This window comes from Enhydra lutris, unplaced genomic scaffold, assembly GCF_002288905.1.
Source record: "Enhydra lutris kenyoni isolate GAN:26980312 unplaced genomic scaffold, ASM228890v2 scaffoldscaffold29, whole genome shotgun sequence".
Lineage (NCBI taxonomy): Eukaryota > Metazoa > Chordata > Mammalia > Carnivora > Mustelidae > Enhydra > Enhydra lutris.
In genome coordinates this window covers 17218591-17356886 of record NW_019154113.1, presented here as the reverse complement: position 1 = coordinate 17356886, position 138296 = coordinate 17218591, and the positions used below count along the sequence as shown (strand labels likewise).

At 51.9% G+C, this 138296-nt stretch overlaps 7 protein-coding genes across 9 annotated transcripts in view; 5 read left to right on the top strand and 2 right to left on the bottom strand.

Moving 5' to 3' along the window:
* LOC111152611 (alanyl aminopeptidase, membrane) overlaps positions 1-16448 on the top strand; it is a 17835-nt gene extending 1387 nt beyond the window's left edge. The window contains exons 3-20 of one of the 2 annotated variants that reach the window (XM_022511137.1): positions 27-166; positions 596-722; positions 805-959; positions 1185-1298; positions 1393-1536; positions 1667-1732; positions 1872-1937; positions 3382-3557; positions 3824-3903; positions 5089-5225; positions 5347-5402; positions 6184-6331; positions 9598-9689; positions 10406-10516; positions 10630-10797; positions 11594-11734; positions 12130-12211; positions 15844-16448. In XM_022511137.1, the coding sequence (XP_022366845.1) occupies positions 27-166; positions 596-722; positions 805-959; positions 1185-1298; positions 1393-1536; positions 1667-1732; positions 1872-1937; positions 3382-3557; positions 3824-3903; positions 5089-5225; positions 5347-5402; positions 6184-6331; positions 9598-9689; positions 10406-10516; positions 10630-10797; positions 11594-11734; positions 12130-12211; positions 15844-15993 (2153 nt within the window). In that variant the 3' untranslated portion in view covers positions 15994-16448. Of the gene's footprint in view, positions 1-26; positions 167-595; positions 723-804; positions 960-1184; positions 1299-1392; positions 1537-1666; positions 1733-1871; positions 1942-3381; positions 3558-3823; positions 3904-5088; positions 5226-5346; positions 5403-6183; positions 6332-9597; positions 9690-10405; positions 10517-10629; positions 10798-11593; positions 11735-12129; positions 12212-15843 lie in introns of both variants that reach the window. The other variant, XM_022511138.1, reaches the window with a different exon arrangement.
* Positions 16449-22627: 6179 nt separating this feature from the next.
* LOC111152525 (mesoderm posterior bHLH transcription factor 2) lies at positions 22628-24588 on the bottom strand. Its single transcript, XM_022511009.1, has 2 exons — positions 23740-24588; positions 22628-22894 (listed from the first exon to the last, which is right to left on the bottom strand). The coding sequence occupies exons 1-2, from the start codon at positions 24586-24588 to the stop codon at positions 22628-22630; spliced, it is 1116 nt and encodes a 371-aa protein (XP_022366717.1).
* A 15277-nt stretch (positions 24589-39865) lies between these two features.
* LOC111152731 (mesoderm posterior bHLH transcription factor 1) lies at positions 39866-41036 on the top strand. The gene is made up of 2 exons (XM_022511320.1): positions 39866-40549; positions 40872-41036. Exons 1-2 carry the CDS (start codon positions 39866-39868, stop codon positions 40944-40946), a joined length of 759 nt encoding a protein of 252 aa, XP_022367028.1. The 3' UTR covers positions 40947-41036.
* A 5813-nt stretch (positions 41037-46849) lies between these two features.
* On the bottom strand, positions 46850-89945 carry LOC111152701 (WD repeat domain 93). Its single transcript, XM_022511274.1, has 16 exons — positions 89658-89945; positions 88567-88759; positions 87072-87136; positions 81164-81242; positions 78941-79056; positions 77736-77774; positions 68431-68515; positions 64292-64463; positions 63056-63126; positions 62410-62496; positions 61239-61358; positions 59213-59426; positions 56416-56479; positions 55555-55711; positions 55019-55217; positions 46850-46946 (listed from the first exon to the last, which is right to left on the bottom strand). The coding sequence occupies exons 1-16, from the start codon at positions 89943-89945 to the stop codon at positions 46850-46852; spliced, it is 2046 nt and encodes a 681-aa protein (XP_022366982.1).
* A 3141-nt stretch (positions 89946-93086) lies between these two features.
* On the top strand, positions 93087-102522 carry LOC111152616 (peroxisomal biogenesis factor 11 alpha). 2 transcript variants are annotated; one of them, XM_022511149.1, is made up of 3 exons: positions 93087-93149; positions 99477-99592; positions 102030-102522. In XM_022511149.1, the coding sequence occupies exons 1-3, from the start codon at positions 93094-93096 to the stop codon at positions 102506-102508; spliced, it is 651 nt and encodes a 216-aa protein (XP_022366857.1). In that variant the 5' UTR covers positions 93087-93093; the 3' UTR covers positions 102509-102522. The 2 variants fall into 2 exon arrangements, with proteins under 2 accessions (XP_022366857.1, XP_022366856.1); XM_022511148.1 differs by having other exon boundaries at positions 101937-102522.
* A 3063-nt stretch (positions 102523-105585) lies between these two features.
* Positions 105586-120074, top strand: LOC111152615 (perilipin 1). The gene is given in 10 exon segments (XM_022511147.1): positions 105586-105621; positions 107579-107637; positions 110364-110568; positions 112151-112233; positions 113565-113829; positions 114140-114171; positions 114173-114313; positions 116240-116431; positions 116859-117104; positions 118051-120074. Coding segments are annotated over 9 exon segments (1560 nt in total). The 5' UTR covers positions 105586-105621; positions 107579-107589; the 3' UTR covers positions 118399-120074.
* Positions 120075-129912: 9838 nt separating this feature from the next.
* LOC111152688 (kinesin family member 7) overlaps positions 129913-138296 on the top strand; it is a 25540-nt gene continuing 17156 nt past the window's right edge. The window contains exons 1-10 of the mRNA XM_022511257.1: positions 129913-130245; positions 132099-132299; positions 132684-133077; positions 133286-133838; positions 134361-134477; positions 135027-135254; positions 135997-136124; positions 136471-136586; positions 136764-136916; positions 138181-138296. The exon at positions 138181-138296 is cut by the window's right edge and continues 87 nt beyond it. Coding sequence (XP_022366965.1) covers positions 129918-130245; positions 132099-132299; positions 132684-133077; positions 133286-133838; positions 134361-134477; positions 135027-135254; positions 135997-136124; positions 136471-136586; positions 136764-136916; positions 138181-138296 — 2334 coding nt within the window. The 5' untranslated portion in view covers positions 129913-129917. The remainder of the gene's footprint in view (positions 130246-132098; positions 132300-132683; positions 133078-133285; positions 133839-134360; positions 134478-135026; positions 135255-135996; positions 136125-136470; positions 136587-136763; positions 136917-138180) is intronic.

Genomic DNA, 138296 nt, shown 5'->3' with positions numbered 1-138296 from the left:
TGCGAATTCCAGTGCTCCTTGCCCAGGCCCCAGCGTCCCTCTCCTGGAAGATCCCAGCTGGAACGTCACAGAGTTTGAAACCACACCTATCATGTCTACTTACCTGCTGGCCTACATCGTGAGCGAGTTCAAGAATCTGGAGGACACAGCACCCAATGGCGTCCTGGTAAGAAGCTGGGCCCACTCGTCCTTCCCCTTCTCCGGGATTGGCCCCGGCCCGAGGGATATTCTTGTTCTAATTCATTCCCATCTCTGCCCCTGAGTCGTTAGACCAGTGTTCGAATCCCGACGCTGAGTGTCTTGGACAGGTGTCTTAAGTTTTGGCCCTCAGTCTCTGCAGCTGAATGTTTGCTCTCTCCTCATGAAGGGCGTTCCCAACCCTGGGTGTCAGGCGGACGGCGGCCATGACTACTGCTATTCCCAAAGGCTCCTCCCTAGGACTCTGAGCCCCTCAGACACCCCCCCAACCTCTCCTCTTCTCCCTCTCAGTTTAACCTAGTTGGTGCCCTCACTAGCCTGCTGGCCCCTGGGGCCCCGCCCATCTGCACCAGGGGACCCAAGAGGGGCCTCTGACCTACCTCCATTCTTTCTGCAGATCCGAATCTGGGCTCGGCCTAGTGCGATTGACGAGGGCCATGGAACTTATGCCCTGAATGTGACGGGCCCCATCCTAGACTTCTTTTCTAAACATTATGATACCCCCTACCCACTCAACAAATCTGGTGAGTGAGGGGCCTTGTGGTGGGGACAGAAGATGGGGCACCCCACCCAGAGGCCATCCTGCCAATGGCCTTGCCTCCGCAGACCAGATCGCCTTGCCTGACTTCAACGCTGGGGCCATGGAGAACTGGGGGCTGGTGACCTACCGGGAGAGTGCCCTGCTCTACGACCCGCTGTCCTCCTCCACCGGCAACAAGGAGCGGGTGGCCACTGTGATTGCTCATGAACTGGCCCACCAGGTAGCCCCCCCCCCCATCCCAGGGAGGGCCGAGAAGTGAGTGGGGGGCTCTGGGAGGAGAGGGCACAAGCCCTAGGCAGCTGCGAAGGGAGGAGGGTCCCAGCTGACAGGATAGCGGAGGGGAATCACGGTGATGCCAGCCAAGTCCCGGCCAGTGCCTGGCACATGGGGGACACTCAGTGAAGGGGAGTTCTGGGTACTGTGAGTGACCTTCCTTCCCCAACAGTGGTTTGGGAACCTGGTGACCTTGGAATGGTGGAATGACCTGTGGCTGAACGAGGGCTTTGCCTCCTACGTGGAATACCTGGGCGCCGACTATGCAGAACCCACCTGGAATCTGGTGAGCGGGGGCCCTGGGGGCCCGGGGTGCGGCGTTGGCAAGCCCCCCACCCCGCCGCCAGGCCGGTCTCCTGATGATCACTGGGGATTTGCAGAAAGACCTCATGGTGCTGAATGACGTGTACCGTGTGATGGCCATAGACGCGCTGGCCTCCTCCCACCCTCTGTCCTCGCCTGCTGGCGAGATCAACACGCCGGCCCAGATCAGTGAGGTGTTCGACTCCATCTCCTACAGCAAGGTACTGAGGCAGCGGTGGGCAGGCAGAGGCAGCGGGGACGCGGCCCACAGAGCCCGGCTCTGGGAGCATGCACCCTGGCCCGGTCCTGCTGGCTCAGTCCCGCTTTCTGAGAGCCCCTCCCCTTCCCCAGGGAGCTTCAGTCCTCAGGATGCTCTCCAGCTTCCTGACGGAGGACCTGTTCAAGAAGGGTGTGGCGGTGAGTACCCTCCGCTAGCCGTGGGGGTGGGTTCCCCAGCCCCTGCTGTGTGTCCCCGAGCCCCCGCCCACCGCAGGAGTTCAGTGGGAGAGGCTGGGGAGCACCAGCTTTGCCTTTACCGTGGCCTTTCTTTCTGCAGTCCTACCTCCACACCTTTGCCTACAAAAACACTGTTTACCTGGACCTGTGGAACCACCTGCAGAAGGTCAGTAAGAGCCAGCTGCCCATGGCCATTCTTTGGGGGTCCTGAGATGCTGTAAGTCTCGGGGTGGGGGGGCGCAGCACGTGTGGGAGAGAATGTGTCCAGCTCCATGGCTTCCCAGCCCAGGCAGGTCCTCTGAAGCCTTGGTTGCTCATCTGTAAAATGGGTACAGCGAGAGCTCCTTGAAGGAGGTGTTTGGAGACCATGGGTCAAGACCCCAGGCAGGCAGCTTGCCTCCCCGCCACAAACCGCAGTGAACTCCATGGCGGGAGCCCAGGAGCACCCTCCTCAGCCAGCCCACACGGTTCCTGAGCCCTCCCCTGCCTGGAACTTTGGAGTCAGTCATTCTACCTACTCAGCACTCCTGGCTGCCCTGTGCCCCAGTGGGCTGCTCCCAGGCCTGACTCTGCACACTCCGGCACCCCAGCACCAGCTTTGACCTTCTCGCCCTGCCCTGCCTTGTCTTCCTGTCCACTCAAACCTCACGCAGCCCTGTCTGTGGGACAGACCCTCTGACCACCCTGCCTCCCCTCTCCCCTCCCTGCCTCTCCTAGCACTGGAGTCTGCACACTGCTGTCTTTCCCATCAGTTCCCCTCCCTTACAGCAGCCTGACTGACCCCTCCTGAGTCCCAAGCCCAGTCCAGCAGGGAGGGGAGACCGGGGCCTTGTCAGGGAGTCACAGCTGGGCTCCAGCACCCTTCTGGCTGGTCTCCAGGCCAACTTCTATCTGCCAGGAGCCTGGTTGGGCCCTCTCCCCAACATTCCCCTCCCTGGACCCCCCACAACCTGCTGACAGGGTCACCTCAATGCCTCCACACCCACTGTCTTCCTAGCCTGCCTCAGTTTCTCCCTCCTTCCTTTCCTGCAAAGCTGAGCCCTCCTCCATGCCAGGTGCCTTTCCACCTCCACCCCTCCCTCCCACTCCCTCTGTCCCTGAGCCGTGACTCTCTGCAGCCCCTCCCAGCTCCCCTCCCTGCTCAGCTTCTGCCCTTCTGACACTCTTCTTCCTCTTTCCTGTCTTTATTTTCTCACTTAATAGCAGATGTTGACTTCTTGCTGTTATTAGAAAAGCAGCGCATATGCGCAGAAACAGAGGAAAAAAACCTGAGAAGGCAGTAGAGAGCACCCCAAGCCCGTCCCCAGACCACCCACACTCTGACCCACTCGCTCGCTCTGCACCCTGCCTGCTCCTGGCCCTCCTGTCCTCCTCTAGGGTTGTTCACTCTGGGCAACCGCCCCCCACCGCCAATACCCACCTCACCTTGGGCCCCAGAAGTGGTGGGAGGGGGGAGCCCACCTAGATTTGCAGTGCACCAAACGCCTGGCCGTTCTCAGCTGGCCCAGCCCTGGGACCCAGACAGCTCCTGCCTCCCTGCAGGGTAGCACTTCCGGAGCGAGGCGGGAGGGGGCGCTCCGCTGACGGCCGCCCCTGTGGCTCTGCCCCAGGTTGTAGACGATAATTCAAGCATCCGGCTGCCTGACTCTGTGCGTGCCATCATGGACCGCTGGATCCTGCAGATGGGCTTCCCCGTCATCACCGTGGACACCCCCACGGGCAAAATCTCCCAGCAGCACTTCCTCCTCGACCCCGAGTCCGTTGTCACCCGCCCCTCAGAGTTCAAGTGAGTGGAAGGGGTCACCGACGCAGGCGTCCTAGGGAGGGCTCTGAGGGGCAGTGGCCGTGGCACCCCTTGGCCATCTCAAGTCCAGGAGTGCCGCAATCCTGGCCCCGGTGGCTGGAGATAGGCTCTCCCTCTGTGGCCTAGAGGATGGGAGTGTTCGTTGCGGCCTCGGGGCAGATGTGGAGAGCCCGACCAGGCTGCTCTTACCCGGCCGCACCAGGAGCTGCTGTCCCTCACCACCTGGTCTCGGGGGGCTCTCGTTGCAGCTACCTGTGGATCGTGCCCATCACGTCTGTCAAAAATGGCACGCGGCAGGAAGACTACTGGCTTCTGGGAGTTCGACAGGGTAATCCAGCCCTGCCCCCAGCTCCTGGCCCATGTTCTGGGGGCTACGGCAGGCCTCGGGGGCAGCTTCCTTTGTCATTTCATTCAACAAATGGAGCTGAGTACTTCGGTTCTAAGCTCTCCTCTGCTGTTGCCCAGCTGTGTGACCCTGGGCGAGTTACCATCCCTCTCTGGTCTCTCTTTCGTCATCTATAAAATGGGGCTGAGAACGATATCTACCCCACTGAGTTGTGTGGGGACTAAAGAAGAGAATGTATACGAAATGTTTAAAACAGCACATGGCATAAAGTGTGAACAGCCCTGCTCTGCCAGGTACCGAGGAAACCAAGCTCAAGGCGGTTTCTCCTCGACCTAGGCCAGAACTGCAGATGAAGAGAAGGAAGATGAGCAGCTAGAACTTTCCAGAGCTATGTTGAGTACTTTAACAGAGGCATGTAGCCTCTGGGCTGCTGCGGGACAGGAAGCCAGGAATAAGAAAGAGTGAGCTTTGTGGAGAGGTGAGGGAAGGCTTCCTGGAGGAGGTGAGCAGGGTCTTAGAGGAAGGGAAAGACTTAGCCAGGCTCATGGCGGCAGAGGAAATAGCAAATGCAAGGCGTAGAGGCAGGAGAGAACGTAGGGACTGTGACTAGGGCAGAGGTGTGCCCTCCAGATGAGGCAGGTTCCTGAGGTCCCTGCAGACTGTGAGGCACAGCGGCTTTGTCCTCGGGCCAGGAGGAGCTGGGACAGGTGGGAAGTCGGCAAGGACCACCTCTGTGGAAGGACCCCTTCTGGCTGCCAGAAGAAAGACTGGAAGGGAGGGCTGAGAGGGCCAACCCTGGGGGCGTTGACTGGCAGGGACAAATTGTCTGGGCTTCCCCCTCAGTGACTGGGGCGTGCTGGAGCTGTTCATAAGCCCAGAGAGGATGAGGAGGACCACAGCCTGGGGAGCTGAGTCTGAGTGGCCCGGGGGTATGGGGATGGAGATGTCCAGGCAGTGGTAACTGGCCAACCCACAGTAGAGTTTGGCCTGGCAGCCCCGTCCTACACCCCTTCTTCTCTCCTCTCCTTGGCATTGCCCAAGGCTTGATGGCTGGCCGGTGCCAGGCTGTGTGGGAGGCTGCTCTCGTTGAGGCCTGGAGAGAGTCAGGCCAAGGGTCAGCCTGTGGCCTTCTGGGCAGCCCCACCCAGCTCCGGTCTCTCTCCACAGCCCAGAGTAACCTGTTCAGAACCACAGGTTCTGATGAGTGGGTCCTGCTGAACCTCAACGTGACGGGCTACTACCTGGTGAACTATGATGAAGACAACTGGAGAAAGATCCAAACTCAGCTGCAGACAAACCTGTCGGTGGGTGTCTGCAGCCCCACTCCATCCCCTGCCCCAGGCCCCGGGCCCAAGGTGGCACCCCAGACTGCCGGGCCTGCCCCCACTACCAGCCTGAGGTGACACCCTCTGTTGCCCCTTCTAGGTCATCCCTGTCATCAACCGGGCTCAGGTCATCCATGACACCTTCAACCTGGCCAGGTGAGTGTCCCCTTCTTCCTTGGGCCCAGCCTGGCTCAGGCCTGGTGACTTCAGCAAGTGCCGTTCCGTCACGAGAGCTGGTGCTCTTCCTCTCGGCCTTACCATCCCAGGCACAGGGCGGCGGGCTCCCCAGGCTTCTGCACACCCCGCCCTGGGCCCCCAGATAATCATCTGAGACTCAGTTTGAGTACTTTACCTCAGGTCACATAGGAGTGGCCCCTGACAGCCAGACACAGGCCCGTCCCCTCTAAAACCAATCTAAACGGGCTTTTCCTGAGGACTGACAGTGGGCCAGGCCGCCACACTAGGCGCTCAGAGAATCCGGGAAGGCCAGGACGGGAGAGAGGCAGCACCTACTGTGTTGCCCACAGGCACTAAGCTGATTTAATTGATGTCCCACATAGACATGGACGTTTATGAACCAGATGTGTGCACACGGCCTGAGAGGGAGGGGGGTGGAAGGCTCAGAGGGCCAGACAAATCAGAGAAGAGGTGGGCAGAGCACAGGTTTCCGCCCTTAAAAATCTCTGCTCTGTGGCCTTAGGCAAGTCACTTGACCTCTCTGAGTCTCAGTTTCCTATTCCTAAAATGGGGACAATATGCGATTGGCTGCTGATGAGGGCGGGGCCTGAGCTGGCCTCATCTGCAGTGCCAGCCAGCATCCATTTGCAGTGAGCACTGGAGCTGGCGTGGCTAGGGCTCTGGGACCTTAGGTTCCACGAAGGGGTTGGAGTTCCCTCTGTGGGGCTGGACTTACTTGAGCCCCTCTGTTTGTCCCCAGTGCCCAAATGGTCCCCATCACCCTGGCGCTGAACAGCACTCTCTTCCTGAACCAAGAGAGAGAGTACATGCCCTGGGAGGCCGCCCTGAGCAGCCTGAGCTACTTCAAGCTCATGTTCGACCGCTCTGAGGTCTACGGCCCCATGAAGGTACAGAGGGGCGTGGCAGGGTTCAAGGACCCGTTGGTCTAGTGCCGGAAATTGCACCATCAGGGAGTTCACGGAAATGCTATCTGGAGTGGTGGACCCTTCAGAATGCCACGACGCCAAGTTCTTTGCCAAGAGCAGCCTGGGCAGGGTGGTGAGAGGGATATGGGGTGAAGGGAGCAGGTGCCAACGAGGTGAGCAGGTTGGGGAGGGCAAAGAAAGGACACAGACTGCTAGCGAAGTTTGCTGTTTGTAAGTTAGCACTGTCCGAAGGCACAGAAGAAACCGCTGCTCGGAGCTGGGAGGCCTGCCTTTTACCAGCTGTGTGGCTTCAGCCAGCTCTCATCAGCCCCAGCGCACTGTCCCCTCTGTGAAGTGAGGAGGCCCGTACCTACCAAGCCCAAGGGCGGGGAGGGAGAAGCAGGTTAACAGCTTTGAAGTTGGGGTGATTGGGGGCGGGGTATGTTGAGGCTCCCATGAGGGAAACTCCGCAGTTTCAGACCAAAAAAAAACAAAAAACAAAAAAACCCCAAACTCTCAATGTCCAATAGTTGGGGATTGGTTAAGTAAATGGCAATATCCATTTAATGGAGTATTACACGGCCATCAGATAATACTTGAAGGAAAGCAAGTGACGGCGTGCGTGAGGTTGGGTGGGAAGGGGCAGCGGGAGAATCTTTTTTTTTTTTTTTGCCGAGGGAGAATCTTAAGCAGGCTTCACACCCAGCACGGAGCCCAACACGGCTCAGTCTCACAACCCTGAGATCATGACCTGAGCCAAAATCAAGAGTCAGACACTTAACCCACTGAGCCACCCAGGCGCCCCTTGAAGAGATCATTTTTATTGATTTATTTTTAAAGATTTTATTTATTTATTTATTTGACAGACAGAGATCACAAGTAGTCAGAGAGTCAGGCAGAGAGAGAGAGGGGGAAGCAGGCTCCCTGCTGAGCGCAGAGCCCGATGCAGGGCTCGATCCCAAGACCCTGAGACCATGACCTGAGCCGAAGGCAGAGGCTTAACCCACTAAGCAACCAGGCGCCCCAAAGAGATCATTTTTAATTAAAAATTTTTTCACATTAACTTTCTATCAGGGTAAATTAGGTATTAGTGTAAATGAGCTTTTAACTCAGAAAAGTGTTCAAGGACGTGGAGGCATAGCGTCCGCAACGTCTTTGTCCCACTGCCACACAGGACCCAGAATTCACCCAGGTTTAGAAGGTTCTAGGTTGGAAATTGTTCCTCAGCGAATTTCAGGGCTTGCTCCACTGACCCCCAGCCTCTCGCGTTGCTGTTGAGAATCAGAGCCTTGCTCATTTCTGGTTATTTGAATGTGGCCGTTCTCCCCCTTCTGGAAGCCTGTGAGCTCTTCTGTCAGTCCTGGTGCGCCTTTGTGTGGGTCTCTCTCCTCCCCTACCTTTTCCATCTGGGCATTTTGACATTGCTCCCTAAGACGTTCTTCCCCTCCTTGCTGTTTGGTTCCCTTTCTGGTTCCCCTGTTTATCCAGCGCATTGTTCTTGCGTTGGCCTTCCTTCTGTCCTGCCCTTAAATTCCCAAGAGCTGTTCCTGGTCCCAGTGTCCTTTGCGAATCTCCGAGTGCTCAGAAGGTACTCGTCTCAGGCTTTCACCAAGCTTTCTTTTTCTTCCATTGACTTGTTCCATGAGTCTTCGGTTTGTTTTGGTCTCCTTTGGAGAGATCACGGCAGAGGCTGAGCTACCCTCTTTGGATTTGAGAGTGAGGCAGTAAAAGGCAATTAGAAGTTCCATGAGGTCATGTTTGTCACCTGCAGGTCTCACTGGGGGGCGACTGGGGCTATGTGACTCCTCATGGGGACCCTCAAATATTAGTATCCATGGGATGTCTGGTTGGCTCAGTTAGAGACCATGTGACTCTTAATCATGGGGTCATGGGTTCAAGTTCCACATTGAGTCTAGAGATTACTTAAAAAGAAAAACAAAAACAAAAACCAGTGTCCAAGAGTGTTCCCCTGAGACCAGAGAGTCATCCTTTATCTTTTTTTTTTTTTTTTTAAGATTTTTATTTATTTATTTGACAGAGATCACAAGCAGGCAGAGAGAGAAGAAGGGGAAGCAGGCTCCCCGTTGAGCAGAGAGCCTGACGCGGGGCTCCATCCCAGGACCCTGGGATCATGACCTGAGCCGAAGGCAGAGGCTTTAACCCACTGAGCCACCTAGGCTCATCCTTTATCTTGTATAACGAAGCTGTGATGCTTGCTTTTTGGGATTGGGGATGGGGCAAGAAACTGGAGATGTCTCCATTCGGGATATAACCTTTCGCCTCTGACCTGTCTCTCTGCAGCCCACCAATCCTTCCCCTGTGTCTGGTGACCCCTGATTCTGAGCCCCAACCCATTCAGCCTCACTCACGGGGGAGGGCGGGGTTTGCCTGCTGCCAGGAGAGAAGCAGGAGCTTGGGGGTTTAATTACTCCTGCTACAGACTCTGACTCCTTTGCCCTGTGCCCAGCCCCCGCCTCACCCCTGTCCCCTGCAGACCCGTCCCTCTGATTCTGGGCCATTCGAGCCAGTGTGGCTTTTGGCCGTGTGTGCCCCGCAGCAGGGCTGTGCTGCAGGCCCACCTGTCCCTCTCTCCCCACCTTCTAGCTCCTTGCCTGCACGGGTCCCTCATCCACTCTGGTTTCCCCTCCTGTTTCCTTTGTTCTGGAAGCTTGTTCTTGGACGAAATGGGGGACTTATGTCCCCGTGTCAGGGACAAAGAGCTGTGTGCAGAGTTGTAGAGATGCTAGGTAGAAAAGGAAGAAGAAGGGGTAAGCTTCCCCACTTGAAAATCATAGTTTGGGGAAGCTCCTGGGTGGGTTGTATTTTCTGCAGACGCTGCTCGATGTTTCCTAAGCTCTTCATAAGGAAAGTGGGATACTAAAAAAAAAAAAAATAATAAATAAATAAATAAAAAAGAAAAGAGGGATACTTAGCATTGGGCGACGGGGGTGGGGGCAGAGGCATTACACTCTATTCAGAAGTAGTGACCCGGAGACCGGACTGTTAGACTGGGTGAGGCTTTCGAGAGGGAGAACCTCAGAACTATGAGCTCCAACCTGGGCCAGCCCTGGCCTCTTTGAGCCCTGTGGCCCCCCCGGGCGAGGCCTGAGCCTCCAACCTGTCTGCCTCCACCTCCATGCCTTTCACCCTGGTGACACCTCCCCACCCACGCCAGAGGCTGTGCGGGGCTCCAGAAAGGTCAAGTGTGAGTCTCAGCTTTGAAGCCCTTCCTATTTTCTTTTCCCCAGAGTTACCTGAGGAAGCAGGTCTCGCCTCTGTTTGATCATTTCGAAACTATCACCCAGAACTGGACGAAACACCCAGACACCCTGATGGAACAGTGAGTGGAAGCTCAGAGCCCTGCTCATTGCCTCATTTCCGGAAGTCACGGGCGGCCCAGCCACCCTGACCTGGGGAGTCCCGAGCGGGGTCCTGCAGTGTCGTCCTCAGGAGGACAGCTCCCGGCTGGACCAGGGCCACCGGCCACAGAGAGAACCCCTCCTAGGAGTAGGAGGCCTGCCCTGAGGCTCTCTGTGGCCTGCGAGCCCGTCTGACCTCCTTATACAAGGGACCAAACAAACTGAGGTCCCTCACTGGCTTGGTCATTTTATTTTATTTTAAAGATTTACTTATTTCTTTTGGAGAGAGAGAGAGAGCAAGAGCACATGAGCTGGGGTGGGGCAGAGGGAGAGGGAGAGAGAGAGAATCCTCAACCAGCCTCCCTGTTGAGCCCTGACATGGGTCTCTGTCCCAGGCCCCTGAGATCACGACCTGATCTGAACCCGAGAGTTGGCTGTTTAACTGACCAAGCCACCTGCACACCCCTTGGTCATTTAGATTCTAGATGTTCAAATTGGGGCTGGAGCTCGTACTGACCCCTCTAGGTCCCAAGGCACAAAGCGAAGAGGGAGACCCGATGGGCGGAGTGGGTTGCAGCCGCAGACAGAGCCCAGGCCCTGCCATCCTCCCTGGAGATGTTCATCGGCAGGGGACTCTGGCCGGAGTCTGGGCCAGGTGACCCACGGGCACACTGACCAAGTGTCACCCCTGGCACAGGTATGGTGAGATTAACGCCGTGAGCACCGCCTGCACCTATGGGGTTCCGAAGTGTAAGGAGCTGGTCTCTGATCTTTTCGCAAAGTGGAAAAAGAACCCCCAAAACAACCCGTGAGTGTGTCCCCTGCTCCTCCCCCCGCCTTCATCCGCCCCTCAAGCCCACAGCCATGTCCTCGTCAGACACTCCCTGCTGCTGCTCCCTCTGACACTCCCACCCTCACCAGGATCTACCCCAACCTGCGCTCCATCGTGTACTGCAACGCCGTCGCCCAGGGCGGTGAGGAGGAGTGGAACTTCGTGTGGGAGCAGTTCCGAAATGCCACGCTGGTAAACGAGGCTGACAAGCTCCGTGCGGCCCTGGCCTGCACCAACGAGGTCTGGATCCTGAACAGGTGAGGGCTGCGGCCGGCCGGGGCTGGGTAAGTTTCCCTCCCCACTGGGAACCAGGATCCCCACGTGCGAGAGAACAAACCAGCCAGGCCTCCGCACTCTCATTCACAGGATCCCCACAAACTCATGCAGTGGGCTAGTACGTTCCCCATTTTACAGAGGAGAACACTGAGGCTCAGGGAAGCAAAACCGCTTACCCAAAGCCCAGAAGCTTTAATAAGTCGTGGAGTCAAGAGCTGAACCCGGGTCTGGGTCTCGGTCCCCAGCTTTTAGCTGCTGTGGCTTCTTGGCCTGCGGTTGACCACAGCTCAGTTCTGCTCTCTGTCAAGGGCTCTGGGGCAGCTGGACCTGAGTCCTCTCGGATATGCAGCCGGGCACGCCTCCAGCTCTTGCACGAGGGCTTCTAGCTCTCACCCCCAGGCCCCAGGAAAGAAAAGCCTCTCTCCATGTCAAAGACAAACATAGCCACCCTACCTGGGATAGGGCTCTTGACCCAGGTTCTCTTTTCTTCATTTGTCCATGGCCCGTCATCAGATATTTATCAGGCACTGGGGCCACAGGACGCATGACGTTGGCATAGCCAGTGGCCCTGCCTGGGAGACTCAGTATCCCTCCTACTAGAGGGAGGTCGACTAAGGGGTCTTCAAACCTTGGTAGGCCGAAGCATATGAAGAGTCTTGCAGGAGAGGTGTGGGGAGGGGAGGGTGGGGTCCGTTGCCTTCCTGGGTTCTCTCTCTCTCGAATCCTCTGACCAGAGCCCTCGGAGGTGGTCACGAAGTCAGCACCCTGCCCTCACAGGTACCTGGGTTACACCATGAACCCTGACCTCATCCGGAAACAAGATGTCACCTCCACGCTTAGCAGCATCGCCAGCAATGTCATCGGGCAAAATCTGGTCTGGGACTTCGTCCAGAGCAACTGGAAGCAGCTGTTTGATGAGTGAGTCTGCGGGAGCATGTTAGGAGAAGTGCCCGCCGAGGCTGGGGTGTCCTGGGGGGGGCGCGTGAGTGTCTGTGTGAATGGGGCCCCGCAGGGCTGGAAGTTGGGGGGCCTGTGGGCACTGCTGAGGAATGCGGGAAAATGAACCCAGCTCGAGGGGAGTCGGGTGGGGGGCAACGACGAGGCAGGTGTGGGCCGGCAGGGGGAAGAGAGTCCAGTTCTCTGCAGAGATGGGGCAGGGACACTGCGATCAGACCTGTGTGAGTGTCCCTAGAGCGTGTCATTTCCTCTCGTCTATGAGATAAGGACAGTCGCGGTGTGGCTGTGAGGATAGTGTCGCCGGCCTGTCCCTGAGCATTAGTTCCTGGCCCTTCACGGCTCTTCTCTCCCCACAGCTTCGGTACTGGTTCCTTCTCCTTCTCCAACCTCATCCAGGCAGTGACCCGACGGTTCTCCTCGGAGTTCGAGCTGCAGCAGGTAAGCAGCCCCAGACCCTCGAGTGGTCCCCAGAGGCCCATCCCAGTCTATTCAGCAAGCGTCCCCTGAGTGTGCTCTCAAGGGAGCTTGGGCTCCACATTGCCAGAGCCTTCCTCATTTCCAGGGGAAGCAGGGCATCCGGGCTTTTTACATGGTGACAGTTCAATCAGAAACATGCATCTGGGAATTCTTATATAGGCAAAAAGTAAAGAGAATCGTATAAACGAACCTCCATGTACCCATTACCCAGATTGAACAATTATCAACATTTTGCTGCTTCTTTTTTGGGGGGTGGATAATTTTCGGGCAGAAATCACTTACGTAATTTCACCTGTAAGTGGTTTAGTTATATCTAAAATAAAGGAATTTTTAAAAGATAATCTCAGTGTCATTAACAGGCCCAAGAAAAATGAACAATTTCTTGCTATCATGTTCTATTCAGGGACATTTGAAACCCTCTAGGTGGTTTCTTTTAAAATTCCTTTTGCAATGATAGATATGCTTGAATCAGAAGCTAAACAAAGTTAACTCATTGTATTAGGTTGATTTGCCTTTTTCTTTTTTCATTGAGATACAATTTATGTAGCACAACGCTCATCATGTTAAGTGGTTTTCTGTATATTTACGAGGCTGTACAACCATCACCACTGTCTAGTTCCAGAACATTCTTGTTAGCCCCCAAAAGAAGCTGTGGCAGTCACTCTTCTTCTGTCCTTAGCCCCTGGCAACCTGTCTCTATGGATATGGCTATTTTAGATATTTCATAAAAGGGGATCATGTAATACGAGACCTTTTGTGTCTGGCTTTTGCCTAGCATCAGGCTCTCAAGTTTTATCCATGTTGTAGCATGTAGCATTTATGGCTGAATAATATTTGTGTGGCTGTACCACATCTGTTTATCCACCAATCAGTTGGTAGACACCAGGTTATTTCCACTTTTTTTTTCTTTTTTTTTAGATTTTTTCTTATTTGTTTATTTGAGAGAAAGAGCAAGTATGGGAGACAGTACGAGCGGGGCTGGGGAGGAGCAGAGGGACAGGGAGAAGCAGACTCCCTGTTGAGCAAGGACCCCCCCACCCAAAATATGGGGCTCGATCCCCAGAATCCTGGGATCAAAGCCTGAGCTGAAAGCAGACCAAAACTGACTGAGCCACCCAGGCGCCCCCACTTTTGACTATATGAATAACTCTGTTATGAATATTCATGTACAGATTTTGGAGTGATTGTATGTGTTTGTTTCTCTTGGGTATTCACCTGGAAGTGGTGTTGCTGGATTGTTTGGTAACTCTGTTTAACTTTTTGAGAAATTGCCAGAATGTTTTCCAAAATAATTGCACCTAATTTACATTCCACCTGCAGAGTAGGAAGGTTCCAACGTCTTTCTGTCTTTGTGGACTCTTACTATTTTCTTTTCCTTCTTTCCTTTACTTCTTTCCCCCTCCTTCCTTCCTCCCTCCCCGCCCTCCTTCCCTCCCTCCTTTCTTTTTTAATTATAGCCGTTCTGTGGGTGTGAAGTATACGGACTGCGTTTCTCTAATGACTAATGATGACGAGCATCTTTTCACGTGCTTATTGGCCGTTCATACATCTTCGTTGAGAAATGCCTGTTCAAATCCTTTGCCCATGTCCTAACTGGGATATTTGTCTCTTTATTGTTGAGTTGTAAGAGTTCCTTATGTACTCTGGATAGTAGGCCCTTACTGGATACCTGATTTGCAAATGTTTTCTTCCATTCTGTGGATTGTCTTTTTACATTCCCCATAGTGTCTCCTGATGTCCTGAAGTTTTTAAATTTTGATAAAGTCCAGTTTTCTAATTTTCCTTTTATTGCTTGTGCTTTAGGTGTCATATCACATGCTACTAAGAGTCTTACCATTTTAGCTCTTACATTTAGGACTTTGATTAATTTTGGCTTAATTTTAGTATATGGTGTAAGGTAGGGGTCCAACTTCATTCTTTTGCATGTGGCTATCCAAATGTCTCACCACCATTTGTTGAAAAGATGATTCATTGACCCAGTGAATGGTCTTGGCATCCTTGCTGCAAATCAATGGACTATGAATGTGAGGGTTTATTTCTGGACTCTCAGTTGTGCATCATTGGTCTATCTGTTCATCCTTAAGCCAATACCACACTCTCTTGATTACTGTAGCCGTGCAGTGAGTTTAGGAATGTGAGCCCTCCAACTTTGTTCTTTTTCAAGACTGTTTGGCTATTCAGAGTCCCTTGCATTTCTTTGTGAATTTTAGGATCAGCCTTGTCCATTTCTGGGAAAGAAGAAAATGCAGTTGGGATTTTGAGAGGGATTACATCGAGTCTGTAGATCGATATGGGAAGGGTTGCCATGGAATAATATTAAATCTTCCAACCCGTTAACACAGATTTGGGTATATTGGGGTCTTTCTTCCTTTCATTTAGGTATTCTGAATTTCTTTCAACAATATTTTATAGTTTTCAACTTGCCAGCCTTGCATGTCTTTTGTCACATTTATTCCTGTGTTTTATTCTTTTTGATACTATTGTAAATGGAACTGTTTTCTTAATTTATTCTTTGTAGGGGCGCCTGGGTGGCTCAGTGGGTTAAGCCTCTGCCCTTGGCTCAGGTCATGATCTCAGGGTCCTGGGATTGAGCTCGGCAGAGAGCCTGCTTCCCCCACTCTCTCTGCCTGCCTCTATGCCTACTTGTGATCTCTCTCTCTGTCAGATGAATAAATAAAATCTTAAAAAAAAATTATTCTTTGATGTTGCTCCTCCATCTTGCATCCTTGCTGAATTCATTAGTTTTAGTAGTTTTTTGGGTAGATTCCTTAGGATTTTCTATATCCAAAATCATGTCATCCGCTAATGGAGATAGTTTTACTTCTTCCTTTCTGGATGCCGTCTATTTCATTTTCTTGCCTAATTGCCCTGGCTACAACCTCTAATAGTATATCTTAATCTCTGACATCTCTCTCTCTCTCTCTTTTTTTTTATAGTGCCATTTATTTGTTGAAACAGCTAGGTTAGGGGCGCTTGGGTGGCTCAGTGTGTTAAGCTACTGCCTTCGGCTCAGGTCATGATCTCAGTGTCCTGGGATCGAGCCCCGCAGCGGGCTCTCTGCTCGGCGGGGAGCCTGCTTCCTCCTCTCTCTCTGCCTGCCTCTCTGCCTGCTTGTGATCTCTCTCTGTCAAATAAATAAATAAATTCTTAAAAAAAAAAAAAAAAAGAAACAGCTAGGTTATTTGTAGTATAGAAATGGCCACATTTTGAATTTGGCTGATTACTTCCTTGTGGTATCTTGTCTGATTGTCCCTCTCTCTTTCCTGGATTGGACTGAGATTACAATTCAATTAAAAGCTAAGGTTCAACTCAATAAAGAACCGTAGGGGGAAGATTAGATATGTCCAGGAGCCAGATTTAACCACATGGTTCTTGGTTTTGACCTCTGCTCTAGAAAAAAGCTTTATGGCGGGGAAGGAGAGGGGGAGAAGGACTGGCCCTTCCTCTGTGGCCCTTCCTCTGCTGGAGAAAGCCTGTGGCTGTGTTCCACAAGGGCCCTAATGTGGGTGGGAGGCCCGAGGCCTGGACAGCCCTCTGCTTCCGGCTGTGTGACCGACCCAGCCTGGGGCTGAGAATCCTCATTCTCCCGGCAGCTGGAGCAGTTCAAGAAGAACAACATGCACATAGGCTTCGGCTCAGCCACGCGGGCTCTGGAGCAAGCCCTGGAGAAGACCAAAGCGAACATCAAGTGGGTGAAAGAAAACAAGGAGGTGGTGCTCAGGTGGTTCACAGAAAACAGCTAATAGTCCTTGGTCCTGTGTCAACCCCCCCCCCCCCATGTGAGTGAGATGCGTGCATGTGTCTGCCTAGTGGCCCGTGGCAGCAACCCCTTCCTGGAGCCTGAGGTGACGGTGTCCTCCCCTCAGGGACAAAGCCCACGTTTTCTCTGGTCTGCCCATGGGGCCAATCCAGTGTCCAATGGCCAGACTGTCCAAGCACCTCCCAGCCCCTGCCCCTCGTGCCCGCCCCCACCCCAGGCCTGGCACAGTGCCTGTCGCCCCGGGCCCTGGGGCTGATCTCAGGGAAGCCCCGCTCCAGGGCCAGATGAGCAGAAGCCCTCCATGGACAATGGATGGCCTTGGGGGGGGTAGCCCTGTGCCCTCTCTCACCTTCCCATAAGACCCTGAACCTAAAGAATCAACAGGGCACAAGACCTATATATTTTTTTTCTAAGAGAAAATGTAAATAAAGGATTTCTAAATCAGTGTCGAGACTCATTACTAAACTAGAGCAGGACTGGGTTTGCACAGCACCCAGGAAGACAGCGAGGGAACCTGGGGTGTAGGGATCCCCAGGGAGCACAGGAGGGGAGAAGTATCCAGAATGCTTGAGTGTCCTGTGGGGTCCGCCTGCAGTGCCTCTCATCCACTGAGAGGCACTGGGGACCTGGGTGCTGGGAACTATGAGGAGGTAGAGGCCTGGCAACCAGACCCAATGGTTCTCACAGTGCAGTGAGAGAGCTGGGGCTCGGTGCCGGGCCCAGGGCAGGTCCTGGCGGTGGAGGCAGTGTTTTTTTGTTTTTTGTTTTTTGTTTTTTGTTTTTTTTTTCAGAAGACAAAAGTTTCCATAGTTGCAGATGCTGGGGTCAGCCCCTGCCCAAGCATGAGGGACAGGAGCAGGGTGCTGAGTGGGCTTCTCTTCTCGTGGCTCGGTCAGCACGCCTGGAACAGTGAGAGAGGGGCTTGGAGGGAGGGCAGCAGGCCCTGGGACCCAGGCCCTGTCTGACCCCTCCCTGGCCAAGGGCCTGTCCCATCTCCTCTCGGGGACCCACGGTGGAAGGTGGGATGTTACTTTGTGAAGTGGCTGTTTTTAAGAGCAGCGCGCAGAGAAAGGCCAGTGCCTTCCGGACTGCCCGGGGCAGCCAGGGGGTCAGTGCCTGTTCCAAGGAGAAGGTCTGGGACCCACATAGCTCCATGGCCCACACTGGCCTTGGAAGAAGTTTCTTGACAAATGGAGCCAGGTGGTTGGAAGCTCACCTCAGCCTCAGCCTCCCACCCCAACCCCCGGGGCGCAGGTGAGCACCCCCAGCTGCTGGAGGGCACATGGGAGGTGACACGCCACAGGGCTCCTTGGGGGTCTCCTCCAAGTGAGTCGCTGGGGCTGGAGGCGCAGAGACCAGGGGACCTGGTGTCAGAGCACAGCTTGGCCAGTTTCTTGGGCAATTGACCCAAAGCCCTGGGTTTTGGCTTCCACATCTGCACGATAAAGGTGACAGATCACGGAGCTGGGGTGTGGATCTACGGAGAGTCACGTACCAGGGTATTGGGGGCATTGCCCCCCTCCCCCCACAGGAGATTTGGGTGTTGTTACCCTTAGCCTGGTCTCCTGGCCTGCGGGCTCCCCATACAGCATCTGCTTGGCCTTGGGAGAAGTGGGGGTGGGGCTGGGCCTGGAAGGCGGTCCCTCATCAAAGGTGGGGCCGGCCAAGGGGTGAGAGCAGCCCAGCGGGATGGGGTGGAGTCTCTCCACCAATCAGCAGGCTTCCCTCAGCCCAGCCCCTCAGGGCCAGGCCTTCCTGTCGCCAGTGCCCAGCCGCTGTGGCTGGCACTTAACCTTCTGGGGATCAGAGGGCAGGCCCCCTCCGGAGGTCCCGCTGGGGGAGGGACCAGCCCCACCAGGGTCCCTGGGAGAGACCTGGCCTCCAGGGAGAGGAGTCTGCAGGGGGCCTCGGCTCTGTGCCTGGCACTGGGCCGAGTGTTTATGCGCATTATCTCATTTGGGTCTCAACAGTCCGAGGAGATAAGGATTGGTTTTCTTATCTCAGGTTTGCAGATAAGGAAACTGAGGCGCAGAAGGGGTAAGTCAGTGGGGCTAGAGCGAGATGCCGGCTCTGAAGCCGGGCGGAATAGAAGGCCTCCCCCCATCTAGAGCTGGGGCGAGGTCTGTGGCACCCACCTGTTGGGAGCTCCCACCACTGCACGGCTCCCCAGGCTGGCCTTCAGATGCCCTTGTAAGGGCCCATTCAGCCAGAGCGGCCCCACCCCGGTTGAACTGCCATTTTGCTGTAAAACTTAAATTGACCTTGCCCACCCCCCCCCAGGGGAACTTATTTAAAAGCAAGTCCGGGGGGCGCCTGGGTGGCTCAGTGGGTTAAAGCCTCTGCCTTCGGCTTGGGTCATGGTCCCGGGGTCCTGGGATCGAGCCCCACATCGGGCTCTCTGCTCAGTGGGGAGACTGCTTCCCCCTCTCTCTCTGTCTGCCTTTCTGCCTACTTGTGATCTCTCTCTGTCAAATAAATAAATAAAATCTTTAAAATAAAATAAAATATGGGACGCCTGGGTGGCTCAGTTGGTTAAGCAGCTGCCTTCGGCTCAGGTCATGATCCCAGCGTCCTGGGATCGAGTCCCGCATCGGGCTCCTTGCTCATCGGGGAGCCTGCTTCTCCCTCTGCCTCTGCCTGCCATTCTGTCTGCCTGTGCTTGCTCTCTCTCCCTCTCTCTCTCTGACAAATAATTAAATAAAATCTTTAAAAATAAATAAATAAATAAATAAAATAAATAAAATAAAATAAAAGCAAGTCCGGGAAACCAGTTTCAGGTAACAAAGTCCAAGTACAAGGGTGGTCAGACCAGGTGGAGGTATCCAATCAGTGGGGACGCATACTGTCTCCTAGCTACCAAGGAGTATGGGCCCCCGCCCTTTGGGAGCCTTTTGGCGCCAATCCTAACCAAGGTGTGATAGGCTAAATCAAATGTCTACTAGGGTAAATTGTAATTCAGTTGGTCACCTAGCATCACTGTGGAGTTTCCTGTGTGTGTTATAATCTCATTGGCCACCTGTGTGTGGCCAGGCCCAACCACATGGCCTTTGCTCTATAAAAGTTAGTCTGGAAAGCAGGGAGGGGTCATCCTCTCTGTAGGGGCGGCCCCAACCGGTCTGCTTGACGGTCGGTGTGATTCCTGATACTTGGCGCGAAATAAAGCTTTGCTTGACCTTTGCTTTGTATCAGTCTCACTTCTTTAATCACGGACCCATTATTGGGGTACCCAATTTTGGGGGGACCCAACACCCTGGCTGTCTGGAGGAAATCAGGTCCCCGGGAACCCAGCGAGGGCACCCAGAGCCCGATGCCCGCCTGCAGAACCTCCCCCAAGTCGCACACAGAGCAGGGGCCAGAGTGGAACTCAGGCTGCTCGTCTGTGCCCAGCACTCTGCGGTGGGCTGACCGCTCAGGGCCAGTGGGGAGGCAGGCCCTGGGCAGGGTTGGGGATGGTGGGGGAGGTCTCCCACCTCCCCTTACCCAGGAGGCTTCTCAGGAGGCATGTCCTTTACAGTGAAGGATCATGAGAGAATGTCCATTCTCCTATTGCTGGTGATGGAGGGGGGGTCCCCAGGAAGATGCGGGAAGACCAGTCGTTCTGGGCAGGCCCCAGGCAGCAGCGCCCTCTTCCTCCCCTGCCGGGCCCTTAGCAGACAGGCAGTCAAGAGTGGCACGCCCAGGGTGAAGCCACGGAAGAAGGTGACGGGCTCCTGCTCCTGAGAGGCAGGATTGAACCTTCCCGTGAGGAGGCTGAGGACAGGGGTGGGAGATCAGCCCAAGCACCCCTGCTCCTCGACCCCTCACTCCAGTTGTACCCAGATGTCTCCCAGACAACGCTGGCTGGCCGCCTCTCCTGCCTTTGCACCTCTCTTGGGCTCCACTCCAGCCCTTGCAGGATGGGGGAGCTGACCTTGGAGCTGGAAGGGCATGGCCCTCTGTGACAAGACCAGCGAGCACCTCTCCCTGTCCCGACAGCGACCAACCCCCTGGAAGCCAAGGAAAGGAGATGGGCAGTTGTTTAATTTAGCCTTTGTTGCAGATGCTGTGAGACTACGGAGCCAAGACCTTGGGTCTTCTAGGGAAGGAGAGAGCACTGGATAAGGAGTCAGGGGTCAGGCATCCCTGCCTAGCTCAGGGGTTAGGGAAAGTGGCTTCTCTGCCTGGGCTTGTTTTCTCAGCTATGAAATGAAGGGGTGGGGAATATCCACTGAACCCAAACCTGCTAAGGATTTTTTAAATCCCCAGGTTTCTAAGTCCCCGCTCACTGCTCTGACCCATGCTCTCAGGGTGGGCCCCGAGAACCAGGTGTCTCGGCAGGCAGCCAGGTTAGGGAACCTCCGGACTGTATGGTCGTGTGGCTCCATTCAGCAATGACTATGTACCCTGCCTAAGAATCCTGAGGGACTGGGTCTCTTACTGTCCCCATTTCACAACTGAGAAAACTGAGGCTCAGGGAGGTTTCAGTTTGCTCAGTTATATGTGAGCAAGGGCTGAGTGGAACGTGCCCCCAGGTTAGTCGTGCCCTGTATCCATCTCCTCGATGTATGTAATCATGTGTAAGTTTTTCTAATCCTTCCAACTGCGGCTGGCAACCCCTAGGGACAGGAGGCCCTGGGGTAAGAACCTGAATCCTAGAACGCTAGGGCAAGAAGCCACTTCAGTGGGCAATTAAACCAGTTCCTCTTTTAGGAGATGGGGCAACTGAGGCACGGAGAGGGAGTGACTTGCCTGATGTCACCGGGCACATCAGTGGGTCAGACGGCTGGTCCTATGTGCAGCTGAGAGCTCAGGCAGCTTGCGTTTTCCTGCCCCTTCTCTAGCCGGCACCGTGACCATGGCCTCCCTGCCGGGCTCCTTTGTGGCAACGCAGCCAAAGGGACCACCTGCGCCTCTGACCAACTCCTTCTGAGTTCCCTGCCTTCAGTGCCTCCCCATCACCCAAGAAAGAGGCCATACGGGGTCCCCACAACCTTGTCTATGAGCTCCTTTTCCCACCCTATTCATCACCTCTGTCAACTCTGGACACGCTGTTTCTTCTGCCTGGGTCACTCCCCACTCACCCCTCTTGGCAAACACCCTTCAATACCCACCCCCGACATCCTGCGGTTCTCCCCTACCCTGGTCAGTAGAGACACAATGAAGTCACCACCACGGTTGGCTCCAGCCCATAGCGGCCATTGTCAACGGACCGCGGGTGGCAATTCTTTTCCTCCAGATTCTGGAGGTGCATCCCTTACTCAAGGCAGCATAAACCAATGCGTGGCATTAACACGATTGGGTAACTCAAGGAAGAGAGCGTGGCCAGCCCCACCTCCCACCAGCTGTCACATCCTCTCTGGTCCCTAAGTACCTTATTACATTCCCATCCTCAACCCGGTCTTTAACGGCTTACTTTCCTCTAATCCACCTGTTAGTTGGGGGCTGTTTTCTCCCTGCCACCTCACACTGGGTATTCTGGGCTGAACTGTGTTCCCCCAACATCCACGGGCAAGTTCTAGCCCCCAGGACCTCAGAACGAGAATGTATTTGGAGAGAGCGCTTATAAAGAGGTAAGAAGCTCCCATGGGGGGGAAGGGTCCCTAATCCAGTATGACTGGGGGCCTTACCAGAAGTGGCTGAGCCAGGCACAGAGACCCAGCGTAACTACGTGAGGACACACAGAGAAGGCGGCCATCTGAAAGCCAACCCCGCTGACACTGACCTTGGACGCTAACCTCCTGAACTGTGAGAAAATGGTGTTTCTGTTCTCCAAGCCACCCCATGCGCACTGTTTCCTCATGGCAGCCCTCGGAACAAATACGTCAGGCCTCGCTTGTGGAGGCGAACCAACGTGCATCCTTCAAAAACGCTTCACCATAATTGTGAAAGAGCCCTCTGCGTCAGCGGGAATGCATGCAGAGGAAAGGACAAGGGCGTGGTGATGGGTTGGAGGCAAGCAAACAGGCTCAAACGTGAACCCCCACTTGTGCCACCACGCACAGCAGGCCAAGGGCAGCCCCTGGAGATAAAGACTTGTCAGAGTGGCGAGGGAGGGCACATGCAACCTTAGGAGGCCTAGATGCTGGGGGCGGGGGTGGGGTGGGAGGGGAGCTGGAAGGTGGAGAGGGTAGGTGGGGGATGGGGTGGGAGGGTGGAGAGCAGCAGGACAGTTCCCTGCAGGATGGGAACATTCTTCCTTTTCTAAAGGCAATAAAAATCCAGGTTGATGGAAGAAAAACAGACCAAGCCCACATTTTTGTTGTTTTTAAAAGAAGTACAAAAATCCAAGCGTACAGGTTTCTCTCCCCCTTCCCCCACCCCCAGAACCCACGCCCCCGGCAGTCCCAGCCTGGCCTACTCCGTGGCCAAGCGGCCAGCGCTTTCCTGCTCCTTAGCCGTGCTCTGCAGACACTGGTCGTTCTGGGGGGTATCTGGGAGTAGAGGTCACTCCCCCAGCCCCGACTCTAGCCAGGGCAGCCCCCCACGCTCTGTTTCGAACACTACTTCCGTGGAAGACATCACTTGGAAAAGAGGTCTTTGGCTTAAAAACAGCTTGAAGACCACAGCACGTAGCAAAGGAGGGGGCCACTGCACACCAGAGGGCTGATTCCTGGCTGACAAGGGGACAGGCAAGGCTATTAGAAGATGCCCAGGTGGCCCCCCTCCAAATCTTCTTGCCAAAGTTCAGGGCAGCCACTGAGCTGCAGGCCTGAGCTCTGGGAAGGGCTTTGGTCACCAAGCTGGAAGCCAGGGACTGTTCCCCGGTCCTCTGAGCTGGAGAGCACGTCGGCACTGCGACTCCAGCATCCCCACGGGGCCTGAGGTTGGAGTCTCTGGCATGCTGGGTGGGACAGGAGGGGTGGGATTTCTGGCAACAGACAGGATTCTGGAGACACAGCGATACTCTGCAAGAGAGACAGAAGCAGCTGGTTAGTGCCCCACCACCTGATGTCCTGAGACCTTGAACCTGGATGTTCCCTGGAGCGTGGCTGGCAGCTTCTGGACAGCTCTGGGTACCATGGATGCAGTGAAGCAAAATGGTGAAGCTCTGGGGATACGCTCCAGGGGTTCAAATCCCACCTCTGCTGCTAACTAGTTTTAAGAACTCAACCTCTTTTATTCAGTTTTCTCATCTGTAAAATGGTGGTGATGATAACAGTATCGACCACACAGGGTTGCTGGAGGGCTGGCTGAGTTAGTACATGTACAGCACCAAGAACGGTGCTGGGCAAACAGCAATCAAGCAGTAAATTTTGGTTCTTAATATGCTCTTTTATGGACCATGATTCATCCACTCATGGGCCTCACGAACAAATGAAGCTTAAAGGAAACAAGGAGGTCACTAGCTCCAAGCCCATCTACTCTGGCAGTCACCGCCCCTGATGCTGGCTAGCCCCCCTTCACCCCAAACCTTAGTGGAGCACTTGGAGCGAATTCCCTGCCAGGACCTCTCGCTACCTTTCATCTTGCCTCCGGAGCAAGTCCGAGGATTCCCCCCTCTTTAACGTGGTTGAGAAGACTTCTCCGTGGTGGTGTCCTTAATGACCTGGGACCCCACCTCATTCCCCATAAGGTTAGCGTCCTCTCCACACTCCCTTCACCTTCTCTCTAACCCTAACTTGGTTGGATTAGATAAACCAGGATCTAAAGAGCACGACAGTGTCTGCAGACTGGAGCCTACCCACTCCCTCCATCTCCCAATGAACCCGGGGACGACCCCGAGAGGAGAGGCATGGGATTGCACGCATACCTGGTATACGGCAGCAAGCTCCGGGGCAGCGGGGGGCGGCGTCCAGGGCACGGCCTGGTTCCTAGGTTCTGGGGACGTCTGCGTTCCGGACCAGGCCTGGGGCGCTGTCCAAAGGGCTGTCTCAGGGGCTGGCCCTTGGGAGAGTTGCGTGGGCGACTGCGTCGCAGGGCAGTAAGGGGGTGTAACCCAGGGATCCACGTCGGGCACCCTGCTCCCCAGGAGCTCTGGCGCCGCTAGTGCTACAGGACAGGCGGGCGAGGACCCCCACGTCGCGGCGGAGCCCAGGACCGGGGCGCGCGCCGGCACCTGCGCCTGCACCTGCACCTGCGCCTGCGCGGGGCCGCCGTCGGGGCAGAGCGGACAGCCCTGAGGGGTCGCCGCGTCGCTGCGCCGCCGCCGCCGCCGCTGCTGCAGGCTCTCCTCGCTGAGGCCCAGCACGGCCGACAGGTGGCCGATGTAGCGGATGGCCAGGCGCAGAGTCTCGATCTTGGTGAGGGTCTGGCCGGCGGGCGCGACGGACGGCGGCAGGAAGCGGCGCAGCTCGTGCAGGGCGCGGGCGAGGGTGCGCATGCGCAGCTTCTCGCGCTCGCTGGCGCTCTGCCGCTGCCCGCCCGCCGGCCCGCTGCGGGCTCGTCCTGGTGCCGTCGGGGCGGCCTCTGCGGCGCGGGCGCTGCGGGCCGGGAGCGCGGGCTGCGAGGGGCCGCGGGCGCCGTCGCAGGGGCACGAGCCCGACGAGTCTGAGGAGGAGGCCGGGGATGTGGAGTCCGGGTGGCTGGCCCAGCCCCATCCCTGGGGCAAGATCCAGTGGTCGTGGCCCAGGAGGCTGTGCAGAGGAGGGGACTGGGCCATGGCGGGGGCTGCAGTGGGCTCTGGGAGGCTGGGCCGGCCACCTCCAGGCCTGAGCTTTTATCTGGACCAAAGGTGAGAGGTGGTCCCCTGCCAGGTTACAGAGAGGTGTCAAAACCCACAGAGCCCAGGGAAGGCCTGGGCAGGGGGGCCTTGGGAAAGCGGGCCCATTTGCGGAGGTGTGGATTCTGACTCCTCAGGAGCTCTAATGGAGGCCCCTGCAGCCCGGGAAGTGTGGGAGGGACAATTCGCATCTGGATGGAGCTGCTAAGCTTCTCACCGAGTTCCCACCCACCCGGGCTCGTGCGTGGTGAGTGCCCAGGCCCGACAGGGGTGGGCAGTGCCATTGTTAGGGATGGCCAGGCGGTCCCTCATATGAAGAGTGGACCCATGTAAAGAGGGACCGCCTCTCTCATCACTAGCCTCCCAGTGGGAGGGGGCGGGTGTCCAGTAACTTCCACTCACTGTCTACAGGTGTGCTGGATAAGGCGGCAAGACAAGCCCCGAGGGATGTGTCCACAGTGATGGGGGGTGGGGTGGAAGTAGGGGGACATACAGGTGCTTCGTCCCTGGTTTGCTCCCAGAACCTACACTGGCTGGTTTGCTGAATAGTGGGAGGAAAGTCATCTCACTGCCCACAGATAGTTTCCGCCCCTGAAAACTAGAGCAGCCTGGAGAAGAGGAATAGGAAGCAGTGGGTGATGAAAATAGGGGAAGGTGAGCCCCCCAGGCAGGCCCGAGTCCATTTGCTGTGTGACCTGGGACAAGTTACTTACGTCTTCTGACAAGTTTCCTTCAATCTCCTAGCATTAATACTACAGACCACCCACCACCTGGGGTGTCTGCTGGTACTCAGCGGAACCATCTGGAACCGTTCAGTTCTGGGCCCGGCAGGTGAGCAGAATGTTTGCCGCTATCACTCCATAAGGAAGGTGCTTACATTTCCAGACGCTGCAGCCATTAGTCATTTACTTCGTATTTATTTAGCGACTGGTAAAGGTCAGGCACACCAGCACGAACAAGTTAGTTGTGGTCTCGGCTCTCATGACATTTCAGGTTTGTGCTGAGAGGCAAGTGAACAGGCTGTGTTCCCTAACTGGCTGTGTGCCCTTGGGCTGGGCCTTTAACCTGTCTGAGCTTGAACTTGGGCTCTATAAATAATGATTATAGTATCAACTCGTAGGACCGTTGTTACAGTCTCATAATATAAACCTGGAGATAACAGTCAGCGGTGATGACAGTTTAAAGGAGGCATCAGTGTCCTTCGTGATCTTTGGAGAAAGGGCTGAACTCTGAGGCTAAGGGCCAGATGAGGGCCAGGGGCTATAGGGCTCTGGCCACAGGGCTGGAGAGGTTGCCGCTGGGCCTTGAACCATGAGTAGGACTTGGTTAAGGAGAGAGGCAGGTAGGAAGCATTCAGGCTGCGGGAACTGCTTAAGGAAAGGCCTGGTAGTGGGACTTGCTAAGGGCCTTCCGGGACGGTGTGCAGCGGCGCTGATGTGGAAAGCGGGAGCACAGCTTGGCTGGGGCCAGGCTAAGAAGTAGGATTGCCAGATGGACCTTAGAGCAGAAGTGTGACGTGGGGGAAAAAAAAAAGCGGGCCATCAGTAACAGAAGGTCAACATGATGATGTTTCTGGGATAGATGGCCTTGTATCCGCTTGAAGTAATAAATAATGGCCTTGTAGTATTTGTGCCTACAAAGAAACATTTAGTTACACAAATTACATAAGGAATACATTCTCTTTGGCCACAGTGGGAGCGTTACAGGTAAAGCGAGGGTCCCTCAGCAAAGGTAGCAGCTCTCAGGTTGTCTCGTGCGGCTCCACACCGGGCCCACACGGCCACATATGTAAATGAGGGAACATCGCGACCTGTTTGTAAGTTGCTTTTCTTTCTTTCTCTCTCTCTTTTTTTTTTAAGGTTTTATTTATTTGAGAGAGCAGGAAGACATATGAATGGTGGGGGGGGGTGGAGCAGAGGCAGAGGGAGAAGCAGACCCCCCTGGTGAGCAGGGAGCCTGACGGAGGTGTTGCCCGGGAGGCAGAGGGAGAGGGAGAGGGAGAGGGGGAACCCCAAGCAGGCTCCACGCCCAGCACCGAGCCTGATGCAGGGCTCGATCCCAGGACCCTGAGATCATGAACTGAGCTGAAATCAAGAGTGGGAAGCTTAGCCGGCTGAGCCCCCCGTGGGGCCCTGTCACTTGCTTTGTTTCAGTCAACAGCATGTCTTACGGCAAACCCTGTCAGGAGAGAACCAGCCGACTCCTAGAGGGTCATAGGCGATTTAAATGGATGAACATTTAAACATTATACGAACATTAGAGCAGATCCCTGTAACCAGAAGGAAAATGGCAGGAGGCGCAGACAAACCTTCAGTGCGGAGATGACACCATTTTCTGCTCAGGACTTTTTTTTTTTTTTAAGTATCAGAGAAAATGTGCCCAAGTCACCGCTCTAACTTGATGTTGAGGGAATAATTGGCATTGAACGACGTTGGTCAGGGCAACCCCTGTTTAGGTGATCCTAGCTGCTGTGAAGGAGCAGAGGAAATTTCTAGTTTGTCCACAGCACGGGAAAATGGTGACTCACTTAACAGTGACCTTGAATCCAAGCAGGCTTTTCTCTGGAAAGAAGTAGGAAGTCACACAGTACGACTTAAAAGGATTTAAACCAAGTTAGAACAACAACAACAAAAACCTAATTTTTTCCTAAGGGCGGCGGGGACTTAGAAAACAGTCGATCCTACACTTTTTCGGTTGCACTCAGGGCTGTACCGGCTGGGAATTGTTTTATGTGTAACTGAGAGGGACAGACAAGATCCGTCAGGTTTCTTGTGTGTTTCCTGATCTGGATCCTGAAGTTTCAGATGAATGTGTTGCTGGGACCGAGTTTCTGACTCATCTCTGTTAATTCTTCTATCCTATTCTATAGCCCGTGTGCCCCAGTCAGGCTCTTACTGATGCATCTTTTTTTTTTTTTTTTCTTACTGATGCATCATTAGTGTGTGTTTATTTTTTGCCAAATAACACTGCTTTGTGCACAAGCAGGTAGAGCTGGAGAGGTGGAATGGCCTTGTGACCTCTAGGAAGGGTCCGAAATCCAGGATTATGCCTGCCCTCAGAGCCAGCCGGGAGGGGTTTCCTGTGAAAGGATTTGGTGAGTAAGGGAGCCACCGCCAGCGCAGAGCCAGCCCCCTGCTTGCTCTGCTTCCCTCGCTAGGATAGCCTGGCCTCCTCTCTGGGTCTGGGTCTGGGCTGGCCCCGGCGCCCGGGCCTCACACTGACTGGGACGCTGGACTGTAGGTTCTAGCCGGGCTCTTCACCAGGCCCCTCAGCCAGGCTCTGGAAGCTCGGGGACGCACTGTCGACCAGCCCCATTCATCAGGAGGGGAAGCCAAAGTGAATCCCCCGCCCCCCCAGCCTCACTGGGCCTGCGCTTAGCACAGGGAGGCCGTGCTGCTTGATGGTGAGGAGGCTGGGCCGTGGAATCGGACTGCCGTGGGCTTAGAGTCCCAGCCCCACCCCTTCTAAGCCGTGAGAACGTGGGCAACTCCGTGTGTTTTCTCATCTCCGAAGGGGAGGATTCTGGTTTCCAGGGTGACTGTTGGGGTAAATAAAGATGACGCCTGTCATAGCGCTCAGCACAGAGGCTACATGTGAGGGTCTTGCTTATGGCAAGTTCAGGGGCAGCAGAATGAAGTAGGTAAAGGACTAGGCGGGCGGGGGGGGGGCTGGGGTCTTTTAGTCTTGGCCCTAGAAGAAGGCGATTGTTTCTGTTCCCGAGACTCCAGCACCAGGCCAGGCGCATCCTGCCCCACCCCCCTCCTCTACCTGCGACCCTTTTCCTCTGTGGACTGAGGATGGCAGGGTGGTGGTCCTTAGCAGGGCTCTCCAGCCCCTGGCCGGCAGCGGGGGTCACCACAGCTGCAGGGCAGAGGAAATGGGAAAGCTCAGATGCCTGGATCCAGAGCCCACCAGCCCAGCCCAGCCAAGGCTAGGAAATGGAGGATCTGAACCTGCTTCTGATGGGCCGGGTCCTGGCCCAGGTGCTTGTCCAGCTTGCTTCTGGAACCCTCAAGCATTTCTCCCTCTATGCAGGAACCTGCCCCAGGTGCCTGGTGCTTGGTGAGCAAGCTGGGTCTGGGCCCTGCCCCACGGGGGGCTCTCCTCCCTTCCTCATCCTACTCTCCTGTTGCAAGGAGGGACATCCGCAGCTGTATGCTCTTGGAAAAGGTGATTAACTTCTGGGCCTCAGCAGGCCACTGGCTCTGGGTTCACCCTCTCCTTCCTGTGCTGGGAGGAAGAGGTGGCTAGGTCAGGGAAACATGGTCAGTAGAATGTTCACGGGTATGGCAGACCTTTCTAGTTGCACACATAGCATCTGTTACAGCCTCTGTTCTTATATCTTTTTTTTTTTTAAAGATTTTATTTATTTATTTGACAGAGAGATCACAAGCAGGCAGAGAGGCAGGCAGAGAGAGAGAGGAGGAAGCAGGCTCCCCGCTGAGCAGAGAGCCCGATGTGGGGCTCGAGCCCAGGACTCCGAGATCATGACCCGAACCGAAGACAGCGGCCTAACCCACTGAGCCACCCAGGCGCCCCTGTTCTTATATCTTTTTTAAATAACAGGACTGTGTATTATTGTGGGTGGCAGTGTGCCCGGCCAAAACACGTCTCCCAGGCTTTCTTGCTCACGGAACAGCCAATGAAATGTTAGCGGAAATACTGGATGGGGCTTCTAGGAAAGCTCTTTATTTTTAAATTTTTTAAATTTATTTTTTTATTCATTTGACAGAGATCACAAGTAGGCAGAGAGGCAGGCAGAGAGAGAGAGAGGAGGAAGCAGGCTCCCCGCTGAGCAGAGAGCCCGATGTGGGGCTCGATCCCAGGACCCTGGGATCATGACCCGAGCCAAAGGCAGAGGCTTTAACCCTCTGAGCCACCCAGGCGCCCCTAGGAAAGCTCTTTAAAGCAGAGAGGTACACTCCCATGTTTCCTAACCCCTTATGTTTTCTTCCTGGAACATCTGATGGCTGGAACTTCAGCAACCATTTGGTGACACCGAAACAGTCCCAAGGACAGAAGTCGTCCACTGAGGATGACGGGGCCGACAGAAGCCTGGGGGCACTGAGGGCTATGCGTAAACACCATACCGGCCCAGCACTGTGTGTCCCTGAATTTCTTCAACGTGAGAGAAAACAAATCACCGGTTTGTCCAAGTCATTGACATTTGGGTGTTCATGAGCAGCCACACGTGATTCTTAAAAGGAAGAAGTGCCAGGGTATCCCTGTCAACAAATAGGGCCACGAGCTGGATGGCGGTTGAATGAGCTCATAACAGACTCGATGTTCCCACAGATGAGTGGCTGCGTGTCCACCCGGAGGAAGGTCTACGGCGGCGCTGCCACTGGCTCTGTTCCCAGCCTCGTCAAGGGCATTGTTATGACCTTGAATGAAGATATGAATTGGTCTACGTGGGTGTAGCGTCCATCGCAGCAAGCCAATTGGATAACAGCCAGGATCTAGAGAGAGGCTGACAGGCAGGAGCAGCCCTACCAGATCAAATAAGGTAGGATCCCCAGAGCTCCACGAATCCTCCCACAGTTTGGGGGTCGGGTGGCTCGTAACCAGCAGCACGCATGGAAAACAAGGTCATTCCATTTTCGAGAAACAGGGTCTTCATCAAAGAGGTGACTGTTTCTTGTTCGCTCTGCAGGATGGTCATTGCCCGAGTAAGTGGTCAAATGTGGGGGCCACTATTCATGATGGAAGGAAACAGGCCCTAGCCATGGATGGCAAGGTTAGTGACAAGGCTTCAAGCCAGGTCACCAGAGAAATAGTCGAAGGACTTGGGGATGTTTTGTGCACAAAACACAAACTTCAGGATAGGATAGGATGGTTGTGTCCGGGTGCCTGGAAGGAAATACTCCAGGGAGACTGAAGAACTTCCTAAGATGGGAAGATCTGTCTTATGAGGGAGTGAGCGGCCTGTTTGTGGAGGTGATCAAGAAGAGGCCAGATGAGTACACGCTAGGCACAGGCAGGAGCTGGGGTGGATGGCTGTGCCTGCCTCTGCCAACACCGACAAGCCCCATAAAACGAGGGGATTGGACATGACAACCCCTGAGGTACTTTCAGAGCTGAGGCCAAGAATGAGGGAGAGGGTGGGGCGGCCGCCTCAGGGCTCCCGGCTATATGAGGGCGAGGAGCCACGGGGGCCCCTGCAGGCTGTCTTGGGCGGGGGGTGCACACCGAGGCCTCCCAGGTCCTCAGCAACCCTGACACTCTCTCCCCTGTTCTCTGTGCCTGAAGTCTGGCTTAGCGGGCCTCCTCAGGGCAACCTGGAGCCATCAAGTCACCACGACTCTTGGCTTAGCTGGCCAGTGGGGTGCAGTCCAGTGTCCACGATCCTTTCATACAGGTGAGGAGAATCATCCTCCCCAGGGCACTTGCCCAGACTTCGCCCCAGGCCAGCAGTCCCAGGAGAAGGGCACAGAGGCCCAGGCTGGCTGCTGAACGTGCTCAGTCAACTCCGGCCCTGCAAGAGGCTGCCGGAGGCCAGTGACGGCGGCCCAGCCTGCTCCTGGTGTCTCAGCACAGGCCCCCCCGTCTGTTCGCCCCCAGCCCCGCTCCTGGAAGTCCCGCAGCTGCTCTTTCCCCTGGGCAGGCCGTGCAGGGCCCCTGGGAGCAGGTCCGAGCACCCGGAGCCTGGGGAAGGCCTGGCCTCTGCCCTCTGGGTCTTCTTCGCCTGCTTCCCCCTAGGGTTCCTGCCAAGCCCTGGGTGTGGGAACATGGGAGGGAAGGAGAGGCTGGGCACACGGGGGCTGCAGCGGCGTGTGGTATTCTCATTACTGGGGAGCAGAAAGTGCCAGGCCAGCCCCCCCGCCCCCGGGCCACTGTGGCCGCCTTCACACCTCCTCTCGGCCTGTTGACACAAGGCCATCTCCCCCCGGGCGGAAGGTGTCAGCTTGGGAACCACGGTGTTCGGGGGCCTCCAAAACAGGCAGCAGGTCCTCTCAGAAACCCCAGAAAGCCCTTCTGGGGTGGGGGTGGGAGGCTGCAGGTCCCCACCCCAGGAGGCTCAGGGAGGAGGGAGGGCCTGTGTACTGGGGATGGGGAGGAGGAAGCGGGGAGTGGGGGAAGACAGGAGCCCCCGTCCCCTCTCCTGGCTCTGGGGGCTGGTGCGTGACAAAGTCCTGCCCGGCAGTGCCATCAGCGTCACCAGGGGGCCCAGAGACCGAAGCCACCCAGGCAAGGTCATCCTGACAGGGCCTCCTGACCGCCCGGTCTTCTGAGCCCTTCCAGACCACACCGTGCCCACCACCACCTGCTGTAGCCTCATCACTGCTCAGATCCCGCGACTTCCGGCCTGTCATTCTTCCCATGCTTGGACAGGCCAGGCCCAGAGAAGTCAGCTCCTCAGCCTTCATGCCCCAGAGTCAGGATTCAGATCCACGGAGGCCAGGCACCAGGCACGATGGGGAAACTCTGTCCCAGGCTGAGGGGAGGCTCTGGGGAGGGACGAGCCCTCTGGGAATCCAGAACTTGGCCTAGCGTGCCGGGAGCCCAGGGCCAGAGAGGGGCACGACCCAGCCAAGTGATCAGGGCAGGACCCAGGAGGAAGTGGGGAGGAGACCCAGAGTTGTGGGTATTCTCCAAGCAGAGGTGTGGCCTTCCTGGCAGACGGACGATGTGGGCGCACGCATCTGGGAGTGGGAAGCCACCCCCCGCCCCCCAGCTCCGGGCAGTGCAGGTAGGCTGGGGCCCCCGCCCAGAGAGGTGGGAGAGGCAGAGGACTAGCAAGCGGGAGGAGGTGGGGGTTCAAAAGGCTACTGACTGATGAGCTGGGACTCCTAGGGAGGGAGGCAGTGGGAACACAGACATTCTGAGTAAGGAGAGGGGCAGAAGCTGCGCAGCCAGCCCGGTGCCCTTCTCCAAGATGGCTGATCCAGGGAGGCTGGCGTGAGAGGGCGTGCCGAGGCCCCAGGACTGCCTAGTCCAGCTCCCGGGGCAGCAAGGCCCAGTGGAGGGGGCTCAGGCCTAGGGCCAGCCATGCCTGGGCTCCATCCCTCGAGCCTTGGTCTCCTCCTCTATGGAATGGGTGCCCTTGCTGGGAGGATTAGCTGGAGCATCATGGGTTTGGCATGTGGGACTCCAGACGTCTCGCCTGCCTGCCCCGCTGGAGAGAAGCGACCACTTGTGCTCCTGCAGCTCTGGGAAAGGACGGAAGGGGAGAGTGAGGGCCGCGCACTCCTGCGACCCAGAATCTGGGAGGGAAGTCTTCTGGCCCCAGAAGCCACCAGGGGGCACGGGCCCACCTGCTGGAATGCAAACAAGTTTGGGCTAAGTCCTGGGACGTTGTTGCAGATTGGGTAGGTGCCCCGAGACTGGGGCTGTGCACAGACACGCATGCACGCAGTGGATCCCCGGAACTCGCCTGGCCCCACCAGATGCCTGTCTGTGTCGGGGCTGGGCTTCAGATCTCTGTTCTGTTTGTGCGTCTATCAGTGCTGTGCTGCTGAATGGGTTTTTCTGGGACTTGGTTTTTCTGTGCCTTTAATCTTTTCTGAGCAGAATGAATTCCCATCAGGGCACCCTCTGGGCAGAGGTTCTGAAGCTGTTCTGAAGTTGTAGGCGGCCTTGGGGAGCCCTGGAGGTGGGCTCTCGAGGCTCAGCTGGTTTGGGGTGCCCAGCTATCCTGGCTGCCTGCGCCGTGATGGGCGCTCTGTGTTCTCCCAGGGTGGGGGCTGGATCTTAGATTTCTCTTGGTGGGGGAAACTCTAGAACTGAGGGTGGGTTCATCCTTTCACAAATAACCAGTACTCACCTCGTAAGACCCTTCTCCCACATGATTTCATATCTGATCAATTTAAGTTCTGTCCCCTCCCCCTAGATGTTCTCCACTATGTCTGGGGACATCTCTGTCCCCCAGTCTCTGGCAAAGAATCCTCTGCCCGAAGGCTTCTCACTCCCCAGGTCCCGGCCAGGCATTCTAGCTCAGTCCTAGGAGCCCCTACTCTGCTTTATACTGGGCCTGAAGTCAGGTACCTCTGCAGGCACCCTCTTTCCCTTGCTTCCTCTGCCCTTGGAGTTGGCTGAGGGCCTGAGCCACAGTGACCTGGCAGGGGCTCATCACTGTCTTGTCACCTCACCGTGCTGTTGTGAGCAGTCAGCACAGGGAGGGGTGGTGTGATCTGCAAGCCGTGAATCCTGCCTGGAGGAAGCTCCACCTTGTGCTTTCTGCAGGGGCTGGTGTCCTAAGTTGGCAGCTGAGCTGGACCTGCAGATCCTTACCAGGGACTTGGCAAGGGCACGGAGCCCAACACATCCCCTGTCTAGAGTTTCCGTCAACTTGGGGTCTTTTTTCAGACTTTGCTCCCGGGAGTATATAAGGAAGGTCAGGGGCCTGGGGAGACCTGCTTGGGCCCTGCCCTCCTGACCCCTTCCTCTTCTCCTCATTCCTCTGGGCTCGATCTTGCGCTGCTTCTCTGCACACAGATGCATGTTTTTCCCAGCGGCCAGATGAGCACACAGGGCTCCAGAGAGGGCAGGTGGCCCGGCTGGGAGTCACACAGCCCATCACACTGGCACTGAGCTGATTTCACCCACTTTTTTTTTTTTTTTAAAGGAAGGAAGCTTGTTTCCTGTTTTTGTTTGTTTGTTTGTTTTTTAGGAGTCAGTGGAGTCCAGGGGCCGAGTCAGGGCCCTGGGCCCCAGGGGCGAAGGTCAGCCCAGAGTGAGGCAAGTCCTGCCATCTGACAGCCCTGGGGCTCAGGAGAGGAGGTGAGCCTGGCACGGTTTGCTCCTGGGCCGCAGGCCCGGCTAACGTGGGGATGTGGAAGAGTGAGTCTGTGTCCCCTCAGATGTCCCCGAGTTTACACGGGCACGGTAGCCCGACAGGGCCAACCCTCAGCGAGTCAGGGGTCCTGCCTGCACAGGGAGACACAGCAGCTTGCATTCACGGAAAGTAAACTGAGGGAGGTGGCCGCACTCCCCAAGTCAATAACCCGTTTGCTGTGTGAGAAACAATTGTCCCTAAATGTCAGCCTTGGTGCCACAGGCCGCACCCGGCAGCGCGGAGGGTAGCGAGGCCAGAACGAAAGTTTCCCATAAGCCCCCAGCAGTGAGAATGGGGTCAGTGGGAGCGAGGGTGACGCTGCGTGGCTTCACCCACTTCCGAAGCCAGCCCCGCATCTGCGGCCTGGTGCCCATCAGCCCACCCACCGCACCCAGGCCCTGGCCCTGGCCCTAGGACAGAGGCCCCTGACTCCTGGAGGTAGGTGTGCCCTGCTCTTATCCCCGGACCCCGGGTGGCTGGGCAGTGCCCTCTGCTGGTGATGGCTGGGAATTCGCAGACCTGGTCTACTCCAGTGGACCCAGGGTCAACCCGCTGGCCAGAGATGGGAGCCTTCCAAGCAGGGCGTACAGCCCCCCCCGCCCCCCCGAACATCTCAGCAGGAGGTCGGCAGGTCTAGACTCCTTTTTACAGTTGGAGAAACCAAGGTGCCATGTGACAGGATCCGCGCCCCGCCCCTCGCCCCCATTCACACGTCTGCATCTCCACTCTGGGCTAGTTCAGCTCCCTAACCCCTTTCTGCCTTAGTTTCCCCACATTACACTATAAAGCTTAGCTCTTCCTCCACTTACCCAGGTGAAGCAGAGGAGTGTAAGTGTGACTCCCCGAAGAGCGGCGCGATCTGCGTACCCCAGGTTCTCAGCCCCGCTCCCAGAACCACAGAGATTGTGCATCTCCCCGGGAGTCTTTCCTGGAATCTGCCAGATCTCTCTCCTTTCTTGCCACCCCCTCCCTCCTCATCACCCCTCTGCCTCCTGTGACTCCCACTGGCTGCCCATCCAGCTGACCCATGACCAGGATAATCAGATTACCTTGGGTCCAGAATAATCCATTCCATATGGCTTGCCAACTCGGAGGCTCCAGGAGCTAAAGTTGTGAGGAAAGGGGGTGATCTTGGTAGGAAGGGGCTCCCTGGGATCCTTGGAGGCCTTAGTGGGGGAAGGAGGGAGGTGGAAGAGAAGTTGGGCGCCTTCCTGCTGAGCCCCCTGACTGCTCTGGGACCCGAGGGGACCACGGCCTCATCCATCTGGGACCCATGGGGGCTTAGGATCTGTGCTAGGGGGCTGGGCACTCCCAGTGCCTTTTCCACTCTCTAGATTGGGACGTGGCCACTATAGGGTGCTGCTGCTCGGAAGGGGGTGAGGTTCATAATTCTGGGGCAACTGTACTTTTTGTACCCATATTCTCCTGCTCCGTCCCCCCAGGGGCTCTGGTGGAACAGGTCCAGGGAGAGCATGGAAACCTTCTTCTATCTCCACGGGTCCCTGTGACTTGTGACAAGATGTTGTGGGTGTTTGAGGATTCTGGGGGAGTCTCCCCCACACCAGCACCCTCCCTCTTGGGGCAGCCTTTGGGAGGAAAGGAGCCCCTCCCATCTTCCCGAGGAGACAGGACCGGTGGTGGGGAGGACAGAACACAGGCTTTGACCCAGGCCGAGGCAAAAGGGTCCCAACTCGGCCCCTGTTTGCCATGTGACACAGGCCCACCTCTCCGCACCTCCATTCCCTCATCTGCAGAGGGAGGCAGTGACAGCCACATCACCGCAGGACGGAGAGCTGTGACCCAGCCACGCCCGGTGTGGTGCCAGGCCCAGGTGACGGTAGCAAACGTGACCACGGCTGTGGCCAAAGGCCAGTCCACGCAGGACAACTGGATCCTTATGATGTCAACACGGCAGGCATTACCCCGTGGCTCAGGAGCAGAAGCTGGGGCCTGAGGATGGGGAGTGAGTTCCCCACGGGACACAGGCGGTGCCTGGCAGGCCACACTCCAGAGGGGGTGTCCTAGGCTGTGTCAAGGCGGCCGCTTGTTAATAGCAGCACCCCCCCCCCCCCCCCGAGGCCCCGCCCCCTCAGGCTGGTGCTGGAGTGTGGTGGGAAGACCCCGGTGTCGGGGACATCTCCGTGAGGAGCCTCCTGGGAGACGCCCCTGTGGATGCTAAGAGCTGCTTCCCTCTCCTGGGGCCTCTGGCTCCGGCGGGGACAGGGATTAGGGGCCACAAGAGGAGTATTGACATAGCACCTTTGATTAGCACTCCTGTGTCAGAAGGGCTGGCCGGGAAATGAGAGCGCAGAGGCTGGGAGGTGGGAGGGGGCCGCATCCAGGACTCAGGCCTAGGCCCGAGGAGCCGGCTGAGTCTTCTTAGCGGGAAGGCTGAGACCCAGGCCTTGTATAGAGTCCGATGTGCTCTACCCTGGGTCCCAGAGGAGGCCGCCCTGTCCTGCCTGCCCCCACCCCGGCCAAGGGCCCCAACTGAACTCTCACCTCTGCTCAGTGGGGCTGCCCCCAGGCCTCATTTCCCAGCCTTACACGTTGGCAGGCGAAGGCAGGCTCGGGCCAGGGGAGCAGGAGCCACTGGCTCCGGCACTTGTCAAAACACAGGCCCCTGAGGTGTGAAGGCCTCGCCCCGGCAGGAGGGCCTGCAGGCCCTGCTGCCCGGAGAACTCATTAACTGGGGCAGCTCCCAAATGAGCCCACAGGAGAGGCTGGCTGATAAGGAGATCAAAGGTGAGAGAGGCCTGGGGGAAAGGGAAAAGGCGACTGGCAGGAGGAGGTAGAGCCCAGGCTCCAGGTTGGCGAGGGGGTCCCGCCTCTGCCCGACCTTGGCTGCATTGTTCCCACTGGCAATGTCCCTTGCACACACTGGCTTTGGACCCCGACCCCAGGGCGGCAGCAGGAGAGGGAGGGACTCCCTGGTGGCGGCCTCTGGGGCCGAGGCCCCCCAGGTTGGGGCGGAGGTGACCTGCCATCTGCTGCACCTCTCTCATGCCCTTTCTGGGGGCTCTTTGCCTCCACGCTCGCCCGGGGGACTTCTGAGCCCTCCCCGAGCCTGACAGCAGAACTTCTTCTGTCACAGGCGCTCCATCACGGTGTCTTTCCTTCTCCAGGCCTCTTGGTACCTCCCAGGCAAGGGCCCAAGGAGGTCAGATCTTAGGTCCCCAGTGTGCGAATCCTCAGGAGCCAGAGCGGTGTTTAGGATAAACAGTCCACCTCCCACACATAGGGCCTGTTGTCCAAAACGTGTCTAGTTGATTCTGTGCTGAATAAAGAGTCATTCCAGCGACACACCAACACTGGCAGTTTCCCTTGGACCGGGAACTGCAGGCCCCAGAGACAGGACAGTAATGAACTTCGTTAGACCCTCGTGCTTGTTGGGCTCTGGACTTTCTAGCCATGGGCACGTATTGGATTCTCAAAGAGACGACAGTGAAACAAGAGGGTGGCTGATTGCCTGGGCGTTTTTGGTCCTTCTGAGTTTTCTCAATGATCAGCTGCAAAGTGGAAATCCGAATCCTGTGGGAATTGGAGGGATTTTTTGACATTCAGAAGGTTGGCCACAAGGTGCCCAGAGCCCTCACGGATCCCACCCCTCCTGCCTGACTTTACTCTGCACCGCGTCCCATCCTAGTGTATGACACGCTCTACCTGTTGCCAACGGCTAGTCCCCTTGGGCCCAATGACATTGAAGGGGCCCAGCAGCTGGGCTGCAATGCCAGGTTCTTGGCTTGGATCTGGAGCCCCAGGAAGGCCTCCCTTGACAAGGGTCCGAAAGGCCCAGACCCCACTGACAGCTTCCCGCTGAGGAAGGCCCTCCTGGAGCAGGCTCTCCTTGGGAGTAGATGGGTCTACAGCACGGCCCAGGGAATGGGTTCCTCCCCTTCTCTCCGAGGGTGGGCTGGCATTGCCTCTCCTGGATGTAACCACGGGCACAAGAATTCTGGGGCTGCTGGGACAGACTGCAGAAGAGACCAAGGGCAGTAGAAGATAAGAAATGAGGGGAGGGATGGTGGTGAGCAGAGATACCCACAGGGAAGTTACCAAGTCACCTGGCTGCCTTTACTACAGACCAGCTCACCCATCAGTCTCACTGGGCTGGAAGCCATGGGAGATGGAGATGGGAAATACTAGCTCTCTCACACTGAAAGATGTGAAAGACTAAGGCTCTTGAAGACATGATGCTAGACACCAGGTACTTCAGGGTCTAGGCAGAGGACAGATATCCGTGCACAGAGTAGCTATTATGACAAGGGACAGACTCAAACTCCTGAGGGGTCAGGCAGGCAGCATAGGTCCTCTGAGATTTCCTACATAGACAATCATATCGTCTATAAATGGAAACAGTTTTATTTCTTCCTTTCCAGTCTGTATGCCTTTTATTTCTCTTTTGTTATTGCATAAGCTAGGCCCTCCAGGACAATGCTAAGTAGCCCCAGGTAGGAGCAGACATCCCTGCCTTGTTCTCAGCATTACGGGAAAGCATTCGGTCTTGCACTGTGGAGTACGATATTAGCCTTGGGTTCTTTGTAGATGCCTGTTATCAGGTTGAGAAAGTTCCCCTCTGTTGCTAGCTGGCTGAGAATTTTTATCATGAAGGGGTATGGATTTTGTTAAATGCTTTTTCTGTGTTACGTCCACTCACATTTCAGTGGCAAAGTCTTCTCTGCCTGCCCCAAAGTGGTGGAATACCAGCTAGAGGCCAGTGGTGGCAGCTGGTGGCAGCAGGCCAAGCTGGATCCTGCCAGGCTGAGGGTGTCCTGGAGGGCATCAGGCTTCCCCTCCTCCAGCTCCGAAAGTCTGGCAACTTGACCAGATTTGGCTAGCTTGTTGGACTGGGGTGGGATAGTTTCCTCATAATGCCTCCTCCGTCCCACGACCACCACCACCACTGGGTAAGGCCATGACCAGGAGCAGAAATGGGTTACTATTCCTCTCACCTCTAGCAGGGATCAGGGCCCCATTCAGGGTTCCCATCCTACTGATTCTACAGATCTGGTTGCAGCATGCCCCAAGGCTCCCCATTGTACAAACTGGGAACAAATTTGCAAGAAAACGTTAAGAATCTGCATAAGGTCCCAACAGGTGAAGGCAGCCCAGATCTAGGTCCTATACGTCCAGTTCCCTGACCGCGCTTCCATTAACCTCCTGAGCTGGCCCAACATGCCAGGCAGCTCGGGCCACTAGGTGCAGGCAAGAGCCCGAGCGGCTGGGCCAGGTGCCCATTCGAGGACCCAGGTGAGGCCAAGCTGGGGCAGCCCTCGGCCCGCACCTTGGCACCCCCGTTGGTTCAAAGGACCAGGCCCCGCCCCCTCCAGGCCCCCGAGCCCGCTTTGAAGTGCTGATGCGGCCTGGAAGGGGCCACTTCACACCTCTGGCTCTGGATAAAGCGGTCGCCGGTCGCCGGCCCACAGACGCGCCACCGCCGCCATGGCCCAGCCCCTATGCCCGCCGCTCTCCGAGTCCTGGTTCCTCTCCCCGGGATGGGGCCCCGCTCGGCCTCCGCCGCCCTCCGACAGGGACTGCGGGTGCTCCCCGGCCTCGTCCCCGGACTCCTGGGGCAGCGTCCCGGCCGGCAGCCCCGAGCCGAGCCCCGGGCAGCCCGGCGCCCACGCGGCCCCCCGAGCCCGGAGCGCGGGGAGGCGCGGCGCCCGCGGCAGCCGCCTGGGCTCGGGGCAGCGGCAGAGCGCCAGCGAGCGCGAGAAGCTGCGCATGCGCACCCTCGCCCGCGCCCTGCACGAGCTGCGCCGCTTCCTGCCGCCGTCTGTCGCGCCCGCCGGCCAGACCCTCACCAAGATCGAGACGCTGCGCCTGGCCATCCGCTACATCGGCCACCTGTCGGCCGTGCTGGGCCTCAGCGAGGAGAGCCTGCAGCGGCGGCGGCGGCGGCGGCGCAGCGACGCGGCGACCCCTCGGGGCTGTCCGCTCTGCCCCGACGGCGGCCCCGCGCAGGCGCCGGCGCGCGCCCCAGTGCTGGGCTCCGCCGCGACGTGGGAGTCCTCGCCCGCCTGTCCCGCAGCACTAGCGGCTCCTGAGCCTCGAGACCCGCCGGTGCTCTACGACCAGGCGGCGTGTCCGGAATCGCAGGCAATGGAGCTGGACCCCTCGTCCCCGGTGAGTACCTTCTTCCTGCGCGGGACTCCCTCCCGGCGCCGTCGTGGGCGGCACTACCTGCTGTCCGCGTGCCGGGCGCGCAGCTCCCCCTGCGGGGCCACTCACACCGCGGCACCCCCACCGGCAGCCTGCCTGATCTGCGTGCTGTCCCGAGTAGTGTAACTGGTGTGTCCCCGGGCGCTCAAGCGGGGACGGGAGGGAGAGGACACGCCGGGAACAGGGGCCTGTTCCCCGCCAAAGGTCCCCTGAGAGGGGAACCCCTGGGCACGGACACCCACACGGGGCAGCCAGCGCGGATGATAAAACTGTTCCCTCCCCGCAGCTCTTTCCTGGCGACGTGCTGGCCCTGCTGGAGACCTGGATGCCCCTTTCGCCGCTGGAGTGGCCGCCCGCCTGAATCTTTGAAGTGACGCCCTGTAACTGACACCCTGTCTATGAGCATTGAGGCCTTCTTGGCCTCAGCACGTTCAAAACGGCCGCTCTCCAGACTCCCTTTCCTGGGAGGGGGCCCCTGTGATACTGGCATACGCGTTCCTGAGAGGGAGAGCCTGTCCCCACCCAGGACGGTCCTCCCCAACCCGTCCCTCAATGGAGGGACCTATAGGTAGACCCTGGGAGGCCGGCAGGGGGTGCCTGCCTAGTATGTATTTATTTATTTGTGAATAAACGTGCTGGTGTCCATTGACCTGTTCTTCTTCCTCTACACGGGCACAAAGCTCCCTCCCCCTCTCCAAAGAAGAACCTGGAAGAATCAAGAGGGTCTCTTGCCGACTTCAGCCCTCAGAGCACACAGGCTCAGACCCTTTCCTCCTTGCCCACAGCCCTGGCTTAGCATCTCCCATTCCCCAAGTTCAGCCTGGAAGGGGGAGTTGCTGCATATGAGGGTCTGTCCATCTTTTCTTTGAACCTGGTGGGAGTTGGGTAAAACCAAGGATCTCTGCAGAAAATACGTTGCTGTTAGTACTTTCTGTGTATCAGGTCCTTTACACAATTTATACCCAAATCACCATCTTACAGAAGAATAAACCAAGGATGGGCACTCGAGTCCTGATATGAATTCAGAATCTTGAGTTCTCATCCCCAGTAGGATTTTGCCAGCTCTGCGGTCTGAGGGGACACCAGCTACCAAGGGTTCATGTCAGGCGTCCCAAGCCCTTTCTCCCCCTGTGCTATAGCATCATGGCCTAGACCTTGGGGTTTTTCTCATCTCCTTCACTCTGATTTCTCTCCCTGGTGGTTTAGGGACATAAACTAACATCAGTGAGTCAGTCCCGGGTTCGTGTAACTGTGACCTCCCGGCAGCCTAGCTGGGGTGAAGAGACTCATGGGGGTTGCCTCTGGAGCCACACAGCTGACCTGGAACCACACTCCTGACTACACTGCTGGATTCTGATCAGGGATGTGCTGCATGGGGAAGAGGAAAGCCTTGACCCTGGCCTTGCTCAAGGGGTATAGGAAGCAGTCAGATGTTGGTGAGGTGGGGGGTGGGGTGGGGCCAGGGGAAGTAGCCTCCCCCAAAGGCCCTCTGTGGATGGGTACTGAGTTCTCCCCTCTCCCTCAAGCATCTTTGAAATACAGGCCTTTGTATTTATTTTTTATAAATGATTTATTGATATACAGTTTATGTACCATCAAATTCAACTTTATAATTCAGTGGTTTTAGTGTATTCATAGAGTTATGCACCCATCACCACTGTCTGAATTGAGAACTTTTTTTTTAAGATTTTATTTGAAGAGAGAGAAAGAGAGCACAAACGGGGGAGCGGCAGAGAGAGAGGAAGAAGCAGGCTCCCCTCTGAGCAGAGAACCCAGATGCGGGGCTCGATTCCCAGGACCCAAAGGCAGACGCTTAACCGACTAAGCCGCCCAGGCACCCCTAAAGTGAGAACATTTCCACCATGCCCCAAAGAAACTCTGTGCCCATTAGCAGGCACTCCCCCATTACGCCATCCCCCCACCCCAGCACACTCCGTTCCTTCCCGCCTCTGTCGATCTGCCTGTTCCAGACATTTTGCATGAGAGGAACCGCACAACATGAAGCCCCCGGTGTCCGGCTTCTTTCCCCTGTCAGAGCATTTTCAGGGTTTAGCCACGTGGTTTCAGGCATCGGTACTTCTTACCGCCCAGGGATGGTCCCCTGCATGGACACACCCGGGGCTGTTTAGCCTTGGATACTGATAGGTTTGTTTTGAAACCATCTCAGAGATCCTTTCCAGCGCTCGGCTGGGCCCGGAAGGTGGGGGGTACTCAGAGCGGGCGGGCAGGCAGCAGGGCCGTGTCATTCAGGCGGCGGGGCGCACCCTGGCCAGCATTTGGCCGCAGAGAGTGGGATCCGAAAGCAGAGGCCCTGCAGGGGGGCAGACCTCACACCTCCGCTGACCACCCCCTTTCCCACACCTCCCCTCCCAGGACCCTAACTGGAGCCGAGTGGGAAGGCCTTTCCAGGGGCCTGGCCAATTTAGAAAATCTGTTTGCATGGCAAAGGCCCTGCGGTTTAGGATGGGGAATTAAAGTTATTAGCAAGTCTTTTCACAGGTAAGTGGAGCTCATTGGCCAGCGCCCTCCCCTGCGGAGAGCCTCGCCTCCCTCTCGGAGCCGCCCGCGGCCCGGTGTTTGTTAGCACCGGGGTGTGAATTTTCATTAGCGCGTCTCTGCTAATAAGACAGAGGGCTGGGGCTGGGAAGGGCTCTCCTCGCACTGCTCCTGCGCCTGTGTCCCCGTTGCGAGGCACCGGGATGGCCAGCAGCGTCCAGGTAGGCGACTCTCAGTTCTCAGCTAACCGGCCTGTGAAAGTGGCAGCTGCTGGGGCCAGGGTGAGGTTGGGAAAGTGGAGGAAGGAGAGGCTAAGAACACGCCCCAGCAGATGGCCAGCGGCAGCGTCGGACTGGGCCCCGATGGGAGTGCAGCCTCCCGGGGCGTGCACACAGGTGAACACCAGTCTGTCCCGAGGACGGGGACCCAGGGTACTGGGTAGCGCCCCCTCCATCACCTGAGGCCCTGGCTGGGTGGGGAAGGCGCGTGCCTGCTGGGAGGCCGGAGCCAGAGGCCGGCTGAGCCCAGGGAGCCCCACCGGGCCGCTGGCGGGTGCTGCCTCCTTCCTGAGAAGCTGCGTTCACAGCTGGGCGGCTCAGAACCCACGGGGCAGGGCCCACGGAGCGGTTCCCGTCAGCCAGGCTCCGTGGCGAGGGCTGCAAATTCAACAACTGACCTCACGCGGGTTGAGCATGGGAGCCACAGGTGAGGGGCAGCAGGTGTGTGGAGTTAGACCTGTTTTCCAGAGCGGGACACAGCAGCACAGAGAACAGGGAGTTGTTCACAGAGCTGGTACCCGGCTGGTGGGGCGCGGACACCCGTGGCTGGTGGTTGACGGATCAGGTCTCTGGGATCATCCTGGCAGGCACGTGTGTGCGCACGTGTGTGTGTGTGTGTGTGTTGGGAGGACAGAACCAGGCCCCTCATGCACCTTGGCCCCCGGTGTTCTTGCCATAGCAGGAAGCTGCCTCTGCTTGCCGAGCGATGTTGCTCTCACTGAGAAGGCCACACTGTGTGGGCGCTGATGCTGACGGGCTGCGTCCTATGGAGGGACAGCTGATGGTTTCATATTTAAGCCATTGATTTAAGGGCAGGCTACATGGGTCACTGTATGAACCCCAGGGGAAGACAGGAGGTGGTGGTCATGGGTTGTCTGTCCGCGGATGGGAGGTGATAGGACTGAGGCCGGGCCAGGCCTTGTGCGCCTGCGTGGCGCACCTGGAGGAGGCCGAGCCCAGACGTCCCTCCGGCCACGTGTTGCTCAGTAAACAGGGCCATATGTGGGGCACGCGGATGCGCTAGGATTCTGGAACTGCCAGTAACTGGAGAAGGAGGGTAACCCAGGGCTGGGGAGGGAAGCTGGGCCTAACTGCAAAGCCCTGCTTGTCCTGGGTGAGGCCAGGAGCCATTCTGCCCAGCCCGCTCACCAGAGGTCATCCCTGCGTTTGCACAAACCCTGTGTGTGATGTGTCCTAACTATGATACCTGGGGCGCTCCTTTGACTGATACTAGTTCTAACATTCCCCTGAGAAATCCCAAGGTTCTTGCTGCTTCTGAGGGGTTCTGTCACCCAGTGGGCAAGGACCTCTTTTGGGGACCACTGGCACCGCCCGCTCAGCCCTGGTGGTACACCAGCCCTGGGGAGGGGGATAGGGCCATGGGTCCCCAGCTCAGTGCTGCTCAGGCCTCGTCTGCCCATTTTCCCAGCACTTTGCTGGGCCTGGGGTCCTCTGCCCTCCTCCCTCCCCCCTCCCATGTACCTGTCCTAGGAGGCTCCCTGTGACTGTCCCAGCTCCCCTCACCCCTCTCTGCTCTCCCCACACACACTGGGCAACTGAGGAGGTGGCCTGGTTTGGGTGGCACGTGACTTTGAAGAAGGAGGTCAGGGCCAGCCCAGCACCCCTCCTGACTTCTTCCCTTGTGACCTGGCATTTTCCTGTCTTCAGACAGCTCTGCCCTCCTTAGTTTGGGTGGGCGTGACCTCCATGTCTCTCCAGGGATGGGCCCATGCCACAGTCAGCCCCTGAGTGGTTCCAGAATGTGACCACATTCAGACCAGTGAGAAGCAGGCTTCGGACTTTGCTGGAACTGTAGAGAAAGGGACACTCGCTGTGGGTGGTGGTGGCGGTCACGTTGCCAGCCGAGCAGAGGGCCTCCCAGAAAGGGGAATCAAAACAGAGTTGGAAAGAGAGTCCAACACCTGGACCCAGCCTCGGGGAAAGAATCACACCTGGATTTTTTTTTTTTTTTAAAGATTTTATTTATTTATTTGACAGACGGAGATCACAAGTAGGCAGAGAGGCAGGCAGAGAGAGAGGAGGAAGCAGGCTCCCCGCTGAGCAGAGAGCCCGATGCGGGGCTCGATCCCAGGACCCCGGGATCATGACCTGAGCTGAAGGCAGAGGCTTTGATCCACTGAGCCACCCAGGCACCCCCACACCTGGATTTTTAACATTACATGAGCCAACCTGAAAGTTCATTTGAGTCTCTGACACTTGCTGATGAAGAAGTCTTTTAGGACTTGATCCAGGCTGTTCCAGGCCGTGTAACCTGAGTCTCAACTTCCCTTCTGGGAAATATGGATAATGGCAATATCTCCATCTCACAAGGTCACTTGAGGCGCACAGGTCGAGCCCACAATCACAATGGTGTCCCGTAAACCTTCGTTCCCTGCCCCATTCAGTGTATGTAAGGTCATGGCCACCATCCTAAGTTTTCCTCCCTCACCTCAAAAGAGAGTGGCCACAGTGCCTGGCGGGTGGAGCAAGAGGGTTGTTGTGAAAGTTGCCGCCGCTGCCGTCTCTACTCCCGCCGTGGGAGGGCGAGCGACAGAGTGCCTGGGCGGGGGGACCTCTTCGTCTGGGGACATTCTGCGATCAGTACCAGCGCTGTGAAGGATGTGTCGTGGCGATGAGGAGCGTGTGCGATCCAAGGGAGGAGAGGGATGGGGACACAAAGGGAGCTGCCTGTCACAGACCCTGCCTGCCGCAACCATGGGGAGGCTGGGACGTGTCAGCCACCTGCAGTTCTCAGAGGGGCCACACGGTGTCCTCAGAGAGGCAGGCAGAGGCCCTGAGCCGGGGCAACCTCTGGCCTGTTTGCCTGGGAGGGAAGTTTCCAGAGAAGACGAAGGCACCTCTCTGCCCACCCCTCCTGTCCTCCAGTCACCCGGCCTCCTCTAGGGTTCCAAGCCAGCAGCCAGCGGCAGGAGTGGCACCGTCCCTGCCTCCCCAGTGCCCTCTCAGGTCCCTGTGACCTCAGGCAGTGCCCAGCCACTCTGAGTGAGCCTCCGCCTCTCCAAAGTGACTCCAGTGCAAAGAGGGAAAGAAGCGGGTGGGGAGAAAGAGAGCCACACAGTCGCTGGGGGAGCCTGGGGTCTTGCTCATGGGAGCAAAGGGACTCTCCGGGGCCCAGAAGGCGAGTGGTCCTCACAAGGCCCAGGACACTGCCGGAAGCCATTGCCTGGGCCCCGCTAGGGTCTGGACTGGGTGGGAAGGAAGAGTCACACACCACAGCAGCTCTGGGGGCTGGAAACAGTATCGCTGTTTATTGGGGTGACACATCGTCCGCCTGAGGGCTCTCACAAGCGGCTTAGGGTTGAAGCCCCCCCAGAGCACGGCTCTCCCTTGCTGCCGTCCTGGACTGCTAGTCCAGGTCCCTGGGCCTACTGAGCTGCAGCCCTGTCCCCGCGTCGCCTGGCCTCAGGGCACCCTCGGGGGAAGCCTGCCTGCGGCCAACCTTCTCAGAGAGCCCAGAGCAGCGGCCCGGTCACTTCCTGAAGTTCTCTCTCTGGAGAAGCAAGGAATACCTGCGAAGCCGCGTCCAGTGCTCCTGCTCCTTCGCCTTCTTCTCCAGCTTCTGGAACCTGTGGGCCACATTGGTGGAGATGAGAGGAAATCGTGTTGTGCCCCGTGCCCCCCACCCCTCCGGCTCCTCGGTCCCGGGACAGCCCCTGACGGCGCTGTGCTAAACCAACAAACTCGCCAAATGGCACATGTGCTGCCCGTCGGTGTCCTCGGGACTCAGCCTGGGCACAGCCCGCCCTCAGAACCTTTACTGCCTGACGACAGGGACTCAGCCAGGAGCCGAGCCCGGTAGAAGGCACAGTGTGCTGGGGACTCACGGTCCGTGTGCGTGGACCACCGTCAGCCACATCGGAATGCCAGCACGTCCAGTGGTTAAATCCTCCTTGAGCAGACTCTACTAGTGTCATTAGCTGGACCCCAAGACCTGGCCTTGACCGCCCCCCCACCCCATTTGTACCCATTAACCTTTGTCCCACATTTTTCCTTAAGTTCTTTTCTTTCTTTCTTTTCTTTTCTTTTCTTTTTTTTTTTTTTAGAGATTTTATTTATTTGACAGAGATCACAAGTAGGCAGAGAGGCAGGCAGAGAGAGAGGAGGGGAAGCAGGCTCCCCGCTGAGCAGAGAGCCCGATGCGGGGCTCGATCCCAGGACCCTGGGATCATGACCTGAGCTAAAGGCAGAGGCTTAACCCTCTGAGCCACCCAGGCGCCCCTCCTTAAGTTCTTCTTTCCAGTGTATGTCTTAACTCAGGTAAAAGACCTGAGGGCCACAGCAATCGTGACTGAACCTAAAACTACCCCTCAAGCAGCAGCAACGGCCCAGACAAAGACTTCCGGGGGCCCAGACTGCCCCAACCGGTTTGCGCTTAACCCCCAACTCACGCCTGCACACGTGGACCGTGGAGTGACCCATGGAGGGACGGACAGTTGCCTCTACCTCCTTTTAATACTAAAATCTCCACCCAAGGAAGAGCACAAGCCTCATTTATACAACATACAACGTACGCACGGGCGAGTTTCCTAAAGGCGCACGCGTGACCGTAAGCCGGCCTCTATGTACAATGACGGGGCTTCCCTAGCTAAGTACTCATCCTAACCCTCACTAAAAGGAACCCAGTCCCAAGTTACTCCCCGTGATCACCTCATTGGCTGCAAATCAAGCTCCCTTCATGCAACAGCTCGCCCGGTGTAGCTTCCTGGGAGGGTTTGGTTACACTAGTGACAGGCACGGGTGCGAGTGCAGGGAAGACCAGAGTGTACAGAAACAGCCCCGGTTCCCCCCAGGTTTCCTGTGGGTGACAGGAGTGAAGGACATTTATAATCCGAGGCATTTCAGTGCCGTCAAGGTCAAATGCAGGGAGAACCTGGGAGGGGTCCACCCTTCCCCGGCGAGTGCTCCTGGAAGATCAGGTGCCTGAGTTGGGTCTCTTACAAAGTAAGAGGTTAATTAAAAAAAAACAAAAAACAAAAAAAACCCACAAGCAAATGCACGTTCAGTACAGGAGAGTCGGAGCAGCCCAGGACCCACCCCTCATTCTGCACGCGGACCTGGCCGCTGGGGCGTGCGGAGGACGCCTTCCTTCTGCGGAAAGGGGTGCGGGCTGCGGGCCAGGTTCCTGCCGTGGCCTGCGTGCACCGAGGGTGTCAAAACAGTCTGGGCGCGCAGGAGGAGGGCTCCTTCTGGGGAGAAAGGCAGTGATTGCAGCTTTGGATTTGTTTCAAGGCTCTGTCTGGCACAGTGCATCCACGTGGAAACGTATCTGGTCCTCAACGGACTAAAACATTTTTTAACTTGAAAAAGTAGCCTATACTTTGCTTTTAAAGAAATCAGAAAATCCAGGTGGGTATACAGTTACAAGCAATCTCCCTCCCACCTCAGATCCTGGCTTTCCCTTCCCAAAGCAACTGTAATTAACAGCTCCCTGTAAGTCCTTGGAAATTGCTTTCACACATACAAGCATAGACGTGCATAAAATCTTGTTTTTTTTTTCTTTTTGGCCACACACTATTGTGCACCCCCCGGTTTGCACCGGAAATGTATCCTACAAACTGCTTCCAGGGGCCACTCACAGATCCACCATCTTCTCTCTCCCTAACAAGCACACCCCGGGGCTGAAAATCCTTTGTTAAGGCCTTCCAGGCTGCGTGAACCATCGGTGCCTGCGACGGGAGCGCGGGGAGGAGGCAGAGTGTGCGCAGGGTACACACTCGGGCTTTGAACCCACACTGCTTGTACCTCACTTACAAGCTGGTGACCCTGGACAGGCGATAGTAACAATAGTAAAAAATAAGATTATACCTCCAAAGCCCTTAGCATAGTACCCGACCCCGGGTAGGTGCTCAGTGCACGTTAATGATCATAATACCTCTTGGGGCGCCTGGGTGGCTCAGTGGGTTAAGCCTCTGCCTTTGGCTCAGGTCATGATCCCAGGGTCCTGGGATCGAGCCCCACATCGGGCTCTCTGCTCAGCGGGGAGCCTGCTTCCTCCTCTCTCTGCCTGCCTCTCTGCCTACTTGTGATTTCTGCCTGTCAAATAAATAAATAAAATCTTAAAAAAAAAATAATACTTCCACTGCTGATGAATTAGTGTGAGTGAAATTTCTGGCTCAGGAGGTCAAAACAACATGACTTTCATAGACGACCCTCAGGAGCGCCTGTCTGGCTCAGTTGGTGGAGCACATGGCTCTTGATCTCGGGGTTGTAAGTTCGAACCCCTTGTTAGGTTTAGAGATTACTTAAAAATAAAATCAGAGAAGAAAAGAAAAGAAAAAGTGACTGCCCAAGAGGGTGCTGAATAGATGGGACGAGGGCAAGTCTGAAAAGGAAGCCTGAGAATAAAGCCGTTTGTGTGTTAAGACAACGTGGGTGATTTGCAACATACATTGTGGCATGGAGAAGGCCTTTCTCTGTGGTCTCATGATAAGTAATGCTGGCCCTTACTGCGTGTGCCATCGTGTCCCATGCAGAGATGTGGCCGTCACTCATTTCATGCATGAAGACCTGAGGCCTGTCCCGTCCCACAGCTAGAGGCCCCCGGTCTGCGCCCCAGGCCTACTGCACGGCTTGTGCCTTGAATTTGAGGTTCTTTACACCTGCCCTTCAGCAACATCTAAGGGAGAAGATGGAAAACTCCAGCGACCTGAGCCTCGAAACTTCTGTCTGGCTGCGTGAGCAGCCGCATTTGCAGCTAGCCAGAAAAACCAGGAAAAAAACTGTTGGTAACACACGGACACAGACCTTTTAAAATCGAAAGAGAATGAACTCGTGCTTGGGAAAAAGATCCAAGCCAAGTTGCAGAAGGAGAGACAGACATGTACAATGTATGTAACAAAAACTGCAAAGTGTCCTTCACTTCTGGATGAAAATGGTGATGGGCTCTCGCCTCCCGTCTGCTCCACCCCCGGTTCCCTTGGCCGTGGTGGACCTGGACTGTTGGGTCACCCCGAAGCCCACCTTCTGGCAGAAAGCCGGCTGTGGAAAACCCTGCATCTCTCTGGGCTTTGTATTCACAGGGAATGAAAGGAGAGAGAGACAGAGACAGAGACATAGAGAGGAAGGGGCACTCTGTTTCTGTCTGCTTCCTGGTGTGCAGAAATTGCTGTCTTGTGATCAAGTTTGAGCCAGCCAGAGAGGGCACACTCTAAAGGGGGCAGGGAGCCAGGAAATGGTGCCTAGAGCCCAGGGCTGGAGGAGAGCAGAGGCCAGGCCTCGGGAAGGGGGGTGGCGGGGTGGGGGGTAGGGACGCGTATTTGGAGCTAACTGGCCTCCTTTTAAAGCCCCGAAGGCTGGCTCCCTTTCACACAGGCTGTTTATAAAAGTCCCAAGGGTAGGTTTTGTGAAAACAATTTGGACAGAGTATTGCAAGTCTGAAACTTTGACTTGATTGCCACATAAACCCATTGCCTTGAAATTTCACTTATTTTTAGCATCAGGGAAGCTGTTTCAGACACAAGGAATGAAAGGGGGGGAAAGAGGTGAAATTAAAATTGGGGGGACACATAGGGGCCTATGTGAGAAACAGCAGCAGAAGTATGTTAAAGGCTAAGTTGTGGGCATGTGGCTGTTCAGTGACTTTTTTCTCCTCAAACCTGTATTTTGAAATTTTTCAAAATAAGGGGCACCTGGGTGGCTCAGACTGTTGAGTCCAACTCTTGATTTTGGCTCAGGTCATGATCTCAGGGTCGTGAGATCGGGCAGCATGGAGCCTGCTAAAATTCTCTCTCCTTTTCCCTCTGTCTCCCCCTGCCCACCCCCACCCCGTGTGCACTTTCTCTTGGGAGGAAGGAAGGAAGGATGGGCAATTTCAAACTAAAATGTTGGGGCAGGGACTACTCTTTGGGAAAACCCCAGGTATCAGACCTCAGAGCAGGAGAACAGAAAAAGCCTTCTTTTAATCAATGTTTCCCAAATTCTTGCTGGGACCCAGTTTGGAAAATGTGTTGCCACAAGGGATATAATTCGAACACTGTGATCAGGCCCAAGTGAATGTTCCTTCAATCTGGGCTGGCCACAACTACACAGTGTGATCCCTCCTAGCTCCTGCTGGGTCCCAGGACCCAGTGAGCACTTCCCTGAGCTTTTCTATTCCCAAGCTCCCAATCCCTGGCCCCTGGCTCCTGATGTCCCACGTGGTCAGCCCCTCCAACCTTCTCCCCTGCAGAAGGTTCCCTAGGAGGCAGTCCTCTCCACCCCTCCTAGCGACTGTGGGGCCTTCCCAGGGAGAGGTTGGGGTGTGGGTCCTAAGAGCTAAGCTGTGTTGATAAGGAGGAAAGACATTAGGAAAAGAGCGCCTTTAAAAAGTCCATTCCGGGGTGCCTGGGTGGCTCAGTGGGTTAAGCCTCTGCCTTTGGCTCAGGTCATGATCTCAGGGTCCTGGGATCGAGCCCCGCATCGGGCTCTCTGCTCGGTGGAGAGTCTGCTTCCCCCTCTCTGTCTGCCTCTCTGCTTACTTGTGATCTCTGTCTGTCAAATTAATAAATAAAATCTTTAAAAAAAAAAATAAAAAAATAAAAAGTCCATTCCCACGGGAACTGGAGGAGGTCAAAGTGGATGGACCTTGTCCTTACGAGAGCAGACCCAACCACAGGGGGGTGGAGAACTATACTGTAGACACAGCCTTTCCATGGAAATTACATAGGCATTAAAAACCGTATTTATAAGGAGGTTTTTCTTAAAAAAATAATGAACTTCTATTCTGGAGCGACACAAAGCCAGACTTAAAAATTGATCATGAAATAGGATCTCAACTTAGTAAAAACACCAAAGGGAAAACCTGGACCTAAATTAACAGATTAACAGCCCTGCTAGGGTTTTTGTGATGGACTGTGAGTTATTTAAAAAATTTTTTTTTGCATTGTCCTGTTTTCCGAATTTCTACAAGTGCATTGATAATAACTTCTATCAGAAATAGTGAATAATTTTTTTTACAATGGAGAACTACTTAGTTAGTAGTAGCTCTGCTTGAAGCAAATTTCCTTCCTTCCGCGGGTTCCTTCCACGGTGTCCTGAAGTCTGATCTCCACTTATACCTTGGCCAAGGGTGGGACTTGTCCATCAGGGACTGAGGCAGCCTGAGTTGGCCAGGCAGGAGGTGAGCCTCCCAGTGCTGGAAATGTGGGGCCGGGGGCCGTTCCCCCAGGTGGGGCAGCCGGCTGGCTTCCAGCTCAAGTGGGAAGGCTCACCCTTTCCAGGCCAGTAAGAGAGACGGGTCAGACTGAAAGGCAGAAATGGAAACAAGCTCCTTAAATAAGGGGTTTCTCTGGGTCTCATCAAGAAAGAGCAGCAGATACTATGCAGCCATCAAAAAGAATAAAATCTTGCCATTTGCAACGATGTGGATGGGAGTAGAGGCTATTATGCTAAGGGAAACAAGTCAGAGAAAGACAATACCATACGATTGCACTCATGGGGGACTGAAGAAACGAGACAGATGGCTCTAGGGGAAGGGAAAGAAAAATAAAACAAGATGAAAATTGAGAGGGAGACAAACTCTAGGAAACAAACTGAGGGTGGCTGGAGGAGAGGTGTGGGGGGGGGGGGGTAATTGGGGGATGGGCATTAAGGAGGGCACTTCCTGTAATGAGCACTGAGTAGTATACGCTGCTGGTGAATCACTAATTTCTACCTATGAGACTAATTCAAAATTTTAAAAAGGAAAAAGCTCCAGAAATCTCCACACCAGGACCTCCCCTGAGAACAGTCTCACTACAGCCATGGCCTAAACTCACACTCTTCACTTCTTTTTTAACTGATATTTAAAATTTTCCAAAATAACGTTTTTGTTTTGTATTTTTTTTTTTTAGAAAAGCTGCAAATAGGGAAAGTACAAAGAAAGAAAATCACACATACGTGATCACCCAAATATAACTACCATTACTATGGGTATACACATTTCCAGTCGTCTTTTACTCAAAATCAGGATTATACTGTAAATAATAATTTATAACCTCTCCTTATCTTTTACTTAGAAAAATTTCAAACCTACAGAAAAGTTGCAAGTAGTACAATACACCTGTATTCACCACCTATGAACATTTTATCTGTCTGTCTCTCTCTATGAATATTGTCCTGGGTTTCACAGATTGTTCACATTTTCTCTTTCTCTCTCTAAATGCTTTCCTGGTCTGCTTGAAAATAAACTAGACTTCATGATGTTTCACCCTTAAATTATTCAGCCGCATGTCCTCAGAACAAGTCAAGCCATCAACGGTTAAAAGAAGAAGCCTCCATGGGAGGAACAGAGGCACTCAGTAAATCTTGGTAATCCTTCCATCAGGGGAAATGTCTACTGGCCCCTTCCTTGCTGTCCTCCCCCAAGACCCACAGACCATCCCCGGCTCCCGACAAGGATGGCCCTGCTTCCCTCCCGGGGATGTTGAAAGCCCTAAGGCCAGCCCACCACGCCCAGGAAGGAACCAAGTGTAGCCGGTAAAAGCCGTCATGGGGGCCGTGGCGCCACCTGGCGGTGGTGTCTAGAGTTTCCTGGGCCAGAACTGAGACTAACCCAGCGTCATTCTTGGACCTACCACTGAGTGACGACCGCATGCCCAGCCCTTGACATGTATTAGCTCTCGAATACCTTCACCACCTGCGGGCCAGGCATCGTGGAAGAGCCCACAGCACAGTCTGCTGCACCGTGGGCGTTCCACACATCTTTTTTGAATTAAGGAGGAAACTGAGGCTCTTGGAGGTTAAGGGACTCGACAAGGTCTCCCGGCTAGTGAGCGGCGGAGGCGGCGGATTTCAGAGCTGAGAATCCTGCTGTTCCTTCACTACTCTGGAGGCAAGCGTGAGGAGATCATACTGGAGAGATCACAGAGTCCCAGAGCGGACGCTACAGAAGGCCCGGGAAGGAAAGGGACCACTCGATTCCCTCCCCACCCCATCTGTTGTAGAGGGCTCCACTGGTGACCTGTCCCGCTTAAAGTGCACAGTCCAATCACGACACAAATCAACAAGAATTTGCAAGCCGCCAGAAATTTGCGGTGAATGGGAGAGAAGAGAGACCTGCTTCTCCAGAGCGGACAGAGCACAGTTCACAACGCTTCTACAGCGGAAAGGACTGTGGACAGAGTCCCGGTGGCACCGCGACAGCGGAAAGGGGAGAGACGCAGGACCTCACATTTGTCCAGATGATGGATAAAGCAGAGGGGAGCTTGGACCGGGGGCCGGAAAACCGTTTCTGCAAAGGCGTGACAGATCCTATGGTGTCTGTTGGCAGTGTCAGCTCTGCCGCTGTGACACACGAGCAGCCACTGGTAAGACCTAACAAGCGGGCCTGTTCCAGGAACACTTTATTCATGGAAACGGGCCACAGACACTGTCTTAGATGATTGCGTCTGATAATCCAAATATGATTTATAAAACCAAAGACTCGAGAAAGCAGAAAGCAAAGACAGTCTTGACAAGGAGAAAACAGCAACTGGAAGCCCTTCCTTTCCAGCCTGAATCCACTGCTCCTTTTCTACCAAGCTGAACGGGAACGGGGGCGCGGTTCCTGGGCTAGGAGAGGGTGGGGTTCCCCGCTGGCGGGGGGCTCTAAATGCTGGACGGACCTTACCGTCAAATGAACCACTAGTCCTCCATCCAGACACCCCAAGGGCAGGGATGGGAGGCAGACCCAGCACTCTACCTCTTCTGGAGGAAACGCTCGCATCTTTTCTCCAAGGGCAGCACCTGGGCAAAGGCCGCGTTCTCGGTCATGTCAGCTTCTGGAATGGTGTGATTTTTGGACAGATTTTCCAGGAGTGGGTAGGCCTCGAGGTTGAAATAGAAAACAGAACTCTGGATGTCCTTGGTGTGGCTGGATTCAGTTTCGTCGGGATGGTCTCCTGAGATGAAACGAGAGGGCCAGCGCTGTGGAGGGATGACCTTCTCTGTGGGCTGGGCGGGCACAGGGGGGCTGCTCTCTCTTGGTAAGGCTGCCTCACTGGGACTGAGCTGTGACTGACTGGGCTCACTTGATCTAGAATAGCAAGATTCCAGAGAAAAGACCTTGCCTCGTGTTTTAGCTAAGCGCCTAGGGAGGGCTGAACAGCCGCGTCGTTCTGACCTGTGGTGTAGGGTGGGAGAGTGGGGAAGAGATCGGGCAGTGTCACCCTGTGTTCTGGGAGAGGGTGGAGAGTGTCAGGAAAAGAGCCAGCAGGCCACGGGGTCCCCCTCCGGTACCTCGGAGCAGGAAACACGGGTGTTGAACGGACACGACAAACAAGGGCTTCCAGGGGACCACCAGATGGTAGGTTCTGGGTAGAGCAAAGGCACAGATGATCTGAGGCTTGGCCACATCCATGAGCTGTACAGAGCCGTTCTCGTAGAAGATCAGCAACTGGGAAGCAAAGAGATGGTGATGGGGACTTCTCTGTCCCCTCCATTCGGGGTCAGAGAAGCAGCTGGACATTACCACAGGCCACAGAGAGAACTGATTTGCTTTCAGGCGACCAGTGCGGCTCAGGGAGCAGAGAAGTGTGTGTGTTTCCTTCTCTGGAGGTCCCCGCAGCAACAGGCCCTCCTGCAGGCGCTGGGTCTGATCCTGGGGGGCGCTTCCCCCTTCTGCCCTGGCTTCTAGTCCGCCAGTATCCCACCCTGCCCTGCTGAGGTGCCGGCCCTCCACGTGGATTTAGTGCTGCCTCTGTGTACAAACCCTTTCCTTCCGTCCTCGGGGACCCCATTCACTCCAATGGCCCCTCCTGGCCTGAGATCTGAGCCAGAACGCCCTCCTGCCTGGGCTCCTTCCTCCCTGTAGATGGGACATACCCCGATGTCATCCTCTTCCAGCTGCCACACCACTTCCTCTCCCCCAGACTCACAAGTCCAGCGTCTGTCCTTGTCCTCTCCACGCTCTCTAGTCACCGCCTCCTGAAAGTGGCTGTTTTCAGCCGTGCACCCCAGCAGGGCAGTGACTTGTTCCTTCATCCCCAGGTAGCCCAGAGCTAGTCCAGGGTCTAGCACTTGACCTGCCTTTGACATGTAGTTTTCGAAGGACAAATGACCACGTTTACTGAAGAGGAGTGAGGGGCACAAGGAACCTACCATGCCAGGTAAGGCTTGGACCGGGGCCACTGCACAGATGGCCTCATCCAGGTGCTTTATAGGCCTGCAGGAAACAAGACACATGGCCAGTTGTACTGGAAGAGTTCAGGCTGTGCTGTCCTCTCCTGGGCATACAGCCCAGACACGCTCTTGTGTATAGAAGCATCAGGAGATATGTTGCGTGGGAGGCCGCGATAAGGCTTGCGACGAGGACCAAACCAGGCCCTGACTTGTGCCTCCTTTAAAGGCTGAATAGCCGAACAAAAGGCTTAGGTCGATAAAGTCGAGTAGCACTGAGAAAGGGTCTGTGCTATGTGTTGTGCGCTCACCTACGTGACTTCCCACACGTTTGCTACTCAGACAGAGACGATTTGGTCGGGGTCAGAAATTCTTGGCTGGTCCTTGCTGTCCTTGCACGGGCTATAGACTACACCACTGTAAGACTGTGCTGTGCTTACATAAACTATGTCTTGAGTAGCCTTGAAGTCAGTGCATCTGGCGCTAGAGGGTCTGCTATTGGTGCTTGGGAAATCGATAATGGGAAAGCTTGAAGGATTTTCTGTGCATGTTGCAAACTCTTTAGTAATCAGCTAAAAATAGATACTTTCTTATGATTGTTTCTGTTAGCTCTATAATGCCTCACAGCCTTGAATAAAATTGGCACTATTGGACATCCTCCTTGGTGCTCCTCCTGCCCCCATCTCTTTGTCTCTTAATTTCTTTTCAGCATCCTCTTACCCTCTCAACCCTGGTCGATTTGTCGCGCCGGCCGCGACAATGTTGGACTTTTCGGAGTAGCAAACACTGGGGACAATCTGATTGTCCCCTGGGAGGAGCATGCCTCGTTGCACTCTGTTATACGACGGGCTGCAGTGCAGGTGGGAAAATAACCAGGCCGCATTCCCCAACATGTGTGACTCCCATGAACAAGGTTGCAAGGCAAGCGATAGAAGAAACGGCCTGAGAAACAAGCTGGGGAGTATACAGGATAGGATTCCATTTACAATTGCCCCAAATAATGCGCGGCTAAGTGGTCGGTTACTTGGAGATACAGGTGGTTAATTCTTACGGGAGAGCCAAGGAATAAAGAATTTTGGAAAACCATATTATAGATGGAAAAAGAAACTGGCCGTAATATTTTGCAGCAACTCCCATCAAAAGGTGGAGTCAAGGGGCGCCTGGGTGGCTCAATCTGTTCAGTGTCTGACTCTTGGTTTTGGCTCTGGTCACGGACTCATGGGCTGTGGGACTGAACCCCCCCTGCTTCGGGCTTCTTGCTCAGCAGGGAGTCTGCTTGAAAGAATCCCTCTGCCCTGCCCCCCTCCTTGTGCATGCACACTCGCTCTCTCCATATAGATAAATCTTTAAATAATCTTCCTTTTAAAAAAGGAAAAAGATAGGGGTGCCTGGGTGGCTCAGTGGGTTAAAGCCTCTGCCTTCGGCTCAGGTCATGATCCCGGGGTCCTGGGATCGAGCCCTGCATCGGGCTCTCTGCTCGGCAGGGAGCCTTCCTCCTCCTCTCTCTCTGCCTGCCTCTCTGCCTCCTTGTGATCTGTCAAGTAAATATATAAAATCTTTAAAAATCTTTAAAAATAAAAAAAGGAAAAAGATGGAGTCGATTTTCCCACTGCTTGATCGTGGATATGGCCATGTGATGTGCTCTGTCCTGTGTGGTATGAGCAGAGGCCTGGAAAGTGTGCACTGCGGTGGCCCTTGCTTGCTGAGGGGGACCCTTGGGCTGTCAGATGATGGAGGCTGAGACAGCCTGCAGGAGCGGCCACAAGGAGGAGAAACAAGCGTCCTGGCCAATGGCCAGCAAATGGCCACCTAGGTGAGTGAGGCCACTGAGAACCGCCCAGCCCCTGGCCGAGCTGCCGGTGGCCTGGGACACACATGAGAGCCTGAGCCAGACCAGTGGAGGAGCCGCCCAGCTTAGCCTCACCCAAACAGCCGACCTACAGGATGGGGGTTCGGGGCTAAATAATGAGTGTTTCCTTTAGCCTTTAAGTTGTGGGGTGGTTTGTTACATACAGCAATAGATACATAACTACCTTTGGGGAGGAGAGAGAAGAGTGTGACTGGGGACAAGCACACAGAGAGCCTTAACTGAATTGGAGATGATCTTTTCTTAAATATTTTATTTATTTCTTTGAGAGAGAGACAGTGAGAGAGAGGACAAGCAGAGGGGAGAGGGAGAAACAGACTCCCTACTGAGCAGGGAGCCGGATGCAGGGCTCGATCCCAGGACCCCAGGATCAGGACCTGAGCCAAAGGCAGACGCTTAACCGACTGAGCCACCCAAGCACCTGGGAGATGATCTATTTCTTAAGCTTGATGATGGGTGCAGGGGAGTTTCTCTCTGCCTCTAGATATACACACACGTGGACACACACACTATATATAGTGTGTATATGTATATATATGGTGTGCATATAGATACACCCGAAATCCACACACATATTCTGTTGATCATTTGCAAGTTTAAAGTATTTCACAATTTAGAAAAGAAAGAGACCCTTGAGGAAACGGATAAAAGGCTCTTTTGGCAGAAATGATGCTCTTCTTGGTCATGTGGGACAGGAAAGGTGTCCCTTGTGCCATCATACAATTTTTGCAAGACGAGTTTTACATATCTACCCACATATAAAAGACAGTGGGGACCTTGGGATGCTCACGGGTGGGGGTTGGCGGCTATAGAGCAGTGGACTCCCACCGGGGAGGTGGTCGGTGTCCTATCAGTGAAAGGCGCCATCTGACTGGCAGCTCGTTCACCCCGTCCTGTGCTCGAGCCACCCACCTCTCAGCGAGCACACTGATGCTGGGTCCTTGGGTCCCTCTGGCTGTCACCAGGTAGAGAGAAGAGTCTGTGCACAGCACCACACACTTCATTTGAGATTTCAAAGGATTCTCAGGATACATGTTCTTTCCTTTGTGGACTAAGAAGTACTTCAGGAAGTGAATGCTCTGGCAGGAACAACCCTTGGGAAGAGCGATGACCCCAAGAGGGAAACCTGGAGAAATAATTGCACCAGCAGATCAGAAAAGTGGCCAGACGACGATGCAGCCATGGGCTCGGGGTCCGTGACCAGCAGGTGTGTGAGGGATGTGAAGGCAAGATCCAGCCATGGATCTCACTCTGAGAGTGAAACCAGAAACCCCAAAGCCCAGTGGGAGAGAAGAGCCCCCCCTTCTGAGTACGGAGAGGCGTGGACAGGGAGGACCAGCCCCGTGGAGGGGGGCTGAGTCAGCACTGGGACGGAAGGAAGGAAGCTACACCCAGCCCGGTCCTGAACCACAACTGACCAGGGCAGGTCGAGGTACAACAGAGGGGGCAAGGGCCAGGGTGGTCTCGGAGAAGGAGAGGGACATGCGTGTGTGTCGCCAAGCAATATCCAGAATGTATCAACATCCAGAAAAATGAAAGCAAGCTATTGGGCAAGTGAATGTGCCATTAGTATCACCCTTCTGCCTTTGATGTATCTTTTTTTTTTTTTTTAATCTTATTTATTTGACAGAGAGAGAGAGATCACAAGTAGGCAGAGAGGCAGGCAGAGAGAGGAGGGGAAGCAGGCTCCTCGCTGAGTGGAGAGCCCGATGCGGGGCTCAATCCCAGGACCCTGAGATCATGACCTGAGCCGAAGGCAGAGGCCTTAACCCACTGAGCCACCCAGGTGCCCCTGACTTTGACATATCTTTAGCCATTGTAAGAACACTGTGGGTGCAGTAACTCAAGTTCAAGAGGGCCTGGAGCCCTGTTTATCTTCCCGCCATGTGGGCGGAGTACACACTATTGGAAACAACCATGGCATTCTTCAGATAAATAAGCCAAGTGAGGAAGGCACTTCACTGGCTTGACAGAAGCGTCCCGGAGATGGCCACGAGCCAGGACACCATCCCGAACTCTCACCGCCGCATGGGCTCGGAGCGCGGCCAGGGAAGATGGCGCACCTCTACTCCCAAATGAAACACCTATCCAATTACAAAAGGGCAAACCAGTGATTCAGTCATCCCATCTAAGAAAGTCCGGTAGGAGGGAGAGACACTCCCGGGGCGACTGGGTGGCTCAGTCAGTTAAGCGTCCAACTCTCGGTTTTGGCTCCGGTCATGATCTCATGGGTGGGATGGAGCCCCATGTTGACCTCTGTGCTCGGTGGGGAGTTTGAGGTTCTCTCTCTCCATCTCCCTCTGCCCCTCCTCCCTACTCTCTCTTTAATTAATTAATTAATTAATTAAAGGGAGACACTCCCTTACATCCTGATCAACTTAGGGCAAGTAGTCACTGCTGATTTTCTGCACCTGCAGAGCTAGACCCAGGACCCAGGACTCTCGCAAGTTACCGCCCACCCAGAATAGTTGCTGATCTTGCCCTGGCCCCCTTTGAGGTCTCTTAGTTTCCATACCAGTGAGGTTCCCGCTGGCCAGGGAGGGGGTAGAATAGCAGGAAGGAGGACTTGATTATTTTGAGAGCTTGGGGGAGACGGGGAGAGGGGCTGAGGCTGCCATGGTGCCACACCCGGGGATGGAAGACACTTCCTCCCCAGAGAATGACAGTGAGGAAATGGACAGACTTCCAGGCCCTGGTCCAGTGCGGGGACGGAGCTGGCACTCAGTAAATCCACAGGGAATGGGAATTGTCCACACATATTAAGTTCAATAAATGTCTGTTGAATGAGTGAATGAGGGGAAGGCAGGACCAGCTCCCCAAGTTGACTTAAGAACACGGAGTAACTAACAGAAGGCCCCGAGCCTACAGGAATTCCAGCGTTCCCGGACTCTGGTTACCCAGAGACCCATCCAGGGGTTAGGCAGAGATGGGGGCTCACCTTCGGCCAGGTCCAACAGCGTGAGCACGCCATCCTCGCAGGCCAGCACTAGGAAGGTGCAGGTGCAGCTGAGCTGGGAGACCGTAATGGGCGCGGCGCAGGGCCACACACTGTCTGGGTCTGCGGGGAGGACACAGCATGCAAGGCTGTCCCCCAGCCTCCGCCCCCACCCAGCACCTCCACCTGCACAGCCCAAGACCCAGACGAGTCTGCCTGTCAGGGACGTGGGCAGGAACCGTGGTCTGGGCTCACCCTCTCGCTCACCTCTTGGCAATGCTGTCTCCCTCCTAAGGATAAAAGAAGGGGTCACGCTACTGTCCCCCCGCAGCTAACACTGAGTGAAGGCTTATGAGGTGCTGAGCACTGTGGTAAGCCCTTTCCATGCCTCCTTTCAGTTAATTCTCACAAGGGTCCCGTGAGGTGAGTCCTGTTAGCACCCCTATTTCACAGATGAGGAAACTGAGGCAGAGATGTAAGCAACCTGCCCCAGGTCCCAGCCAGTCGGTACAGAGGTTGGTATTGGAAGCTGCGCTGCCTAGGAGAGGGCTGGAAGGAGAGAGATTCTTCCTTTGCCCATTTTCACATTTCACTATCCTTGTATAATTCTGAAATATAACCTAAGTGAACAGCTCAAGGAATCACCCCGAAGTGAACTTGCTCGACAGCCATGAGTTTGTATAAACCAAACCACCACCGTGTTTCCAAAGTGCCTGTCAGTTTCAAAGAGCTTTCACATCCGGAAACCCTGTGGATTTGGCTCTTCCCGACAAGGGCGAGCAGGGGGCAGGGATGGCGTCGTGAATTAGCTCTGCGTTTCAGATGAGAAAAGGGGACTGGGGCTCACGGTGGCTGGCCTGACGGCACGCAGTTTACAAACATTCGGGCCAGGGCTGCATCTGGCCTCTGACGCCAGGCCTCTCTTTACCTGAGCTGCCAAAGGAGTCCTGGGGACCGGACCGGGTTTTGTCCCTGTTGACCTGTTCTCTTTAAGAAACGGGACCGCTCAGAGACAGAGACTCGCGGTCACTGACACCCCAGCCACTGAGCCACCTGCTTCTGCCTGCACAGCTCTGGTCCCCTAAAGTGACACGTCAGTCATGTGCCCTCAACTAAGCTGGAGAAGGCCATGTTCCGAGAGCCCCGAGCTTAGGGAACCCCCATCTCAAAGTACCGACTTTATCCTTCAGAGTTCGGTGAAGTGAATAGAGGAAGAAGTTGTGATTTCCAGGCCAGTGTATGCCAAGGACACAGGCTACCCCTGGGAAAGAAGAGAGAGGGGGCATCATGTAAGGAATCTAGATACCCTCTGGTTTGTACAGAAGCTGTTTGCCCAAGAGGAAGTTGGTTTGCAATCAAAAGTGGTCTGTTCTAATGGGCAGCAGGCAACAGAAGGACGTGCCTCCTGGGGAGTGGGGGGGGGCACCCCTGGGAGGGCTGTACCTAAGGCCAAGTCACCTTCCTGGGTGGGGAGGATGGTCACTACCCCTGGGCTGCTTTCACATCTTCTAGATAATTCATGTCCTCTTGGCTGTCAGTGTTTTAAATAACCTTTTGTACAAAATGAATTCATGTCCAGAAGTAGCACGGCGGGCTATGGGCTCATGCCCTCCTCTGTGGCAGGTCCCTCCCTGAGACGATGCCAGTCTCTGTCATCAGGGAATCTGGGCGCCATGCATCCATCCAGAAACCATTAAGCTCCAGCTGTGAAGCTAGTGACCTACTTCCTGCCTCCCTCCCTCCCACAGTGCAGGGTTTGCTGAGGCATTCCCTCCAGTGGCTCACTGCCAAGGATAACCCCCTGCTTCGTGTTCATTTACCCGAGGGGCTCTTGACTTCTGCCGGCATTGCAATCATGCTGCTGGGAAGGAGGAAATGGAACGTGGCCATGCTGGGGAGAAAAAGAGACACCAGTCAGAGCCCCGGCAGACTCCTTGGCCAGGAGAGACGGTGGCAGTCTTGGTGCTAAAACCAGACATGGGTGGTTAGGATGGACCTTCCACGTTCTCTGTGCTGGTCCTGGTGGCTGCAGACCTTGGAAGTTGGTGAGGGCGGGGCAGGCTGAGCTGCGGGAGTCACTCGAAGGTTGGGAACAGTGCCTAGCACCTAGCAGAACTTTCTCTGTCCTAGAGGAAGATCCCTTAGGGATCAGACTGGGCTCCCTCATGCTGGGGGGTAATCCAACTGGGGGGGGGGTGCTGATTAATTTGCTCTTCTTGAAAAAGCCAATCAATTTCTTGATTGATAGAGTTTGCATTTACAAGAGTTTCTTGTCGTATAAAGACTCCCAGTACAGACTGTGCGAATAGTTTAACAACTAGCCTGCAACACTCCTAACTACCCAGCTAGGCAGTGCACCCCTGAACCTCATGGGGTCCCGCTTCAGGTCTCTGGTAGCTGCTATGAGGGCACAACCCTAGGAGTCTGTGTCCCCAAGTGAGAAAATTCGAGATGCTCTTGACAGCAAGATGTGAGGCTTCCCGAGTAAAGCAAGAACATTCCGGAGGTTCGGCATAGCTGTGAGGAGAGCTAGCTCCTAAAACCAGCTCTACCAAGTTCAAAGACTTGGGCTCAGTTTTTACAATCACAGCAGGGGGTTCATGAGCCCTTCCTGCTGCCTGAGGTTACAGAGGAAGGTATTTAAGTAATTAGACATTAATATATGACGTTTAGAAAAACTGGATGGAAATTGAATAGTGAGTCTCACTGAATAGTGGAGACTCTTATGTCTGTCTGCAGGCTCTTCTGTGTTGTCAAGATAATCAGGAAAAAATTTTTTTAAGAGATGATGTGCACAAAATTGTAAACTAAACTCTTCTTCTGCACACACTTCTATCCCCTCTTTGAAATCCACGTGATCAGCCTCTATTCTAACAGTATTTGAACAATCTCCACACACTTTTTCAAAACATCTGCTGAAATTCTTGGAAAAAAGTCCCCGAAACCAGGAGGAGCTCTTAGGCCTCAGATGAATTCACGGGCTTGGGAACACGTTCCTGCGTGTGCCCCCACGGTTCCGGGGAGCAGGGGGCTCCTGGGGTCCCCGGTCCGCTCACCTGAGTGGCTCCTCCTCCCACTCCGTGTCCGGGTCCTTCCGGTATGAGGCGTGGAAGATGGCCGCCTGCTGCTCCCACTGACTGTCCTTGATGAAGTGGTTCTGCCCCGAGCCCAGCCCGTAGTAGTCCTCTACCTTGGCAAAGATTTCCAGGGGGCTTTTAAACGTGGTACCTAGGATGAAAAGATTCCAGAATTGGTCAAACCCTGGGACTTCCGCCTTCCTGATTTTCCCTCCTTTCTCGGTGCTTCCCAGTTTCCTGTGGAATCCCTCATCCCCAGAAGTCCATGTGGGAGCCCAGGGTTCAACCTTCGCCCTGCCTCTTTCCTACCCCGGCTGCTCAGGGAGCACAGGCGAAGCGCAGCTCCTACAGCCCCATCCCACCGCCACTTCCTGTTTCCGGGTTACCGGATCCGCAGAGGAGGCCTCAGACCACCGGTGCTGTGTCCCCAGGTCAGCAAGGCCCCAAACGGCCAGTTATGGTCACTACTGAGCTGCTACTGAAGGCCCACGTAATCAGACAGTCCCGCCCCGAGTTCACCTACCCCACTGCCTTCCTTCAAAAATCTCCTCTCTGCCAGTCACTTTTCTTACCACTCGACTTCCCCTGAAACCTTTCATTTCCTTCTTTTTCAACTGTTCCTAAATCCTCAGTAAAACTGAGTGATTGATTTTCTGGGTGCCCACCCCAGCTTTGAGAACTCTGCTCTCTTTGGAGCGGGCTGGAGGCCCCATAGTGCCCCAGTTCCCCTTCCCCTGAGACATCCACTGTCCCTGGTTTCTTGCATTGGTTGCTACAAGGAGACCCCTTTTGTATAAACAAATGGCAGCGAACGATACACAAGCAGTTCCCTGAAGTGGGGTCCCTGATCAGCAGGGATCCCGCAGGCTTGAGTACTTGTTAGAAATGCAGATTCTCGGGCTCCACCCCCGGTGGAAGCAGAAACTCTATGGGTGGAGCCCAGCCATCCGGGTTCTAACAAGTTCTCCAGGTGAGTCTGATGCAGCTAACGGTTGAGAGTTGTTCTTAGACACGAGCACTCTTGCGTGTTTCACCCACAGTAGCTTGGAGATCTCTTCCTATCAGTACTATAGACCTTCCTCATTGTTGCTTGTTTTCTTTTCTTCTTTTTTTTCCTTTTTCCTTTTTTAAAAAAAAAAGATTTTATTTATTTATTTGACAGACGGAGATCACAAGCAGGCGGAGAGGCAGGCAAAGAGAAAGAGGGGGAAGCAGGCTCACCGCCGAGCAGAGAGCCGGATGTGGGACTCGATCTCAAGACCCTGAGATCATGACCTGAACCGAAGGCAGTGGCTTTAACCCACTGAACCACCCAGGCGCCCTTTTATTTTTTTTTCCTTTTAAGACTTTGTTTATGTATTTGACGGAGAGGGAGCAGGAGCACACAGGCAGGGGGAGCGGCAGAAGGAGAGGGCGAAGCAGGCTCCCTGCTGAGCAGGAAACCCATGCGGGACTGGATCCCAGGACCCCGGGATCGTGACAAAGGCAGCTGCTTGACTGACTGAGCCACCGGGGTGTTCCTGTTGCTTGTTTCCATTCTCTGAAAATTTTTCTTATGTGAAATATAACACATTCAGCAAAGAGCATAAAAATATATATCTTAATAAATTATTACAAGGCAAACATCTGTCTCTACTCAGGTCCAGAGATGGGACAATGTGTGCTCCCTAGAAATTCCGCAAAGGCCTGTCTCCAGTCACAGCCTCTGGGGAAGCGCGGCAGCCACTCTCCTGGCTTCTGTGTAAGCACCGCATTCTATTTATTTTACTTCTGTCTCAACGTGCATCTAAACACGATAGCTTTGTTCGGCCTGATTTTGCACTATATACAAAAATGGGATTATATACAGCGTTAACTCTAAGTCTGCCCTCTTTGGGTTAATACTCTTTGTGGCATTTGGCCATTTTGTTGCGATGGCTATAGTTTGTTCCTTTTTCTTGACAGTGTCCCATCGAGGGAATGAATATATGACAGTTACATCTGTTCTGTCGTTGATGGGCATTTCGGTTGTTCCACATGGGCGGGTACTGAAAAATCACGTCACTGCTATCATTCTTGTACATGTCTGTAAATATCGGGAGAGCATTTACTTGTGAACCTATCAGGTATACACCTAGAAAGAGGGGGGGACCACTCCCCCCCACCCCCGGGTTTGCTCAGGAAGTCCCTAGTGTTCGCGCAGAAAGCTCCACACCCCAGGAATTGCCTCAGTCCCAGGCAAGCTGGAACGGTTAGTCATGCTGCCTAAGAGTGTAAGTGCTGGGTCTCGGTATAAATTATCATCAACATTACTAGATCATACCAAATTGTTTCTCAAAGTGATTGTACCGATTTTCATGGGTACCGTGCATGCGACGTCTGGTTATGGTTATTTCACATCCTTACCAACTTGGTACCATCAGCCTCTTTTCATCGTTGCCATCCTGGTGGGTGTGGAATGGTAGCTTGTTATGGTTTTCATGTGCATTTCCCTGATAACTAAGGATGTTAAGCACATATGTTCATATGTTTATTGGCCATTTGAATAAGGCCATCTTGCCTGTTTTATACTTGATTGTCATTTTTCCTTAATAAGTTGTAGGAATTCTGTATATACTCTTGATATGGACCATTCATAAGTTTTATGTGTTTTGCAAACGTCTCCCCCAATTATGCGGCTTGTTCTTTCATGCTTTTACTGATGTCTTAGGGTGATGGGAAGTCCTTAATTTTAGTAGCCACATTTATCAAATTTTTCTTTTATTATAAGTGCTTTTTCTATTTGTTTTGTTTAAAAAGTCTTTCCCTACCCGGAAGTCATAAAGATATTGTCTTATATTAATTTTTAAAAGCCTTATTGTTGGGGCAGCTTGGGGTTCAGTTGGTTAAATATCTGCCTTCAGCTCAGATCATGATCTCAGGGTCCTGAGTTTGAGCCCCACGTCAGGTTCCCTGCTCCGTGGACAATCTGTTTCTCCCTCCCCCTCTTCCCCTTTCCCCTATTTGTGCTCCCTCTCTCTCTCAAATAAATAAAATCTTTAAAAAATATTTAAAAGCTCTATTGTTTTCTCTTATTTACTTCTGTGAGTCACCTGGAATTTATTTTTGTGTGTGGCATGAGGTAGGAGTCCCATCTCACTTTTGTTTCCATATGGACAAGCAGCACCATTTACTTAAATGACCATCCTTTCTCCACAGCTCTGGAGTGCCACCCCTCAGATATCAAGTGGCCACTAATGCCTGAGTCTGTCCTGGCCTCCATGATAGTTCATTCATCTATTTTTTTATCTTGTCTTAATCACTGTAGCTTTATAATAAATCTTGATGGAGCAAATCATATCATCATGTTCCTTTATGAGAGTGAACTAGATATTCTTGGCTTTTTTAATTTCCTTCTTTGTTTTTAATGGTTGCAAAGTATTCCTTTGGATGCGTGTGACCAGATTTTATTTAACTAGTCTTTTGCATCTATAAATACTGCTGCAGTGAATATTCTTATATCTTTTATGTCATGTGCATGTATTGAAAGGATATACTCTATCCTCTGCCTATAATGGACCTCTCCTCTGCACCTCATGACCTACTCCTACTTATCCTTCAAAACTTTCCCAAATGCCTCGTCCTTTGATAAAGGCTTTGCCTGCTCTGTGGCAGAGTTAGTCACTCTTTCCTCTATGTTCTCATGGTCCTAGATGTTCCCCATCATTGCACTTATCATAACGTACAATGTTGGTTTCCTCTTACTCCTCTTTGGTAGCACTGCAGCTTTTAGAGCACAGGAAGCTGTGTCTTCCTCATCTGTGTGCTTGGTGCGTTATTGGCACTCAGCAAATACTGATGAATGAACGAACACAGAAATATAGAAATGAATAAACTCCAGCTAGATGACTGTCTTTCCAGATTTCCCAACTCTGTTAGTTAGCTGTATCCTTGTAACTTCTATATTTTTTGTCTTTAGATCCCAGAGCTTATGACTTAAAATTTTTTTTCCTTTCAGAACTATACTTGTAATTTAGATATTGCTGCTAATAAGTAGAAAAGATGGGAAATGTGGAGAAAGGCAAAAAAAAAAAAAAAAAAGAAAGAAAAAAAAAATCAATGGCAGAAGGAAAGAGAGCAGTTAGTTGAATTATACTAACCTGTAACTGGTTTGGGTGGTTTGATCTTCATTATGTGAACTGGAAGACTCAACTTAATGTCTCCTCTAAAACAAACCATCATATCCTACAATAAGGAAAAGGCACAGCTAAGAAGCCAACAAGGGGATATAACAGAATCATTAAAAACATATCTAAAAGAAGACAGAAAAAGAGGGGAAAGGAAGAAAAAAAGGGGAAAAGTGGGACAAATAGGAAGTAAATAGCAAAGTGATAGATTTAAATTCAAACACATCAATAATTACATTAAATATAAATGGCCTAACTACCCTAATTAAAGGTAATTATTCAAAAACTGTATAAGAAGGTAAGACCCAACTACATGCTGTCAAAAAGAAATTCATTTTAAATACAAAGACACCAATATTAAAAATATAGAAAAAGATACATCTTGCAAAAATAATGAAAAGAAATCTGGGGTGACTGTATTAATATCTGACATAATAGATTTCAGAGCAATATTACCAGGGTTCAAAGATTCACTGACTAATGATAAAATAGTCAATTCACCAAGGAGATATAACATTCTGAATGTTTACACACCTAATACGGAGCTTCAAAATACATGAAGCGAAGGCTCATAGAAGTGAAAGCAGAAATAGATAAATCTGTAATTTATTTTTTTAACCATCTCCGCCCTCCCACCTCAGGCAGCAATCCTGATAAATCTCCAATCTTAAAGATTTGAACACTCCTCTCCCAATAACTGATAGAATAGACAGAAACCCAGTAAGAGCATAGTAAGGATATAGAAGGAAAAGCAGTAAATATATAGGAGACTTAAATAACTTGACCAACAATAGCTGAATACACATTGTTTTCAAGTGCACATAAAACACTTAACAAGATAAACCATATTCTGGGCACAAAACAAATCTTAATAAATTTAAAAGGTTTCAAATTATATGAAGCATGTTCTCTAATCACAATGGAATTAGAAATCACAAAAATAAAGACATCTGGATATTCCAAAGTATAGAAGTATTTAGAAGTATAATATACCTCTAAATAATTCATTGTTCAAAAAATATGTCAAAAAGCAAATTGGGAAGTAATTTGAAGTATTTTTAAAGATAACATCAAAATATAAAGAAAGGTCTATTTCTGGGCTCTCTGTTCTCTTCCATTGATCTATATGTCTGTTTTTGGGCCAGTACCATACTGTCTTGATGATGACAGCTTTGTAATAGAGCTTGAAGTCCGGAATTGTGATGCCACCAACTTTGGCTCTCTTTTTCAATATTCCTTGGGCTATTCGAGGTCTTTTTCTGGTTCCATATAAATTTTAGGATTATTTGTTCCATTTCTTTGAAAAAAATGGATGGGATTTTGATAGGGATTGCATTAAATGTGTAGATTGCTTTAGGTAACATAGACATTTTCACAATATTTGTTCTTCCAATTCATGGTCACTATTATATGATCTCCCTGATATGAGGAAGTGGAGATGCAACGTGGGGGGCTTGGGGGTAGGAAAAGAATAAATGAACAAAGATGGGCTCGGGAGGGAGACAAACCATAAGAGACTCTTAATGTCACAAAGCAAACTGAGGGTGGCTGGGGGTAGGGGGGTAGGGAGAGGGTGGTGGGGTTATGGACATTGGGGAGGGTATGTGCTATGGTGAGTGTTGTGAAGTGTATAAACCTGGCGATTCACAGACCTGTACCCCTGGGGCTAATAATACATTATATGTTTATTAAAAAATTAAAAAACTTTAAAAAAATATAAGGAATATAAAGGAATTATAAATATATATAAATATAAATATAAATATAAAGGAATATAAAGGAAGCAGCTAAAACAGTGCTTAGATGTAAGTTTATAGCACTAAATGCCTATATCAGAAAAGAAGCTCTCAAATCAATGACCTACCTTTCTACCTTAAGAAACTAGAAAACAAGGAAAAACTTACACCTGAAGTAAGTGGATGAAAGGAAATAATAATCAAATTGGAAACCGATGAGATAGGAAACAGAAAAAAATGAAGAAAAGAAATGAAACCAAAAGCTGGCTCTTTGATGAGATTAATCAAATTGACAAACCTCTAGCCAAGCTGATTAAGAAAAAAAGAGAAAATACAAATTACCAATATCAGAAATGGGAGTCATTTGAGTGTCTGACTCTCAATTTTGGTTCTGGTCATGATCTCAAGGTTGTGAGATAAAGTCCCCCACCTGCCATCAATGGGGAGTCAGTTTGGGATTCTCCCTTCCTTTCTCTCTGCTCCTCCCCCACCAGCTGTCTCTGTCTCTCTTTCTGTCTCTCTCTCTCTATCTATCTCAAATCAATCAATCAAACAAACAAACCAATATCAGAAATGAAGAAGGTGACATCAAAACAGATTTTACAGGGGTGCCTGGGTGGCTCGGTATGGATTTGGCTGAGGTCTTGATCTCAGGGTCATGGGTTCAAGCCCCACATCGGTCTCTGCATTCAGCATGGAGTCTGCTTGAGTTTCTTTCCCCTCTGCCTCTCCTCCTGCTCACTCCCTCTCTTTCTTTCTCTAAAATAAATAAATAAATAAATACATCTAGCTTTAAAAAAAAAAAACATTTTACAGATAATGAAAGGATAACATGGGATTATGAACCACTTTAAGTCAATAACTTAGGTAACTTAGATAATATACAAAAGTTTCCTTAAGAAGAAAGAGATAACCCTTTGTCACTCAAGACATCGAATTTGTAGTTCCACAAAGAAAATTCCACAGCTCGATGGCTTTATTGGTTAACTCTATCAAACATTTTAAGAAGAAATAATACCAATTCTATACAAACTCTTCCAGAAAATAGAATGGGAATATTCCAACTTATTATACAAGACCAGCATCACCCTCATACCACAACCAAAGGTGTTATAAGAAAATAAAACCAGGGTACCGGGCCTGATCAGTTGGTGGGATGTGTGACTCTTGATCTTGGGTTTGAGCTCAAGCCCCAAGTTGGGTTTAGAGATAGCTTAAAAAAAAAATCTTAGAAAAGGAAACTAAATAGTCTTCATGAACATACATGTAAAATTTATTAAGAAAATATTGGCAAGTTAAAATTGGTGAGTTGAGCTTTGTATAGTGGCAGTATCATAGCCAGTGAGGTTTATCCAAGGCGTAATTATTGCTAATTGAAAACTTTTCCTAAAATTGGTGAGTTGGATCTACAAACAGTTCCTCTTAAAAAAATTAAAAGAAGGCACACATAAATAACATTAAGAACAGGAAAAGGGACTAATTTAAGAGACAGGTTTTTATTTTTATACCATAGGAAAAACATATTTACACATATCTACAGTTATAGATCTACACTAATAAATGAATTGTGACTGAACTAGGCTCAAATTTTTTTTAAAATTTTGAAATTAAAAAGATAATATAAGGTGCCTGGGTGGCTCAGATGGTTATGCATCTGCCTTCGGCTCAGGTCATGATCCCAGGGTCCTGGGATCGAGCCCCGCATTGGGCTCTCTGCTCAGCTGGGAGTCCACTTCTCACTCCCCTTCTACTCCCCCCACTTGCGCTCTCTCACTCTCTCTGTAGATAAATAAATAAAAATAAAATCTTTTAAAAAAGAGATAATATAGGACTTATTTAGACCTAGAGGGTAAAAAAAGAAACATCCAGCTTTCTTTACAAGGCTAGGATAATACTAATACCAAATGCTGATAAGAAAACCACAAGGAAAATAAAAAACTCTACAAGCAAATCTCATGTTTGAACACGGATACTCTATGAACACCAAACTATCATTTTGCTTTGCTAATATTTAGGGCTTCAATATCAGCAAAGCAAACTGACAGAGCAATTAAATGAATTATTACCAAGTATGGATTATCCAAGAATGGAAGGAAGAATGTTTCCACATTAGAAAATCTATTAATGCAATCCACTGCATTAGCAGATTAAAGGAGAAAAACTCTGAAAAGATGAGGAGGAAGTATTTGATGAAGGTCGATATCTATTCCTAATTTAAAAAAAGAACAATAACAAACTCTTAGCAAACAAAGGCTGGAGGGACACATGCTTAACTTGCAGAAGGGTATTTATGTCAAACACCTTTAGTAAGCTTCATGCAAAATGGTGAAACACTTGGAGTGTCCCCGTTGGGTCCTGGATAGTGTACTGTCCCCACGACTATTCAACATTTTACTAGAGCTCCTAGACAATAGAACAAGGCAAGAACAAAAAATAAATAGGAATAAATACTTGAAAGAGGGAAAGCTGTCATTGTGTACCGTTAGGATTGTCTATGATTGTCTAGCTAGAAAATCCAACAGTTTCAGCTGACAGACCATTAGAACTTCAGTAAAGAGGCCAAGGGTCCTGAGAATCAGGTGAAGGAAGTAAAGTACGAAATTTAAGGAGACGCTCACTCTTAGGTGCCCGCCCTGTGCTTGCATGAACCTGCCAGGATCTAGGTTTTGTCGACCTCACTCAAATACAAGATCAATATACACAAATCAGTAGCATTCCTTCCAATTTTCTGAAACTTGATATTCTTCCAGTTTCTTTGCTGTAACTAAGGACCTGATGAATACTGATACAGCCACAGACTAGCACGAACATGCTAGAAAATACAGATGGTAGGGGCACCTAGGTGGCTCAGTGGGTTAAGCCTCTGCCTTCGGCTCAGGTCATGGTCTCAGGGTCCTGGGATCGAGCCCCGCATCGGGCTCTCTGATCAGCAGGGAGCCTACTCCCCCACCCCCGCCTGCCTCTCTGCCTACTCGTGCTCTCTCTCTGTCTGTCAAATAAATAAATAACATATTTAAAAAAAAAATACAGATGGTAGTGTCCACATTTAACACTTAACACCTCTCCTTCCTGAAACCCCATTAAAATGACAAAAAGGTGCTTTTTCAAAAAGGACTAAACTCATAAGGAATAAGAATAAAAAGGAGACAAAAGCAAGAAAATTTTGAAGTTGGAAAGCAGGTGGCTAAATGATTTAGCAGGCCCAAGAGTGTCAGGTCTGAACCAGTAGGGGAGAAAGCCTGGGAGCCATCCAATTTATACCACAAACACCCTAAGACTCAAGAAAATGGCAGCTCCAGGTGTCTTGAGTGAACTGCCAGTGGGCCAGAAACAGGATTGGTTGAAAATCTCTTTAAAGATTTCATTTATTTATTTATTTATTTATTTATTTATTTATTTATTTGTCAGAGAGAGAGAGAAAGAGAGAGCACGCAGGCAGAGAGAGGAGGAGAGAGAAGCAGGCTCCCTGCTGAGCAAGGAGCCCGATGTGGGACTCGATCCCAGGACCCTGGGATCATGATCTGAGCCAAACGCAGCGGCTTAAACAACTGAGCCACCCACGCACCCCTGGTTGAAAATCTCATTAAGAAGCATTCAAGTATCTATTCCTAATTCAGAAAATTAGAAGGAATTAAATTTATTCCTTATTCAGAAAATTGGAAGGAACCGAGGGAAGAGGGTAGGCAGTGAAAATGTAGCCAGGACACCACTCCTGAACATCACCACCCCCAAGAGACACAGCCACCAAAGCTGATGCTAGGTTTTTCTTAGACTCCCTATCTCCATGGAGCCAACAGAATGAAGTTAAAGTTGACACACTGAATGTAGATGTCACCCCACCCCCACCCCCAAGGTGTATTCCCACGAGCCTCCGCAATTCAGGTGAGAGCTGCAGTTAGAGAGGCACCCAGCACCTGCTTAGAGCAGCTCCCCCTCACCCCCACCCCTGCAAATCCTTCCCTAGGAGCTACACCCAGCATGTAGGCATCATGAACCATAGCTTTTGACTGTGTCTGTGAGCATCTGTACTTCATGTCATTTTATTTATTTTATTTATTTTTTTTAAAGATTATTTATTTATTTATTTGACAGAGAGAGAGATCACAAGTAGACAGAGAGGCAGGCAGAGAGAGAGAGAGAGAGAGAGAGAGGGAAGCAGGCTCCCCGCTGAGCAGAGAGCCCGATGCGGGACTCGATCCCAGGACCCTGAGATCATGACCTGAGCCGAAGGCAGCGGCTTAACCCACTGAGCCACCCAGGCGTCCCCATGTCATTTTATTTTATATATACATTAGCAAGATGTGTTCTAAGATATCGGAAAAGCCTAAGGTTATTTTGGGAGTCTGGGAATGCTCAAAAATTTTTCCATATAAATTAATGGTAATTCCTTCTTCACTTTACACCATTTTGGCTTAGGAAAGGTTTCATAGGAATGCTCTCCTTTCAGATCGCAGGAGAGACCTGTATTCTCCAAACACTGACTTGAGCATTTCCCAATACTAAAACCCAGTTGGGGCACTCTTTAGCAAAACCACAGTCAACCAGCCGCACCCATGCCCAAAGGCTGGCATCCTGTCAGTTTCCCCATGACTCCCACTCTTACGAGTAGAGAGCCAACTACCACCAGGCAGTGAGGAGAGTATCTCTTCGGAAAGACAGAGACCAAAACAAATTGGAAGAAAAAAGCAACTTGGGGAAAACAGACCAAACATGGAGAAGAAACACCAACAATTAGAAACGTTTTTAGGGGGCGCCTGGGTGGCTCAGTGGGTTAAGCCGCTGCCTTCGGCTCAGGTCATGATCTCAGGGTCCTGGGATCGAGTCCCGCATCGGGCTCTCTGCTCAGCAGGGAGCCTGCTTCCCTTCCTCTCTCTCTGCCTGCCTCTCTGCCTACTTGTGATCTCTCTCTCTCAAATAAATAAATAAAATCTTTAAAAAAAAAAAAAGAAACGTTTTTAGGGAAGGCATAGTATTTATCAAATAAACAATCGAGAGAAAAGGGATGCTCTTGTAAATAAAAATACGATAGCAAAAATGAAAAACTCAGTGAGAGAGTGGAGAGACTGAGCCAATGAGCTCTCTCCAAAAGGTGAACAACAACAAAAGTATGGAAAATAGAACAGAAAATAACTGGGTGGCATTGATGAGATTAGAACCCTGGAAATTTTGCTCCAAAGTTCAGTAGGTCCTGGTGGAGGTAGATGAATATTGTAATGGGACAGGATAAAGAGCATAAAAGTATATACAAGAATGATAAAAGATCACACTTCAAAACAAATGGGAAAAGATTAATTACTCAAGGATATTTGTGTGATAATTGGCTATTTGAAAAAAATAGATAAAATGACCCCCTTCTCACTCCATTCACAAAAGACACTCTCCTCTATGAATTAGAGTGAAATGTCAAAAACAAAATTCTGAAATTATTAGAAGAAACCACAGGAGAACTTATTTATAACCTCGAGAGGAGAAAGCCTTCTTCAGTAGAATGAATATTAAAAAAAAAAGGATAGAAAATTCTCACTATATTCAAACCTAAAACTTCTCCCCTCCCCCTTTTTTTGAGAGAGAGAGAGAGAGAGTGTGTGTGCATTCACATGCAGTGGGGAGAACAGAAGAAGGGGGAGAGAGAGAGAGCCCCAAGTGGGGCTTGATCTCATGACCCTGAGACCGTGACCTGAGCCAAAATCAAGTTGGATGCCCAATTGACTGAGCCACCCAGGCACCCCAAACCTAAAACTTCTTTTTTTTTTTTTTTAAAGATTTTATTTATTTATTTGACAGAGATCACAAGTAGGCAGAAAGGCAGGCAGAGAGAGAGAGGAGGAAGCAGGCTCCCTGCTGAGCAGAGAGCCCGATATGGGGCTCGATCCCAGGATCCTGGGACCATGACCTGAGCCGAAGGCAGAGGCTTTAACCCACTGAGCCACCCAGGTGCCCCCTAAAACTTCTTTACAACAGAAAAGCACACAAACAATGGAGAAATGGAATTAACAAATTGGAAGCAAATATGTAACAAGCAAACTATATAGGCAGGCAATTCAAAGAAAACCTCAGTAAGTAAGGCCAATAAAAAATATGATGGAGATCAATGAAAATTACACAAGATGTCATTTTGTTCCACCAGTTTGCAAAAACAAAAACAAAAACAAAAGGATAATAGCAAGGTCAGAGAGGCTGTGGAGAAATTGGTTAAAAGTAAATTGTCATGCCACTTTGGGGAGGCAACTTAGCAGTATCTACATTAACACTAAAAATGCACGTGCCTGAACGCTCAGAAACACCCAGGTATACAAAGAATAGACAAAGTTTTTCACTGTATAATGTAAAAGCCACAAAGTAGAAATGTCTTCAGTATCAATAGACTCATACCCCAAATAAACTGTGGTATATCCATAATATGGAACAGAACACGAGAGGTCAAAAGAACAAGGTAGGTTTAGTTGATGTTGAAAAACTTTGCAAAAAAAAAAAAAAAAAAAACACCCCCCAAAACAAAAAAACGCAAAGTTGTAAGAAAATATAAAAAGTATAGGAAATTCTCATAAAACAAAACAAAAAAAAAATAGAAAAAATTTCCCATAGAAAAGACATTCCCATAAAATGAAACTATATATTTTTTAAGATAAATGCATGTAAGAACCTAGATACACATGAAGATCGAGGAAACACACATCAGGCTAATAACGGTGAGGACCTGTGGAGACAGCTGCTGTCTCCGAATTACCTGGCTTTTCCCAGAGTGATAGGTTCACCTGCTGTTTGTATAATTTGAAGCATAATGTAATTTAAAAAGGGGGAGAAGAGAGGGCTTTCGAGAGACTTCCATGTAGAGGTGACCTCTTCTGTACTGGCCAGCCTGGGTCCTCCCAAGAGCAGAGCCTCTGGAAAGCCTGGTGTGCTCCTGGCCTCAAAGGGAGAGCCGGGAAGCTCCAGGGAAGCCACTCGTCCCCTGAGGTACGAAGATGAAACCCCTCAGGAAGCCTGGCTTGGGGGACTGGGCTGTTATTAAGGCAGGAACAAACCAGGCCTCATGGGGCCTGAGGGTATATAATTTGGGGGCCTCTGTGAAAAAGAGAACACAAAATTTTGAACACAAAATGCCCATGGCCATCCTAATACCACCCAATATGGAGTAAATGGCGACAGGGGGAGAAGGAGTGAAGACAGTGGTCTTAAGTGACTGTGGTTAAAATGTTACTTTTGCCAATTTTACAAGACTACATGGCCATGTGAATACATTGTTAGGGTCCCTTGCAGGGCCTTGGAAGGGGCCATACAGGAGAGGGGCCTAAAATTTCACCTCCCTTATCGTCATGGAAACCCATCTCTGGACAAACGACTCGGGGCAATGATCCTCAAGGATAGGGGCCTGTCTTTTGTGGATATGAGGTACGAAGTTGAGTTACAGAGAATCTGAAAATGTGCCCTACTGGAACATTTTCCTGGGATACTTGGTATTTAAAGCACATTTTCAGTCAAAATAAAAATCTGTGGCATGCAACCTAAATTTCCCTGCAGATTTTCTTTAAAGTTCCTTACCGTTTCTAAATCCTCTGAAGTCACAGGTTCAAGAAGATTCTGAGGAGAAAAATGAGAAATTAAGTCACGATAGGCCTGTTGTATGTGCGTCCCCCGCTTTATTCTCTCTCTCCCCGTTACTGTCGTCAGTAGTGAACGCATCCTGCAGACACAGACGACTGATATTTGCGTGGTTGCCTGGCCCGTAGGATTTTAACACAGGATCCCCTGCTGTCCAGGGTCTTAGGATGCAGGAGGGGAGACTGGAAATAGTGAGAGGAAGAAATATGAATGCGGGTGCCCCGGGGTGGCTCAGTCCTTAAGTTAAGTCTGCCGTCAGCTCAGGTCATGATCCCAGGGTCCTGGGATCGAGCCCCGCGTCAGGCTCCCTGCTCAGTGGGAAGCCTGCTTCTCCCTCTCCCACTCCCCCTACTTGTGTTCCCTCTTTCACTGTCTCTCTCTACCAAATAAATAAAATCTTTAAAAAAAAAGAAATATGAATGAACAGAAGTAATGTTGGGCATTGAGATTATTAAAAAAAAAAAAACAAAAAAGTAGACTGAAATGGTAGAGCTCCTACTTTCTAAGAATAATATGAAGAACTTATGTATTCCTATATATTGAGAACAACCTGTTTATACCATAATCTGGGAAATGCAGTGAGGCATGAAAGGATTATTTCAGCCCAGAGTGGGGGGGATAAAATGACCGAGGAGGCAGGAATCAGGATAAAAGACCGTTCTCCCAGAGAAATGCCTGGGAGTGGTCTTGGTGGAGAGGCACCTCTCAGATGAGAAAGAGAGTGAGGCTCCCACTACTGAGGGCACCTCTACTTTTTAATATCTTTTTTTTCTTTTAAAGATTTTGTTTATTTATTTGACAGAGAGAGAGAGAGAGAGAAATCACAAGTAGGCAGAGAGGCAGGCAGAGAGAGAGGGGGAAGCAGGCTCCCCACTGAGCAGAGAGCCCGATGTGGGGCTCGATCCCAGGACCCTGGGATCATGACCTGAGCCGAAGGCAGAGGCTTTAACCAAGCCACCCAGGCGCCCCTAATATCTTATTTTAACCAAAGCAAATCAATTTTGGAGTCATGGGTCCATGTGCCTGCTGTCCTCTCTTGCCGCCTCCATAAGGCCCCATTCATCCTGATTCCAAGGGGCATTTAGGCTAGATGTGGGTCAAGGGGAGGGAGAAACCCATCAGTGGGAAACAGGGGCCTTTCCTACCGGTTGTGGCTGTCTGACTTTCTTCTTCGGATTTAGAGCCGGTTGGGGGTGCTCCACCTCCTTGAGCCAAGACTCCTTGGGCAATTTGTACACATCCAGCCAAGTGTCCCCAGCTCCTGCATTGGGAAACCAAGGCGCCATTGAGCAACTGTGAGTAGGTGACAAGCTTCCCCTGAGGAAAGGCCTGTCTTCTCAGAACCCCCAGCGTGGGGCCCAGCAGGCACCCTCGGAACAGAGACTTGGGCAGACCGAGGGAGCCGTGGTCCTGCCATGGGTCGCTGACAGTCCTCACTCCCGGGGAGCTGTAGGGCCTCTCCCCTCAGGCCACTGCCTTCTAAAGGAAGCCAGTCTCCTTACCCTCACAGCACTGGTATTACGGTTTTTAACCAAGCTGTCACCTCTGCCCAGTCCCCCTGTCTTTTGCTAGGTTCCAAGAGGTAAATTACACAGACATTTTGTCATACTGCTTTTTCTGTCAGGGGAGGAAGGCGGTATGACACAGAAGCCATGACTGAGAGGGGATGGCTGAGGCTGCAATTGGGAGAGATTCCCTCCAGAGCATTCTTCTGATATTTGAGGAAATGATCACCAAGGACTACCTTGGAGTGAGGCTTTAACTTGTCATGGAAACACACTCAGCTTCTATACCCAATACCTGACAACCTGGGAAAGGCCACTTCCCCTTGGTTTGGGGCTCTAGCTAAGTGTTTCCTTTAACACGCAATCATCTGGACCCCTGGACTTCAGGTTTCTAGTCTCTAGTCCTGGGAGAGAATAACTGTCTTGTTTTGAGCCACCGGGTTTGTGGTACTTTGTTGGGGCCTAGGAAACAGGACAGAGTATAAAAGCTTCCTTTGAAGTATATACTTTCCTCAAGCCCTTAACATTTGAGGGACCTGTGGCAAGAATATAGAGGCCCGTATACCATATGTCTAAATATTTAAAAGTTAAAAGTCAGGTTGACTGGGTGGTTCAGTCATTAAGTGTCTGCCTTTGGCTCAGGTCATGATCCCAGGGTCCTGGGATCGAGCCCCGCATCAGGCTCCCTGCTCAGCGGGGAGTCTGCTTCTCCCTCTCCCACTCCCCCTCCTTGTGTTCCCTCTCTTGCTGTCTCTCCCTCTCTGTCAAATAAATAAAATCTTTTAAAAAAGATAAAAATCAAGCTAAAAGTCACTTGAATAAAAGATGTTCTATCTCTGCAGTAATAATTACAGCAGGTAAGAGCCAATGGCAAATACTAGAATTGGTGGGTTGTACTTTAAGGGGATGCGGGATATATGCGTAGTCTCAAAGTATCTCCCCCCAAATGCTTATCAGTTACTGTGGTGGTTTCAACATATGCCCCCAAATTCTTTGATTCTTCTGCCTCCAGGAAGAGAAGCTTAAATCCTTTCCCCTTAAGTGTCGCCTGGACATAGTGACTTGCTTCTAACATAGTATGGGATGGGAAAAGCAGTATCTTAGTGGGGGAACCTGGAAGACACCAGTTACCTGGGTGATATTGCTGGCACATACCCCCGACATACAACGACAAGAGCAATTCACCTCTGTGGCATCTCCCCTAAATCCTTAACCCTGGTTGAATCATGAGAAACACAGCAGGCAAATTGAAACTGGGGGACCTTGTACAAAATATCTCACTGGTATTCTTCAAAAGTGTCAAGGTCATGAAAAAACAAAGACTGAGAAATTGTCACAGACAGGAGTAGACTAAGAAGACACGATGACTAAATAGAATATGAAATCCTGGATCGAGCCTTCAAACAAAAATTTAGTGGAAAAACGGGCAAAACCTGAAGAAAAAAGCCACTACCTTTATTAATAGTATTATATCGATGTCATCACTTAATTTTTTTTAAGATTTTATTTACTTTTTGGACACAGAGAGAGAGAGAGAGCACAAGTAAGCAGAGAGGCAGGCAGAGGGAGAAGCAGACTCTGCTGAGCAGGGAGCCTGATGCGGGGCTTGATCCCAGGACCCTGGAATCATGACCTGAGCGGAAGGCAGAGGCTTAACCCACTGAGCCATCCAGACGCCCCTGTCATTAATTTTAACAAACCTACTGTGGTCACGTTAAATGTTGGTATTGGAAAACCAGGGGAACCCTGTACCTATCTTTGCAACTCCCATAAATTATTTCTAAATAAAAGGTTTGAAAAGAGGTGGTTATCTGGAAGAGACTACACATCTGAACCTTCTTATCAGCTCACGGTTAATCTCACCTTGTAGGAGGAAGGCTGCGAAACCCCCTCCTTGAGAGATCTCCACCTTCACACAGGTGGTTTGCTTGCTGGCATCATCCTGAAAAGAAGAGAGGGGTTGATAGAGTAAGGTCAGCCTGACGATGGAGAGGAATGGTGGAATTTCGATTTCCTGCCTAAAGGTTTTGGATGTATTTCCTAGTTTCTTAAATACCATAGATTGGATGACTCATAAACAATAGACCTTTATTTCCCACAGTCCTGGAGGCTAGAAACCCAAGATTTCCAAAGATTTCAAAAATCTGGCAGATTCAATGTCTGGCGAGAGCCTGTTTGCTGGTCTGTAGACTTCCTGCCTGCCACCTTCTCAGGTGCCTTCACATGGTGGAAGGGTTGAGGGAGCTCTTGGGGCTCATCTGAGGGCACTAATCCCATTTATGAAGGCTCTGTCTTCATGATCTAAACCTTTCCCAAAGGCCCCACCTCCTAATACTCACACCGGAGTTTAGGATTTTCAACCTGAATTCTGTGGGGACACAAACATTTAGTCCATAGCAAGAAGAGACTGACTGTAACCCTGGTATGAAATTTGCTCAAATTTCAGGCCAGGTGAGAGACTCAATGTTTATGGTTGTCTGTGGCCTGCTTTTTCATTTTCTTAATTGTATCTTTATAATAACAAAGATACTTGTTATTATTAAGATCTTTATTAATAGGTGCTTGCATTTTGTTGATTTTTTTAAAAAAATCAAGTTGTAATGTTTTATTACAAATTAAAAATGAGGTGCTTAAAAACCTCAACTCGGTGAGGGGCAGCTGGGTGGCTCGGTGTGCTCGAGCATCCAATTCTTGATTTTGGCTCAGATGGTGAGATCAATCCTTGCATCTGGTTCTGCACTGGGCATGGAGCCTGCTTGGGATTCTCTCACTCCCTCTCCCTTGGCCTCTACCCCACCACCGCAGGCTCGCTCTCTCTCCAAAACAAACAAACAAACAAACAAATATCTCAACTTGGCTAGATATGAAACAATGTTAAAACCTTTAAAGGTGTATTGAGAAAAACCAGACTTTTCGAAAAACCCATTTGGTATTACCAAAAAGAGACATCTTCAAGTAAAAATAAAAACCAGATGCTGCATAGATGATGCCATAGTTCTAGCTGTCTGGTCAACGGTAGAAATACAAGCACTGAAGGTCTTCAGCTCCAATCTTTCGTTCACTTCTTATTGCTGGGATGTCATAATTTCATCCCCCCCACCCCTCTGGCAACCACCAATTTGTTTTCTGTATTTAACAGTCTATTTGTTTCTTTTTTTCCCTCTGTTTGTTTTGTTTCTTAGAGTCCACTTAAGAGTGAAATAATATGGTATTTGTCTTTCTCTGTCTGACTTATTTCACTCAGAATTATACCCTCTAGGTCCATCCATGTTGCGAATGGCAAGATCTCATTCTTTTTTATGGCTGAGTAATATTCCATTGCATCTGTATATACCACATATTTTGTATCCATTCATCTATCAATGGACACTTGGGGCCTTCCATAATTTGGCTATTGTAACGCTACAGTAAATACAGAGGTGCATATAGTTTTTCAAATTAGTGTTTCATTTTCTTTGGATAAATTCCCAGCAGTACAATTACTGGATCATGTGGTATTTCTATTTTTAATCTTTTGAGGAATTTCCATACTGTTTTCCATAGTGACTGCACTGACTTACATTCCCACCAACAGCGCACGAGGGTTCCTCTTCTCCAGCTCCTTGCCAATTCTTGTTATTTCTTATCTTTGATTCTAGTCATTCTGACAGGTGTGAGGTGATCTCATTGTGGTTTTTTGATTTGTATTTCCCTGATCATGAGTGGTGTTGAGCATTTTTTCATGTGTCTGTTGGCCACCTGCATGTCTTCTTTGGAGAAATGTCTGTTCATATCTCCTGCCCATTTTTTAATTGGATTATTTGGTTTTGGGGTGTTGAGTTGTGTAAGTTCTTTATACATTTTGGACACTCTTTATTAGATATGTCATTTGCAAATATCTTCTCCCATTCTGTAGGTTGCCTTGTCGTTTTGATGATGGTTTCCTTTGCTGTGCAAAAACCTCTTATTTTGGTGTAGTCTGGATATTTATTTTTCTTTCTTTTTTTAAAAAATTTATTTATTTGAAAGACAGAGATCACAAGTAGGCAGAGAGGCAGGCAGAGAGAGAGAGGTAGGGAAGCAGGCTCCCCGCCGAGCAGAGAACCCGATACGGGGTTGGATCCCAGGACCCTGGGATCATGACCCGAGCCGAAGGCAGAGGCTTTAACCCACTGAGCCACCCAGGTGCCCCTGGATATTTATTTTTCGAGATCACTCCTTGTCGGCTGACTGAAGTGTGTGCCGGGACAGGTGGTAAGCCTGCATTTGCTCAGTCACGCCCTGCTCAGCCTGGGGAGCCATGACGCCTCACCTGAATTCTCAGCTGCTTTTGTCCCTTTGCCATCTTATGGCTTAGGTTCTCCAGGCATTTGCATCAGTAATAGAAGTTGCAGGGTTGAGGAGGCTGCTGACCTTGGGTGTCATCTCCTTGATTTTCCTTCTCTTCATTGCTGTCCTCTCTAGGGGGTCTTTGGTGAGGTGGGCCCAACCCCTGATACAGATTCTCTCACTGATCTACCTGCTTCTGCGCCCTGCTCGTCTACCCTCTTCGTCCCTCCTGCACGGGAGGGTTGGCATAGCGTGATGGGCTCCCTAACGGGCTCTGCCCACATGCAGGTGGGGACTGTCACCTGTGCCGGGCCCAGTGTGTGGGGCCTGACCTTCAGGGGCACTCTCTGACCCCTCATTCCTTTCCCTACTCTCACAAGTCTGGAATCCCACTGGTAGTTGTGTGGAGGCCCAGCCCTAGACATGGACAGCGTTCCCCCTGGTTCTATTCTGCGCTGATTTACTGCCTTGTGCTGAACTCCACCAGGGCCTATGATGCCCACTGCCTCTGCACACTTTCTCCTCCAACAACGTCCAACTCTTCCATCTCTCCATCTCCTATATCAAAAAGTCCCTTCTTGGGGTTACCTTTTATGGCAGTCTGCTATCCAAATACATCTTCCTTGGTGTCCTTGCTGCTGATGAAACCGTGTCTGTTCTGTGCCTGGAACCACCTGACTGGTCCCTAAACCTCTGTTGCCATGACCTCCTTGTCCCCACCAGCAGGTGCCACTGCTCCCTGCTTGTGGGCAGGTGGCATAGGCTGGGGCACTGTGGTGTGGGCGGGGGCATTGTGGAGGTCCCTGCTGGGTCTCCGCTCCACGGCTCAGGATTGCTGTCACTCTGATCGGGGACAGCTGTGGCTCCCCCTAGAGTGTGAGGGTCACTGGGCTGGTGCTGGTGGGGCCGGTCAAGGCTCTCAGGGCCCCCCGTCAGCTCCTGCTAGAGAGTGAACTCCAATAGCATCTTTTGATGAGAAGTTTTAATTTTTTTAAACTGCTTTATTAGGGATATAATAACATGTACCAACTACATGTTTAAAGTGTACAATTTGATGTTTTGACATATGTATATCTCTTGAAACCATCCCACAAGCCCATGAACGTATCCATCACCCCCGAAGGTTCCTCCTGCCCTTGGTAATCATCGCTTCACCTTTCTCCCACCCCACCCCAGGAAAAAACTGATGTTCTCTGTCACTACATTAGTTCATATTTCTAAAATTTTATATAAATGGAATTATATGGTGTGTACTCTTTTTGTGTGTGACTTCTTTCACTCAGCGTAATTATTACTTTTTTTTCTTTTTAAAGATTTTATTTATTTATTTGACAGACAGAGATCACAAGTAGGCAGAGAGGCAGGCAGAGAGACAGGGGGAGGCAGGCTCCCCCTGAGCAGAGAGTCTGATGCGGGGCTCGATCCCAGGACCCTGGGATCATGACCTGAGCTGAAGGCAGAGGCTTAACCCACTGAGCCACCCAGGCGCCCCACTCAGCGTAATTATTTTAAGATGCATCCATGTTGTTATATGCATTAATAGTTCATACTATTGAGTGGCATACCACAATTTGCTTATCCCCGCCCCCCATGCTGATGGACGTTTGGGTGGCTTCCGGTTTTTGGCTAGGACACAGACAGCTGCTTATAAACATTCACATACACGTGTTTGTACGGAGATACGCCCTCAGTTCTCCTGTGTAAATATCAAGGAGTGGAACACTCTTGATCTCAGGGTTGTGAATTTGAGCCCCACGTTGGGTGTAGACATTACTTATAAAAAAACCTGCCAAAATAATTGTACCATTGTGTTTCACCACCAGCAGTGTATGAGAGTTCCCGCTGTTCTGGATCTCTGCCAACTGTTGGTATGGTCACTCTTTTGAACTTGAGGCATTCTAATACACGTGTCGTGGTAGCTCGCTGTGATTTTGACTTGCGTTTTCCTAATGACTAAGGATGCTGAGCAACTCATTTACTTTCCATCTATCTTCTTTGGGGAACCGTCTTTTCAAACCCCTGCCCATTTTGAAAACTGGGTTGTTTGTTGCCTTATTGTTGAGTTTGCGTCTTGAGAGTTCATCGCATGTTCTGGATACAAGTTGTTCATCAGGTAGGTGATTTACAATTATTTTCTGCCGGTCCGCTGCCTGTCTTTTTATTCTTTTGCCAGTGCCATCTACAGAAGAAGCTTTTAATTTTGATGAAGGCCAATATCAATTTTTTCTTTTCTATTTAGTACTTTCCATGTCCTAAGAAATCTTTGCCTTCCCTAGGCACCTGGGTGGCTCAGTGGGTTAAGCCTCTGCCTCCGGCTCAGGTCATGATCTCAGGGTCCTGGGATCGAGCCCCGCATCGGGCTTTCTGCTCAGCGGGGAGCCTGCTTCCCCCTCTCTCTCTGTCTGCCTCTCTGCCTACTTGTGATCTCTCTCCCTCTCTCTGTCAAATAAATAAATAAAAATTTTTAAAAATGCTCTAAGAAATCGTTGCCTTCCCTGAGGTGGCTAAAATATTTTCCAGTGTTTTCTTTAAAAAGGATAATGTTTTTAGCCTTTACATTTAGACCCATAATCCATCTCAAATTGATTCTTACATATGGTACAAAGTAGGGTGGAATTCATTTCCCCTCTAGCATTCCAGCATCATTTGTTGAAAATACTTTCTTTTCCCCACTGACTTGCTTGGATGCCCATCAGTGGTATTTTTTACAAGACAAACTGCAGGTAAAAATCTACTCTGAGCAGTATCCTCTCTCTTTTTTTTACTCCTCGATTCACGAAACACTTCCCGAGACCCTATGGTAGACAGGCAGTGTGTTAGGAACAAGGGATACGTGGGTGAAACATGGGTGAATAAGAACACGTCTCCTGCCCTCAGGATGGTTATATCCAAGAGAAGAAGTAGTCATACAAACAAACAAGGATGGAAGGTAGAGAAAATACTACAACAGAGATTCCATTCTGTATGGGGGCGGACAGAGGAGGGAGAGATTGGGTCTTTAGGGGCATTTTGGGGAAAGTATCTCAGAGAAGGAGATATCTGAGCTGCTCTTAAAGGAAATGTAAGGGAATGAGGGAAATTTAAGAGGTACATACAGTAGGTATGGAGGCAAGGGAAGCACTCTGAGCAGGGGGAACAGCATAGGCAAGGGGACAGGATGGGAAGCAGCCTGGAAATTGTAGGGACTTGTAAGTATTTGCTGAATATATTGGTCTGGTGCTCATTCTGGACTGGAGATCCTTAGTAAATTTTTCTCCCCAAAACAAGGTAAATAAATCCACAGCTTTCAGCATGTGCCCTCAGTTGGTGGGGGGTCTTTAAATTGGATATTTTAGAGAAGGCCCTCTGTCCAGAGAGTCTCTATCTTTCTACTCTAGGACAGGTGCCATCACCTCCATAGTAAAAGTCAACTTCATTTGCTACAGCTTTTGGCCCAGTTCTAGGGTAAACAACAGGAACTTACCACTTCATTGATGGCTTTGATGAGGAAAAGACCATCCTTGTAAAAATAGAACAGTCTAGCAATGCCTGAAACAGAGAAGGTAAGACAGACAAATGAATCAAAGAACTGGAATTTTAGATCTGACTTTCTGAATTAGCAGCTTGTGCTCACGGGTCCTTAAGCCTTCTCCTGGCCTCTCAGTCTCCCTGGCTTCCTCCACCCCTGACTTGACATGCTCAGGCTGTTCTCCCTGCTGGGTTCTCTCTGCCTACCGTGGCCCATCCTCTGGTCCCGGAAGCCTCTGTAAGACACTCTTAACTCGCTCTGACACCCATAATCCAGAAAGACAAAGGCAAAGGTCCCATTGTGGGTGAAGGTCTAACTCAACCCAATAAACAACCACAGGATATCTGCTGCAGGTCCACCGATGTGCCAGGGACAGCCAAGGCGGTCTCTGTCTTCACATGTATTATACTGAGGTCACACAGACGTGAAACCCAGCGGATGTAACGCAGTGTGATAAAATACAATCCTATCTTTAGACCAAATTCCCCTTGAATTCAACAATCCCCCCTCTAGCCGCCTCAAAAAGCGCATGCTCAAACTTAGAGAAGAGTTTCCAAAATAGTACCAAGAATACCCCTATATCCCTCAGCTCACTTTCCCAATGATAGCATCTTACAAAACTATAGTATGATTTTTCCTTTCATTGTAACAGCCCATGCCTTGGTTCAGACCTTCACCATTTCTCTCCTTGATGAAAGCAACAGTCCTTCTTGGTCTCCCTCCCTCCCTCTTTCCTTCTTTCTCCCTCGCTTCCTTTCCTTCCTTTCTCTATCACTCTCTCTGTCTTTCTTTCCCAACAGAAGATAGGTTTATTTGGGGTAGTACAGAATTGCACCCCCGGACAAGCCAACTACTACACAACCACATCTCTTTCTCTCATTGTGACTTAGTCCTACCACGGCGCCCTTCCTAAAACACCAGTCTGGTCGGCTCACTCTCCTGCAGAAACACTGTCCTCCACTACACTGTCTGTGGCTCTGGGTACTCTCGTCCCCATGAAGGCCTGGTTCAGCCTCAGGCTGAGGGGAAGAAACGATCCCTCAAATAAAGATACTTTATTTGAGCAGCGGGATTTCTGAGTGCCCAAAGGGTGTGAACTCCGTGTCCATGCTGGCTGGGCAGCATCCTGCCTGTGCCACTCTCCTTCTACATCATCCCAAGTAAGTTATTTAACCTCAATGCCTCAGTGGCTTCTTCTGAAAAACAGGGTTAAGAAATTCTACTTACCTCCCAGAGCTGTTGTGAGGGTTGCATGGGTCAGCTTATGAGCAATGTTAGACTAGTGCTTTGCACACAATCATGTTCTGTGTGTGTGAGTTAATACTATGTGACCAGGGAGAAGGCTCCAGGTCTGGCCCCACCCATACCTAGAGAGGAGATTAAATTGGAACAGTCTACAGATAACTATAAATTTGGCTAAAAAGAAAAAAAAAAGAGGAAGAACATGTACCCATTTCATCCACGGGAACAATAAGTATTTCACTCCCCAAATCTGTGGCCCAGATGGAAGTGACATCCACCTTAAGTTTCTCCCAACCATATACTCGTTTGGCACTGTACAGATTATAGATGGAGAATCCTTTGGCTCCTCCAATAAAGACATAGTCTTGGGAAATCGCCATGCAATTTGGCATTTTGTTGAGCTGGGGAAACAAAAAACAAAGGAAGAAGGAATGATTTTCAGCTGCCACCATCTGCAAGAATGTGAGCTAACTTTTCAAAGAGGCATGTGGGCCCTTCCTAGGTAGAATATCACCCCCAAAGAGTGCTCACCTAAGTATCTTGCCCAAGCATCAGGAAAGTCATAGCATTCTACTTTTAGGAGAAAAGAGCCAGAGAAAACAACCAAGTTGAGAATAAGTACACATTTACAAGACTAACCATGACCACAGGTCCTGTGATGAGTAGACAAGTGTCCCTGTTCCCTGTACTTTTATCATCTAGAATGCCGTGGAAACGCTGAGACACTGGCAGATTCCCAGTCATCAAGCAAGAGAGTGATTAAAGTATTCAGAAGTATTTTTAAATAACAACAGAATATAAAAGACTTTCTGTATAATCTCCAACTAATCAGAATACCCATTTCTCCCAAGCGATTACTAGATCCATTTTTAAAATTAATTAATTAATTAATTAATTAAAATGCCATGCTACTTGCTGGGTAGAGGGACCATTAACCATGGCTGTCTTTTTTTTTTTTTTTAAGATTTTATTTATTTGACAGAGATTACAAGTAGGCAGAGAGGCAGGCAGAGAGAGAGGGGGAAGCAGACTCCCCACTGAGCAGAGAGCCCAATGTGGGACTCGATCCCAGGACCCTGAGATCATGACCTGAGCCGAAGGCAGTGGCCCAACCCACTGAGCCACCCAGGCGCCCTACTAGATCCATTTTAATCAACATCAGCAAGCCTAGTAATCTTTCAGAAATGCACCTGTCTTAATGAGGGAAGGTTGCTTGTAGGAGCTCCTTCCCTGGATCAGGCATTTTCATTTATCAACACTCTACTGGGAAACAGGGACTCCTGGTCAGCTCCTCCATACCTTGCTTTCTATAAGTGGAGTGTAGGAAGTGGGCTGGGTCCGGCTGAGCTCAACTTCCCTCCGTGCCTCCCTTTCCTGGATAACTTCCCAACACTTGTCAAACAGAAGGTTCACCATCTTGTTGATCATGCGGTAAGGCTGTGGCAGGGAATCCACCTCCTCACCCAAATCTATGAAGACATAATCATCTTCATCATCCTTTGACCAGTCCTTCTCTGTTGGGGATGGCACCTCGAGCACCCCCTTTCTCATAAAACTGGAGACTTGACTTCCTCTGGGGGTTGACATCCCAGAAGCTGGCACTGGGAGCGTCTAGGAAACTTGGAAAAGCTGACAAAGGAAGCAAGCAAAGGTCCTTTGAGAAAAAAGAGAAGTTACCAGAAGACAGCACATCCCCCCCTCTAGCACAAAAATCCCTGGGAACTATTTATTCTAGAGACTGGCGCTTTCCTTATTTATCACAGGATTGTTACCACATTACTAAAGTATGCCCTTCATATAATAAGGATATCAGCAGAACTGGGTGTTAACGAGTCACATCTTCCAGAATAGCTCAAGATGATGGGTGCTATGGCACAGGGAGAGGAAATGTGGCATCCTTGTTGCCTTTCTCCAGCTCCTGCTCAGAGAGTGTCTGTCTGGGTCCCACCTCTCTCCTACAACTTAGGTCTTCTCTTCCTTCTTCCATCTCTGCAAGTGGCTATGCCCAGGCCAGCTGGGTAGTGAGCCAGGACTGCTCTCCTTCCTTCCCCTCGTCTCTGACCAGATGCCATCCAAGCACTTCGAATCCTTGCTGTCTCGTTTGGTCCTTTCTCTCTAGGCCCACTGCTACTGACTGACAGAGTTCTGTAGACAGAGTGCCCATGGCCTGTGAGATTTTTCTAGGGCCTGTAGAAATGTTTGAGACTCGGGGGAAAAAATGGACTAAAACAAAACAAAATCCCCAAGAAATGAAAATAATTAAACATTCACAAAAATATCACAACTTATCAGCTCCAGGCTGTGTGTGTGCATAACGTTTCAGTCCATAGAAAAGAACAAGTAACCTGAACTTCATAGAACTCAAAACTGTACAAATTATAAAAAGGCTCTCAAAATTACAGGTAAATAAAGGCATTTAATGTGGCACATGGGGTCCATTCTGAGATGATTCACATGTAGTGGAGTGGGCGTCTTGCACTGTCAGAGCACTGGGGGGGGGCATGGAACCCTTGTAGAAACCTACTGCCATCCTCTTACCTCACCCGTTAGGGTTCATCTGTGATGTTTCTGGTGCATAGCCAGAGGAGCTAGCTGAGCCCCAATATGACAGAAAAGAGCCACCTGAAATCACGGGTAGGAATAGTAAGCTGAACTCACATCAGGAATAATGCCGGTTTCCACCCAGGAGAATGGGAAGCCTCATAATTTACAAACACTGGGTGGAGTGATCAGAAGGTCTTGCCAAGCAAGGGAAAAATTAGCCCTGGAATTAACGTTGCTCTGGTACTGCTAGTCAAATCTTAAAAGTGACAAGATCAAAAAATTGCTAAGTAACTTCACGGCATACCAGAGCGAACTCAACAATATTTATAGGAAAACAGAAATATCCAGCATCCAATGAAATAAATATCTGGGATCCAATGAAAAAAAAAATGACCTGGCATGCAGAGGCAAGAAACTCACAAAGAGAAAAGTCAGTCAACTGAAGCTGACTCATCATCAACGCACTTATTAGAACTAGCAGATAAAACAGTTATAAATGTATTTCACATGTTTAAAAACCAAGAGGAAATGTTCGCTAGAGATGTGGAAGAAACCCAAACTGAACTTCCCGAGATGAAAACTACAGTGTCTGGGATGAAGAGTACATTCGATCAGATTAATCACAAGCTCTTCAGAGCAAAACAAATTAGATGGACAGAGGATTAGGAAATTTGAAGATACAGCAATAGAAACACTGAAAGAGAGAGAGAGGGGAAAAAAATGAAAAAAGGTATGGGAGAACCTGAAGTAGTCTAATATAAGTGTGATTGAAATCCCCAAAGGAGGGAAGAGGAAAAAAAAAATCTGCAGAAATAGACAAAATATTTCTAAATTTGATAAAACTGTAAACTCACAGATTCAAGAAGAATACAAGCCCTAAACAAAGGAAACATGAAGAAATCTATACCAAGGTGCATCATGGGCAAAACCCTTGATAAAGACAAAATTTGATGAAGACATAACCCCACTCACTGCGAGTGTGCTTGGGCCCCGCTCCCTTGTCTCCATTCAGCAGCCCCCCCATGTCCCTGAGCACTCCTCTCTCTCAAATAAATAAAAATAAATCTTTAAAAATATATATTTTTAAAGATTTTATTTATTTATTTGACAGACGGAGATCACAAGTAGGCAGAGAGGCAGGCAGAGAGGAGGAAGCAGGCTCCCCGCTGAGCCGAGAGCCCGATGCGGGGCTCGATCCCAGGACGCTGAGATCATGACCTGAGCCGAAGGCAGAAGCTTTAACCCACTGAGCAACCCAGGTGCCCCCAAAATAAATATTTTTTTAAAAATAATTAAAAAATAACCATATGGTATGTGGGTCTTTATTTGTAATCCTCCCCCTGGCCTGCAAATGTTAAGGGCAGGCCTGACCAAGGGAATAAAGGTTACAAAAATAAACCTTTTGATTGTAGGGGTTATATTTCGTAATATTACTATTACGGAGCGGGTGGGATTCTATGTCTTCAAGCCCCAAAGAACCAACGCTCAGTGCTGCAGTTTTGCCAGAATCTATTTCTGCCTCAATTTTGTTCATATTAGCCCCTCTAGGATTTCCTCAGGTGGCAATCTTGAGTACTCAACGATCCGAACAGAAAATTCTCCCACTTTACCTGGCTCTCCATGCTAGAAATACATGCCACGCATTGGGTTATCTTTGCTGTTTCCTACCCCAAACCTGGAGCTGGGGTTGCTCAAGGGAAACCGAGGTACAGAGGTGGGACACGATTAGGTACAGAGGTGGGACACGATTAAGCAAAACCTCAGGGGAATCTCCATTCGGGATGCCGCATGGGGTTCCGGAGTTCTCAAGATCTCCGGAAAGGTCAGAGGCTGGGGAGATCCCCACCCCGAGTCCTCCTCTAACAGACCCTAGATGTCAAGGAGCGTCGGGAGATTTCCCCCCCTGAGTCCCCCTCTAGGAGACCCTAGATGTCGAGGGGCCTCCAGGGACACGCGGGGAACCGCTGAACCCAAGCGGAGCGGCCAAGTTTCCGCTCACCTGGGCCGGGAGCGTGGTGTCGCCTTAGTAACCGCCACTTCCGGCCCCCACCGGAAGCCCGCGAAGTCGTTCTCCGGAAGGCGCGCCCACCCCCACGGGGGCGGGGAGACTGAGCTTCTCCCGAGGGGACCCAGCGAAGCTCTTGAGGACTCGCGACTGAACTCGGCGACACGTGGCCTCGGGCCGGAAGCCATGGACACCTTCATCCGCTTCACCAACCAGACCCAGGGCCGGGACCGACTCTTCAGGTGAGTCGGGTGCCCGCGGCCTCCACCCCTTCCCCGTGCTGCGACCTGAGCCAGGTCTCGGGTTCCCCGGCTTCCGGAGGAGGGGCTCGCTCAGTGGACGGCGGCAGGACGGAGTTCGGTTCCGGAGCCCTTCTCGCAGGCAGTCTGGCGGACCGGACCCCGCTGTCCGCCCGAGCCTCCGCGGGACAGCCGGGTGTGTGGCCGCGCAGCCGCCCGGGCCCTGACCGCCGTGGACCAGTCCACCAGCGTTCCTCTAACCTGGGGAAGACCGGGTCCTCTCCGCTCAGCCTTCCTCCCGGCATTTTTAATTTTTTTTTAAAGATTTTATTTTTTTAAGTAATCTCTGTACCCAAGGTGGGGCTCGAATTGGCAACCCCGAGATGAAGAGTCCGCGGCTCCACCGCCTGAGCCAGCCAAGCGTCCCCCGGGATTTGTTTTTTTCTAAGATGAACTTTGGGCTGGCATTTGTGACCCGGGAAGCCAGCCATTTGGTTGTGAAATGAAATGCTTACGGAGAGACAGAATTTGTATTTATCTACTATTATTGCCCTATCTCATTGAGATTGTAGGGCAGGAAAAATTCTCCCCCTACCCTCAACGTCTTTCAACTAGACTAAGAATTACATTTACACGGAACAGCTTCACAGGAGGGGGAGAAAAGAAAAAGAAGGTGTGTGCACAGAGGCCCATATGTGAAATTCAGACCTAGAGAAATGACCCAGGCAGGCACTTTTTATACATTTTAGACAGACAATAACATTTGTGAGGAATTGACAGGATAAAGAAAACAGGTGTTTGAGAGCTTCATTTGGGAGGGAATCCCCAACAGGATTTAGGCTGATGTAGCAGGATTCCAGAAAAAAAGTAACGAGGTTGTTTCTACAACTTTCTCCGTTTTAAAGCCCCTGTCTCTGGTGATAAAGATGTCTTTTGACTTCCGTAGTACAGGGAGGGTATCTTTCACATGGGAGATGTGTTTCCTGCTTTCTGGGGGACAGAGGAGGGTCCGCGTGTCCTTGCACCAGCTGTTTCTTAAGTAACTTTCTTACTTAGAATAATCAGTGTGCCCGAGTGATACACTTTGGGGTGGCTTACCCTCGGCTGCTACACTTCCCTTTTCTGAAACTTTCCTGGACGTTTCCTACATTAAAAGTTGAGCTGACAGATGGTCCTGTCTCCTTGAACCAGCGTCTCAGTTCTGACAATAGGTCATTTCAGTTAAACTCATTTCAGGAGGTGGCGATGCAAGTGTGTTCTCAGAGTTAGGCCTGTGGTTCAGATAATCAGGTAATAAGGCATTTCGATGAAAACAAAAGAAAAACAATGATTCATGATCGGATCAAATTACAAACCAGTTTCTGAGTTCTGAGTGTAGCCAGTCAAGGATTTCTAGTTGTCAGGTTTAAAGAATCTTTATATCAAGTGAGGGCAGGCAGTGGCAATCCGTCAGAATTGCTTGGTTTGTAGTTTGAGTGTCTCTGGTGATCATTTTGAGTGGCTCACAGAGCACCAGGCATGAAAATTGCTCTTGTGTGAGCTGTTGTGGTTTTTCTGAAGTTCACATCAACTTGTTCATGCTCCATGTCCAGGGCTTTAGGAAAAAGGGAAGTTTTAGTTATCAAGTGATTTTCAATCAAGAATATCAAAAATATTAGTTTGGAGAATTGTAACCAAGCATTGGAAGAAACTAGAAGAAACCAGGATCTAGTCCAGTTCATAATAAATTGTTATTTGAATCTAATATCCACAAAGTTGTGTTACTGCAGCATATGTTTGTTTTTTTTTTGTATTAATTTTTTTTATTTTATTTTTTATAAACATATAATATATTTTTATCCCCAGGGGTACAGGTCTGTGAATCGCCAGGTTTACACCTTCACAGCACTCACCATAGCACATACCCTCCCCAATGTCCATAATACCACCCCCCGAACCCCCCTCCCCCCATTAACCCTCAGTTTGTTTTGTGAGATTAAGAGTCACTTATGGTTTGTCTCCCTCCCAATCCCATCTTGTTTCATTTACTCTTCTCCTACCCCCTTAACCCACCATGTTGCATCTCCTCTCCCTCATATCAGGGAGATCATATGATAGTTGTCTTTCTCCGATTGACTTATTTCGCTAAGCATGATACCCTCTAGTTCCATCCACGTCGTCGCAAATGGCAAGATTTCATTTCTTTTGATGGCTGCATAGTATTCCATTGAGTATATATACCACATCTTCTTTATCCATTCGTCTGTTGATGGACATCTAGGTTCTTTCCATAGTTTGGCTATTGTAGACATTGCTGCTATAAACATTCGGGTGCACGTGCCCCTTCGGATCACTACGTTTGTATCTTTAGGGTAAATACCCAGCAGTGCAATTGCTGGGTCATAGGGTAGTTCTATTTTCAACATTTTGAGGAACCTCCATGCTGTTTTCCAGAGTGGTTGCACCAGCTTGCATTCCCACCAGCAGTGTAGGAGGGTTCCCCTTTCTCCACATCCTCGCCAGCATCTGTCATTTCCTGACTTGTATGTTTGTTTTTTTTATAATCAGTTTCATTTTACCAAAGATAGCCAAATTAAGACTAATTTCTTTGCAAAAATATATCTAGTTTGGAGAAACTTGGCCTGGTTATTTACATAATTGCAGCAAAAATACTGCTTAATCATATAGGCCTTTTAAGATCTGCTTTGCTGGAACTTTTTGTAAGGAATCTCCGTATTGAACTTTAAACTGCCGCTTGAGGCCAGAAGTCAAGCCAAAGACTTGCCATCAGCTGTCACCTGTAATACCTAGAGATTAAGGCTAATTCTTCTCTTCTTGAGGTTCCCAAAATATCCTGAGGTTTTTGCACCTGTCAGGAGGTGACTTACTCACCTGGTAAGGCTCCTGGGAACCCGGTAAGCAAGCTGTCAGGCTTTTTTTCCAAAGGGCTTTACTGGCTCCATCGATGACCCTTAGTGCCTTCGAACTGCCTAGTCATATCTGAGTTAATGCCTGTCTCCCAAATGTGACATTCCAGTCACAGCCTTTGAACATAAACCATGCTTCCAATTGTGTCCTGTCACAAGAAGAGCAAACTCTTACTGAACTTGCCCAAATAAATATGTTGTCAAAAATATATAAGAATTCAATGGGTGTTTTTGAATTCTGCAGGGATCAGATAGGGAGAAAAAAGAAATTGTTGTAAATCATAGCTTAAGAGAAGAAATTTTCTTAAATCTGGAGAACAAAACATTAAAAATTTATCAATATTTCAAGCAAAAATGTCACAATTATAATTATCCTTCTCAGTTCATTTAATCCCATGTTATTTATTCTTGATCTGCTTAAATTCGGTTCTCCTGTTAGTTCCAGAAATTCTTTCCAAGTTCACTTTTATGATCTTAAGGTTATCGGAAACCTGTATTTGTCAAAGTTCCTTTTTATGAATCTCTCAAGATGAAACACATTTGCAGGAAGCTTTTGTAAAAGGATCTGAGTAAAAATGTAAGAATGACAAAAAAGTTTAAAATGGCCATGGTTAAAGATATGATTAAAGTTTGTCAGGGAGAAAGAATTCCTGTTCCCTCAAAGATCCTTCTAGCTAGACTAAGAATCAAGTTGACCTGAGACAGATTAAAAAGAGAAAATCAAATTTAACAGGTGTACACAGGGTATCTCCATAGACATGAAAATTCCAAAGAGAGGAAAACGAGGGGTGTTTTGTGTGTGTGTGTGTGTGTGTGTGTCTGTCTCATGCTGAGCTAAGGAGAAGGGAGTAGAGGTCTGGGATTTCAGAGGAAAGGAATGCATTTTACAGTCATAAGGAGAGCAGATATTTGGTAATTAAATGTTTGCCCGACCATACAGATGGGTCATTCAGATAAAATTTATCTCTGCTAATAACGCTTATTCTAGGAAAGACCCTCAATTTAGATTCTATGTAATTAAGGGAGGGGCAGAAATTTCTCTTGAGCCGGCGGGATCTGAGAGTAGTAGGATCAGGAAAAAGTAACGAGGTTTGCTTCTACAACTTTCTCAGTTTTAGAGCCCCTATCTCTGGTAATAAGGATGTCTTTCAACTTCCTCAGTATAGGGAAGGTATTTTTCACATGGGAGAAGATGTGTTTCCTGCTTTCTGGGGGACAGAGGAGGGTCTTGAGTGTCCCTGCACTGGCTGTTTCTTAAGTAACTTTTTTTTTTTTTTTTTTAAGATTTTGTTTATTTGACAGACAGAGATCACAAGTAGGCAGAGAGGCAGACAGAGAGGAAGGGAAGCAGGCTCCCTGCTGAGCAGAGAGCCCGATATGGGGTTCGATCCCAGGACCCTGGAATCATGACCCGAGGCGAAGGCAGAGGCTTTAACCCACTGAGCCACCCAGGCGCCCCTTAAGTAACTTTTTAAAAAAATAATCAATGGGGACATTTGAGGGCAGCCTGCTCTTGGCCGCTGCAAGATTCTGCGTGTGAGATAGTTCTGTGAACTGTCAAACTGGGTACTGTGTGGAGAGCGCCAGACAGGGCTGACTGCACCTCCGCGGTACCCGCTATGCTACTGAAAATACGGAACAGAGGTTGTGCTTTCATACTAATTAGTTCATGATGTTTCTTTTAGAAATTTGGTTGATTCTTGCTCAGTAATAAAGAAGGAATAATTAGGGTTGTGGTTTCATTTAACAGCTTTCCCTTCTCTTCTGAGTGTGCCAGGGCTCACACAAACAGGCCAGTGTGCAGAGCCCCGATCACGAGACTTTCCGAAACCGACTTGATGCCAGATTTTGTTCTCAACATGTTACCGCTATTAATCCATTTAACCCTCATCACAACCCTGAGAGGTAGATATTCTAAATGATTCCCATTTCACAGATAGGGACACTGAAGCAGGAGGTTAATAGTAACACAGTGGCAGAGCTGAGATTTAAATCCACACAGGTAACTCTCATGCCCACCACCATGGTAGTGACCAGCCCATACCACTGTAGTAATTTATTTGATAGGTTTTTTTAAATGGTCACACTGTGTACAAGCTTCATTAAAAAGAAGGCTTCAAATGCAGTGCACTTGGAATGTACCCTGCAAGGTTTATTAGGGAGGTTGGTTAGTAAAATAATTGTTTTAGATATACTTTTCACCAAGATCTGAGATCTCTAGGATTCATTTCCCAAGCTCCGTGGTGATCGATAGCTCCTGTGAACTAACTGGCATTCGTAAAATAATACCTGGGTTTTGGACACATGGCTGTTATTAGCCCAAATCTGAGAAGGGGACTTACTGGCATGACCGACTTGAGCCCTATAGCCAGGAAACTGCTTTAAAAATTCTTTTTACTTCATCCGCAATAACAGGTTCTCCATTTCGGAAAATGTGCCCCATTTTTATTGAGAATCCTATCTATAGCCTGAAGGGATTCCAGTGCAGTTAGAGGCTTGTGGGAAACAGGCACCCACTTCGTTAAATAGATTCTAGTGCGTTTAGATGTTCGAGCATGTGACACAGGATTTCTCATGGGTTCCATTGCTGTTAATGAGGCAGTGTTACTTGTAGTCATAACAATGATCGCTTTACTGGCTACTATTAAGCAGGAGTCCGTATTTATATAAAATCCTAACTAGTTATTTTTTTTAAAAGATTTTGTTTATTTATTTGACAGAGATCACAAGCAGGCAGAGAGGCAGGCAGACAGAGAGGGGGAAGCAGGCTCCCCGCCGAGCAGAGAGCCCGATACGGGGCTCGATCCCAAGACCCTGAGACCATGACCCGAGCTGAAGGCAGAGGCTTAACCCACTGAGCCACCCAGGCACCCCCAAATTCTAACTAGTTTTGAAAGACAAATGTAAAAACATATCTCTACATATTCATGCATTGGTGTGTGTTTGATCCTTTTACAAAAAATTCACAACCGAACTTTTCGTTCGGTTCTGGTTGGAGTGTGTCTGATCACATAAGTCGTTGGCGATAGGTAAAAGGTTCATTTTAGAAATCAGAAAAATCGTTCTACACAGGAGAAAAGAAAGAATAGGGATTGCTGCAGACTTAGTACGAGGGAGATTTTTGTGCCGTTTCCACTTTGACTCTACCCATTTCTCTGTGCCAGCAACAGGCCATTTGAAGGGCTGTTCACTGTTACCTCACCGTTCTGTTTCATTACCTTTGTGTCACATTTCCGTCCCACGTTCTGCCCTTTAGCCCCGTGGAGTGACTGTTGCAGAATTATGCTCTTGTAAAAGCCACTTATGTGAGAACTTGTCTTGGAAACTTCGCTTTTAGCAACACGTGTTCCTCCTTTCCTTACTTCATGAATCAAATTTCATTTGGCTTGTAAATCATTCTCCTCATTTTTTTTTTCCATTCCAGAGCCACTCAGTACACATGCATGTTGCTTAGATACTTGTTAGAGCCTAAAGCTGGCAAAGAGAAGGTGGTAATGAAGCTCAAGAAACTGGAGACCAGTGTGAGCACTGGCCGCAAATGTAAGTACCCTATCTCGTGAGGGACAGTGGCTCCCGGTTTCAGATCGTCAGACCCTGCAGTTCACAAAATACTCTCTAGATCGTTAATTTTTTTTTTAAGATTTTATTTATTTATTTAGTTAGTTAGTTGACAGAGATCACAAGTAGGCAGATAGGCAGAGAGGGAGAAGCAGGCTCCCTGCTGAGCAGGGAGCCCGATGTGGGGCTCGATCCCAGGACCCTGAGATCATGACCGGAGCCGAAGGCAGAGGCTTAACCCACCGAGCCACCCAGGTGCCCCCAGATCTTTAATTTCTAATCCTCGAGGTTTTTTGGTGAAGTCGACCAGGAAGGCTGCCCTCACGAAAGGAGAGGCCAAGAAGACTGAATGTTTTGCTGCAGACTGTTCACAAACACCCTCCTTTGTGCACAGTTGGTGCTACACTGTATCTTTCTGCTTAATCATAGCCTGTGTTAGTTAGCTCACCTTTAGTTCTTAGAGTTAGGCAGTGTCTTGGCCATCCTTGACATGAGCTTCTGCCTACAGTAGGCAGGCAGAGAGGTTAGAATGGAATGTAGAAATCCCATGTTGAACAATCATTTTTTTTTTTTTAAAGATTTTATTTATTCGACAGACAGAGATCCCAAGTAGGCAGACAGGCAGGCAGAGGGAGAGAGGAAGAAGCAGGCCCCCCGCCGAGCAGAGAGCCCGATGCGGGGCTCGATCCCAGGACCCTGGGATCATGACCCGAGCCGAAGGCAGAAGCCCTAACCCACTGAGCCACCCAGGGGACCCTGAACAATCATTTTTGAGCACCTGCTTTAGGTATAGCTGAGCTTTATGAGAGAAAAAAGATTGCATTGTATAAATAATGATATAAGATTTAGTGCCAGATATATTAGCTAGGATAGAGGCGGGGAAAAAGGTTTGGGAGGCGGTGGAACTTGAGGCGTAGCTAAGAGAGAAAGGGAAGGAAAGCCTTGAAGGGTGATTTCCCCTGCGAAGGCTCAGAATTGTTACGAGCAAACCATTGTATTAGAAGGTCATGAGGAAACTAGCTCGACAGAGCAGTTAAGTTGTCAAGTGGAGGGATGTTGGAGGATAGGACGAGCTTTTTTGGATGGCTTTGAAGGATAGGATTAGAAGTTTTCAGATTTTTTAGTATGTTAGAGCTTACAGGTCCTTTAGAGGTAAGGTTCTGAAGTCTGGAAAGGACTTACCCAGGTTCATTCAGCCAGTTGATGCCAGAGCCAGAACTGGAACCCAGGATAGTTCATTACACAGTCTGGTTTGTGTATTTTTTTTTTTTAGAGAGAGGGGGAGAGAGAGCAAGCATAGGCAGACAGAATGGCAGGCAGAGGCAGAGGGAGAAGCAGGCTCCCTGATGAGCAAGGAGCCCAATGTGGGACTCGATCCCAGGACGCTGGGATCATGACCCGAGCCGAAGGCAGCTGCTTAACCAACTGAGCCACCCAGGCGTCCCTGGTTTGTGTATTTTTGATAAAATCATACCAGACATTTTCGTGAGATTATAAGTCTTTGAGGGTAGCTACTTTTGAGCATTTGCTGAGTGTGGGATATAGTCCTTTAAGGAAAGTACTTTTTTTGTATTCTCCATAATGCGTAGGATTATAACTCCTTCTGGGTAGGTGCTCAAGACATATCTGTTGATTGCTACATCCCTGATGAACTGAATTACGTGTTCAGAGGAGGATACGCCTTGCAGTGGTGGATTTAATTCAACTAGGAGTCACTGACGACAATATTAATGGTTTCCTAGCCACTAACTCCTACCGTCTCTACTTTGTCTTCCTGAGTAGGGAGCCAGAGGGGGTTTGGACCACACAGATGATAATGATGTTTTATAAGAAAAGCCATCTTTTGTCTGGAAAGTAAATAAAATCTAAGGCATTAGACTCGCCAAAAGATTGTTGGCATCTGGGTCAGAGAAATGGCCACAGGGAATCAAAGCTTCCTATGTGCAGAAATAAGTAACTAACTAACTAAAGTTGCATCTAAACTTCATGTTATAGAACTTTTCTTCTAAAGAAGTATAGCTGGTCATATTCGGATGTCACAGTCCGCACTCATGACTGACCTTGCCTGAAGGGTGCAGTAAGCCAGTGTTAAGCTGTTCACTGGAATGAAGGTGGTAACTTTAAAGAATCACTGTCTTTTGTGCCTGCCAGGATCATTTTCGGTGTCCTTAATATACTGTAAAGTCCTTCCTGATTCCTGAGCGAAGACTGAGCCTCACATAGTAGTCAACACACCAGTGCTGGCCTCTCACCCCAATACAGGGCTTCTGCCTTCATATGACCTAGTAATTCGACATTCGTTAACCATTGTGGGTTCTTCTCGCAGGGTTCAGATTAGGCAACCTGGTACATGCTGTGCAGGCGACCCAGCAGAGCGTTCACGCCACTGACCTGGTGCCCCGCATATGCCTGACGTTAGCCAACGTGAACCGTGTGATTTATTTCATCTGTGATACCGTCCTCTGGGTGAGGAGCGTAGGCCTTGCCTCCGGCATTAACAAAGAGAAATGGCGAATGTGGGCTGTCCGCCACTACTACTATTGTCTGCTACTGAGCCTGGCCAGGGACCTGTACGAACTCTCCCTGCAGATGGAACAGGCTGCACGCGACAGGGCGAGGATGGAGCAGTCACTGTCTCAGGAGCCTCTTGGGTACAGCGTGGCCAATGAGGAAACAGAATGGCTCCAGGCCTTCCTCCTCCTCTTGTTCCGATCTCTGAAGAAGCACCCGCCCTTGCTCCTGGACACAGTGAAGAACTTCTGCGATCTCTTGAACCCTTTGGACCAGCTGGGGATCTATAAGTCCAATCCTGGCATCATTGGACTTGGAGGTCTTGTGTCCTCCATAGCGGGCATCATCGTCGTGGCGTATCCGCAGATGAAGCTGAGGGTGCACTGAAGTGGTTTCGGGTGGAGACCGGCGCCTGCTTGAAAGATAGCGTCTAGGGTGCGTCTGCGTGAGGCACAGACCACGTCAAGCGGCGCTTAAAGACTTGTTCGTGGGAGCATTTAGCAACTAGTGGTGTGAGCAGAGGTGGGGCCAAGAATGGTGAATGGGGCGCATGAAAATTTATAGGTGTTTTTTAGAGGGCTGGAGTGACTTCTGAATTTCTGAGTATTTTCCTTTCGTCTAACATTTATTGAGCATCTTACGCTCATAGTGGGAGCTCATTGTTTGCTAAATGTATAACAATTGAAAAAGGCCCAAACAGTTGAACATTAATATGCAGCAGCCTTTGGGGTGTGCTCCTCGCTGCTTTTGCACAACTACCATAGGTCTGACACCAGCCCTCTCTCAGACCTAGTAAAGAGCTCTTCCTCCTCTGACCAGATACCAACCCCCCAACCCCCACATGGCTTCTTCCTAGAGGCCCATGACCCCCCCTTACAGCCTTTCATCATGGCAGTCCTTCCCTTCCTCTGTCCAGAAGTACAATCAGAAATGCATCAGGCACCTTCGTGGTAGAAATGGTGACTTTAGGTAGTACAGCGAGAAAACAAAGATGAGAAGCACGTAGAAAGGACTGGGGGCCCCATAGTATGGGAGGTCATGACAGGTGCCTGTGGGTAGCCTGTGACAGATGAGGAAACCGGTTAAAAAAAACACACCAGCACCTCATTCCTCAGACTCCAAATCCAGTGTTTTTCAAGGATAGTTCATTGCCTTCCTGACTGAGTAGAGGTGTGAGACTCCGGAATCCTGTGTGAAAAGCCTTTTTTAGAACTTTGTTAGTGGTTTATAGAAAAATTAAAGCTCTATCTAGATTCACCAGCCACATTTTTTTATTTAAAGTCATATAACAGTTCGGGCACGGCTACGTTAATTTTCAACAACAGTTACGTAGTTAAGAAATTTCATGAGTACTCTGAACGGAGGAGCATCACCATTTTCTATGAGAAATCAGACTTCATATGTGTGGGGCGGTTGGGGGAGTGGAAAAGAGCAATGAGGAAAAGGCCATTTATTCATGGTCCCACTTCCCATCTGGGCTGTTGAGTTCTTTGTTGGTTGCAGATCCCCTGATTTGGGGGAAGTGAAGCAGAAAAATAGGTTGTGGCCAGGTGGGAGGTCAATGTCAGTCCTATCATTTCACATGGTAAGTGAAGCCATTTCACTTACCTGAATGGAAATGAGAAAAGAAATGCGCACTAAATGTTTCCCATAAATGTGAATGAGATTCTTAAAAAGCAGACTCAGGTCCTTGGCGCTCTTATTTTTAAAGTGTTTAATCAAGGTAATGGGATTTGAGAAAATACTTCGGGAATTTTAAGTGAATCGAAAGCTGCTAGGTCAGGGCAAGTAAAAAGTTTGAGCAACTAATTTTACTTTGTCCAGATCCTCTACTGTCATAGATTAATTATGTCTAATAAATTTCTAGACAAAAGAGACTCCAGTATCTGTGAGTGTGTCCTGGGAATGAGGAAGAGCTGAGAGGAGGGCGAGTCAGAGGTGATCACGGGGTACACGGCTGGTAGAGCTGCTCTGGTAAAATGAGCTCTTGCCTGGAAGATCCACGCCGAGGAGGAGGATGAAGAAAGATTTTAGATTGGAACATCGGAGTGGAAAGAGACCTCTGAGGGGATCTCCTCCAGGACGGCGTCTCCTGTCTCAGCTCTGTCAGGTGGCACTCTGGCTTCTGCCTGGAGAAGTAGGCTTCAAATCTGTGGTGGCCGGTTATGGCAGCATCCGTCTCGGTACTTTTGTCCTCTGCAATTTCGGGGGGGTGATGGGGAGCTTAAGGAATACCGCCTGTTCTGGAATTTGTGAAAACCTCAACAGTACCCTCGTACCTCCCTCCCTGTGCATCTTTCCCATTTCTAACGAACCCTCCTACCTCCAAGCCTCTACATTCATGAGGGATTTTAAAAACCGAAGGTGTGGGGCGCCTGGGTGGCTCAGTGGTTAAAGCCTCTGCCTTCGGCTCAGGTCATGGTCTCAGGGTTCTGGGATCGAGCCCCGCATCAGACTCTCTGCTCCGTGGGGAGCCTACATCCCCCTCACTCTCTGCCTGCCTCTCTGCCTGCTTGTGATCTCTCTCTGTCAAATAAGTAAATAGGGACGCCTGGGTGGCTCAGTTGGTTAAGCAGCTGCCTTCGGCTCAGGTCATGATCCCAGCGTCCTGGGATCGAGTCCCACATCGGGCTCCTTGCTCCTCAGGGAGCCTGCTTCTCCCTCTGCCTCTGCCTGCCATTCTGTCTGCCTGTGCTTGCTCTCTCTCCCTCTCTCTCTCTGACAAGTAAATAAATAAAATCTTAAAAAAAAATAAGTAAATAATCTTAAAAAGAAAAAAAAAACCAAAGGCATTCCTAACAGATGACAGGCCAGCACATTCACAGCTGAACGCTGTTCCCTGAGAGTTGACCGAGCAATGAAGCTTTGAATGCCGAGCTTAGCTTAGGGGTCCACTTGTGCACGGGAGGACCAAGGTCCCTATGCTCCTGTGGGAAGGTGGAGGGTGAGGGGAGGAGAGACCGTAACTCTGTGTCGTTCAAGCTGGGGCTGGAAGACAGACTGCTCCCAGGGGACTGCCCTGTGCCCTTTCACCGCTTCTCACCTCTCACCCACATTGTGGACTCCCAGCCAAAGCTGCCAGAGGACTGGCTTTATCAGCAGAGCTTTCCAGCACGGAGCCCTATACACTGTCTGGCCCAGAGCCATGACTCCAAAGGCTTGGAACCGCCCTTTGGCCCAGTTTGCAATCCAGACAGAGCCTCCTGGATAATTCGTCCTGAACCTTGAAGTGAGGGTAGAGGCTCCTTTTTTAGATGCTTCCTTTCCTCTCCATTACTGTCTTGTATTTTAAAAGTCTAAGTTGGATCAATAAGTATTAAACGTATCATGTACTTATAACTCCTTTTGGAGGCTCCCTCTTTGACTCTCTGTTTCTGACCTCTTCCCTGCCTTATATCACAGGTACAGGATTACCAAGGATCCATCAGAAATCTCCCCATCTCCTTGCCACTTTCTCCTGTTGCCCACAGCAACAACTTAGTGGAGAGTCAACAATAGAGGTAATTCTACCAACAACAAGGAAAATCAGCTTTGTCCCTTCATTATCCTTTTTATTATTAATAAAGCCCCAACATGGGGCTCGAACTCCTGACCCTGAGATCAGGAGTTGCATGCTCTGTCGACTGAGCCAGCCTGATGCCCCCCACCCCAACCCGTTACCCATTTTAAAAGGCCGTTCTTAGATAATCTGAAAACTATAGCTTACACCACAGTCCTCTATCATCTCTGAATCCAGGAACTAGAACTTGGGCTCCTGCCTGATTTGTTGCTGAGGAAGAGATGAGAGGTGATAGTTCTTGGTTGTCTGGTTGCTGTTGATCAGGAAGAGGATCCCGGTCAGCACACTTCTCCAGACTCAGCAAAGTCCAGTTGACTCTCCCGAGGCATTTTCTGGTGGTACCGTAGACCAGTAGAGTTCAATAAGCTTCCTTGAAATCTAGCAATTTTCACAGGTTGAAATGGGTCCCTCAAAGTTTAGAGTCAACCCCTGGTTCTGGTCCTTTTCTTTATGGAGAACAATCTTTTTTCTTTTTTTTTTTTTAATATTTATTTATTTGAGAGAGGGAGAGTGTACTCACAAGTAGGGGTGGGGTGGGGGGCAGGGGAGAGGGAGAAGCAGGCTCCCCACTGAGCAGGGAGCCCAATGCAGAGCTCAATCCCAGAACCCTGAGATCATGATCTGAGCTGAAGGCAGATGCTTAACCGAGTGAGCCACCCAGGCGCCCCAAGAGCAATTTATCGTAATCAAAGAGTGGCACATTGAGGTGAACTCTGTTCCTGTGTGGGTTTAAATCTTACTGTTCAAAATACACTCTTAATAGTAAATAATACTGGATGAAGGAAATGGGTTAAAAATGGTCCACAGAACACTGTGAAAAAGGAGCCAAAGATTATAGAACTTGACAATTTATGAGTTATATGACTTATTTTCCGACACCTTCCCTCTGGAAGACAGTTTTTTGAGAACTGGGAGCCAGAGACATGTTACAGAGCTGATATTTCATGGCTCTGGAACAATCCCTCCCCTGGGGCCGGATCGCTCTCAGCTCTGCGGTCCTCCTCCTAGTTGCTCAAATCTTACAGAAGTTTGGACGTGCGCAGAGGACCCTGGCTCAAATAACCATGACAACCGCCTGACCCAGCACTCTCTTCCACTCCGCCCTCCTCCGACAGGGACGCTTTGGCAGTGTTGCCCAAGGCATCCCTGGAGCCACTGGCTGGCGTTGCTTCTGCTGGGGGAGCCACTCGCAGCCTGGCTGTGTGGGACTGAGGCAGCGTTCGTTCGTGCGAGTGTGGGGCCCTGTGAACATCTGCCTTACCTGGTTGGTTTTCAAGAGTTAAAGGAAAGAAGCTGAAGGTAGGGGTTCCCCTGAGAGTTGCCCTGAAGATGAAGAGGGCTGCAGGGAAACCACTGAGGGAGAGATGATTCAAGGCGAATGACCAAGAGTGGAGGGTAGATATTCTGGGGTGCCAGCTTTCCCAGAACACAGCTGGAATGGCTGGTTTTAAGTGACGAGTTGCTTCCTGGTTGAGCATTCTGGGAAGGACTGGCAGGTACGCTCACTTAAAAAGAGAGAAATTGATGGAGAACTTTTTCATCAAAAAAAGACTAACCCTGAAATTTATTCTTTTAGTCTCTTTTGGATTCTCATGTGTGGACCCCTTACCATCATCTAAAACCCCTCATTTCTTAAAGCTACCCTTATTTGTCATTTCTTACCCTGAACCCTTATAAGAAACTTCAGTTAACAAGTAGGCTGCGGGGCAGCTCCCCATAGTGGGGTCTAGGTTGTGGCTGCTTGTCTGTGACATTCGCGCTCCGACCTAATGTCTTCTGGTGAGGGAGCTGGAGCTCCCCAGCAGCCTGGGCCTCGCCAGAACCATGAGAGGTAGGGGACTGACCCTGCAGATCTCAAGCTCAGGGCTTTCTAATGGACCTGGGACTCTGCTTTGCAGCTTGAAGAGCTATGACGGCCGTCAACAAGGGCCCAGCCTTGCTGGATGGAGACCTCCCCGTAAGTAACTTGGGCCTATATGGGAAGTGGAGGAACCACTGTGTGAGGGAGGAAGGAGCAGGGAGGAGAGATTCAGGGGACTCAGAACAAGTTATGTCTCCATTATATCCCCTCTCACTGGCCATTATGTCTTCATTATTCTTGCTCTTAGTACTTTTTGCAGGGGGCTCTTAGAGGATGGGGGGAGTGCCTACCAAAAACTGAGCACCTTGGAGGAAAAGAACAGAAATACTGGCTGAGTGGGTAAGGAGAGGAAGGGAACTACTGTGTTCTAAACCCTGGTGCAGAAGCCGTCACCTTGTCCCCCCAGGCAGGATGTAGATTCAAATGCCAGGCCTCTGCATTCTGTCACTGCGGGGCGTTGAGCGTGTTCTAGAATATGTGAATGGCCCCTCTCGGAGTTATACAACGCACAGCCTGTGCTGCATATGGGAAAGGGTTAGAGGAACATTGTTTCCGGGGTTTTGTGTCTAGCCTGGTTTTCACTGTGACTTGGGGCGGTGTGACACGTTTAGGGGTACCCAACCCCTCCAGGCAAGGCCTCTCTCATTTAGGCACAGTTCACATCATCGGTGAAACTTAAAAACTGTGAGCTCATATAATGCCCATCTTGTTCCAACTTAGGTTTTAGCTAACTTTTGCACTCAGAATCACCACCAAGTTTTATATTAAATCATAGAACACAGAGGCGTAAAATGAATCAGTGTGTAGTTAACCCAGCCTAATGGTTGGTGGTTTATTCTCTTCCACCTTGCCAGGACCTCTCTCTCCCTCTGTGGCTTTGCCTACAACAACCCCCAAAGGCTCTGTCCAAATGTTAAAATATTCCCTTGTTTACAGTCATAATCTTTTTCTAGTTCAAACTTCAAAGTTGTCTGCAAAATGAAAGCTAAAACATGGGAGCCTGCTGTTACGAGTTTCCTTGATGGGTCTCCTAACTCAGCCTACAAAGAGAAGAGACCAGGTCCTTGCCTCCAGAGCAGAACCGTGGAACTGCAGAGAGAGCTCCAGTGTCCGAGTCAGGACCTCGGGAGCTTTCTGTCTTTACTTTTCACGAGGAGAATTCTTGGCAGTCCTAAGAGTGGACAGAAGAATAGTAATGTTCTGCCCTAACGGCAACAGCCATTATCAATCCCGTCCTGCCTCATTGGCGCTCTCATTTACTCCCCCACCGGGCGATATTTCAAAGTGAATCTTGCAGATATGCCATTTCAGGCCGGAGTTGGAATCCTGACTCTTGCTGTGTGATCTTGGATAAGTCACTTCACATCTCTGGGTCTTTGTGTCCTCACCCGCAAAGTGTTAGCACTGACTTCAGAGGTCACTGTTAGAATTCAGGCCTTGTCCCCCAAGCACCCTGATCAGTGCCTGGACCATAATGGCCCCAAGTAAATATTTCCCTGTGCAGAACTAGAACCCACATGCTTTCCTCAAAGACCAGTGTTTGTTCGCTGAGGTTCCGGGGTGACATTTTCATTTTATGACTGCATTAATAAGAGCACAGCACCCCAGTAATGAGAAGCGGCAGGTTCACAATACCCCGCGTGCTCAGACCACCCTTGGAATGGTGTCTTCAATTTGGAGTGCCATATGCTTAAGAAAGACCACACTAAACTGTGGCATATCTGGAGGGGACCACCAGACCAGGCCAGTAAGCTAAGTTAGGATCTAGGGCTGTTTGGCACGGAGGAAGGAGCACTAAAGGCAGACACTGCTTTCAGATATGTGAAGGGCCAGCCCATGCATGATGAAATAAGATTTGCTCGGTGTTGTTCCAGAGGTCAGGGGTGGAGTGGCGGGTGCAGGCACACCACAGCTCAGCAGCGCTGTCCAACAAGGGCCATGGGCCACCCTATGAGGGGCAAGGTCCATCCCAGGAGGCATCTCAATCTGAGCCTGCGGTGGAGGGGAGGAACATGGAGGGATGGGGTCACTGGGCGATGGACATTAAGGAGGGCATGTGATGTCATGAGCACCGGATATCACATAAGATTGATGAACCACTGACCTCTACTTCTGAAACTAATAACACATGATATGTTAATTAATTGAATTTAATTTTTTTTTAAATGAAGAAATGGAAAAAATTTTTAAAAAATAAAAATACAAACCTGCCAGAAAGACTGTGGGAAGCCCTTTGGCTACAGAGGCTCCCGGAGGCCTAAACGTCTGTGATTCTGTGCAGTTGGGCAGATCCCAACTTACCCCTCCTAGGCACAGCCCTGACCCTTCCATTTGTTCAGCCAGCCTCGCTGCACCAGCCCTCGGCTGGGCACTGGGGATGCAGCGATGACAGTGGGCTGGGAGAGAGACGAGTACACACGATCCCAGGGCCTTGCGAGGGATGTGGAGATGAGCCAGGGGAGGGCTGATGTGAAGGAGGAGGGTTCGGAAGCTTCCCAGCGGCAGGGATGCTCAAGCTGTGTGGAGGGAGCGGGTATGGCAGGGAAGGGGAGCGCGCCCGGCCTGGGACCAGCCCACACAGGGGCAGGGAGGCCGCGACCCTGTAGCTCTGCAGAGCCTGGATTGAACCAGGAGAGCACAGCAGGCTGGCTGTGGCTTTTCCTGGGGGCCATCCAGAGACCGCTGCGGCATGGGCTCCTCCTAGGTCCCTGGGACCCAGGCTAGCCTCAGCAGTGGGCTCCATGACCCCGGGGCTGCTTTCCCGCGAGGCGGGAGCATGCGGGGAACCCCTCGATTGCCTGCCTGCCTTCCCTCCGAGCCAGGAGCAGGAGAGCGCCTTGCAGCGGGTCCTGCAGCTGCCGGTGGTGAGCGGCACCTGTGAGTGTTTCCAGAAGACCTACGCCAGCACCAAGGAAGCCCACCCGCTGGTGGCCTCTGTCTGCAATGCCTACGAGAAGGGCGTGCAGGGCGCCAGCAGCCTGGCGGCCTGGAGCATGGAGCCGGTGGTCCGCAGGCTGTCCACCCAGTGTGAGTCCTTGGGGCACCGGCAGGGCGCCACCTATCTGTCCGTCTTTCTGTCTGAGAGCTTGCTTGTCTGTCTCCTGACATGTCTGTGTGCCTTCTTGGCTGTCCGGTGGCGTTTCTAACCACCTACATCCCGTTACATGATCTTCTCTACGGACGGAGATGCTGCAGTATGGACAGCTAGACGGCTGTAGAGACAGGTACAGATGTGGACCTACGTCTCTCCTCATCCGGAGATGTCCCATCTACAGCCCAGATGACATTTTCCTGGGATGACAGTGATGGGCCAAAGCACGGGCAGGGGAAGGGATGGGCAGAGCTGTGTGGGCAGTGTTGGGAGTGGGGCTCGTGGTCGACCAGACGCCCACTTCGGCCCCAAATCTGGCAGCAGCTGCGGAGCTGGCAGAGTCTGACACAGAAGCAGGTCTGGCCTGGCAGAGCCTGGGGAGGGGCCGAGGGGGACAGGACGACCTCTCTAATTCCAGGATCGCTAACATACAGTGGCGTGTTCGTTTCAGGCATATAACATAGTGATTCAGCACTTCTGCACATCACCCGGGGCCCATCCCAAGTGCATCCAAGGCAAGGCTCTTGACAGGGCCGAGGGAATCTCCAGCAGCACCAAGGAGTCTAGGACCTTCCACCATCCTCATTAGAGAATTATGGGTGTCCGAGGATTCCGCCCTGGGCCAGCCTCCCTGCCCACAGACTCCTTCAGTAATTACCCTGGGTCTCACTTTGCCCAGTCCGAAGATGGCCCAAGTCACCTGGGCCCTCTGCTACTGGAGGATGTTGTGAGGAAATGTGAGCTATCTGGAGAGAGAGTGTATGAAATCACAGAGAACTAATCTCCGTGATCATGACTGCAGAGCTCTGTCCTCAGCAGCCTGTACCCCCTAAAAGCATCTGTGTCCCCTGGCACTTGCTCCCCTCTCTGGGGGCAACTCCTTTCTCTCCCCCTGCCACCCTCTTCCCACCATTGATCATCTCACTCCTAGAGGCTGGAAGGAAGGACATGGACAGTTCAGGGCCTGGGCTGGCTGCAGCTCGGACTTGGTCACCTCGAGGATGAAGCAGTGCCGGTCCCACCCCCACAAGGCCCATCCGAGGGCGCTGCCACTGCTTCTCTCACACCTCGTCCTTCCTGCCAGCCCAGACCTCACCCAGAGAAGAGGGAGGACGTGGAGGGGGAGCCCAGTATTTGCTGGTGATTCACAGAATTCCTGCCACTTCCTCCTCACCACAGCCCTGCAGGGCAGGCACCCTTCGTCCACATCTGACGGACGGGGAAGCTGAGGCTGAGGCATGCAGTGACTTACCCAGAGCCGCACTCTGCAGAGGGACGCTCCAGGCTCTGAGCGCGGATCTGCCTGACTCCAGAGTTCCTACACAGGGCGAGGACACCAGCCTGGCTCAAGGAGTCACAGAGGACGGGGAGCTCAAGGGGCTTGGCGGGGGGCTCGGGTTCCAAGGTGCTTTGGAGGCAGCAGACTTGGGGGCTCTCGAGGGCTCTAGGGCCCCTTCCTCGGCACAGAGGCCCCTGCTAGGTCCTTGTGGCTCACCGCACTGTGGCCTTTGCTTCTAGTCGTAGCTGCCAACGAGCTGGCCTGCCGAGGCCTGGACCACCTGGAGGAGAAGATCCCAGCCCTCCAGTACCCTCCTGAAAAGGTGAGGCTCTTTCGTCTTCTCTAACGTGCCCCGTCCTCTGCTGTCCTGCCTCTCAGGAGGAGAGGGCACAGGCTGATGGGGCCATGAGTGCCAGCCTTTCATTTCTACGATGAGTGCCCTCCGGGCTTGGGGGTGGCTGCCTGCCCCTTAGGCCACACAGTGGGCTCATTCCTCTCCTCGTGGTGTCGAATGAAGGCAGGTTTTCTGGAAAGCAAGCTCAGCCTAGGAGGTAAACTGAAACAGGGGCTTAGGGTGGGTCCCACTGCTTCTGGTCCCCCCCATTCCACCTTCCCTGCCCCAGGATACCCAGTGAGCCTGTACTGGGCCACGTGGTAAGTCTAGTCACCTAAGATCATGGGCCACACTCATCAGATCCCAAATTTGCAGTCCCAGGTCCTCAAGATCCAGTCCTCTATGGACCATGGGACTGAAACAGTCACTTTACCTCGCTGCGTACGCACTGGGCATTTACTAGACAAGGGCCATGTCACGTGCTGTGGGGAAGGAGCTTCATCTCGCTGACCAACTGTCTACTCATCCCACAAACATTTACTGAGCCCCGCCCTATGCCGGGGGCCACAGTACGATTTATGGAGGCCTCCCATCTAATCCTCTTGTCAGCCCTCTGGGACAGTGTGGGTATCCCCCTTTTACAGATGGGAAAACTAGTGACTTCTCCCTGGGCGCACAGCCTTCCATGGAGGCCACGTGAAAGCAATCCTGTTGGGCTCTGAGGCCTGTGTGCCCCACGTTTTTCCAGATGAGGAGCCTCTTTGTCGCCAAAGAGCTCCCAGACTAATAGGAAAGAAAGATAAATTATTTCAATAAGGAACTGGTAGGAAGATGACCCACAGGTCTGAATCAACCTAAATGCAGATGGGAATGGGAGCACGTTCTGAGGGAAGGACAGACAAGACATTCGAGGCATTTGCGAGTGGCGACGCCTTGTGTGCCTGCGAATGTCAAGCTAGGTGTCATCAAGGAGGTGGCCTTTGGGGGGTAAGGTTGGTTAGGATGTTGCCAGGCAGAAGTGGGGTGCAAAGACGCCAAGAGATCATGCACAGGGAGGACCGGAGCCCTTTCCCTTTAAAGCCCGGGTTAATTAAGGAGCCCAGATATTGGTGCCCCTCCCCTGGGCCTTTATTTTGTTTTAAGTACGCTCTATGCCCAGTGTAGGGCTGGAACTCATGACCCTGAGCTCCAGAGTCCCACGCTCTACTAGCTGAGCCGGCCAGCTGCCTCTCCCCTGAGCCTTTAAATAAGGCCTTCCTGGAGGCCAGGCTCAGGCCTACCAGACCGACAGGCCTGACTCCCTGCCCCATCTCCCCCAGATTGCCTCTGAGCTGAAGGACACCATCTCTACCCGCCTTCGCAGTGCCAGGAACAGCATCAGCGTGCCTATCGCCAGCACTTCAGACAAGGTCCTGGGGGCCGCTCTGGCCAGCTGTGAGCTTGCCTGGGGGGTAGCCAAAGACACTGCCGAATATGCCGCCAACACCCGAGCTGGCCGGCTGGCCTCTGGAGGGGCCGACTTAGCCCTGGGTGGTGTTGAGAAGATGGTAGAGTTTCTCCTCCCTTCAGCCAAGGAAGAGTCAGGTATCTACCACTAGGGGGGCTGGCAGACCCTCCCTGGGAAGTGGGTTGGGGACCCATGCTGCCTGGGAATCAGCAAGAGGCAGCCGGGGCTCAGCCAGCCACGGCCCCGGAGCGGGGAAGGCCCAACAAGATTTCCAGAGTGAACTATCCTAATTTAGCCTCCTCTCCCCATTTGTAAGTGGGGAAAGGGAGTGACCCAAGTCACCAGCAGACTTGTGGAGCTCCATAACCACTTTCCAACCCTAGACACAGCCCCAGCTTCTCTTGTCTCTGATTGGCTTTCCTCTCTTTCCCACCAAATCCCACCCAGCGCCTGCTCCAGGACACCAGCAGACCCAAAAGCCCCCCCAAAGCCAAGCCAAGCCTCATGCACAGGGTTGGGGCCCTGGCCAACACCCTCTCCCGGCACACCTTCCAGACCACAGCCCGGGTGCTGAAGCAGGGCCACTCCCTGGCCATGTGGATCCCAGGTGTGGCACCCCTGGTGAGTGTCTTCCCTGAGCTCTGGCTGACCCCCAGTCTGGGTCCCTTCCGTCCCTACCCAACTCCACCTCTGGTCCTAGGAACATTCTCTCCTCTAACTTGGGCTGGGAATTTTGGTCTAAGGACAAGGGCTTAAGGGGGTGGAGAGCCAGTTGTCTGGGCTTCCAGGAGAGGGAAAGGATAGGATGTGAGCCAAGGACAAGCCTGCCTTGCTGGGGTGGTCCTCCCTGCTGTCCACTTCTGTCTCTCTCCCTCTGCCTCTGAGTCCCACCCCCAGCATTCATCCTCTCAAAGGGGTTTCTTTCTGTGCCCCCCCACCTATGGGGGAGCAGAGACCCTTAGCTGCTATCTAGGGACCATGGAGTGTCACCTGTAAGTAAGCAAGGCCCCAAACCCCTTCTGTTGGGGAGAGAACGCTGGCTGGGCTGCACCCCTGACCCTGACTGCTCCCAGGTTTTCACATTTCCTTTCCGGAGGCTTCTAATTTGCATCCTACTTGCACCTAAGGTAAAACTGCCTTTTCTAGGCCCAGGCAGGGGTAACTCCCCACCATACCCCAACCCCCCACTATGTATTTTAGCAGATATAGAACAGATTTTCTCATAAGAACCTTTATAAGAAGCAAAGGTCAAATAAGGGAATAAAGGAAATAAAAGTTAAGAATTAAAGCCTAAGGGTCAGCAAACAAAACAAAACCACTCTCAGCCATCATTTGGATAACACTTTTTTTTTTATTAAGATTTTCTTTATTTATTTGACAGAGTGAGAGAGAGCACAAGGAGGCAGAGAGGCAGACAGAGGGGGAGGGGGAAGCAGGCTCCCCACTGAGCAGAGAGCCCGATGCGGGACTCGATCCCAGGACCCTGAGATCATGACCTGAGCCGAAGGCAGAGGCTTTAGCCCACTGAGCCACTCAGGCACCCTGGATAACAGTTTTAAAAGCGTCATCAGGCCTGACTCATTCATTCAAACAAATGTCAGCAGGTTCTGTGGCTCCAGTGGGGATATGAGAGTAGTGGTTCCCTTCTGTCCCCTGCCCTGGGGGATCATTTACCCGTGGGGGCTGCAACTGATGCGTGTCCCAGCCTAGTACCATACAACCTCAGGCACCCTGTTCACACCATAGTGGTGTCTCCTGGAGCCATATGATGAGGAAGCCCTGTTGGGGGCGCTCCCTCTGGCTAGGAGTGAGCCAGGCTGTGCCTCCAGGGGGCGCTAGCCCACCTGCCCGGGTCTGTTTCTGCCGGTGGGACACTGTGGCCCGCTTGACATTTTCCATCTTCAGAGACCTCCAAGGAGTGTCTAAACACCCCTCCCAGCTAAGACCCAGCAGTTCAACCCAACAGAAGTGAGAGCTTACGTGTCCCCAGAGACACATCCAGATGTTCCTATCGGGCTTTATCCTTAGCCCAGAACTGGAAGCAACACAGACGTCCGTCACCAGCAGAGTGGGTGGGTTGTGGTAGAGCTGCATGGGATATAACACAGAGTGACAAGCAGGGAGCTCTCTTGACGTGCAATAGCACGGATGAGTCCGCAGCACGATGTGGAACAGAAGACACTATTCACGGAAGAAGCCACCTTGCATGAGTCCATTTACATGAAGTTCAGCAATGGGCAGAACCCACCCTCTGTTGGCAGAGGTCCCCATGCGGTCCCCCGGAGGGAGTGTGTGTGGTGGGTACCAACAGGGTGTTGAAAATGGCCTCTCTCTTGATCCGTGGTAGTTTGCACACGGGCGTGCTTAGGAAACCTCACAGAGCTGCACGCCCCCGACGTGCGTGCCCCAGGTGTGTCAGTGAGAACTCAGTGTCAAGTTTGGGGGACAGTGCGCCAGGGCCTGGCCCCGGCGGTAGAGGTGCGCCCCCCCCCTCCGGGGGCTGCAGGGGGGCAGGGGCCGGCGGCCCCCCCCCCCCCCCCCCCCCAGAGCAGTCTGGCCCAGTGGGGCGCGTCGGCCGCCATGCAGGTGGTGTCGCGGCGGCGGAGTGAGGTGCGCGTGCCCTGGCTGCACAGCCTCGACGCTGCCCAGGACGAGGACCACGGCGACCGGACGGACACGGAGGGAGAGGAGACGGAGGAGGAGGAGGAATCAGACACGGAGGAGAACCAGCTCAACGAGGTAAGGGGGCGAGCAGCGGCCGAGTGGGGGCGCTGACACCGCAAGGTCCCGCAGCCCCCTCCAGGGGCGTGAAGCAGAGGCACGGGGTGAAACAGGGGTCTGCGCCCCCAGACCCAGAGACATAGCGCGCATGCACCGTTCATCGTACCCCCAGACAGCCAGCTGAGCACTTCCATGCCCTTCTCTCAGCTGACCCTCACCCCCAGAAAGCAGGCAGGGCGGAGACTATCATCCCCATGGTGCCCAAGAAGAAGCAAGCCCAGAGAGGGCAAGTGACCTGCCCAAGGCCACACAGCTGGGAAGAAACCGGCAAACAGTTTCGCCCATTTGGTGTCCACGTTCTTTCCCTCCAGCTCTGGGGGCCGCGGGGAGGAGACGGGCCCCGGGGACGCGCCGCAGCAGGTGCTGACCTAGCTCCGGCCCCCAGGTGGCAGCCCTGGCCAGCGCGCAAGGCCTCCTGGGCGGCGTGGCCCACACGCTGCAGAAGGCGGTCCAGAGCACCATCTCCGCCGTGACGTGGGCGCCTGCGGCGGTGCTGGGCTCAGCAGCGAGGATGCTGCGCCTCGCCCCGGCCAGCGCTGTCTCCTCCACCAAGGGGAGGGCCATGTCCCTGTCAGATGCTCTGAAGGGCGTCACTGACAACGTGGTCGACACAGTGGTCCACTACGTGCCGGTGAGTCCCACTACAGCGGCCTGGGAATGTCGGGGAAAGCAGGTTTGACCCAAGGGGCTGCGGTGGTCCTCCTTTCCCTAATCTTGGTGTGGTTCTCCTGATCCTCAGCGCCCCAGAAACATTTTGACAAACTGTGGCCTTAGTAGAAGGCGCTTGCCAGCCCCAAGAGTATAGAGACAGTGGCCCTAGCTTGAGACCTTTCCCCACAGCCCCTGCTTCTGACCATCAGTCTGAGGGTCCCCAGTTGGCCCAACCCTCACCTGGGGCGGGGGGGACAGGGTTTGCATGCTGCTCCCTGGAAAGGGGCTAGAGGGAGGCTTCCAGGACACCCTGGGAGGCGGGTTCTATTCCAGGACACAGCTGCTGCCCCATCCCAATCCTATCACCTATTAACGACAGGAAAAACCCAAGAGACACCAGTACTGCCTCTCTAGCAGTCCCTTGGCCTCTTCCCAGAGTGAATTACAGGTTGCGCAGGCTCCGGAAGGCCCACTCAGGACCCCACCCCTTGGGGGGGGCGGCTTACTCAGTTACTCATTTCCAAGAGGCCGGGGCGGGGGTCTTGGCTGCGAGCTTGTTCTCCTTGGGCTCCGGACAGGGCCAGGCATGGGTCCCCTGACCGTGGCTGGAACAGCGTGTGGGCTGTGCTTAGCGCTCAGCTCGGGCAGGAAATCCGCTGCTTTTCCATGGAGGGAGGCCTGAGGGCGACCCGAGGGGTCCAGGCACTTTGGGAGGGGAATGCCTGCCTTACCTTGGGGGTGTGGACCGAGGAGACCATTGGAGAGGGCAAGATGTCTCCCCTGCTTCTTCGCCTCACACCCCAGGCTGTGCCTTCCGAAGGCCGCTCCTGGGAGGGGTGCATGCGAGGGCCCCGGAGGAGCGGTGGGTGGGAGAGGCAGGGACGAGGGCCAGGCTGGGGGCCCTAACACGGCTGCTGGGCCCTCAGCTCCCCAGGCTGTCCCTGATGGAGCCCGAGAGCGAATTCCGGGACATCGAAGAGGTGGTGCGCCAGGAGGCGGAGCGCAGGGCGTCTGGGGTGCCGCCCGCGGGCCCGGATCCCGCGCGGCGTCCCTCGCAGCCCCGCGGCAGCCTGCGGCCCGCGCGCAGCCCCGGGGCGCCCCCGAGCCCGGCGCCGGAGGACAGGGTGGACGCGCCCCCCGCGCTGCGCCCGGCCTTCCAGGCGGTGGCCCGCGAGAAGCCGAGGCGCAGGGTCAGCGACAGCTTCTTCCGGCCCAGCGTCATGGAGCCCATCCTGGGCCGTGCGCAGTACAGCCAACTGCGCAAGAAGAGCTGAGCCCCGCGCTCTGCCCCGCCGCCCGCCCGCCGCCCCGAGGGCGAGGCCTGGACCCACTGTCCTCACAGAAACAGAGCCCGCCCCTCCGAGGGAGCGGTGACCTCTTCCAAGCTGTCCCCTGGGAACCCGAGCCGCGTTCCCGCGGCGCCCCTGAGGCACGCATTATCTTTTTAGCACCGTTTTCGGGCTTAGCGGTCAGAACCTCTTTTTAAGAAGCGTCAGAGCAGCAGCTTGCTTTGAGTCTCTGCCTTGTTGTTTTGTTCTTTTAACCAAAGAATTAATTGCCTGACTTGATCTCTCAGTTCTTTAACCAAACATGTGGCCAAATGACATCTGAATGTTTCCCAAAATTAGAGCCATCCTCTGCCTGCAGAGATTAAGCAGGGGTCTCTGACATATGTTTAGAACCCGAGCTCAGCGATTCCTCTGAGTATCCAGGCTCAGCAGACTACTTTGAAGGGCGCGACAATGAGGTGCAAAAGCTGTTTTATGTTTATATAAATATGAGCCCCCCTTTCCGAATACCGGGTACTTTTCTCTGGTTAAGTCCGGGCCTGGGCTCTGTAGCGCCACCTCCTGGCTCACATCCACACTGCCGTTTGCATCCTTCCTGCCTTCCATCTGTACGTTCACTCTTCCGCCGCCTTTCGAATGCTGGCGCCCCCAGGGTCGGGGGACGACGATGGTGGCCCTTCACCTTATAAAGTCACAGCTACATAGACACCTGTATGGACTCTGTAGTAGCCACACTTCATTCCAAGTCCTATTTCTGAAAATGTCAATATTTGGTAAATATAGAGAATGCATAAGTACAATTTAAAAATTCAAATACTGCAAAAGGATGTGTGTCTTCCTTACTGAGTTCCCCAGTTCCCCGTCACAAAACCCCCGGTGCTGTCAGTCTCTCGGATAGCCTTCCAGGTCCAGGCTGGGCATGGGCAAGCCCACCTTGTTCACACAGCTGTGCGATGTGATCCTGCTTCCCTCACTTAACAATACATTTTAGAGATCTTTGTGTATCTTCACCGTAAGTCCTCCTTGCTCTTTTTTTTCCCTCCTTGCTCCTTTTAATGGCCATGTAGTAAGTGCTTCAAAATGTAGATATGCTATCTTTGATTTACCTGGTTCCCTAGTGGTGGACTTTAAGGTTGTTTCCTTTTATTTGGTCCGGCAAACAGTGCTACAATAAATGTCTGTATACAAAATGTTTTGCGCAGTTGTGTAGGTATATCTATAGGAGAAATTTGTAACATGGAACCATGGCATGCTGTGCATTTTAAATATTGTTAGATGACACGAAGTAGCCTTCCAACCCAAACTCCGTTTTTCTTGTTATTGTCATGGCAGCTGCGCAGATAATCGCTGCAACTCCATCAGTCCTTTTAAATGTCCATGTACACACCCCTCACTGGCTCCCCTCAGACCGTGAGGACCCTCTTGGCCCCCACTGTGTTGCATAGCTGAAAGCCCAGCTTCCTGAAACTGACTCTGGTGTAATGAGTCCCTGTCCTTGATGCTTGGGTTTGGAATCTGAAGATGGACACGCGTGGGTGGACATGGCCAGGACTCTGAGCTAGCCTTGGGCACGCCACCCCATCTCTACAATCCACGCCACCCCAGGAGTTTCCTACCCCACCTCTACAATCCACGCCACCCCCAGGAGTTTCCTGGGGGAGAGAGTGTGATCTGGCAAAAGGGGCCCTTCTAAGCTGATGTGACCAGGGCTACAAAGATAGGGTCCAGCCTCGCCCTGGCGGGGCTCCCGTGGCAGCTGCTGGTGCAGTGACGTCAGGCAGAGAGACAGCCAGCTGTCTGGACTCACCTGCCCATGCTGCTTTCTTCCTGGAGCTTCCAAAACTACACTCCTGACTGTCCAGTCCTCCAGAGTCCTGTGGCTCTTCCTTCTAGGCCATACCCCAGTTGGCACAAAAACTGCCTTCTCAGAACCAAGAATAGCTGGGGCCTTGACAGGGCTGTAGCAGTCAACGCACCTGCTGACCAGGCCCTTACCCTTCACCCCTCAGCGTGTGGGGGCCAGCGTGTGGACTAGTGCAGCCCAGGAAACAAACCCTTGAAGTTGTCAAAGATTCTTTCTATCATTAAAAACCTCTTAAGTAGGGGTGCCTGGGTGGCTCAGTGGGTTAAAGCCTCTGCCTTCAGCTCAGGTCGTGATCCCAGGGTCCTGGGATCGAGGTCCCCATGGGGCTCTCTGCTCAGCGGAGAGCCTGCTTCCTCCTCTCTCTGCCTGCCTCTCTGCCTACTTGTGATATCTCTCTCTCTATCAAATAAATAAATATAATCTTAACAAAAAATAAAAACTAGGCTCTATGTCCAATGCGGGGCTTGAACTCATGACTGAGATCAAGAATCACGTGCTCTACCAACTGAGCCAGGAGGGCTCCCCTCCATATTTCTACTATTCTGTAATTTTGGCAATGAACATTCTCATCCCACTGAGTGGGATTGCTAAGTCATAAAGTCATAAAGTGTGTGTCTTGTTCACTGGATATTGCCAAATTATCCTCCAATGAGGTTGTTCTGGTTTGCATTCTCGCCAGAAATGCAGTTGACTCTTGAACAACACAGGTTTGAACTGTGCAGGTCCATGGATACATGATTTTTTTTTTATAAATACAGTCTAGTACTGTAAATGTATCTTCTCCTCCTTATGACTTTCTTAATAACATTTTCTTTTCTCTAGCTTACTTTATTATAAGAATACAGTGTATAAAACATATAGAATACAAAGTATTTATCAATTGACTGGGCAAAGCTTCTGGTCGACAGTAGTCACATTTCTGGGGAGTCAAAACTTACACACGGATTTCCAACTTCGCAGGAGGGTGGGCGCCCCTGCCCCCCCCCCACCATTGTTCAAGAGTCATCTGCATATGGGTCCTCTTACTCAACATTTTCACCAACATTTGATATTGTCTAGTTTTCTCATTTTTATAAATCTGGAATGGATAAAATAGTATCTCATTGTGGATTTAAGTCCCTGATTAGCAGAGACGTTGAACGTTGTTTATTGTGTTTCTTGAATTATTTGTGACATGTCCCTACTGTGAAGTGTCTATCAAAAGTTTTGAGAAATGTTTTTGAAATAAAAAAAAATTAAAGTTTAGGGCATCTGGGTGGCTCCTTCAGTTAAGAGTCTACCTTCAGCTCAGGTCATGATCTCAGGGTCCTGGGATCGGGCCCCGTGTCAGGCTCCCTGCTCAGTGTAGACTCCGCCTTTCCTTCTACCCCACATCCCTCTCATTCTCTCTCTCTCTCTCAAATAAATAAGTAAAATCTTTCAAAAAATTAAAAATTAAGAAATCAAAACATAGTTGACATACATTGAACGACCTATTTTGTTTCCGTTTTTCTTAACTGATTTTTAGAGGTGGTTTTTTTTTTTTTCATATTTTCTGGGTACTAATCCTTTATCAGCTGTACATGTCATACATATCTTCCAGTTTGTGGCCTATCTTCTCATTCTACTTATGGTTCCTTTCATTGAACGAATGCTTTTCATTATTAATGCTTTTCATTATAATCAAAATTATAATTCTTTTCCTTTATGTTTTGCAATTTCAAGTTATGTGTTAAAAACTCTTCCCTACCATGAAGTCATGAAGATATTACCCTGTGTTTTCTTTGAATTTTTCCATACTTTTGCTTTTTGCATTTAATTATTTTTTTCTCTGTGGTTGAAGTAAGAATCCAATTTCTTTCTTCTACATGGAGAACTGATTGTCCTATACATGCTTCCTAATTTCTTGAGTTCCTTGTTTCTCCTCAGTGGAAGTGTGCACTGTGGGAAGGTTAAGAGTTCCTCTTGGGAGTCCTCTGGGAGCTTCTGACCTGCTGATGTCTGGGGCTTGAATGATGTTTTCTTGTATTCAGGTGGGGGTAAGAGACCAGGTTGGGCCTTATGTATGCACTAGCTGGGCTTTGCCCCACTGATCAGTCCTGTCAGCTGTGTCATAGACCAAGTTCCCAAACATGCTGTGTGTGTCTGTTCCTCTAGCACGAACACATTGCCTGAATTACAGTATTTTTTTTTAAGGTTTTATTTATTTTTTTGACAGAGAGAGACACAGCAAGAGAGAGCACACAAGCAGGGGTAGTTGGAGAAGGAGAAGGCTTCCCGCCAAGCAGGGAGCCCGATGCTGGGCTCGATCCCAGGACCTTAGGATCACGGACCTGAGCTGAAGGCAGACACTTAATGACTAAGCCACTCAGGCACCCCTGAATTACGGTAGTTTAAAAAATGTTTTCATACCTGGTTGGGCAGGTGCTCCCATCCCCACCTCTGGCCCTTCTTGGAGTGTCCTCACAGCAGCTGGCTCGGCTGGCTCGGCTCTGGTGCTTTTCCATTTAAATAATAAGGCAGCTTGTCAAAATTTCGAGAGAAATTTTCACAGACTTCTTTCAATTACCTATAATTATTATTCACTTCTTGGGTGCTCCAGTTGTCATATGTTGGCCCTTTTAGGTGGGAGCCTTTTCCCTTTCAGATGTACAGCAGACATTTTTAAAGTATCTGAGTTTTTTTTTTTTTTTTTTTTAATTTGACACACAGAGAGAGAGATCACAAGTAGGCAGAGCAGCAGGCAGAGAGAGAGGGAGAAGCAGGCTCCCTGCCAAGCAGAGAGCCCGATGCGGGGCTCGATCCCAGGACCCTGAGATCATGACCTGAGCCAAAGGCAGAAGCTTAACCCACTGAGCCACCTAGGCACCCCAGTATCTGAGTTTTTTGATCACAAAAAATCATCCCAGTTCTTGACCTAATATGTGGAATCTGCAACTTCTTTTTTCAAGAGATTTTTCAACTTATTTTAGAGAGAGCACATGTGTGCATGAGCGGGGAGTGGGGGGCGGCGGTGTAGAGGGAGAGGGAGAGAATCCCAAGTAGACTCCCCACTGAGCATGGAGCCCACCTTGGGGCTCCATCCCATGACTCAGATCAGACCTGAGCCAAAATCGAGAGGCGGGTGCGTCTAGGTGGCTCAGTCAGTTAAGCATCTGCCTTCAGCTCAGGTCATGATCCTGGGGTCCTGGGGTCCTGGGATCCAGCCCAGTACCGGGCTCCCTGCTCAGTGGGGAGTCTACTTCTCCCTTTCCCTCTGCCCTTCACTCCCCAGCCCCTCCACTAGCTCTCTCACACTCTCTTCAGTCTCTCTCTCTCTCTCTAATAGATAAATAAAATCTTAAAAAAAAAAAATCAACAGTCAGTTGCTCAACTGACTGAGACACCAGTTGCCCCTGGAGTCAGCTACCTTTACTAGGGGATACTGATAGAGCCTACAGTTTGAATGCGGGGCTATGCATACTTGATGGTTCCTTGTGCATATTAGCGATAGGCAAAACAACATCGCACCACCACTAGTAAGAGCGAGAAAAAAGATATTTCTTTCCCAAGTCATGAATTCACATTGATGGTTCCGGTGAACTCTAACATCACACAAGTCTCTCAAAATTGTATCATAACACCAAAGTGTTAATTTTATTTTCTTTAAGCTTAATAACTATAATTATCACTGTACCTCCTTCTCTTAAATATGAGGTTTCGCCAACTTTTGTTACATTTACATGCATGAAGATCGAAGTTTCGTTTCCAGCTTCTTCACATTCTAAGTCTGAATGAATTGTTTTGACTGTTATGGTAACAGGCATTCTCCATATCATTCCAGCTCAGGACCCCAGCTGCTTTAGAATATTTGGGACCGGGGCACCTGGGTGTCTCCGTCATTAAGCATCTGCCTTCGGCTCAGGTCATGATCCTAGGATCCTGGGATTGAGCCCCACATCGGGCTTCCTGCTCCATGGAAAGCCTGCTTTTCCCTCTCCCACTCCCCCTGCTTGTGCTCCCTGTCTTGCTGTGTCTCTCTCTGTCAAATAAATAAAATCTTTAAAAAAAATAGAATATTTGGGACCAACAATGTCTGTCTTTCTACAGCATGTCAGAGAACACTGGGTTTGCATCGATTTTCCCCAAATAGGTGATTTTTAGTCTCTCCTTAATTGAATTACTTTTTTCCTTAATTGAATTCTATACCCCAGAAGTGTGGCAGATTCTGACAGATAGATGCTTGGTAGCTGAACGAGGACCCTTCATGACACGTGAATAGCTGACTGGCCTCTCTTATCATTAAAAATTCTAGGATGCAGTTGTGGATGACTTCCTGTCTTAGGGTTCTCCAGCAAAACAAACCCAACAGGGAGTACACGCATATATTTCAATAGGAGGTATACACACACACACACACACACACACACACACACACACACACACAGATTCGTTACGGAATTAACTCACACAGTTACGGTGGCTGGCAGGTCCTCAGAGTTACAGGATGAGGCAGCAAGCTGGAGACCCAGGAGAGCCAGTGTTTTCATTTTAGTCCAAGCCTAAAGGTCTGAGAACCAGGCGAACTCTTGGTGTAGCTCTAGTCCAATCCAGTCCAAAGTCTGGCAGGCTCAAGACCCAGGAAGAGCCGATACTCACTTTGAGTCTGAAGGCAGAATCAAAGCCAAAGTCTCAGTTCTAGGAAAGTCAGGCAGGAAAACTCTTATTAGGGGCAGGGTCAGCCTTTTGGTTCTGTTCAGGCCTTCACCTGATTGGACGAGGCCCACCCATATTGCGGAGGGCAATCTGCTTTACTCAAAGTTCACCAATTTATATGTTAATCTCACCCAAAAATGCCCTCACAGAGACATCTAGCATAATGTGTGACCAAATATCCAGGCACGACATGGCCCAGTCAAGTGGATACATAAAATGAACCGTCACATTTCCCAGCACCAGGCAGACCCGTCTCATGTGCATATTGCAAGCCGTCATAGTCATTCCGCCCTTTTGCCAGTGGTTAATTCCCAGGGGGCAGCCCTGAGCCATGTGGTACAAGAGACGTGAGGGAAAGCTGCTCTTAGGGCTCCCAGGAAAAGTTCCTTTGATCCGAAGAGTGCCGCATGATACAGTTCTCTCTCCCTCCTCTGGATGTTTTATGGTAGAAAAGGAGGACAAGCCAGGTCCTCCGTCACACTGCCACTGACTCAACCTGCCCCAGAGCCGCCTCCTTCTTGTCTTTCAGCTGAGATAATGCACAGCCTTATTGTTCAAGCCACTTCGAGCTCTGGTTTGTGCTCCTTGAAGCTGAGGCCTTCCTAATACAGATCTATCCAGAGAGACTTGGCAACTTCTAGAGCCTTTACTTACACTGCTGGTCTATGACGGGCAATCTTGTGTATACATAATAAATTAAATTTAGCTACTACATCAGAGTTCTAAAGACATTTAATGTGACAAATGTGTTTCCAGATTTTAATTAAAATTCAACCATGTGTGGTGCTCCCAGTGCCACCAGTCTGTCAGGGGTCATGGAGGTGAAGACACCATCTCCTTAAGGCAGCAGGTAGACATTCCCATCATCTCTCCCAGGGCCAAGTTTCCCCTGGCAATGACTACAAGATCCAACTCCCATTTCACAAATGTTACAGTGTGAGAAAATGTTGAGTCTTAGAAATGAGGAAACATTTTTTTGGTGGGGGGAAATAGACATTTCTACTGTTTTTTGTTTTTGTTTTTGTTTTGTGGGGGTTGGCGCTCAGGACTGAGAGTGCAAAACAGAGGTGACTGAAGACGGGACGCTGACCTGAGGACAGGATGTGGGCCTTGACTTCGAAAGCATAAGACGCCATCATGGGGATGCTTCTTGATTCTCCAGATGTGTCCTAAATGCTTTTCTGTCCCTTTTGCCTACAGTGTGAAAACATGAGCTGTAATGACCCGTATCCATATTTCTGCTAATGCAAAAATGTTCTTCCTTTCTTCAATAACTTTTACTAAAAACTGCTATAGAGTGGCAGTGCCAGGCTGTGGGCCAAGGGAAAGAGACACGGGGTAAATAAGGCACACTCCTTTCAAGGACCTCTCGGTGTAGTGGGTACAATGGACAAGGGATAATGTGTGTATTATACGTGTGTGTAATATATATGTGTGTATTTGTATATTATAGGGCTGTAGTCTGAATGTTTGTGTCCTCCTGCAAGTTCATACATTGAAATCCTAATCCTCGAGGTGGGGCCTTTGGGAAGCAATTAGGTCATGAGAGCGGAGCCCTCATGGATGGGGTTGATGTCCATATGGAAGAGACCTCAGAGAGCTAGCTTGTCTCTCCTGCCATGTGAGCACACCGTGATGCGGGCCCTCTGAGACATCCAGGAAGCGTGCCCTCATCTGACAATCTTCCAGTGCCATGATCTTGAACTTCCCAGTCCCCAAAACTTGAGAAATAAATGTTTGCTGTTTATAAACCGCCCAGTCTGAGCATCTGACATTGTCGTATCAGCCCCAATAGACTAAGACACACAGAGAATAAGAGTTTGAAGGTTAAAAAAAAAAAGAGAGAGAGTTGGAAGGTCACCATCCAAGACATTGACCGTTCTTACCTGCCTCCTTCTTACATTGTGCTCTTTATTGTTATTCTTTTAATTGCTGTGTGTTACAGGGACGGGGAACCAGTGAAGAGGCTTTGCAGTGGCTCAGATGAGGCTCTACAGTGGTCGTGATGGTGGCTTAGATGACCAGGGTATAGCGGACAAAAAGCTTTGCCTGGACGGGAAGCTGCGGGGGAGGGGCAGTCAGGGCTCAGTGGCAGATAGGATGAGAGGAGGAGACATGGATGGCTGGAGTGCTGGCGTGGACGGTGAGGGGTACACTGGAAGCGATGTGTGGGGGCAGCACCTGCCCAGGTAGATGCAGGAGGAGTACCTCCGACAGGTTCCCGCTAGCTGTTCACCCAGAGTAACCTCCCTGACTGGAGAGGTTGGCTGAGAACTCCACGACCTCACCTCCCAGTGGCCTCTTTCTGGGGTGCTTGTCCCTCCAGGAACCCGAGGCTGGGTGGCCGTAGAGTCTACCAATAGACCAGAGGTTGCCCGCTCATTCTAAACTGGGGACTTCCAAGCCAGCACCCTGGGGTCAGGCCTTGTCGGAGCCCGCCCTGGTGAGGCTCCCCCAGGGGCAGACGCCATCCTGCTGTCTGGCATGCCAGCTTCCTGGTGGCGTCATCCATCCCAGTTCTGGGTCACTCTGGGTCTTGGCGGAGAAGGGGCACAGCGATGACTTTTCGTGTGAGTGCAGAGGGTGCGGCCAGGGCCCGTTCACACAGGGTGGAGTGGGCCGCCAACCCAATCTCAAAAATCTCCTGGGGAATAGATCCTTCTCAGCTTTAGAGAGAAAAGCGAGGTGGAGGCTTCCTGAGGATAGGGAAGGGAGAGGTTTGCGGAGCTTTGAGGGGGCATAGGGAGTGCTGCGATGCCACACAGGGGTCCAACGGCGGGAGGAGAGAAAGTCTGCACCTGAACGAATGAATTAATGACAAATAGTAGCTTATTTTTTGACCACTGTTACTCAGGATCTAGGCTTGGAAAATCTAACCTCCTCTTGCGGAGCGGAAAGTCTCCTAGTTTTCGTCTTCTCACCTGTTGCGACTTGCATTGTAAGATCTCGGTGCTCCGCTCCATGAGCACGTGGGCTTCTCCAGCTCGGAGCATCAGGTGGCCCTTGGTGGGCGGCGTGTCCCCAGAATCCCGCAAGTCTGCAGAGCTCAGCGCCTGCAGCCTGGGACGGCTCAGGGGGACCCCAGTGGGACGTGTGGCCCCGCCCCCTCGGAAAAGGCCCCGCCCGCCCCCCCGCCCCTCCAGCCCCGGCCCCGCCCTGTCTGCGGACAGACTCTGCGGCGCCGCCCGGCTCGCGCCTCCGCCCCCGAGCGCCCAGGCGGGCGGAGTTGCGGGTGAGGGGCGGGATGTTTTGGGGGGCGGGGGTCCCGATGACGGCATCGGAGCGCGCCGCGCGGAGGCTCGGAGCCTAACTGCACCGGCGGGGGACTGTGCTCCAACCCAAGCAGGTAGGTGTGGGCCCGGGAGGGGTGGAGGTCCAGGACGGGGTGGGTGGGGGGAGGCGCGCGCTCGCCCCCTCCCCGCGCAGGCCTGGACCTAGTGGCGGTGGGAGCCGGCACCTGGGGATCTCTGACAGAGCACGAGGAGCCCCCATCCTTGCGTACCAGCCTCCTGAAGGCCCCTTCCTGGGCGGGCGGGAGCACCCCCTTCCCTAAGCCGGGAGTCTGAGGCCAGCATCCCGGGCCTGGCCGGGAGGAGTGAGCGCCGACGCTGCGAGGGTCCGGTCCGCGTTTATAATCACTTTTGCAAACTCCGGGAGCCCCTGTCCCGTGCCCGCCTCCTCCAGCTCCCGACCGCACCGGCGGAGTTGTCCCGGCGCCTTCCGTGCGCAGGGCCTCCGAGAAGCCGGGACCGCGCGGCGCTGGAAGAGCTCAGGATGCGGGGCGCGCGGAGGCGCCCACTGTACTGCGCGACGGTCACCGCTGTGTCCCCAGGGCCCGGCACCCAGCAGGGACCTGGTGATTGAAGGAAAGAACGAACCGTTACATGTGTTGAGAGAAGTTAGTGACAAATCGAGAGCTGTGGGCCCGGTGGGTACGGGGCAGTGCGGGCTGCGGTGAGAAGGAAACCCGGACGGGGAAGGTTTTCGGGGTGCAGTTTCATCATCTCTGCTGGGCAGCTACTAAGCGTCCGACCTCGTGCTGGGCGCTGGAGATACAGCACGAAGGGGGACAGGGGAGTCCCTGCCTGTGTGTGTGTAGTGCTGGGGGACACAGAGCAGAGGCGCGTCCCTGGATCCCTGAAGAAGACAGGGCCAGCCTAAGGCCGGAGAGATGGGAGTGTGTTGCAGAGAAAGGTGATCAAAGGTGGGGTGCAGGAAGTGAGTAGACAAGGTGGGCAGGGCTGTTAAAGTTTTGACTACCAAGGGCAGTGTGGAACCTCTTTGGGGACAGTTTAAGCAGGAGAGTAACAGGGTTGCATTTGCAATTTTGGGAGATGCCCTTAGTTGCCTTGGCGGAGGGCACAGGGAGACTGAGAGCCGCGAGGCAGCTGGTGAAGGGGCCAGTGGCAAGGCCCTGGGCTTTGGCAATAGGATGGGGAGGGGTGGGGCAGCAGGTAAACGTGATACTTAGGATGGAATTGGCAGATCTGGTGGTGGGAACTTGTTCTTGAGGGATCTGACTTTTTTTCAGGAAGGTGGGGCAGGGCCTGTGAGGTGACCAAGGCAGAGATTATGGGGGAACCCAGTGGGTAGTAGGGAAAGGAGTTCCTGATGTGGCGGTGGTGGTTGTAGGGTGTGTGTGTGTGTTTTAGGAGATAGGGTCTGGGGGGAAGGGTAGAGCCGGAGCAAAGAAGCCTGTGGGAGTCAGGTACAGGAGTGAGGGCCTATTTTGCCCGTGATGGGAGCCATGACCGGTTACCGAGCAGGAGCGCGTTGGCCGTCGGGGTGTTTGCTGGAGCAGAGGACGTTCTGAACGTTAATGACCCTCCCTTCCCTCTCTCTGAGGTCAGGAGCCCCAGGAACCCCAGGATCCGACTCCCGGTTACCTGCAGGGGGCGGTCCAGCCCCTGGAGTACAGGTGCTGACCGGAGGGGTCTCTTTCTCTCCAGGCCCCCACCCTCGCACCATGGGGCTGGAGACCCAGAGGCTGCCGGCGGCCGAGGAGGCCCCAGTGAGGGTGGGCCTGCGCGTCCGCCCGCTGCTGCCCAAGGAGCTGCTGCACGGCCACCAGAGCTGCGTGACGGTCGAGCCCGAGCACGGCCGCGTCACCCTCGGTCGAGACCGCCACTTTGGCTTCCACGTGGTGCTGGATGAGGACGCCGGGCAGGAGGCCGTGTACCAGGCCTGCGTGCAGCCCCTCCTCGAGGCTTTCTTTGAGGGCTTCAATGCCACCGTCTTTGCCTACGGCCAGACAGGCTCCGGGAAGACGTACACCATGGGGGAGGCCAGTGTGGGTGAGTGACCGTCCTGGAGGCCCCAGCCGCGTTGACGGGCCTCCGTGTCTCTTAAACTTCTGCCTCTGCCATTCCCTGTTGAAGGTGGGAGTGCTGCGGGCCGAGGTTTCCTCCTCAGATCTGCCGCCCAGGGTGGGACCAGCCATGTCGGTAGAGTCTTCGGAGGTGGGGGCCTTGTGGTTCCACAGAAATGAGGCCACACTGTGTGGTTGTGGTGCTCTCAGCGGGAGGACAGGCAACAGAAGCCGGCTGTTGTCGGGATGGCTGTCGAGGGTCAGGAATCCGTGTTTGGGTCAGAGTCGTTGGAATGGGAACGGTCCTGGGAGAGCCGGGCTTTGCCCACCGCTGGGTAAGGGAACAAGCAGCTCGTGCGGCTCAGAAGCAGACTCTTGGGAGAGATGCTGTGGGGCCAGTTAAAGGAACTGCCCCCATTTTAAGTAACACAGACTGCTTTCTCTCTCTCTCTCTCTCTTTTTTTTTTTTTTTTAAGATTTTTAATTTATTTGACAAAGAGAGATCACAAGGAGGCAGAGAGGCAGGCAGAGAGAGAGAGGAGGAAGCAGGCTCCCCACTGAGCAGAGAGCCCGATGCGGGGCTCGATCCCAGGACCCTGAGATCATGACCTGAGCCAAAGGCAGAGGCTTAATCCACTGAGCCACGCAGGTGCCCCCAGACTATTTTCTCTTAGGTTATAAAAGTATCCATATTTGTCATGGAAAAATTAGGAAAACACAGAAAAACACAAGCACACACACAAAAATAACTTACTTGATGATTGCTTTTCAGCACTTAACAGCACTACCCTGTTAGCATTCCAGTTTTTTTCTCCTGAGGAAATTATTTTACCTTTAAAAAATGGGATTATATTATGCCCATTCTTTTATAACCTGCTTTTTTTTTTTTTTAAGAGTTTATTTATTTATTTGACAGAGAAAGAGACAGGGAGAGGGAACACAAACAGGGGGAGTGGGAGAGGGAGAAGCAGGCTTCCCGCAGAGCAGGGAGCCCCATGCAGGGCTCCATCCCAGGACCCCGGGATCATGACCTGAGCCAAAGGCAGACGCTTAACGACTGAGCCACCCAGGTGCCCCATTTTTTCTTTCCTTAACAACCTATCATAAACATTTCTCTTTATCATTAAATATTCTTCAAGCTAATTTTTTTAAAAGATTTTATTTATTTGACACAGAGAGATCACAAGCAGGCAGAGAGGCAGGCACAGAGAGAGGGGGAAGCAGGCTCCCTACTGAGCAGAGAGCCCTATGCGGGGCTCGATCCCAGGACCCTGAGACCAGACCCAAGCCGAAGGCAGAAGCTTTAATCCACTGAGCCACCCAGGTGCCTCGCTTCAAGCTAATTTTTTAATGGTGGCTTGGCATTCTATGGCATTCTATGGTGTATATAATTTATTTAACCAGATCCCCTCTTGGATCTTAGGACATTTGCATTTTTCTTTGAGTTATGCAGAGTGCTGAAGAGCCTCTTATTACTTCCTTGGGATAAATGTAGGCGGTCCTTTAGATAACTGAGCACAGATTATAATAACGAGCTCCCTGTCCCAGGGAGTAATCAAACCAGGGGTATCTGATGATCAGGCAGAGATGTAGTAGAGGGGATGCTTACATCATAAAAGGGGTTGGTGGTACCTTGAGAGGTTGCTTCCAACTCTGACATTCTGTAATTCTGCCTGACCTCCCTGGAGCATGGGCCGGCTCAGGCTACCCAGCCATCCTGGCCTCTGCTGCTGTCTTCATGCTGGAGCATCCGCCTCCAGTTGCTGGCAGGGGCCTCTGGGCCTTGAGCTCTGTCCGGCTGAAGGCATGGTGGCAGGAGGCTCTGTGATGTGTCCCCAGCTTCCCTTCATGAGGATGAGCAGGGCATCATCCCCCGGGCCATGGCTGAAGCCTTCAAGCTGATCGATGAGAATGACCTGCTGGACTGCCTCGTGCACGTGTCCTACCTGGAAGTGTATAAGGAAGAGTTCCGAGACCTGCTGGAGGTGGGCACTGCCAGCCGAGACATCCAGCTTCGGGAGGATGACCGGGGAAATGTTGGTGAGGAACTCCCGGGGCCTCCTCTGCTGGCAGTGGGGCTTCACCGGCTGAGGGGCAGTTCACCCATCTGCGAGGGGTACCTCCTAACTGGGGAACCCAAGCTCTGGAAGGTTTTGCCTTCCTGTCTCCTGTCTCCACTGAGTTCAGTGTATACGTCTGTACTCAGAGTGCAAGGCATTAAGGTGGGCTTGGGACAAGCTGGAGCCCCTCTGTCTGGGTCACGATGGGCAGGACCCCCCCCCCCCCTCCGGGGTTCAGTGGGCATGGGAAAGGGGCATCTGGGTCGGGAAAAACCATAGGGGGCCAGCCCTGCTCTGTCTGCCCTCCTGGACGGTCAGTCCCGGGCAGCCCCCGCCCTGGGCTCACCACCTTCCGTGCTTGCAGTGCTGTGTGGCGTGAAGGAGGTAGACGTGGAGGGCCTGGACGAGGTGCTGAGCCTCCTGGAGATGGGCAACGCAGCGCGGCACACGGGGGCCACACACCTCAACCGCCTGTCCAGCCGCTCACACACTGTCTTCACCGTGACCCTGGAGCAGCGGGGGCGCGCCCCCAGCCGCCTACCCCGACCCACCGCGGGCCAGCTGCTGGTCTCCAAGTTCCACTTCGTGGACCTGGCGGGCTCAGAGAGGGTGCTCAAGACGGGCAGCACAGGCGAGCGGCTCAAGGAGAGCATCCAGATCAACAGCAGCCTCCTGGCGCTGGGCAACGTCATCAGCGCCCTGGGTGACCCCCAGCGCCGCGGCAGCCACATCCCCTACCGGGACTCCAAGATCACCCGGTGAGGGCCCTGCGGCCAATGGCCCACGCGAGCAGGGGCCCCTCTCTCGAGCCGCTGGTGGGGAAAGGGGGGCGGGGTAGGGGGAGGCGAGTAGGGGATGGGTCCGGTCTGGCTTGCGGGGCGCGCCGCCCACCAGTCCGAGCTGCCGGCCCGCGGGGTCCGATTCGAGGTCCCGGGGCCCCTGACGCCGCCCACCTGGCGTCCTCAGGATCCTCAAAGACTCACTGGGCGGGAACGCCAAGACGGTGATGATCGCCTGCGTCAGTCCCTCCTCCTCCGACTTCGACGAGACCCTCAACACCCTCAACTACGCCAGCCGCGCCCAGAACATCCGCAACCGCGCCACCGTCAACTGGCGGCCCGAAACCGAGCGCGCCCCCGAGGAGGCGGTGGCCGGCACACGGGGGCCTCCGCGCCACCGCTCGGAGACGCGCATCATCCACCGCGGCCGGCGCGTCCCCTGCGCCGCCAACGCCCCCGCCCCTGCCGCCGCCGCGGCCGCTGCCGCCGCGCGTCTGGGCGCCGAGTGCGCGCGTTACCGGGCCCGCACCGACGCCGCCTACAGCCTCCTGCGCGAGCTGCAGGCCGAGCCAGGGCTGCCCGGCGCCGCGGCCCGCAAGGTGCGCGACTGGCTGTGCGCCGTCGAGGGCGAGCGCAGCGCCCTGAGCTCCGCTTCCGGGCCTGACAGCGGCATCGAGAGCGCCTCCGCCGAGGAGCAGGCCACGCAGGGGCCCGGCGGGCAGACGGTGGCCAAGGGCCAGGTGTGGCCCCGGGGAGGGAGGGAAGGGGAAGGAAGAGGTCTTCATCAAGCCAGCTGTGCCCCTGACCCGTGTCCATCGGCAGAGCCCATTCCCGATTTAGAGGCCCTTCTGCTGATCACCTCGATCGCATTCCCTACCCTCCCTGAGCCTCAGGCTCTCAGTCTGTGAAATGGGGCTAACGTTGGTATCTACCTTCTGGGGATGTTGTAAGGGCCGGAGGTGTATCAAGGGCCCAGCCCAGCACGCTGTGGAGCCTCAGTAGGTTGGTCCTAGTAATAGCGGTGATGATATTATTGTCAATAAAAGTATGATTAATGACAAGAGATGGCCCCAATAGCTTGGAGAGGGGACCACGGGCAGGGTGGGCTCTGGAGCCCCGATTGCCAGGCAGGGCCTGCAGCGGAGTAGCAAGTTGGACTAGGGGAGCCCCTGGCAGGGCAGAGGGAGGGCTGGTAAGTCCCAGAGAAAGGCAGGCTTGTCCTGCCAGCTCGTGCCCCTGAAGCCTCTCTCCTTGCCCCGTAGGACGAGGACGGGGCAGTGCAGGTCTTTGCACTGCAGAGCCAGGTGGCCCGGCTGGAGGAGGAGAACCGAGATTTTCTGGCCGCGCTGGAGGACGCCATGGAGCAGTACAAACTGCAGGTGGGTGGCGGGCTTCCTCCAGGGGAAACTGAGCCGAGTGTCTCTGCAGCAGAGGGAGTTAGCCAGGGCCGACTTCTGAGAGGGTGGGAAGAGATAGGGGAGGTGCAACTGGGCAAAAGCGTGGAGGTGAGGAACAGAATCGGTTGGGTGGGCGCGCGGCATGGCAGTGAGCGGGGATGAGAGGTGGGACTGGGGGGTCTGCGGGTTTGTCCCTGGAGTCAGGCCTTTTTGTCCCAAGGTAACTGAGTCAGCATTGCTGCTGGCGCCCTCTGGCGGCTGTGATTGGCATGGAAGTGGAGGATTGACACAGAGGGCGGGATAGGGCCTAATAGGATGGGGTGAGAATTTGACCCTGAACTAGTGCAGCGTGTGTTGGGGGTGTGCGGGGGCCCAAGAGGTGGTCAGAGATATTTGGCCCTTCTCGGTTTTAGCCCAGAGAGGGTGGGGTGGCCTCAGACCTGTTCTACAGGTTTCTGCACTTCTGCCAGTCAGCGTCCATGCACCCTCCGCATCCGCGTCTCCCATCAGCCCCGGGAACTTGTCTTCCAGAGCGACCGGCTGCGGGAGCAGCAGCAGGAGATGGCAGAGTTGCGGCTGCGGCTAGAACTGGTGCGGCCTGGCTGGGGGGCCCCAGGGCTCCTTCAGGGTCTGCCTCCTGGGTCCTTTGTGCCTCGGCCTCACACAGCCCCTCTGGGGGGTGCCCACAGCCACGCACTGGGCATGGTGCCTTCTGCCTGCCTTCCTGGAGACGAAGTTGGCCCTGAGAACTGGGGAGAGGTGAGGAGGTGGCGAGGCAGGCTGTCTCTTGAACTGGACAGGCTCAGACAGGGGAAGGGCAGTGCCGGGGAGTGTGCTGCTCACCCTGGGCTTTCCTGGGACCAGCTGTGAGATGCCCCTTTCCAGTGCCCCTACGGGAAGGGCCAAAATTTGGGTGACTCTGTCGGGCCTCTCAGAAGGATCTGCTGCCATTGGGCATTCCGGGGCTGGCTGGAGATTGTGGAGTGAGGAGGTTACAGAGGGGATTCTGGCTTCCGGCACTGGCTGGGAAGCTTGTATACCTCCAGAGATGGGGAGCTTATCACCTCTCATGCCACCCCTTTTGTCTTTGCAAGTATACTTTTCCAAAGGCCCTGATCTCCCTGAGCTTGTTCTCCTACTTATGACCTTTTGGACAGAGGCTGTTTCTGCGTCTTCCTCAAAGCTCTGAGTCATGTCCGCTGTAACAGCCCAAGGCACAGAGAGGGAGGGTGTGAATTTGGCAGGAGACTGTTATACACCCAGCACTCGGGCAGACTGCAGACTTGGGTGCCCATGGCCTGTATACAAAGGAAGGGCAGATTGTCACCTGAGGAGTCCCAGGCGCTGTGGGTGCCATGGGGGGAGAGGGGGAGCTCCTGCTCCAACTTGGGATGGGCGGCGGGGAGGGGAGGCATGGGGGGTGCAAAGACTGGTGATGGGAAATGACTGATGGAGGGTGCCCTGGAGGCTTCCTGTCCTGAGGCCATCAACACTCCCCTAGCAGGTGACAAATGGCAGAGAGGCGGGAGCCAAGGTGGAGGCAGACGGGCCCGGAAGCAGAAGCGGCTCATCCGCGGAGGAGGAGGAGGAGCAAGCGTTGGAGCCGCCGCGGACCCTGCACCTGCGCAGGTGAGTGGGACCCGGTGCCCACCTGACAGGAAGCAGCTCAGCGCCCAGGCTGGGCCCAGGAAGGATCCCGCTGGAGTCCTGGGCTGCCCTCACCTCCAGGTCCCGTTGGGAGGTACAGATGGGGGCAGTGGGCTTGGAACCCAGGGTTCTCACTGGGGTGAACGTGCTGTGGGGTTCACGGTTCCCAGCCTTCAAGGTGGCCCTCAGTGCCTCCAACAGCTCAGCCCCGGGCCTCAGTTCTCCCAGACTGCCACCCTGGGTTCCACTGATTGAGGGGACAGAAGGCCCAATGGCTTCTCTTCCTTCCTCGTGGGGAAGGGTACAGACTCCTGCTTCTGTCTTCCAGAAACGGGATCAGCAAGTGGAGCCAGAGGGTGGGGGCCCGCCCAGAGAGTCCACTCGACAGGAAGGGCCCAGAGCTTAACCTTGAGGAAGTAGGTGCAGCCATCCCAGGGCCCAGAGGTGAGCTGGGTCCGGGGCAGAGAGGGCTCTGACCCTCCCCTCCGTGGCCCTGCACTGCCCTCCTGGACGGTCCACGCCTCGTCCCTGGCTGTCTGGCCGCCCCTGCCCGGGGTGTGCCTCTTCCCTCCCCCACCTCCCCCTGTTGAGGCAGCGGCCTTGACAGTGGGCTTGTTACAGTCCGTGGCAGGAGCAAGGCCCTGGCTCGATCCCGTCAGACCCCAGCTGCCATGGCGTCTGAGTGGCGGCTGGCCCAAGCCCAGCAGAAGATCCGAGAACTGGCCATCAACATCCGCATGAAGGAGGAGCTCATTGGCGAGCTGGTCCGCACAGGTAAGGTGGTGGGCTCTTGGGTGGGGCTCCCACCTGAGGTTGGTTGGGAAGAGGGGCCAGATGGTTTAGGTTTGGTAACCAGCCAGCCTCTTCCAGCTGGAGGACCTTGAGCAAGTAGAATAGCGCCTTTGTGACTCGGTCTTCTCATCTGTAAGGTGGGGCTGGTAGTTGTACCTGTTTTATGGGTTGTTGAAGTGAGTTAATTCAGCTGGAGCGATTAGGTTGGTTCACATTACCTGGTGGTAGTAGCAGGAGTTGTATTTACTAGTAGCGTGCTGGGTTAGGCCCCGTGATGCACACGGACTCTCTTGGTCTCAGGGAGCAAACAGTGTCCCCAGATCACGCAGTCCGCCACCGGCGATGCATGTCAAGGGGCTGGGAACAGTGTGAGGTAGTGACCAGCTGAGCCTTTTTATTTTAATAGTTATATGTTTATTACAAAATGCCTTATGAAAAATTTCAAACCCACAGGGAGAGACTGGACCAGTGGGGCCCTTACCCACCACCCAGATTTAGCATTACGGGCTTTTCTCCGCATTCATCTCTCCCTTTTCTCTCTGCTGAGGGTTTCAAAGCAAATCCTTGGCATCTTGTCACTGGGTCCCCACACCTTTCGGTATGCCTCTTTTTGGACATTTTAACCGAAATGCTGTGAGCATGTCTAACGAAACTTACTGTCACCTGGATGCCCAAGGCATGGGCCCGTCCCCTCAGTTCCTCGGCAATGTGTGCAGACCACTGGTTTGCTGGAACCCAGCTCCCCATGTGTCCCACGTGCTGTGCATGCTTGTTAGGCCTCTGAAGTCTCCCTTCTAACTCCTTCTCACATGTCTCAAACCCCCCACCTCCCAACCCCTGTGTTCTGGGTTTGCCTATTTGCTTCCTTGTGGTGTTATTTAACTTGTTCCTCTGTCCTCAGATTTCCTGCAAAGGAAGTTAATTCTAGAGGCTTAATTATATGCAGGCCCAAGCTCTGTATTTGTTAGCATGTATTAGGTAAAACTAAAGCCAGTTTAATCCATAATAGCCCCGGATTGCTGTTATCAATAAGGCTCATTTAAAAAGCGAGCGATTTAAAAGAAAGTAGATTAAGTAAGTAACTCATGGTACCAGTGGAACCAGAGCTTGGCAAAACCCGTGCAGATGCCCATGACGGACAGCCGTCTGGAACCCTGCCCAGAGGAGCGAAGGGATGGTCCTCCCTGGTGGAGAGGGGGCAGCCTGTGCTGAGGAGCACGCCCTCCCCCCTATCCCTTTCTTCCAGGGAAGGCGGCCCAGGCCCTGAACCGCCAGCACAGCCAGCACATCCGGGAGCTGGAGCAGGAGGCAGAACAGGTGCGGGCTGAGCTGAGCGAAAGCCAGAGGCAGCTGCGGGAGCTC

What these genes read in the sequence shown, in the direction of transcription:
- LOC111152525 (XM_022511009.1), bottom strand. Translation starts at nt 24,588, where the DNA reads ATGGCCCAGTCCCCTCCTCTGCACAGCCTCCTGGGCCACGACCACTGG. An exon ending in AGCTTGCTGCCGTATACCAG is followed by an intron (nt 22,895 to 23,739) that starts GTATGCGTGCAA and finishes TCTCTCTTGCAG; the next exon opens with AGTATCGCTGTGTCTCCAGA.
- LOC111152731 (XM_022511320.1), top strand. Translation starts at nt 39,866, where the DNA reads ATGGCCCAGCCCCTATGCCCGCCGCTCTCCGAGTCCTGGTTCCTCTCC. An exon ending in AGCTGGACCCCTCGTCCCCG is followed by an intron (nt 40,550 to 40,871) that starts GTGAGTACCTTC and finishes CCCTCCCCGCAG; the next exon opens with CTCTTTCCTGGCGACGTGCT.
- LOC111152701 (XM_022511274.1), bottom strand. Translation starts at nt 89,945, where the DNA reads ATGTCAACCCCCAGAGGAAGTCAAGTCTCCAGTTTTATGAGAAAGGGG. An exon ending in CTTCAGAGGATTTAGAAACG is followed by an intron (nt 68,516 to 77,735) that starts GTAAGGAACTTT and finishes TCCTTATTGTAG; the next exon opens with GATATGATGGTTTGTTTTAG. An exon ending in TGGGAGGAGGAGCCACTCAG is followed by an intron (nt 63,127 to 64,291) that starts GTGAGCGGACCG and finishes TTTTCTCCCCAG; the next exon opens with CATGGCCACGTTCCATTTCC.
- LOC111152616 (XM_022511148.1), top strand. Translation starts at nt 93,094, where the DNA reads ATGGACACCTTCATCCGCTTCACCAACCAGACCCAGGGCCGGGACCGA. An exon ending in GGCCGGGACCGACTCTTCAG is followed by an intron (nt 93,150 to 99,476) that starts GTGAGTCGGGTG and finishes TTTCCATTCCAG; the next exon opens with AGCCACTCAGTACACATGCA. An exon ending in TGTGAGCACTGGCCGCAAAT is followed by an intron (nt 99,593 to 101,936) that starts GTAAGTACCCTA and finishes TTCTTCTCGCAG; the next exon opens with GGTTCAGATTAGGCAACCTG.